Source organism: Bacillus rossius, chromosome 2, assembly GCF_032445375.1.
Source record: "Bacillus rossius redtenbacheri isolate Brsri chromosome 2, Brsri_v3, whole genome shotgun sequence".
NCBI lineage: Eukaryota > Metazoa > Arthropoda > Insecta > Phasmatodea > Bacillidae > Bacillus > Bacillus rossius.
This window is the reverse complement of record NC_086331.1, coordinates 131,239,224-131,383,402: the sequence shown is the minus strand read 5'-3', so window position 1 is coordinate 131,383,402 and position 144,179 is coordinate 131,239,224. Positions and strand designations below refer to the sequence as shown.

General features: G+C 39.9%; 1 protein-coding gene across 2 annotated transcripts in view; it reads left to right on the top strand.

Annotated features, from left to right (window-relative positions):
* LOC134529839 (lysophospholipid acyltransferase 5) overlaps window positions 1–2,094 on the top strand; it is a 51,228-nt gene extending 49,134 nt beyond the window's left edge. For both annotated transcript variants that reach the window (XM_063364334.1, XM_063364335.1), the window contains one exon: window positions 1–2,094. This exon is cut by the window's left edge and continues 4,903 nt beyond it. The gene's annotated coding sequence lies outside the window, so the exon portion shown is untranslated.
* The last annotated feature ends 142,085 nt before the right edge of the window (window positions 2,095–144,179 follow it).

The following is a 144,179-nucleotide window of genomic DNA, read 5'->3' as shown; positions in this document are numbered from 1 at the left end:
ATGACCAATATCAATGCTACCTTAAAAAGCTTAATAAATAAAATAAATCAATAAACAGCTTAAGAAACACATGCAACAAATTCTCATGTTTCAAATGAAATTTTTATTCAATATCAATATCACTGAAAAAAAAATATTTTTTTTTTTTTTTAGTCACGTTTACGACTTTCCGCGACAACGTACTTTCTTCCCATAGCACAATTTCCAGTTTCCGTATCATTAAAATTTTTTTTCCAGCAACCTTAGATGATTACAATTGCAAACTTTTCGTAATTTTATTTATTTACATACATATTGTCAGATGCACATCAACACTCCATATGGAGATTGCAAGGAATCATTGCAACATCTTTCTCACAAAAACACTCACTTTCAAACTACGTGCAATATGTCGATCGTTCATTCAGCAACAGCAGGTTAACCAACCTTGGAGCTTGACGGAACTTGTGCTGTGCAGCATTGCATGTTGCCAAGTTTTGAATAAGCAGTGCCATGCTTTTTCAACTCACACATTTTATGATAAATTGTGTGCTGATAATTCGGGAAAATACTGTATGTGATAAGTGAACAAGGAATAAAATACTTATTTAATTTTTTGGAACTAACTGAAATGAAAATCATTTTTGGAACCAGTTGTAGATACTGTTGTTTTTGGAAAACAATGGCAGCTTATTTATTAAGATCTGGCTCTTAAAAATTTATAAACATTAAATAAAAATGCTGTCCTTGCATAGATATGTTGATAACTCATCAGACGTATATAATTCGTCACAGCACAAAATATGTGGTCGTTGGGTACTAAGCAATTATTGAAAACATCTACATTATAAGATCACTAGAACATTACTTCTTTCCTTCTTCATAAGAGGATGGTTATTTGCTGCTACCCCCTTCATTTCCTAGAAAGTGAGCCATTTCTCTCTGAAACTAGTGGTCTCCAACTTGAAGTTTACTAGGTTTGGAATTTTTTATTTTTTTTTTTTTAACTTGATACCTGCTCAGGAGAGGAGAAATAACCTAGTAAGGGGGCACATAACTGGCATCTGGCAAGACTGGCACTCTTACATCGTTATGTTGGTTTGTTGTTTTTGAGATTAGAAAGATTATTTGCTGGAAGTAAGTTTAATATAGCTATCCTAACCAAATCAACCGTCCACAATGTTTTAAAGTATTTATAATGTAGCTATCCTAACCTTTTACAATGAACAAAAAAAAAACATAAGATGCACAATCTGGCGTTTGGCTCTCTTGTCTGTGAAAAGAAGGCTTCCTGCAAGTATGCTAGCGCTAAATTATGGTATTGCACAAGTATGCAAGTGTGAAAGTACGCAAGTATGATCCATTTATACCTCTCCCCTGCCATTTCCTTTACTGGTTCTACCACCTCTCCCGGTGCCCCACCACGTACCTAACTATTCCCCTCATGTTATCGGAATTTTTGTAAAGAAGTTCCCTTAAAAAAAAAATTATATGTTAAAATGGCATGTAATATTGTTTTCAGATGGAAATTTTAGTTGGCTAACACACTAATATTCTTCCCCTTGGCATTGGCATCAGTGTAAGAGCTGTGCTGGCATTAAATGTACTTATTTAGAGTTGGCCCTTGTATGTGGTTTTAGTTTGATTTCAGAAGAAACAAAATTAGGTTTGAACACCAACCTTAAAAATTTTTCAACCTAATAATGGTCACTTTTGTTTTCTTTCTAGTTTTTTTTTAAATATAATTAATATGTGTTAATTCAGTATGTATATGTATTTATTTTACTAAGGTGCTTTATCAATGCTATATGCCAGAATGTAAATGCTATAAACAAAATTATAAATATTATTTTTCATTATCTCCAAGTATACATTATGTAGACTTAAGTCTAGTTGTCACTAGAAGTACTGCATTTTGTGTGTGTTGTTTCTGCAAGAAATAAACTTGAACAATTTTTACCTTTGTTTTATAAATGCAGTTAACTTATGTCCTAGAAATATTAAAAAAAATAGTAGTTGAAACCATTCTTACAAACTTTATTGTAGAGTTTCTCAAAACTTTAAAAAATTTGAAGTTACATAATAAAGTTTAGTCGGTAAGGCTCAAATCCTTCAGAAAAGATTAAAAGTTTTAATTATTTAATACACAAGATAATAGAAAACGATAAGTCTAACTGTTGTAATGCTTACATTAAGATTTTTGTCGTTAGGACAGGTGTTATTTTTAAAAATAATTTTCATTGAGTTACTTCAAAATAATAAATACAAACAGGTAAGACAACATGGTGTCCATTGTGGCAGCCAGTGTCATTACATTAAATATTGTTTAAAGTGCTGCAAAAATTAAAACATTACCAGAAAAAATTATTCAGTTGCAAGAGTTGTCAGATGTAGCTACAATGGCAGGGCTGTTCCAATTTTATAAACAAAATCCTTGTTGCAGAGATCAAAAAAATATTTTGAAAATGAATTTTAAAAAAATAGTGTAAATTTAGGTAAAAATTTATTACCATCTTACTTAAAATATCAGTGTTAAATTTCTTGTAACATTAGTTACAAACATTGTTCAGTAGTACTCTATGAAAGACTTGCCGATGCATAAAAAAATATCCACTGGACTTCACTGCAAATAGAGAATGGTGCATTTTACATAGATAAACTGATATGATTTGGTTGCAACCAACAAGGTTGATTTTAAAATAATAAATCTGAGTAAATAAGTGGTGCCTGGCATCAAAGTGTATGTTGACGGCCCGTTTTGATCTTCGAGACTGACTCCCGATGCTGTGGGGTAAAGTGATGCAATGGTGAAACATCTGACTCGCATTCTGGAAGACCCATGTTTGAATTACTGCTTGGCCAGCCAGATTTACATTTTGCATGGTTGTCCAAAATCACTTCAGGCTAGTGCGCTAATGATACCAAAGTCAGCGGAAAGTTAAGCTATGGTTTGTTCTGTTTTTTTTTTCCCTTGACCCTTTAGCATTAACTCATAATTGCACATTATTCCCTTTAAGCTGCATTTTCCCCTTCCCGCTATTGCACATCCTTGAGAAAACAGTTCATCAAATATATGGATATATTTTAGGCTGATTTCATTTTTTAAAAAAAGGAGAATTCTGTGTTATTGTTTTTATGTTTTATGAGATCTATTTATTCATAACTATAGAATAATATAATACAAATATGACACTAAAATGATTTTGACTAATAAAACTTGTACAGTATAGTTTTTAATAAGCAGGTTTTAACTATTCAGTATAATAAAAATAAATCTGCAAGTATTTGTGTGTGTGGAAAATATACCAACTCTTGATGTACAATTAGTTACTATTAACACTTGAAAGATAAAAAAAATTAAAGATTTTTCCAACTTTTTTAGTAATATATACATTTTGGTATGATTTCCCTGCTAAATAAATTACATTTATTGGATTTACTGTATTAAAAGATTAGGTTTTTTTTATTTGAATTAATTTTTGTTATAAAAGACAATTTCAAGATTTTAGTTGCATTTTGGTGCTTTATGGTGTATTAACTTGCATTTTGGTGTTATATGGTGTATTTACATGCTTTTTGGTGTTACTTAAGTTTTATCTTAATTCACCATATAAGCTTGTTCCTAACTACAGTGGATCCCCTGAATTACACTTTTCAAGGGGAAAACTGAAAATGGTGTAATTCGGGGAAAAGTGTAATTGAGGGGAAAGTAAAATTTTACTAAAAACTACATGAAGATATAATTATTCAAGTCAGAGCTTGCTGTAATAAAGTTTTACAACAATAACTATATTATTTTTGTTTGCAATTAACTTTAGTAGTTAATGGCAATCTCAAAACTTAAATAAAAATATGTTATAGGCCTAACATTTAACAACTTGATATTTTGAATTTACATTAAGCAGCAGCAATAACACAAACAAATGGGATGAAATTAACAATATCATGCAAAAATTGTAGACAGAATAAACAAACATTTTAAATTTTCAACTTACCCTACTCAGCTGTTAGACGTACGTACCATAGCCATGGCATCATTAATACAAAGGTATAATGTAATCACACCATCTAGTACTGTATACATATATGTAGTAGTACACTAAAAAAACTAAAAAAGAAACATCAATCACTGCCTCCTAAAAAAGTCAGATATTTTACTTTGACATTTTGACTTGATCCTGACACCCTGAAGGTGAGTTTGCACTTTATTCGAGTGATGAAACACCTCATCACTTCCAGAGACACTGGCTAAATAGCTTCTCACAGTGTCCAAAGTTTGTAGTGGCTGCACACTGGTACTGGCTCGTCCTCGTCATCCTCTGCAAATGCTGGTCAATAATGTCGTCCAGTGTTTGCACTTCTGAAGTGACCACAGCAGCATCAACATTGACAAACTCCTCAATAGTGACACCAGCAACAGTTAAAAATCCAGCCTTCTTGAAGCAGTTGATGATAGTGTCAGACTTGACTTCTGACCATGCCCACGCTATATAATGCAGCACAGTTAGAACACTGATATGCATTGTGGCTGGATCTTCTCCTGAATCCAGCATTGTGATGGCCTTCTGCACGAGTCGCTACTTGTACTTCATCTTAAAAGAATGTATTATTCCAAGGTCTAGGGGTTGAAGTTCACTTGTACAGTTAGCAGGGAAGAAAGCTATTTTTACATTACGTAGTGTAATTTCTTTAGGGTGGACTGGGCATTTGTGAGCTAACAAAAGAATTTTGTTGTTTTGCACCCCCATCCTGGCATATAATGCATGGAGCTGGGAACTGAAAAGGGCTTCAGTCATCCATGCCTTTTTATTGGCAAAATATTTTGTTGGGAAAGTTTTGATGCCTTTAAAACACCTAGGTTTTAAATATTTCCCAACAGCTATGGGAGTCAGCTTCTCTGTGGAATCAGAATTCACAAACAACAAAACCGTCAGCCTTAATTTGCTCAATTTCCCCCCCCCCCCCCCCCCCCCAAGACACTTTGAAATTTAAAGTTTTGTTGGGGAGTACATTAAAAACAAAACCCGGTCTCATCGGCATTAAATATTCAACACATCTGGAAAAGTGTTTTTCCAGTGTTCAACTGTTTCCAGATCAACCCTTTTGCTTTCACCACAAACAGTATGGTACACAGAATTGTTATCTCTTTTTGAACCGATCAATTCAACCATTTGAGGGGGTAAACTCAATGCCTAAGCGATCCGCAATCTGCGTTGCTTTCTCGAGAATCAACCTGTCGTCCACTGGAATGTTTGCTGCCTGTGTAGCAGGGAGACCTAAGATGCACATAAAGTTCTGCCATTCCCGATTACACCCGAACAATTCACCTTCGGCCAACTTCGGGATTTGTTTTATTTTTGCGCTGGAAAAATTAATTCAAATATTAAAAGTGGTCGGTTAGGTTAGCTACATTAAAACACTTTAAAACACTATGGACGGTTAGTTAGGTTAGTACATTAAAATAAACAGATAAATATAAATATATATAAATAAACCCGAGGTTGGCCGAAGGCGAATATTCAGGCGTGTTCGGGCAGGGACAGAACTTGATGGACATCTTAGGCTTCCCTGTGTAGCATCAAACAAGTTCTTGGTGTTTGGACACCTTCACATTTTTTTTTTTTTTTTGCCGCTGGTTCACTTTGTTCTGCGGCATTTTCGTTGGACGTTCAATTACGAACAATTGTGTTGAATGTAGACACGGGAATTGTCAATACCTTGGCCAAAGCCACACGTGATCCAACGTGGTTGTCAAACTGCCTCAAAATATTCCATTTCTGTTCAACTGTTACAGCGTTTCTTTCACGACCACTCGCCATTGCACGAATATCGCGAAAATTATAATCACAAACGTGAATAAATTATCTGTAGAACGTGTCGATAAAGCGCGAAAATTTACATCGAGGTAATCACCGGTACCAAACCAACACAGCGGTGCGCAGTACAAATACAAGATATAGCTCAAAATGTGTTTCGTGTTCCTAAAATTTTATTTCATAATTTAATTTGTATGGCAGTGCTGCAACTTCCGTTCCCATTCCCGGATAGGGCCTGCTTCCGTCAGCGGCTTCGTAACAACATTTAATTTTAAAATTTATTGAACACCATCTGACCATTTACCACGGCACTGACTTGCTACAAGGTATGGGGGAAAAAAACGTGTAAGCTAATGACTGATAAATAAGTATATATAAAAAAGCTTAGTATGCATTATATTAGTGAACAGAATTTAAAGTCACTGAAAAAGTTGCTAAACATTTAATAGCAGTAATAAAATATGTACAAATTTGGGAAAACCAACCAATGGCAATAAGTTAAGACAAATTTATATTACAATATTTCTTGCCAATACACCTACTAACATTTAATTTCACGTGCAACACATTAATACATTCTAAAAGTTATTTGTTTATATTTCCACAAACAGGCACACTAAAAAACTTTCTACTTATTATAAATTGCCTCGCATAAAAAGGTACGAAATTATATGACGACTTAAAAGTACCTACGTATACTAAAAAGCTTATTAAAATTATGAAATAAGTATGTGGGTTGAGCGATAAACTTGCAAGCCTTGAATTATTTATTAAAAAAACAAGTCTGTAACTTCTAAGAAGTTTTTAAGCCGGCTTGATCAAAATAGCGCGTCACGACTCATTAAATTTTTACGTGTTCAAGGACGTCCTTAATCTTCATCGAACTCCGATCAGTTAAAAACGTGGCATGCGCGTACATTTCTCGCGGTCTTGGTCGATTTCCAGCGACTTTAGACTCGTCAAACAGTGAGGCCGCAGGGGCGCAACAACTAAATTTCCAAAGGGGGGCAATATACCTTTTTATAAAGAATCATCGATCCCCCCTATTGAAGCGGGGGGTCCGGGGGTCCTCCCCCGGGAAAATTTGTATTTCAAGGTGGAAAATGGTGCTATTTAAGCAGTTTCATTATCTAAAAACTGATTACACAGCACTTTCTTTGCCCCCGTTTGCCCCCACTTCAAGGTTTCAGAGGGGGGGCAAAATACCCTTGCCCCCCCTCCCCCCCTGTTGTTGCGCCCCTGAGTGAGGGGGTTTCCACTTACTTGTAAATTGCTAAGTCCAGTCCGGAACAGCATTTGCGTGAGCAAAACCGCTCACGTCCCAGGTTGCAGTAGACGTAAATGACGCAAAATCGCCTTTGAACACTTGCAGTAGACTTGACTGCGTGCTTGCATGCAGCACCCGAACATGGTGAATCTACGTTTCGGTTGGTGAATGTTCTCGTCACCTTACGATGCGGAATCCTCGCAGCACCGCGATGTCACTGCGGTACACATTTCCACTTTCGAGTCCCGTCACAGGCCTCGCAGCCACGGCCATCTTTATTGAAGTGAAGTTCTCGTCGTCCAGCCGTAGTTCAACTCCGCGTCAACACACACACCGGCCACTTCGCGCCAAAACATCACTCGCACTTCCAACCGTTCATATTCGCGCACGTAAACATATACTACACGAATAAGAATAAACACTAAACATGTCTATGCTTGCTAAATAAATATTATATAAACTTAAAAAGGTAATCATTTAAAAGTTACATTAACATAAATTATAAACTTAAACTAAAATAAAGTGTCTCTTTCTCTGAGCTTCCAGCTCATTCCGGAATCATTTCAAAGTTATTGCCAACTTGATAGAATTATATTAAAAACCAAATTTACCATAAGTAAATAAAATTATTAACAAATTAAGAGAATAAACTAAATTATAAACGTAATTAACTAAAACTAATGTTACTAAAATAATCAGAATAAACTAGGTACAATAATTAAGAAATAAAATACAGTGAAAAGCCCATGCCACAGACTAAAAAAAAAGAACTTATTTTGCTAAGATATTTGCAGTCATGTATATCTGTATATCTTAACATCTTAATATCCTTAAAGGAGTCCTTAGGTTTTTTTAATTTTTTGATTGCAAAAGAGCGTACAAACCATTGTCTACTTTTTTAACGTACGTTGTTTTGAAACTCAATATATTTCGCTGATAACGTCTTATAAATCGATGAACGCCGGCTGCACGCACAAAAAATTGTCACGTTCCGCCTGAGCCGAGCGTGCATGAACCGGCCAACCACCGTGCGAGAAAATCTTCTATAATATCAAACAGGTTAAGGCAGGCTTTTCAACAAATTGTTCGTGATTATATTTAAACAAATTATTTAAATTAAATTTGCAAAAACTGTAAATAATATTTTAAAATTAAAAAGGATGCAAATTTTCATCAATGTTTTCTTATGACGTTATCACGTAAAATTATCGTCCGTAAACCGACTTTACAGACAACCCTCCTTTATTTTTTTTTTAACATTCCAGAGCAAGTAATTAGGAAGGTGTTAGAGCCTCAGCCTTGACCAAACTAGGACAACCCAGCATAGTCACCGCCTCAGACCCCTGCCTCACTCAGCTGACCAGACAGGTGGCCAAAAGGATGCTGATTGATTGGGTTGATAATTATACCACTTTGTAGCCTGGCCCCGCCATCTTGGCCCACTTGCCTTATTCCATAGATACATTCTTGGTGTATGCCCCACACTCGATTATATTTCCAGATAATTTGTGTTGTTGTGTAGAGTGACAAGTCCAGATATTTTAGTCGATTGTATAATTTGTCAGTGAATTTGAAAAAGGGAGATGTTGTACAAGAATTTAGAGTGTGGGGCATACACCGAGAATGTGTCTATGGAATGAAGCAAGTGGGCCAAGATGGCGGGGCCAGGCTACAAAGAGGTTATAATTATCAACCCAATCAATCAGCATCCTTTTAATGTACAACAGTGCCCTTAGACGTTTGTTCTTTGACGGCGACACGGGTCGGGGCACGAACCCGGGTCCCGTGTGAGTGAGAGATGACGCATCAGAGCCACACACACGCGCGCGCAGCAGCCCATTGGAGGAGGCGGTTCACAGTGGGGACTCCCGCGGCAGCGCATCCATCTACACAACTCCGTAATTTGTATTCAAGGAAAGAGGAACGCGACGGATATGGATGATGACGGGAGGGGAAGGTTGGGGGGAGAGAGAGAAAGGAAGCGCTGGCCTGTGCTGCGGGCCAAACATTTTCCGAGTGAGCGGCTCCCCCCTCGGCCCTGAAACGCACACCGCGAGTGTTCAATGGCTCCCCCGACGCAGTGGAAGAACGCCACACGGCTATATAGTAGGGCTCACGCACGAGTGCTCTTGGTCACGTACCAAACATGTCGGTCGACGGTTTACAGCTTCAGGGGCGCTGTAGGAGGCATGGGAGGGGCAGAGACATAATTATGGTCTTCGCACGATTATGGTAATACAAATGGCAGGACTCTAAAGCTTAGATGAGGGTTGGCCGAGGAACTGGGGCTAGTGAAGAAGTCGCTGGGCGTAGTTTGTAGTTTTGCCAGTAATAACTAGAGACAAGATTTTATTGTTTTATTTTCACACACGCATCTGGGAAGCCTTCTTTTCACAGACGAGAGATCCAAAACCCGACGTTCCCCGAAGTTCATGCTTCTTTTTTTCCCCCTTATCTTTAATGTAGCTATCCTAACCAAATAAACCTTCCACAAGGTTTTAAAGTATTTATAATGTAACTAACCTAACCTAATTGACCATTAGTATCCTTTTTTCAACACCACCATATTTATTTACAATGAACCAAAAAAAAAAAAAACCCGAAGATGCACGATCGGGAGTTTGGCTCTCTCGTCTGTGGAAAGAAGGCTTGCCAACGCATCTACACACAACACAAACAAATAGGTCCGTCCGGATGTTTACCCTGCGATTTACGGTAAGCATCTTTATGATGATAAAAATATACCTAATGCAGACATGTTTGTAAAAAAAACATTGTAAAAAGTAAAAAAAAAAAAACGTTATCCCTACACGTTAAGTAATAATTCAGCAGGGTTATTAATTTTTTATTAGGTTTTTGGTAGTCAAACAGCAGTTACCGATTAAAACACAGTTATAAAAAAAAAAGAGAATACAAACGTCTGGGTCTAGTGCGCCGAGTAAAATGTTTTGTTTAAGCCAAAAAAAAGGTTTGTAAATTGTAAATTGTTGAAGAAATATCTATGGCGTGTAAAAACGTTCATTTTTATTAAAGATGGATTTGAATTTGAGGTACAATAAAAATAAAAAAAAAAAAACTGACAAAATGTTAATCTGAGCTAGAAAATTACTTTCGTTAGATAACAGCACACCAAAGTAAAAGTTTGTATCAACCCTCCCCCCTCCCCAATTTAAACACATTTTTTTTTATAAAATACAAAATATTTTTGTTGAGACAACCGAGAGTAGTTCCTAACTATATATGCCAAGCTGATAATTATCATTGGTAGTGAAACTATCATTGAGAGAGATAGGGTCCTCGGAAGCTGTAGTCTCATGTGGAGAGGGTTGTGTGTTCGAATCCAAATCATTTTTTTTTTTAATTTCCCTGATATAACTAAAACTAAGTGTATTTGTTTGGGAGGGGTCCGTGTTAGGGAAAACTCTAAGTGCGTCTAGGGCTGAAGCCTACACGCCTGGTCATGCTGGATTTCAGCCATGCAGAAAGGATAGTATATTGTTTGGGGAATGGCCAGCCATGGCAGCGACTGATGTCATGATCAACTCCCCTATCCTAGATCTAGACTATAACTAGTTAAGTTGGGCCCGGGTAAAACCTGCACAGACACAGGGAAAACACTATGGACTCATTCGTGCGGGGTTAACTTATTGCAAGCATCAGGCAGGCAGGCAGGAAGGAAGGATGGGCCATGATTTTGATGCTATATTGTTCCGGGTGATTGATAAGTTCAGTCATTATTCTATTCTTAATTTCGCGTGCATTCCAGAACACAGGAGTTGAACAGGCCACACCTGCACCCTAGTCCACTGTGGGACACGGCCCGTCCCTTGTTTGTCTGCAACGGATTTCCCTGTCCTATCCGTTGCCGATCTGTTGCCAAAATTCCGCGCATGCACAGAGCTCACTTTTCCCTTGATGTCGTCCAGAAGGCGGACCCGCGTCTGGCGCCATTAACTCGTATATAGTCACTTCCGTGATCATCAGGGGACGTACCAAACGTATTGGTGTGCCAAACGAAAATTTATGGCAGCGAAACTATCCTGGAATGCATTTTGTACACTTTAATGGCCACGACAAAAAATAATCTCAACTTCAAAAGTATTAAAAACAATTGGTATAAAACAATATAATTCGTGCAATGGTGTTGCTATCTTAAGTATTTTTTCGTAATAATTGTATCGATGGTAGCGAAACGTCTGCTAGAATGCGACGAAACCAGTTGCTAGCCTCGCGCGGGGCACCTTTTATAAAAACGGTTGTCCTTCTGTTACCTTACTGGAATACGGCCCGCGAGTTAGGTTACTGCTGTATCACAACAAGGCAGTGCTTATTCGCTACCTCACCCGGACGTATTGGAATACCGCCCTTGGACTTGCCACCCTTGACTGTCGCGTAAATACTGAAGCCTCTGTACACAACCGTGCGATCTTAAACCCTACCGAATATTAAATGAAACAAATATAAGTGTGAAAAAAAAAAATGATGGTCGTCCTTTAAGCATTGTACGTTATGTGTTGGAAATAAGCGCGTTCGTTGCACATGATTATCTTTGAAAGATTTGTGCAATGGGAGTGCATGACTTGATGTAAGCTTTCGGACCTATGCCATTGCTAAGCACATGTATGTCTGTAGAAGAAAACTACAAAAAACACAAATGACAAAAACACAAATTAAGCAAAAAATTGCTGTTGTCAGGATATAAACACCACATAATATTCCATAACAGGAATTTGGTCAACAAACAAATAAAAACAAAGAAAAATTGGACTAACAGAACGAAAAAACCCCCACAAATGATGACAGCACAAAAATATTGAACCTAAAAAAATTCAGCACAACAGTTGAAACGAGACAAAAACACGACAAAACGAAAAGACGAAACAAACACAATAGTTTTCTAAAACAGACATACATGTGCTTAGCAATGGCGTATGTCCAAAAGCTTACATCAAGTTCGTTGCACGCACACATGGCACATACACTGACGCGACCTGCAAATGGCCGACATGGTCGAGCGATGTGAGTTAAGGGAAAGTTGGTTGGGTTAGCTCACTTTTGAGAGACGCGCCATGCACAGAGCCGCAGGCATTGACGGCCGCCATGTTTGGTCTCGCGCGAGAAGGGGAAATAAACTCGCTACCGTGAAGAAACTAACCAACCAAACTGCAGAAATCTTTCTTGTTATGTTCTTAGAGTGCATGGCCTCCTCTGGTTAAGTTTTCAATACTGTAGTCGCTATAATACGTCAGCAAAAAATTATATTGCAAAACATTTTTGAGGTTTGTAATTTTATTTGTTGAACTTTCTTTATCGGAGGATATTAGTCTCCCTAAGTTTTAACACAGGAATATCAGCACTGCTACAAAGAATTCATACATTGTAGGTCATAATTAAAAAAATAATAATTTGTTATGTGGCAGTAAAACTGCCAGTATGAGTATTTGAACTTACAGTATCTCATCGTTGTATCCGCACCTAAACCAGTGAACCAATAGCAGTTTCTTATGATATTTAATTTTGAATACCTTTTCTTTGTTGAACTCTATGTATAAACTTATAATTAGGCACCACGACTCATATAAATGCCCAAAGATGTCATAGTAATATCACGTCTGAAACAACTAAATAATATTTTTCCAGGCAGATGTTCCGGAAGCAGTTTCTTTTGTGTCACGTGTGAGAGGGCGCGCAAACACGAAAACATAAAAAAAAAGAGACAATTATTGCGAGGGAACAGCTGAATATATCAACTTTTAGTATATTTTAGTATATTTTACCCTAACAGCGAATTTCGTGTACTTGCATGACTACATTTAGTAATTGGGAAAACCAATATCTTTCGATAAAGAAAGTTGGACAAATCACATTTCAAACCTCAAAAATGCTTAGCGATGTATTTTTTTTTGCTCGCATATTGTAGCGACTACGGTGTTAAAAACCTAACCGTTGGAGGCTTTTCACCTTAAGGAACAGAACCGCAAAGTTTTTATGCAGTTTGGTTGGCTAGTTTCTTCACAGTGACGAGTTTATTTCACCGCTGCGCTGGCTGGGAGTCGGCGACCCTTCTCGCGCGAGACCAAAGATGGCGGCCGTCAATACCCAGCCGGTAGAGTGCCTGCGCGTTGCACAATAGAACTGACAACGGCAGATATTTAACCCTCGGAATACCTGTTTTCCCTGGGCAGGCGACGCGACGGTGGGTTCCTAGGTTTTTTCACCCCTTTTTCTAATGAATTCTGAGAGGCGTAACGAAAGAGTCTGACAGGCGATGATGGAGTACACGCGGTGGCGTTGCGCGCAGGCGAGTATCGGGCAATGCGCATGCGCGTAATGGAAATCGGCTGCGACCGCTTGACGAGGGGCTGGTAGGTGGGAATAAAACCCATCAGTTGGCAGAACGGGTGATCGATTGAATTTTTTTCTCTCTTTTTTTTAAAGATTAATGATTCATCGTGACTGAATTACCTCGGCGTGTTTACAAAGAAAGCGTCACTGCAACAAAATACTGCAGACCTGGGAATCATTCTCCTCATTCTCGTAATAAATCTAAAATATTTCCGCACCGACGCTTACGAAAACGATTTTCCGGTTTTTCCAGGGGAAATTTTTTTTTCCAAGCGTGACCGTGATTCACCCCAGCCATCAGCTGTCGGAGTGCGCCTTACTCGTGATGCCTACTCTAAGGGCGGTAATCCAAGACATTCGGGTAAGGTAGCCAATAAGCAGTACCTTGTTGGGATACAACCGTAATCTAACACGCAGACCGTGTTCCAGAACGAGTTCAAACTCAGTCCCTGTAAGGTAACGAAAAAGCGACCGTTTTAATAAACTGTTCCCTGCCCGAGGCTAGAAACTGATTTCAATGCATTCTAGCGGACTTTTGGCAACCATCCGGGGGCGGGGGAGGGGAAGGGGAGGGGGTCAGTCCCCGGAAGAATTTGGGTTTCGAAGTTTGCTAGATGTTGCTAATAAAGTACCTAGTTTTAGTATCTGGACATTGAATATATGACTAGTAAGAATATTGATTAATTTTAATAATAAATCATTTCTGTGAAAAAGGAGTGTGTTCTAACCGACAACCCCCTTGCTTGCGCCACTGACTCACATTATTTTGAGAACAGAGGACTCTACCATTATCTATACATTGAGTGTAATATCATCCGGTAAGTGGTTCATAATGTATTCTTACACAAAACATGGAAAACCACTTAAAAATAACAAGGACATAATAAAACTCTTGTAGTAATTACTTAAAAATGTATACATCAGCTTAATTATTCGGTGTTTAGCGGCAAATAAGTCATCACGTTATTTGTTATTTTGAAAAAAAGTAGGCAAGGTCAAAAATAAATCGTCTAATTCATCGATAAGTGCGTTAATGAAAATGCCGAACGAATGGTTTTATTGTTGACGCCAGATCTAGAAGAGCTGTAGGACTGCTACTGAGGTGAGGATTATTTATTAATTTTTTTTGTTCGAATTGGATACCACTAAAGGGACACGAGTTCTCTGTGTCCAATAAAAAAAGCAGTGCCTGAGAATCTAGGCAGAGAAACCTCGTTACGTGCCTTTACCGAACGCGGTATAACCTGCCCAAACGCAGGCAAAGTTCGTACATTAAAATAAAAGTTTACGGGTTTACATAACACCACTGTTCATTTAAAAAAAATTCCATCGTTTAAGAACATTGTAAGACACACAACATTCATTTGTTTTACCTTAAACAATTAATTTGTGAAATGTTGTCCCGCGGTTCTTAACGCCGGTTTTGCACGACTGGCCAACGGCACCGCCAGAGTCTAGTTCGTAGTTCCTTTCCTTCCTGCTAGATGGCGACACCAGTGCAGCAGCAGCTACCAGTGGCGGCGGTGGGAGGCTGGGGCGAACTGCCCAGAGCGCAGCACTTACACTGCCGAAGCCACCTCTGTTGCTGATCAAATTTTATAACCAATAACTTATATAAAAAAAATTGGTTGTCTGTAAAGTCGGTTTACGGACGATAGTTTAACGTGACAACGAATAAAATTGAATCATTTTTATTGAATTATCACTATTTTGTATGGATACAAAGAAGGAGTGAAATGAAATGTACAATTTAATTGATAAATTTACTTTTATTTGCACTCATTAATTCAAATATGTTTATTACTTTAACGAAGAAATTATTTTAACTATAACTTTTATACATGTTTGCTGTTTAACTTCTTCCAATCTGTGTTATTCTGTTAAGGATAGGACGATGATAGGAAAAGTAGGAAACGAATGGGAGTGTTTCAAGTTTAATGTGCCTCGAAAAAGTCAAATCGATGGTTGTTCCAATCGAGTGGAAGAGAGATAGATGCGGCGCAAGCGTACAATGAGCGTAACGGGACACAGCGTAACGGGTCAATGTGCGTAACGGGACACTTTTTCGTGCGTGTAGCCGGCGTTCATCCATTTATTAGACGTTGTCACGTCAAAAATGAAACATTTATATTGTTGTGCAATCTTTAAAAGGAAGAGCCGGCACCACAGCTTACATGGACGCTTCACATCTGGATAAAATCCTGGCTTTGGACCTGATTTTCGACAAGAAATTTTATTAAAATGTAATCCATCTAGTCTAAATTCATTAGGTACTTAAATAGTTAATACTATTAAGTTTCGTCACACGTTAGAAGCTATAAATCTATGTTATTACTAAAATATATCTATTATATATATATATATATATATATATATATATATATATATATATGTGTGTGTGTGTGTATTAACAATAAGTAATTGTTTTGTATATTTGTTTTTGCTCAAATGACTAAGATCAGTCTGTAAATACTTCGTACAATCAAACCTTAGCCTTATTAAGCTGTTACAAAATTATTATCACATATGTTATTAAAAAATAAAAATTCGTAGTGACGACATTCAAACCGCGTCCCTTGAGGTTAACAAGTGCGCGCTCTAATGCTGTGCCATGGAGCCAATTGGAAATTCAGAAAGAGAATAAGTATTAGGGCCTATAATCATTGTAATGCCAATTTTCTTGGCGATTTTAAAACTTCAGATTACTTTTTACCATGACTATTTTAAGTTACCAAATATATTCCAGGGTAGCGTCACTATCATAAAGTTTCATTTGGCACACCAATACGTGTGTAGGTAATGTAGCTACCCTAATGTTTACGAAAGTGAATATATGCGGGTTTAAGGTGCTACCCGTAAGTTCGCCATATTTGTGTCACATTTCCGTTCATCGACTTTCGTTCCAATTTCACGAAATTACGTTTAACAAATGCTGTATACCGAAGTCTAAGATTTTTACACTTAAAAACTCTACTTCATTTAACTTTTTTTTTTTTGTTTTTTGAAAATATATGGGGAAAAAAACCTGTTAATTTTTAAATAGAGAATAGTAGATATAACAATTTACTGTGGTGGGACAGGTAAACAACTAACGCTTTATTTTTTTTGATAGTACTATATTCTCCACGTTCAAGGGCGTCGCCAGCCGATGGCCTAGGAGGGGGGGGGGGGGGGGCAAGTTGTTGGAAAAGTATGTATTTTTTTGCATTTGTTTACATTTTTTTTAATCTCTAGGGCTTTAGGGGGGGCAACTGCCCCCCCTACCACCCCCCCCCCGGCCCCCCGGCCCGGCGACGCCCTTATCCACGTTTATTATAAACATGGAGTTATTACACACCAACACTTTAATTTTAGCAGAAATTTATTCAAATTTATGCAGTGGTTTACTGGTAGTGACACTTAAAATACGGGATATTCGGAAATTTTAGGGCATACATTAAATGGGTGGCAGGGAACGCCAAAAGAAAAATTATTTTAGTTCAGAAACACAGGTCCGTGTACGTTCTGCGGAGCGTTGGAACGTCACGGCGCTGCGATCGCGCGACCCTCTCGGCCAATGGAGTCACACCCTCATGCGCGCCAAATTCAAATTAGCGCGGTATTGTGGGCGCTTGCAACTTTGCAGCTTTACGTTCTACGTTTCCGACACATGTCCTTTGACAACTTTTTTTTTGACGTGATAACGTCTTATAAATCGACGAACGCCGGCTGCACGCACGAAAAATTGTCACGTTCCTCCTGAGCCGAGCGTTCAAGATCCGGCCAATCACCGTGCGAGAAAATTATTATAGAGAGCTGTCAGGCAACTTAAGAATTTTCACGCGCCTACGTGCAGTTCAGTAAAGCTATTGGTGGTTATACAAAAATATACAAAAAGTATGTGTAGTGTGAGGTCAAAATTTACATTTATACTCTAACAAATTTGTCTGCCATGGTCGCACAGAGATCCCGAGCGCAGCTGTACACGGCACAGATTATCACCAGTACCAAATGTTGATGGTGATTTAAAAAAAAAAAAAAGTTTTGTTTAAACAAAATTTTAGCAAAATCTGTCAAATACGTATTCCTTTCCTTCTTTCCTCGTAATGAAATGTGTGACTTCAAAGCGAAGATGTTTACCTTGAAGTAATTATTTTCGCAGTTGGTATTGGGGTTTAAAGGTAGCGCAGGTGCTGCAGTGACCAAGTAAAGGTGATCACTCTTGAAGTAATTATTTTCGCAGTTGGTATTGGGGTTTGAAGGTAGCGCAGGTGCTGCAGTGACCAAGTAAAGGTGATCACTCTTGAAGTAATTATTTTCGCAGTTGGTATTGGGGTTTGAAGGTAGCGCAGGTGCTGCAGTGACCAAGTAAAGGTGATCACTCTTGAAGTAATTATTTTCGCAGTTGGTATTGGGGTTTAAAGGTAGCGCAGGTGCTGCAGTGACCAAGTAAAGGTGATCACTCTTGAAGTAATTATTTTCGCAGTTGGTATTGGGGTTTGAAGGTAGCGCAGGTGCTGCAGTGACCAAGTAAAGGTGATCACTCTTGAAGTAATTATTTTCGCAGTTGGTATTGGGGTTTGAAGGTAGCGCAGGTGCTGCAGTTACCAAGTAAAGGTGATCACTCTTGAAGTAATTATTTTCGCAGTTGGTATTGGGGTTTAAAGGTAGCGCAGGTGCTGCAGTGACCAAGTAAAGGTGATCACTCTTGAAGTAATTATTTTCGCAGTTGGTATTGGGGTTTGAAGGTAGCGCAGGTGCTGCAGTGACCAAGTAAAGGTGATCACTCTTGAAGTAATTATTTTCGCAGTTGGTATTGGGGTTTGAAGGTAGCGCAGGTGCTGCAGTGACCAAGTAAAGGTGATCACTCTTGAAGTAATTATTTTCGCAGTTGGTATTGGGGTTTGAAGGTAGCGCAGGTGCTGCAGTTACCAAGTAAAGGTGATCACTCTTGAAGTAATTATTTTCGCAGTTGGTATTGGGGTTTGAAGGTAGCGCAGGTGCTGCAGTTACCAAGTAAAGGTGATCACTCTTGAAGTAATTATTTTCGCAGTTGGTATTGGGGTTTGAAGGTAGCGCAGGTGCTGCAGTGACCAAGTAAAGGTGATCACTCTTGAAGTAATTATTTTCGCAGTTGGTATTGGGGTTTGAAGGTAGCGCAGGTGCTGCAGTGACCAAGTAAAGGTGATCACTCTTGAAGTAATTATTTTCGCAGTTGGTATTGGGGTTTGAAGGTAGCGCAGGTGCTGCAGTGACCAAGTAAAGGTGATCACTCTTGAAGTAATTATTTTCGCAGTTGGTATTGGGGTTTGAAGGTAGCGCAGGTGCTGCAGTGACCAAGTAAAGGTGATCACTCTTGAAGTAATTATTTTCGCAGTTGGTATTGGGGTTTGAAGGTAGCGCAGGTGCTGCAGTGACCAAGTAAAGGTGATCACTCTTGAAGTAATTATTTTCGCAGTTGGTATTGGGGTTTAAAGGTAGCGCAGGTGCTGCAGTGACCAAGTAAAGGTGATCACTCTTGAAGTAATTATTTTCGCAGTTGGTATTGGGGTTTGAAGGTAGCGCAGGTGCTGCAGTGACCAAGTAAAGGTGATCACTCTTGAATTAATTATTTTCGCAGTTGGTATTGGGGTTTGAAGGTAGCGCAGGTGCTGCAGTGACCAAGTAAAGGTGATCACTCTTGAAGTAATTATTTTCGCAGTTGGTATTGGGGTTTGAAGGTAGCGCAGGTGCTGCAGTGACCAAGTAAAGGTGATCACTCTTGAAGTAATTATTTTCGCAGTTGGTATTGGGGTTTGAAGGTAGCGCAGGTGCTGCAGTGACCAAGTAAAGGTGATCACTCTTGAAGTAATTATTTTCGCAGTTGGTATTGGGGTTTGAAGGTAGCGCAGGTGCTGCAGTGACCAAGTAAAGGTGATCACTCTTGAAGTAATTATTTTCGCAGTTGGTATTGGGGTTTGAAGGTAGCGCAGGTGCTGCAGTGACCAAGTAAAGGTGATCACTCTTGAAGTAATTATTTTCGCAGTTGGTATTGGGGTTTGAAGGTAGCGCAGGTGCTGCAGTGACCAAGTAAAGGTGATCACTCTTGAAGTAATTATTTTCGCAGTTGGTATTGGGGTTTGAAGGTAGCGCAGGTGCTGCAGTGACCAAGTAAAGGTGATCACTCTTGAAGTAATTATTTTCGCAGTTGGTATTGGGGTTTGAAGGTAGCGCAGGTGCTGCAGTGACCAAGTAAAGGTGATCACTCTTGAAGTAATTATTTTCGCAGTTGGTATTGGGGTTTGAAGGTAGCGCAGGTGCTGCAGTGACCAAGTAAAGGTGATCACTCTTGAAGTAATTATTTTCGCAGTTGGTATTGGGGTTTGAAGGTAGCGCAGGTGCTGCAGTGACCAAGTAAAGGTGATCACTCTTGAAGTAATTATTTTCGCAGTTGGTATTGGGGTTTGAAGGTAGCGCAGGTGCTGCAGTGACCAAGTAAAGGTGATCAGCTGTCACTCGGAGAAGGCGTGTTACGTCGCGGTCCGAGTCTGTGGCGAAGGCGAAGGCAGTTCCCTCGGGGGTTTCCCACGTGGGGCGCGCGGCTGGGGCGCAGACCCCTCGAGTTGTCGAGGCGACCGAGCCCCGGGGTGCGATTTTGATGGATTGGTTCAACAAGAGCAGCGCAGGATCAAATTTTAGCGGCTTCAACAGGTTTGTAGGAAAGGGGGGGCGGCCGGGGAACATAATAGACAAATCTGAAGGGTAGAAAATGGGAGTTCTCTCCAAAGAGACGCAAGGCTTGAATAAAAATAGAAAGGGGGAAAAAAGTTGAGCCGGGGTGGAGGAGGGGGGAAAGATTCCGTCTCTCTTTTTCACTCCTTTTCTCGAACAAAGAGATAAAAATAAAAGTTGGGAAAGGGTTGTAAAACTCCAGGAAAACCAAGAGGGTAAGTAGGATATATAGGCCATTATAATAAAGGGGATGTGTGGAATGCCTGAGACGTAAAGTGGTGTATGTATCACACAAATATTAATTACTAAATGGAATTCAGACTTGTAACGCTTTTATTGAACATCCTGAAAATATTTTCTAACCTATGTGATGAATATCTGAAGCGGTTTTCAGTCTATCCATTAAACAAAATTTAAATTGTGTTACTTCCAGAGATAAAACGAAATATGGAGAGTATTATTCAATTAAAAACATCAAAAATTGTGTGTGATAAGGGCAGGAGTAATCTAAACTTATTTATTGTACGTTAATAACTAATTTATCCTTCGTAATATTTTTTTTCCGATTATTTGCCACAACTAGTTGAAGTCATCTCGAAATTTCCGAGACAAAAATTATGTTCGGTTGGAAAAGCAATTCCTTTAAAGCTTGTAAATGTACGTATGACTAAAAATGTTACAATATTAAATTTTTTAAAATAAATGGAACAATAATTCTAAAAATATGCAAATATTCATGAAAATTTCTACAACAATTTAAGTTCCTATAAAGAGTCGCTTAGCACAAAAAGGATACCCACATTAAAAAATCTAATAATTGGATTACAAACGTAATTGAATTATTATTTTTAATTTTTCAACATCTTCAGTTTGTTTATTTTATAAACATGGAAAATATTTCGTAGTGGTACCCTTCAGAAAAATATATGTTTTATATATGTAGGATTTTATAAGTCCTTATATTTAGTTCCTAGCGGGAATTAGCACGATACGCCTGTCTTATTCTGCGTGAGCCATGTTAGTCTGCTGCCACAGATATAGTGAATTTACTAAAAATAAAACTAAATGACATACTTTATGTCCTAAGAATGAATATATAACTCAAATCACAACAACATTTTGCAGCAAATTTTAACTAGCATAAACCACCATCATTTAAAAAAAATTCAAAATACTAATGCAAGTTTATGTATCCAAGTAAAGTGTGTATATTTAAAATAAAATTTGCGACACAAAAGGAAGAGATGGATCACGCCCCAAGGTAGCCAAAACTTCTGGAAATTACTACGCAGTGTTTTAAAATCATAATAAATTACCTCGCTGATGTTTGTAGTTTTTGCACAGCTTGTGGCGAACGGAAGTTTGCAAAAAGCTTAGATGATTTTGTGATATTAGAATATATAAATTTTTTTAACTCACAGGTGTATTTAAAAAGGACCATGTCTCGGCTATCCTTTAATCATATTTTACAACTAAATTAGTTACTGAGCATTTCCGAGTCTACAAGTTCAAACATTTTACATTTCTAGTTAGTTTTTTTTTTAAATTCACTCTAAAGGGGATAGTCTGTTTAGATAAAACCTATTTGGCGAATTATTTCGCTGAATAGAGGTTACGAAAATTGTCCAACTTTATTCCAGAAGATCGATTGATTTTTTTTTTCGGAAGTAAAGGGAAAGTTATTAAATAATTGTAGTTTTTTTTAAAATCTTGTCACCAGCGCAGTCGTCTGAGAGGAGCACATACAACTAAACATGCCAGGGTTGAGGGATGCTGTGTCAGATGGCAAAGGAATATCCGCGTGCCGAGTGTGGGGCAACTCTCATTACCACTGCGTCACTTGTCAGGAAGACAAGAAGGACGACGAGTGGGCTAGAGACGATAATGCGGCACACACAATGAACATGTTCGGGATGAAATCAGCCACGGGGTGCGGGAAAGAAACATCCCAGAATGTGGCTGGAGCTGAAACCGAAGTCAAGGCGCTAGATTGTCTCTCTTCCTTGTGCCCCTCGCGACATGAAGCTGCTCACAAATGTTGCACTTGCCTTGTGGACCACGAATCAGCAGTAGAGCCACGGAAATTTCGCGCATTCATTTAGTCGCAAGCTAGAATGCAAACCTCCACACTTGTCGCACTGTGTTCATGATTGGACCGCAGTTATCTGGACACGCCCCTCTACGACCGTGAGCCAACGATGTCCAGCTAGGAGAGAAGTAAGCGAATCAGGTAGTGCCAAATAACAAGGATAAAAATGTTCTCGCTAAGAAATCAACCAATGGGAAAGTAAACATGGGTCGAGCACACCTATAACTTTGAATAATATCCTGAAGCCAGAGGAATCCGCGAAATTTCCGGGACTCTAATCATCAGTTTTCTTTTACATGCCAGAGGGATCTGGTGGAACCTTTCTAAAAAAAACTAATTACCGCTAAAAACATTTGCACCGATTGAACTAACAATAAAAATGGAAAGGGGGAAACAAAATATTACACATAACAAATGTGTATTTAGAAGTCAAAATCACGTCGATTTTACTAAAAAAAAAAAAAAAAGAGTAAACGAAGATCAGCTTGTTAATCACATTTCATTATTTTTTGTGGTGGCATTTTTTCTCTCAAAGATTCTAAAAAATTCTGAAAAATTAAAATAAAAAAAATTGATGTCACGTTTGCTAGTATAGTCTTGTCGCTCTTGCAAATGCGTGGAATAAGTAAATGGATGAATGGTTGGTATTCGTGCTGTCTAGCTTAGCTAGGGTGAAGGGCTTAATTACTACTGAAAAATTTACCAAGACCGCTGTGGCTTGGAGAACCGTTTCTGAACTCGAAAATGTGATTACGTGCCTTCCCCGGCATGAAGACGAAATATCACAATTTTAAAGCTAAAGATTTATTTTGGAGTTGCAATTACTAATAAAACTCGTGGTCATAGAACAGGAAAAATATGAATCTGGCCAAAAAGATAAAATAATGTTCAAATCAGTGACATTTCGGAATAAAAAAAAATTAAATCATCTTTAAACAATTGAAGAGATATTTGCAAAAACAACTGAAAATTGTCAGGAGAATCAAAAATCGTTCCTCCTTTGCACTTTGGTATTAAAATGATTTGTAATTTATACTCTAACACGAATAGCACTTCCCTACTCCCCTTTGACGTTTTAATCAACCATAATATGCGAATATAGTTAAATAATAAGGCTTGAAAGATGTATTGGTTCTGGAATAAGGTTGTTTTGGCCAAAACAAATTTTCAGTGTGAATATTGATACAAGGGGAGCAGTTAAAAACCACCAAGAAACTACATAAATGTAAAAAAAAATGGTAGGGAAAATTTATAGGATAGCTATATATGTATATATAAATAATAATATATTTTCTTCAAATACTGTGAACAAAAGATATTGTTTCTTAAACTACTTTAACAATGGTTATTTCTGCTTAAAATACTGCTAACAATGGTTATCTTTACTGAAAATACGTGGAAAATTGTTGTTTTATATTGAAAATATGTGGGCAATGGTTGTTTTCGCTGAAAGCACCATATTTCAAAGCTTCGTGTCGTTTTAGCTTCAACAGCTGGTTCTTTGCATACCCACAAGGGATCTCCACAAGATGGACCAGAAAACGTAATTTTTTTTTTTTTTTTTGCTACGGCTGATTTTGCCAAAAGCTCTTCAGTTCAATGGTCTGCTCATCTTATAGCCTACTTTGAAACATATCCAAGGAATTTTATGCAAATTAATTAGTTTCAGAAATTGAATTTTTTGGCTTGTTGAAAACATTTGTGTAACGGGCAAAGTTATTGTGTACAGTCATTGAAGTATTCACATACTACTTGTTCGTGCCATTAAAAAAAATTTGGGTATTGCAATGTAATTGTTTGTTAAAATTAAAAAAAAATTGAAGGTTTTTGAAAATCACTTAGTTACTTTTTGAAACTTGTAGTAATCTCGTTTTGTAATAGATAAGAGTAAACAACAGATACAAAATTCACACAGTAAGCTCGCTTTTAACACACTATGACCTATGACACGTAGTCAAAGACATCGGGAAGCAATGGGTAGTCAAATAAGTCAGGCAACTAAATTTCGTCATAAGTTACAGAGTTCGTGTGTAGAACGGACACTCTTAAGTTCTGAAGAAGACTCACAGCAGACGTGTTGCTGACTGGCGCTATGTGAGAGTTACAGGAGCAGAGCGAGCTTCTGTGAAACAACTGGTGGTAAACACGTGAACAAATCACGTTCAGCCCAATTAGAGCACATGCAGTACTGAACTCTATAACTGTCACAGCAGTCGATAAACATGTGACAGCTGTTAGTGTTTGTACAGAAATGTGTAAGTATTTAAATTTCCACAGTTTCCTATTTTCATTATGATTCACCACTGCTGCTTCCCACTTAACAGCAAAATATTAAAACTTTTTTCATTCCTGACAGTAGCTGGACCTATCTCACGCCAAAAGTTAACCCTCTTCTTTGGAAATCCTCAGTCACCGCACACCTACGCATTCTGAATTCCCGCGGCAAGTAAGTAGTTCTATTAGTTATTTCTAGAGACCTGCAAAATTCGCGGATTTATTCGGTGATAGGCTAGAATTCAAACGCATTTACCTCTTATATAATTTTGCTATTGGTTTACTGTTCATCTGGACGAATCTCAACCAGTTATAAACCCTCACTCAACCAAAGAAGGATCGAATCACAGACAAACTAGCTGAGACGACTTACAAGTCGGCAGCCAATGAACTTGCGTTATTTGCCCGAGTGTACAGGGGTATGTGCAGTCTATCCTGAAGGCCATCGAAACCGTGAATTTTGCAGGTCTCTAGTTATTTCAGTAAGCTGCTAAATCATAATTACCTAAATGACCTGGTGTCAATGTTCTTAGGTTCTTATCACTGGTAAGATAAAGTTTACTATTATTACTATACTATTATTACGCACGATAAAGTATACTATTATTATTTTTTTTGTCAAGTTCTCTACTTCAGACGCACATTACTTCACAAAAAAAAAGTTCCAGTTTTGTCTGAGCAGTTAAAAAATGTAACACTAATTGGACGTGTCCTTTCTGTTACTGGCCCATATTATTCAGAGAGCAAATTTTCGAGGTTGATAAATGGTTTTATTAGTTACTTCAGTAAGCGGCTTAATCAAAAATATCTAAATGAGCTGGTATGAATGTTTTTTTTAGGTTTTTACCATTGGTTATCAGGCTTTGCAAGAGATGGTTCTGCTATTTCAGCTCGTGATGAATCTGAAATGATCAAAGCTCCCTAAATGAATACCCTAATAAAATAGAAACTTAATTATTGTTTTTTGTAACGTTTTTAATATTTTATATTACTAATGCTCCAGTATTATTATTACCCACCATAGCTGTTTGCTTGTACTGCTGTTACGTGGTGATTTCTGAACACGTTCATTAGTGCTCCTTCAAATCAATAACATTCACTCCCAAGACCTACATTTTTTTTTACGAGACACTCGAAACGATAGCTATGTGCCGTTATTGCACGACTCGTTCCAACCCTTCGGTTACTCCCGAAAAGCGAGTCTCATACACTCACTCCTCTGTCGCTTCCATATGGGCGCGCCACCCTCTTTTTTTGCACTATTATTATTATTCGTGTTTCGTAAAAAAAGGTTTTAAAAAAAAGTTCTATTCCATGATACACCTGGACCGTTGTCGGGAACACCACTTCCCTTGAAATTTCAGTGAAATGCAAAGACGTGCCAACAAAGGCGCGGGCAATCCCGGAGCTTACCCCTTTCATGGCGCACAGCGCTTGTTTGCTCGCAGCGAGGGTGACTCAGGCGGAGGGATTACAGGCCGCGCTTCTTCTTACAAAGATCACCCCGCTATTTTCTTTCCCGGCCAAGTTTTGTGTTTCACGTCCAGATATCCGCGGATAAAACGGTTCCCAAGGGAACACCCTTCGCTCCAGCGCTTCTGTCGCAACTCCGCACGCGGCTGAAGTTACACGCGGAACGATCGTAACCGTAACCCTCCTTTCTGGTTGTTTCTTCAAATCTCACTCCAGGTTATCATGTCATATTTAAAACAAACTGTCTGACTTACATGACTATCAGATCAGTGTGTACTTTATTTATGGTGAAGTTATTTTTAGTTAAAACTCTTAAGATAAATATAAGATTTATAATAAGCAAAAATAAAAGGTTCACAATTGGCTTAATGGAAACTACCGACGCTTTTAATCTATAACTATAAAATATCACAAGGTTCATACGTGCCACAGATTTTAAAGAGCTGCTATGGAGGTAAAAAGTATTATAACTTAGATACTATATTAGCTCAAGACTTATAGGTAGAGACAGGAAAAATTCGCAGGTTCAATGACCTTCAGAATAGACTCCAATATCCTCTACACACTCGGGCAAATGCCAACTGTTCATTGGCTGCTGACTTGTGAGACGTCTCGTCTGGGTGGTCTATGATTCGACACTTCTGTGAGTGAGGATCTCTAATTGGCCCTCAGTCCTCCAGATTAACAGTAAACCAATTGCAGAAGCAGCACTAAAGTATAATTATTTGAATTTTAGCAAAACACGAAATGAACCCGCGAATTTTTCAGGTCTCTACTTATAGGATAAAAATCATAAATCCTAGATCACATAATGTTTTGGATATGATTAACTTCTTTATAACTGTATTTTGAAACAATCCAAAAAGTCATATGATTTTCATCTTCAACCTTAAAATGTTGCATTTGAGCAGCGCCAAATAATTCGTATCCAGACTGTTTTTTTTTCATTATGAAGGAAGGTATAAAGTCGAACATTTCCTTAAAATTATTTTTTAAAACCATGCAGAGTGAAGAATGTGTAAAAATAAATAACTTTTTTGATTTGTTGTTTTCTGGTTATGAAATGTTATTCCGTATTACAATAAAATATTCTCGTATACCCAGGCAAACAAAGAAAATCTTCAACCACTGACAAACAGCTGACAATGGATAATTTTTTTAAAATTTATGTTGGCTACACACTTAATTTACTCATTATCAAAACTCACTTTAATTAATGTAATATTTACTGTAACAACCAATGGCTAGTTATAAGCACTAAACTGACCACTATTCGGTGAAATTTGTGTTATTTGAAGGCTATGAGGCAACTGCTAATAAGTACTATTTCATGTCTTTACTCATCAGTGTTTGGTGTAGTGCCTACAACCAGTTGGCTCTATGTTCAACTCATAATTATCTAATATGCTAGAAGGTTAGTAAAACAATTGTACATAATGTAAATCACACTCCGAGTATTTTATATTCTTAATTTCACCCAAACACAGGTTAGGGGGAAAAAGTTTTGTTTTGATGAAATGACAAAACTTAAACATAGACTATACTTAGTTAGTTAAACAATGCTGAAATAAAGATATCCTTTTTTTTTCTACTCACGCGAAACTTAATGATCACTGTACGAGATTTAAATAAACTACCAACAATCTCTTGAAATAGTCATTTTGTATGATTGGAAAATTTACATTATAAAACCATTCACGTTTGTTTACATACAAGAGCATCAGCGAGTTTGCTAGAGAAAAAGTTTCTTGGTTACTAAATGTCAGTTACTGTAGAAATTTCTGCACTAAATATTAATTTAAATCTTTTTCTCACAAAGAATAGGATAGTTTTTATGGTCATAAATCTAAATAACTGTGAAAGCGGTTTTTTTTGAGAATACAATTACAATTTTTCTGTACTGTGAAATTAACCCCATACACTTTTTTTTGATCACTCGTTTCTTTTGTTTGTTTATTGAATCAGAATCATGACGGCTAACGTTCATGGAAATGAAGCAAACAAGCTGTGAAAGAAAACTCAGATAGTTTTTTTTTAAATGACACTTCTTCGAAGTAAATTTGCATAGGATTATTAACGGGTAAAATTTTTCCACATTAATTATAGTCCTTTACGAAATTGAAAATATGTTCACTATTGCACAGCTACCAACACGCATAAATAGAAAACGCGTATCTGTTTTTGGTGTTTCATTGGTATTCCTCTTCTCGGGGAATGTGACGTCATGAGGCCAGAGTCACACTGTGCGTTTATGCCTTTGCGACTAAGACTTATGCAGCGTTTTATGGATGAATGTTCTGTCGACCACTTTTCATAGAGTGTACAATGCAGGTCTCTCAAGAATGCACTCAGGAAATTTATCAAAATCGATCTTCATTAATTCTTCTCGAGCAGCCACGAGTTCATTACAAGCATATCTTCCTGACCCCTCTTCATCTTCAATTGGTTCTTCGTCATGTCTTCGATCTCGGTCTTCATGGCATACTTCATCTCTTCATGGCATTCTTCATCTTCCGGACATTTCTTCATTTCACTATTCATTTCACTCTTCATCTGGATGCGTACTCCACGTTCAGCCACTTCTTCGCTCGCAGCACATGTCGTCTGCCGTGGAGATGAACTGTAGACGTAAGTTGCAAAACACAGCAGTGGAATCATTCAACTGAAATTGACGTCAAATCGGCAAAGCAATGCTTGTGTTCACACCGGCATGAGAACAGAGTGACCGAGTGCCAGAGTTGTTGGCATGAATTATTCAAATCGCACGCGAATAGTTTTATTCAGCCAACCACCACACGTGTGAAACGGTGGGATGAATTGCAGCCGTTAGGTTTGCTTCTTGTAATGAGTAAATTAATATTCTTAATCAAGCCCTTTGAAATTATTAGTAATAAGTAGAGACCGGAATAATTCGTGAATTCATTTCACGATAGGCTAAAATACTAATAGTTATACCTCAGCGCTGCCTCTGCTATTGGCTCACAACTCACCTGGATGACTCTGGGCCAATGAGAAACACCCGACCAAAGCTTAATCAAATCACAGGCTGCTACGTTGGGATGTCTCACAAGACAGCAACCAATGAGTGGGTGGCATTTGACCGAGTGTACGTAGAACTATGGAGTTCATCCTGTAGGTCATTGAACCCGCAAATTTTTCCGGTCCCTAGCAATAAGCGGTGTACGTGAGTGTAAGACCTAGCTTCAGCAGGGTCGAGTACAGCTACTTGGATGCCGGGTATCTACGTACACATAAGGAAACCTGTGATGGAGGCGCTCAGCTCTGGCGGTTTGCACACTTTCCTGTGTCCTACGAACCGACTCAGCAGCTGCTGGATTGCTGCGAACCTGGAAACTGTGCCGTCTGTCACATGAGATCGCACACAATCCTTCCTGCCAGCATCTAGGAAGTAGTCGCTTCGTCTGCACGTGCGTCTACACAGACGTCCAAACGACGTGCGTCTCGTCGTAGTTCAGTCACTTTTTTAAATGTTATTTTTGTTTAATGATATAATTTTTTATTAATTTCAAAATATTTCCTGTTCAAATCTGATAAATATTACGAATTTTTAAGATGGCAAATATTTTCAAAATGACGGAGGTTCTTTATTTGAAAATTTTACTAATTAAATTTGTTATAAACTTTACAAACATTTACATGAAAATCGAATAAAATTTATAGATTTTCATAATGGCGGCCATAGCGAAAATTGCAACACTAGGGAGTGGATTGTTTGATGACAAAAAGTTATAGAATTAAAAATGGCGGTAAAACAAAATGGCGGAAAAAACCAAATGTCGGATACAATCTGGCCGCCGTTGTCAAGGTCATCCAATATAGCAACCGTGACGTCAGAATCCAATATGGCGGACACCGACACCTCGCGAGAATCTCTGCGCTCGGAGGAACTAGTCGGCCCAGGCACCACGCCCTGGACCCTGCTGCAGGAACCCCCAATGTATACTACTCACATGTCAAGTAGTAATTCAGTCAACAATTGAAAAGAAATGACGCTCGAGTTGTTTGAACTGTACCTACTTATACCGGAAAATCAATGTTCTTACACATTGGTGCATTAATAAGTACCAAATCACACGATTACGAAATCATGCGATCATGAAATCGCCACAACTTAAATAATTCTGACGGTTAAGAATTTCAAAAATAACACAAGGTGCGAACAACTACGCGCATCTGTATTTCGGGACAGGCTATATATATACGGTACGGAGCGAGAGACTTGAAAACACAGTAAAAAAGGAATAACAAAACAAAGAAAAGACGCTTTATAAAAGTAAAAAATGAGGAGCAGGGTTTCAACGGTGAACCCCTTTCCTGCCATATTTCCGGCACTTTAAAAGCAGACACTCACTTCCGGCTTCTAATAAAGCACGCCGGGCCGACCCTCGTGTGCAGTGACCTCCAATCCCTTCCTTCCGCGCGTCCTCCAGCTACGTTTTTATTTTTTGCTGCCACCTACATAAAAACATTTCCCCTCGCATTGCAACACAGTAGTATATACTAGTTCCTCCCCGGAATTGTCCCTGGTTGAGGTGCCAAGGTGCCGTCCGCCATTTTGGATTATGATGTCACGGTGCCGTCCGCCATATTGGATTATGATGTCACGGGGTCGCTACCACAACGCCGAATACCATAACGCCGAATGCCAAATTGACCGCAACGCCGACAGCTAGAAAACTGCTGTGTACCACAACGCCGAAATACAGTAACGCCGAAAAATGTTGCTGCGGGGAAGGGGGAGGGGGGCACAGGAGCAAAATGAAAAACAACTGAATGAATTTGTGTGTATTTCTTAAATGTATCTTAACGCCGAAATACCACAACCTAACCTAACCTAGGCTAGGCCAGCCTAACCTAGCCTAACCTAACCTTTGTGGCAGTCCTGCAATGACTTTTTTCGGCTTTAATGTATTTTTGCGTTGTGGTACACAGCAGATTTCTAGCTGTCGGCTTTGTAGTCAATTTGGCATTCGGCGTTATGGTTTTCGGCGTTTTTGTACGTTCGGCGTTGTGGTATTTCGGCGTTGTGGTGCGTCCCCATGTCACGGTGCCGTCTTTAATTATAACATCACTGCTGCAATCTGTGTTGTTATCTTTTTCATGACAAAATTCCTTCCGCTGAATTCTTGTGCTGCTTGATATTCAAATTTGAATGTGTTCGCATGTGCTGTCGCCGTTGTGTTGTCCATCGTTGGGTTCATCTGTTTGACACAGCTGATTTAGGTTTGTTCTCTGTCGGTTTATGTTTCAATTTTTAATTCTTAAATTGAGTTCTTGAATTTTTTTCCCCATGACAAACAGTGCAAAGCTGCAATGGTGAATGTCAGTGAAATTTTATATTTCATATTCTGTGTGCAATACTGTTTTTTTTTTTTTTTTTTTTTTTTTTTTAACAAGGGGGGTGTCGGAATATTTCCGCTAGAGGAATGACTGAAATATGATAGAGACTTGCTAAACCCTTTTTCTTGAACACACCCACCGGCGGAATTAAGTATCGGAATTACGTCACAAACTGTCAATTATCCCGTCAGCTCCTTTGATGGCGTAATCGCAATCCCGCTGGAGATTTGAGGGTTTGTTTGTTGTTGTTCTGTAGCGGGATTGAACTATCAGTATGCGCATGCGCGGGACATCCACGCTCTGACGTTGGACAGGAGATAGCCGGCAGTTACCTACTCCTGATGATGGCGACTGCTATGTCGACCGAAACGTCAGGTGAATTATTCGCCAAGGACACCGCTACAACCCAGAAGCCAAGCTACTTCAGACAAACATCGTCTTCTGCCCCATATTTTATTCTTCTATGGCGTCACGGCTACAAGAATTTCAATCGGAGCAGTTTTTTATAGGTCTTGATTGCTTCCCTTCTACTCTTGCCCACTGCTGTACCCCGGCAGGCGATAGACTTGAATAACGAGCGAGTTAAGTGCTAATAGTAAACACTGTTTTATTTTCAACATTCCTTTGGCAATCACAAGCACTGTATATGTTATATGGTTCCAGCAACTTGGTATTGGAGTACAGCCGTACTCATAAACGACTGACGCTCTGTAAACATGAAACAATACAAAATTACACACCTGGGATACCAAGATTCTACAATACTCTCTTAAAAAGGCCTTTACTTAAAATATTACAAACAATATTCCCAAAACAGAATCAAGGCCGAACAATAATCATACTTCAGTTTAGCTAAACTTTAGACAAAATTTATCTTTCTTAAATACTACGGCCGCCATTACCTAATTCATAAACAGCTAAACATATTATTTGACAGCCCGAGAAACGTTATTATTTTCTTAGAAATGTAATCTCTTCTAAACAATATTACAAAATTAGACTCTCAAATATATTTCTTACAATCTGCAAAAATTATTATTACAAGATTCTAATCTCAAAATTATTTCTTCAGACATGATGAAATGAACAATAGTTAGGGACAGGAAAAATTCGCGGGTTCAATGACCTGCAGGATGAACTCCATAGTTCTACGTACACTCGGTCAAATGCCACCCACTCATTGGCTGCTGTCTTGTGAGACGTCTCAACGTAGCAGCCTGTGATTCGATAAAGCTTTGGTTGGATGTTTCTCATTGGCCCAGCGTCATCCAGGTGAGTTGTGAGCCAATAGCAGAGGCCGCACCGAGATATAACTATTTGTATTTTAGCCTATCGCGAAATGAATTCGCGAATTTTTCCGGTCTCTACCAATAGTTACTTACGAAACTCCGGCTCTGTTCCCTCGGCCTGTTTGTTTCCAAGTTTCCAACATTCAGCCGAAAAGCACAAGTTCCTTGTAGACGTAGCTAATGCGACTCCACACTGGCGTAACTCGTCACCTCCTCGATATGGACTTGCTCGCTCCAGGTTCTACACTCGTCCCAGGCGAAGATGGGCCAATTCCGTGTTGTACCAGATGCAAAAAAAGTGAAGTCCAGCGAAATTCTCGACGCCCCTCATTCGGGTAGCATACCTTTCCGCGGCAGTCGGTGCGCTGTGAAGGCAGCTTCTTCATGACGTTGTCGCTGCAGTAGCTGGGGCTCGGGGTACTCATGTAGTACTACAGTGGCTGGCATAAGAGGTGTGGAAGTGGTGTACCCAACAGGAGTGGCAGAGGAGTACACACCAGGAGCAGTAGTGTACCGAAGAGGTAAAGCACGAAAAAGAGCAGGGGTGAACCAATGTAGTACTACAGTGGCTGGAATAAGAGGTGTGGAAGTGGTGTGCCCGGGAGTAAGAACAGAGGAGTACACAGCAGGAGAAGAAGTGGACCGAAGAGGTAAAGCACGAAAAAGAGTAGGGGTGAACCAATGTAGTACTACAGTGGCTGGAATAAGAGGTGTGGAAGTGGTGTACCCGGGAGTAAGAACAGAGGAGTACACACCAGGAGCAGTAGTGTACCGAAGAGGTAAAGCACGAAAAAGAGTAGGGGTGAACCAATGTAGTACTACAGTGGCTGGAATAAGAGGTGTGGAAGTGGTGTACCCGGGAGTAAGAACAGAGGAGTACACACCAGGAGAAGAAGTGGACCGAAGAGGTAAAGCACGAAAAAGAGCAGGGGTGAACCAATGTAGTACTACAGTGGCTGGAATAAGAGGTGTGGAAGTGGTGTACCCGGGAGTAAGAACAGAGGAGTACACACCAGGAGAAGAAGTGGACCGAAGAGGTAAAGCACGAAAAAGAGTAGGGGTAAACCAATGTAGTACTACAGTGGCTGGAATAAGAGGTGTGGAAGTGGTGTACCCGGGAGTAAGAACAGAGGAGTACACACCAGGAGAAGAAGTGGACCGAAGAGGTAAAGCACGAAAAAGAGTAGGGGTGAACCAATGTAGTACTACAGTGGCTGGAATAAGAGGTGTGGAAGTGGTGTACCCGGGAGTAAGAACAGAGGAGTACACACCAGGAGAAGAAGTGGACCGAAGAGGTAAAGCACGAAAAAGAGTAGGGGTGAACCAATGTAGTACTACAGTGGCTGGAATAAGAGGTGTGGAAGTGGTGTACCCAACATGAGTGGCAGAGGAGTACACACCAGGAGCAGTAGTGTACCGAATAGGTAAAGCACGAAAAAGAGCAGGGGTGAACCAATGTAGTACTACAGTAGCTGACAGAAGAGGGGTGGAAGTGGTGTACCCACGAGGAAGAACAGTGGTGTAAACACCAGGAGCAGGAGTGAACCGAAGAGGTAAAGCACGAAAAACATCAGGGGTGAACTGATGTAGTACTACAGTAGCTGACAGAAGAGGTGTGAAAGTGGTGTACCCACAAGGAAGAACAGTGGAGTACACACCAGGAGAAACTGAGGTGGATTTTAATATCGTGACAGTCACTCAATTATTGATAACAGAACCTAATTCTAATTAAAAAAAGTTTTTTAATTAGCGTTAAAAGTTCATAGAGAGATCGTGAAAGCACTATGGATATTTCGGCACATTCGTGCATAATGAGCAGTGCGGGTGTGTTCTACTTGTAGCCTGCCGTAGCGAAGCACGGGAACATCAGCGTGTTAACACTTAAGACCACAGATATAAATGTATTTAATTGAATTGATACAACAGTAACCAACCGGGCGTTTTTTTATCATACCTAACCATAAGCGAGTGTCGTAAGAGGGAAACTGGTTTCAGTTCTGACTGCATGCACTGTGGGTTGCTTTAAATTGTTCGTTGTTTTCAGCAGTGTTCAGAATAAATACTGGAAAAAATTGTAACATTTCTAATTACCTCCTTTCTAAACTTATTATTTTCTAATTTTGCTCTTAAATCATAAAATTAATATATATTTTTATTAAAACTGTCACAAAACGAGATATACCGTAACTCCAAAATATACTAAAAATGATTTTCAATACCATAATGTTGAAATTAAAAAAAATCTATATGTTTTGAAATTTGACAAGCTAAACTATAAAAACTAAAAAAAAAATCTGGGACGTTATTTGCACATTTTGGTATTTTATGTGACTTGCAATAATTTTTTGCACTAAAACGAAAACTTTTGTTTTAAATCTGAAACAACTGAACCTATGATTGATGTGTCATATGAGTAATGGAACAACATGGCTCCAGATTAAAACTTGCATGACCGGCTGGCATTCGTGATTTTCGAGAAGATATTTCGCGGGGACTCCTTTCTTCCACCGTAAAAAGTGGCATGGTCTGTAAAAGAAAGCAAAATAAAAAAAGGAAGGAACCCTTCGCCTTGGCTCTGCGGCTGACAGCCATATATTAAGCAACCCCTTTATGCTTTTTCATTTGACGTGGTTTATGAAAAACAGTCGCGTCTCACAGAGTGATATAGCTTCGGGGCGTTCCATTTTTACTTCCCCCCCCCCCCCCCCCCAAGAAAACTTAAACCCTTTCCGAGTGGAAAATGCCACCGGGAGGGGCGTGTTAGCATTGCCGAGCGCCCACGGCGGGTCTTAATGCACTTCCGGCGCAGGGGATTGTGGGAATGTCTGGATAACCGCGCGGTCGCTGCGCGGACGGCTCTCGGACTCACGCATGATGCGGCTTTGGACTCACGTATGATGCAGCTCTGGACTCACGTATGATGCGGCTCTGGATTCACGTATGATGCGGCTCTGGACTCACGCATGATGCAGCTCTGGACTCACGTATGATGCGGCTCTGGACTCACGTATGATGCGGCTCTGGACTCACGTATGATGCGGCTCTGGACTCACGTATGATGCGGCTCTGGACTCACGCATGATGCGGCTCTGGACTCACGCATGATGCGGCTCTGGACTCACGTATGATGCGGCTCTGGACTCACGTATGATGCGGCTCTGGACTCACGCATGATGCGGCTCTGGATTCACGTATGATGCGGCTCTGGACTCACGTATGATGCGGCTCTGGACTCACGTATGATGCGGCTCTGGATTCACGTATGATGCGGCTCTGGACTCACGCATGATGCAGCTCTGGACTCACGTATGATGCGGCTCTGGACTCACGTATGATGCGGCTCTGGACTCACGTATGATGCGGCTCTGGACTCACGCATGATGCGGCTCTGGACTCACGCATGATGCGGCTCTGGACTCACGTATGATGCGGCTCTGGACTCACGTATGATGCGGCTCTGGACTCACGCATGATGCAGCTCTGGACTCACGTATGATGCGGCTCTGGACTCACGTATGATGCGGCTCTGGATTCACGTATGATGCGGCTCTGGACTCACGCATGATGCAGCTCTGGACTCACGTATGATGCGGCTCTGGACTCACGTATGATGCGGCTCTGGACTCACGTATGATGCGGCTCTGGACTCACGCATGATGCGGCTCTGGACTCACGCATGATGCGGCTCTGGACTCACGTATGATGCGGCTCTGGACTCACGTATGATGCGGCTCTGGACTCACGCATGATGCGGCTCTGGACTCACGTATGATGCGGCTCTGGACTCACGTATGATGCAGCTCTCGACTCACGTATGATGCGGCTCTGGACTCACGTATGATGCGGCTCTGGACTCACGCATGATGCGGCTCTGGACTCACGCATGATGCGGCTCTGGACTCACGTATGATGCGGCTCTGGACTCACGTATGATGCGGCTCTGGACTCACGCATGATGCGGCTCTGGACTCACGTATGATGCGGCTCTGGACTCACGTATGATGCAGCTCTCGACTCACGTATGATGCGGCTCTGGACTCACGCATGATGCGGCTTTGGACTCACGTATGATGCAGCTCTGGACTCACGTATGATGCGGCTCTGGATTCACGTATGATGCGGCTCTGGACTCACGCATGATGCGGCTCTGGACTCACGCATGATGCGGCTCTGGACTCACGCATGATGCGGCTCTGGACTCACGCATGATGCGGCTTTGGACTCACGTATGATGCAGCTCTGGACTCACGCATGATGCGGCTCTGGACTCACGCATGATGCGGCTTTGGACTCACGTATGATGCAGCTCTGGACTCACGTATGATGCGGCTCTGGATTCACGTATGATGCGGCTCTGGACTCACGCATGATGCAGCTCTGGACTCACGTATGATGCGGCTCTGGATTCACGTATGATGCGGCTCTGGACTCACGCATGATGCGGCTCTGGACTCACGCATGATGCGGCTCTGGACTCACGCATGATGCGGCATTGGACTCACGCATGATGCGGCTTTGGACTCACGTATGATGCGGCTCTGGACTCACGCATGATGCGGCTCTGGACTCACGTATGATGCAGCTCTGGACTCACGTATGATACGGCTCTGGACTCACGTATGATGCGGCTCTCGGACTCACGTATGATGCATCTCTCAGAAGGAAGAGGCCATTTTAACGAGCCCATGCACCGCCAACCTATTTGTGGAATCTCACACAAAATATTTCTACTTTTTAAATTTCGTATATGTAACTACTAAAAAAAACTAATATTTGTGTAATTTTACACTAATGGTTCTGAAAAATTCCATGTTTTTTAACAAAAGATGGGAATGAACGTATTGTATTACAGTAACAATATGTTTAACTACATATTATGTACAATCAGTACTCCAATTTTTTAAAAAAATATCAATATAATTTCGTTTCTTTGACAGAGTTAAATAATTGCAAAAGTAAACATTTTCCATCTTAAATTTACTACGACCCTTATCCTTCAAATATCCTTTATGTAGATGCATACACAAAATTTACACATGTTTATGTGGCAATGCTTGTGCACGTTGCTATGAGAATGGTTAGGGCTATGTATTGTTTTCGCGAAAATATTTCGAGACTAGCTGAGATAAAAACACCGTAGAATCGTCTGTGTTTCGTGATTGGTCGAGTTTCTTTCAGGTACAGTTTTACTGTTGGTTCACGAATCACAGTCACTCAGTGTGAAAACAGACATGTCCTGAATGGCTTGGTCAAATAAGGCAATCGATTCTCCAGCAGTTGGTCACCAGATACAAGAAAGAAACCGTTGTCGCGAACATACCTTATTGGTAGAGACCGGATAAATTCGCAAATCATTTCGCGATAGGCTAAAATACAAATAGTCATACCTCAGTGCTACCTCTGCTATTGGCTCACAACTCACCTGGATGACTCTGGGCCAATTAGAAACACCCGGCCAAAGCTGTATCAAATCACAGGATGCTACGTTGGGACGTCTCAAAACACAGCAGCCAATGAGTGGGTGACATTTGACCGAGTGTACGTAGAACTATGGAGTTCATCCTGCAGGCCATTGAACCCGCGAATTTTTCCGGTCCCTACTTATTGGAGTCTACCGAGAGTTCTGATTTTAAAAAAAAAAATACACGGTCCTACTAATGATACATATTTCCTTTTAGACTTGTTTCATTAATTGCAAATATCTACGATGAACGAGTGGTCACAACGTTGGACAGTGTCCGAGAACGAAGAGTTACTAATTTAAATCTAACCATTGCCAAAGAGATAATTAAAGTGTGGATAAACTTATTAAATAAGGTATAAGTTCTCAAAAATGAGTAACAGATTTACGCCGAGGTCGCCGTCACACAGTGTGTTTCTTCCGCTGCGGCTATAACGAATGCGGCTTTCTGGGATGAGACGTATGAGTATCACTGATCACGTCAAATGGGACAAACACTTCACAATTAATACAATTTCTTGGGCATACGCCGTTGCAGTTTTGTACTTTTTGTCATGGAAAAAATTTCAGTTCGCATACTAATAAATAAAAATGAAAACATAAACCCACAGAAAACAAGCCTAAATCATCAACGTCTGATAAACCCAACGATGTACTTAAACAGGCACATATTATGGAAAACACACCGACGACAACACAGAAGAACACATTCAAACTTAAACATCAGAAGCACAAGCATTCCGTAGACGGAATTTTGTCATGAAAAATATAATAACAGCACATACTAACACAGTGGGCTAACAATGAGGCAGTTTTAACAATAACAGTGAAAGCAGGCAGACAAAACCTGGACAACGCAGAAAATATACGAACACAACCGATATTATGGCCAATGCAACGACGAGAATACCGACGAACAGCTTCAATCTTAAAACTTTATAGATCCAGGTAATAAATGTATAAAACATATTAAAAAATATATAAATTATTTATTCAATATATATGACTTAAACCGCTGATAGTATATATTGGATCCTCTGCAGCAGGGTCCAATATTGTCCGGATTGTTGATTGTCGGCAGCCATCTTGGAATGTGACACCATGGCGGACAGCTTGAATGACATTGACCTTTGACCTTGACATATGATATTACTATTGAACCTTTGACTTTGACATATGACATTACAATAGAACCTTTAACCTTGAACTTTAGCATTGACCTTGGGCTTTGACCTTGACATTTTAAACTTGACATTTACCCTTACCTTTACCTTTAGCATTGGCATTTCACCTAGCCCGCTATCTTGAATTCCACCATCTTGAAATAGAGTGCCCTACTCACGATAGTTGCACTTTTCGTTATGGTAGACCTTCATCAATACTAAATTTTGAAATTACGTCTGCCATCTTGGATGGCATCACGTCCGCCATATAGTTTTCGTCTGTTGCAAGCCACCATCTTGGATGACGTCCCAGACGCCATATTATTTTCGCCTGCTGTATACCGATATCTATAGACAGGAAAACTTCACGGGTTCATTTCGCGATAGGCTATAATCCAAGTGTGTGTAACTTATTGCCGCTTCAGTGATTGGAACACAGTTTGCCTGAAGGACTGTGAGCCAATGAATGACCCTCAACGTAAGAAGTATCGAATCATAAGCATCCCAGTTAGCAGGTGCCACGAGTCAGTAGCCAATGAGCTGGTATAATATTCCCGCGTACATAGAGGATCGTGGAGTCCATCCTAGAGGTCATTCAAACCGCGAATTTTTCCGGTCTCTACCGATATCTTATTTTTTTTTGCTGTTGGCGGCCATCTTTAATACCAACATAGTTGTTTCTGCTGTTTGTTCCTAGATAGCTCCAGCATCGCTCTGTTGCATGCATGTAAGGTCGATGTTACATTCCCTTCCAGTGTTGTTATGAATAGGGACCGGAAAAATTCGCGGGTTCAATGACCTGCAGGATGAACTCCATAGTTCTACGTACACTCGGTCAAATGTCACTCACTCATTGGCTGCTGTCTTGTGAGACGTCCCAACGTAGCAGCCTGTGATTCGATAAAGCTTTGGTCGGGTGTTTCTCATTGGCCCAGAGTCATCCTGGTGAGTTGTGAGCCAATAGCAGAGGCAGCACTGAGGTATAACTATTTGTATTTTAGCCTACCGCGAAATGAATTCGCGAATTTTCCCGGTCTCTAGTTATGACCCATGTCGACATATTAAATTTGATTTTTCATAAAAAATATATTAGAAGCGAGGTGATATGAACCATAACAGCTCGGACTTCTAGATTGGAAAACATACGCCATTGACCACTCGGCCATCGAGACATTTACCAGACTTAGAATTAAAATATTTAGCCACTTTGGGGACATTCCAAGGATTCAAATATTTTTGGGGGATGATTTTAGTTTGGAAAATATTTCAAAGATACCACCTCGTTCGTAATGCTTGAGAGAACCAACAAAATATAAAATATCTTTGATGCGATGTTCCTGCCAACACCATTTTATTGGCTAATAAATTAATAGGTATTTTTAAAGTTGATATTACATTTTGTTATCACTACTCAAGTTTACAAAATGTATTCCAGGAGAGTTTCACTACCATAAAGTTTACTTTGGCACACCAGTACACTTAGTACACCCCAATGGGTCCGCTATCTTGATCTCTTCGGCTCGTGGCAATATCAGTTTCTGCACGCATGCGCATTAGAATTTCAACTTGTCAGATTTCCATTGTGTAATGCGCGCTTATTTCATTGCATTTCTGGTGCATACTTTTTCACATGTGTGCAATATGTTTCTTTGGGGAGTTACAACCGATGATATAAACCTTACTGAATCAAGTAAAACTGTTTTGACGAAATATTTTTTATAAAATATTAAATTTTTTGATACTTAAGAAACATTTCTTTTATAGATGGGAAAATTTTAAAACATTCAATTTAGGCAAATAAATAAATTCCTGTTTCTGATTACATTAAACACTTTCTTTTAATAATTTTCTCCCCTTAGTATTTGGCTAACTTTGCACTATTAAATTTGATTTAAATTATTAATCTTAAAATAAATGTTTTTCTTTTTAAACTATTTTCTACGTTCTAATTGGAATTATTGGCTTCTGGGGATCGTTTTATGGAATTCTGGATTGGATTTTGCGCTATTGTTTTACCTCTGTATTGGTAAAAAAATTTGCACTCTGCAACGAAATTTTAGATGCGTTGATGCTCGCGCCATGCTAGTAAGTAGTATGACTACTTCCTAGACTGGCCATAGTTTTACAGAAACTTTCGTGAAAGATACATTTGGAGAGAACGTTAAGGCTAAGCGGTTTGTGACGCTCTGAACTATTTTTTTTGGCAGGAATAATAATTTTCCTTTATTCAAAGGTATTTCAACAAAACTGTTACGAAATAATCTATGAATTAACATCTTATATAATTTTTTCCCTCTATAACATCTCCCTTCAAATCCTCAACTACCCAAATTTTTTATGTATATAGTTGCTTTCAGTTGTGCGCCATCCACGAATAATTAACACGGGCCGCTTTGTTGAAAGAGTTGAAAGACCGCAACCAAATCTGGTCATTACACTTTACCCAGTTTATTGTGCAGCATATGAGTATACAAAATTTTCTATCTAGCTGCGAAGATTTCATCATTTCTCGTGTAATATAGCTGAGTCACTAATGGATTGATAATTACCTCGAACTGATTACCATAACAATTTTTGTGGCTCCAAAAAGTAAAACCTAGATATGAAAGGGAGATACCGGCACATTTAAAATCCAGCGCCTTGACGTGAAGGTAGCGCCTTTTATTATTTTTAAAAAAGTTCCTTGGTTCGAGATTTTCCGTTCCATAAATTATACAAGTTCGTACGAACGTAAGATAAATAAAGGATTTAGAAGTTGTAAACTGGTAAACACAGTTTAACAAAATAGTGATATTTAGTGAAAATAAAATCTTTTAATTATTTTACTTTGATTTTTTTTTCACTGTGTAAAGCACTTCATTGCATCAAAAAAAGTAACAAGCATTTCTCTTAAAAAAAAAAAAACAACGCAAGGGAAAATGCGAATTTTTTTTTCCGGTGCAATATTTTATTTAAAGGGGCAAGCAGTTTGAATAATAGATACAACTTTAAGTTATTGATGTCAAAGGTGAATAATAAAAAATTTATGACAATTTTATCTCATACGTTGCGTATTATATATTCTATATCTGTAAACTTCAACGTGTATATGTAAGTTCCAGCATCAAATAAAAATAACGGATTTATGGGATTTTATCTAATTTTAATGTAATTGATCTTTAAATAGTATGCATATGTACTAATGCTCAACACGATAGGCCAGCTTTTGAATTAAAGTAAAGAAAAAAAAACCGTTGAAAGTTAAACGAAGCTTGAATTTTTTTTTCGATTTATAAATGCTTATATTATTTATGAATTTATTTGTTTAAGTATTCTTAAATATGTTTTATAGCTTGAAAAATAAAATTAGTAGTTTAATCCATTTAAATGTGAAAAAAATTACTTTTGTATGCATAGTGAGTTATATGGAGGAAAACGTATTAAAAATAAATTCCCATTGAAATAAGAGGAAGATGTCAAAGAAAAACCAAAAGAACGATTCCAACCGAAAGACAGAAAGCAAACCAATCGCCTGGCTGTCGTTTCCCCAATTACACCACGACTCGGCAATTTTGCCATACCTGGTAATTTTCTTGGCCTTCCATCTGACGCTCACATTTCTACTGTTTTTTTTCCCTATAATACTGGACCCTGAATCGAACAACCGCCAATCTCCACAAACAGAGCTTATCGAATGTAATGCCACGTACCTATAGCTACATGATATTTAACAGGGGAAACCTAAAATAAAAATAAAAATACAAACAACCCGTCGTAAACACGTTGTACGAGCAAAGCTTACGGCAGACCAGATAAAATTTTAGAAATTTTTAGGATGAAGTTTATTTGATTTTAGATTTTGTATGACTTGATTTCAACTACTGTTTTAAAATTACTAAGGGCTTCGTTTGTGGAGCTTTATCATACCTGTTTACAGAAAAGTTTTTCATGGATGAGAGGCACTCTAAGAAATAGAAAATACTTTGAAAGCGACGAAATGTTTCCGCATAAGTTAGAAATAGGTACGTTATATGTGTATCCTGGTTGGCAAAAATTACAATAATAAAATAAATTAAAATGTTTAATTTTGATTTGTTAGCAAGATAACGTTCAGATATTTAATTAATTGTTGAGCTTGAATTTTAATACTTGAAAAATCTAGGCTACGTAATGTACTAGGAAGGAGTTCATTTTTTAATATAACAATCATCGTTAGCTTATAAAATATTATAAAATAATTTATGTATGTATCTTAAACCAATGTATAGAGTATTATCATTGATAGCTTGTAAATAAAATGTATTCCGATTTAAGTTAATCAGTTTAGTGAACGAACTGAATAACTATTATTTTTATTCTATATAATATGTTAATTTATACAAAATCGTTCTACATTTTGATAATAAAATGGATAAATGTCAAAAGGTAGAATTGGAAAATTTTAATAAACTTATAAAGACACTAAATGTAAAACACTTCTCTACCTTCCAGTAAAGATTACTATGAACGTACTTGCAAACAAATTCTAACAAATAAAAGTGTTGGTTCTTCATGTTAACGAGTGTTCAACATGACTGTAATAAAATGTTTCTCACAAGTATCTACATTAGTTTGAATCTCTTTTCATTGATTAACACCATGCACTACAATAACAGCATTGTTATAGTTTTATCTTTGACATTTACTTATGTGTCTCATCTTAACACATTCAAACTACATTTAATAAGTCCTGATCGCATACAAGTAATCATTTATGGGGACTTCTTAATATACTAATCAAATAATTTCTGGAACATATTAGAAATCTTCAAATGCATAAATTATTTTTATCTGCCTCTACCTGGTTCAACTAAACTTATTTCAATTATTGATAATAGTTAACTGTACCGTAGATCTTAAGTTTATATAAAAATTGCTAGTTCAGCAAACCACGTAAAAAGCAATTCAACAGCAGAAATGTTTCTTTTAGTCCAAGAATTAGTTTTTATATATTATCTTATATCTGGCATTAGGAGGTTTTGTGTTAGAATTACAGGATGCATGCTAAAGGCTAGGTAGGTTTAAATGTTATCATTTTGACGAATATTTCATTTTAGTGTTAAGCTGCGTTAAAAAGTAAAAACAAAATATGCGGCGTACCCGAACAAAATTAGCAAATAAAATAAAAGGATAGTTCTGTTGTTGGGCTTATCCAATCGGAACCAAAGTTTGTTCCAAATGCTCTGTATGTTACTGAGTGGAAAACAAGCCGTGGATAGGAGCGATTCTCTGCGCCTAGGCACAAGAAATGTGACGTAGACACCTTTTACACGGAGCGTATTTCGTACAATGTACGTTATTCTCCTTAATATGTCTTCTTTTTGCCTTCAGTCTTGTAAAAATTGAAAACCAGAAATGAAAGGTATATGTCTGGAAAAACATAAGAGAAAAAGAGAATAGAAAAAGAAGAGAACACAAAACTAAAAACTGAAACATATGTTTATGTGAGGACGTGATACCATTTCAAGTTTAGTTACATCAACGTTTTTCTTTTTTGCCTTCACTTTTTATGGACAATAATGATAGAAGAAGTGGGAATAAACCATGTATATGCAAGGATGTAGTTTTATTGTTTTGTTGTCAATCGATGTTGGATTTTTGGACACTCGGCGTACCTTAAAAATGCACCTTATTGTTTCAATGTAATATTCAGAAACACGACACGTTATATGGACTTTTCTCAGAGAAACATTTCTTTTTACATTCAAATAAAACTATTCTCTGTTGTATAAAGGTATATTATAAACTAAATCCATTAACAGTAACTTAACATTTTTATGTTTATTTGCGTTAATATATCAAAAATACTTAAACACACGCATTAAAAATTTTTTAACTAATAATTATATGTATTATACATATTTACAAGTGTTTTCTGAAATATTCTACAACCTAGGCAGTAAACATAAAAATTTGTGTCCCCGAATAAAAAAATAATTATTATTTCTCTTAAAATTTCGGCTTCTCACATACTGATTGGGCAAGCAAGTTGAGGAAAATCCTGTAACATTTATATAATATTTTATGGCTTTGCTTATTATAGTTAGTTGTGTTATTTACCTCTGTACTTAAAGATTTTTTTTTTGAATCAGTGATGACATAACTTAAGATTTTTGTGTTTTGTGCTAAGACAAGCGAAGCTAAAAACATAGTTAATCATGGGCATCCGAAAACTGGCTTCAGGCTTGTGTGTTCTTTGTTGTCGCTCCTGGTTCAATGACCGCAGTTTGCGGCAACCATATACCGTTATGGGTGAAATTTTTGTATATAACGTTAAATATTAATAAAAATTTTGACGTGACAACGTCTAATAAATCGATGAACGCCGGCTGCACGCACGAAAAAGTGTCCCGTTACGCATATTGTTCCGTTACGCTGTGTCCCGTTACGTTCATTGTTCCATTACGCTGTGTCTTGTTACGCTCATTGTTCCGTTACTCTGTCGGCGAGTGCAGTAATAATAGGTTATGTTACAATTGACTAAAAAAATATGGTGATTCATATAATTGATGATAGATATTTGATTACAGTTTATTTATATGAAAACTTGTTCATAATTATATTTAAACTTTATAGCTAAGCGCCATTTTTTAAAATTAATTACAAGTCATCTACGCGTGAACTGTTTCGTCGACTGTTTATAAAGTGAAGTGAAAAGTTAATGTGGTTTTCATTGCTTATTATCTACTACAACAATTTCGGCAATAAAGGTAAATTATTCTTGCATTTTAAAAATCTGATTACTAGTATAATTTCAAGTATTTATTCTTTTATTATTAAAATAAAAATGATTAAATTTTATTCATAAAACTATGCAATCATTTCATCAACGTTTTGTTATGACGTCACGTTAAACCATCGTCCGTAAACCGACTTTACAGACAACCAATTTTTTTAAAGCTAATATACTTTTTAGAGAAAATATGTATTGTAGAGAACTCTTATTAACAAGCAATCAAATAAATAATTATTCTCCGACTGTACTCTCCGACATTGAACGGTAAAGACATACATGTGACGAGACACCCACTTATGTGTCATAGCGAGGAAGCGCCGTGGGGCGCAAAGAACTCTGATTCTGTAGAGCCACGTTTTGAATCCCGATCCAATCATTTGGATTTTATTTTTCAACGGTTCCCCGAAAAATCACTCCAGGAAAACGCGACATAGTTCTCTAATATATGCCATACCCGATTTCTTTATTAGAAAAACCTTATTTTTGTGTTTACTATAAGTCCGTTTACAAGAAGCCGTTCTCAACATCGATGAGACGTTATGATAAATTAATATAAAATAAAAATACATAAAATATAACGAAACACACATTCTCGCCGAGAAATTCAAAATAACGTACGCAAAGTCTAAAGAAATAAAAATGTAATAATAGCGGCATCTAATTTAACACATTTAACTATCCGATACCTTCCAGTTTTTTTTAAATGATGTATAACTTTAAAAATCTTAGGAATAGATGTTATTAGATCAATAAAAATCATCGCTTTTTTGTTAACATAAAATCGTTTTTCCTACTAGCCACAATTCTGACCTAAAAATAATTATCATCAGCAATTAAAATGTGGCCACATTCTTAGAACTAAGTAGTAAATCATAACCTTTATAATATACCACGACTTTTAATGAACCTTGAATTTAAACATTTGCATCGAGCTCAATTATTATTTTTAAATGCGAGTAATATATAAGAGTTTCTCCGGTGGTAGGTAGGGTTGCAAGCGAGGTGGGATATGTTGGTATCCACCATATTGGATTGTAACGTGATGGCAGCCATCTTTACACAGCTGTGCAAAAAATAAGAGACAGAAAAAAATTTAACTCCATATGTGCTGCGGGAGTGTGTAATTAAAGTCAGTGAAGATATTAAGGAAGTAATGGAGACGACATGCTTTTACGCCGAAATTAATAAAATATCGCAGAATTGCCAACAAAAAGGTCGTCTGGCATTGATGGTATACCTGACGAATTATTGAAGGTCCTCTGGGAGATTACTGGTCCCGGTTTTGTGAGGTTGTCCGCGACATTCTTGCCCGAGTCCCATAAAGCAGGCCTCATTGTTAGAGGCCGGAAAAATTCGCGAATTCATTTCGCGATAGGCTAAAATACAAATAGTTATACCTCAGTGCTGCCTCTGCTATTGGCTCACAACTCACCTGGATGACTCTGGGCCAATGAGAAACACCCAACCAAAGTTTTGTCGAATCACAGGCTGCTACGTTGGGACGTCTCACAAGACAGCAGCCAATGAGTGGGTGACATTTGACCGAGTGTACGTAGAACTATGGAGTTCATCCTGCAGGTCATTGAACCCGCGAATTTTTCCGGTCCCAACTCATTGTTCTGATTCCCAAAAAGCAACTAGCGGTGAAGCCAAATAGACTATCGACCAATATCGCTTCTTTTCACGGATTATACAATAATTGCCAGGATATGCGAAAAACACTTAAACTTGGGACTGAGTGATGTTATTGGTCCTTGGCAGACACATGCGTTTCCAGGAATATCCATTGTACATACAAGGAGTACTCGCTTTGCGTGATGTGTAATTACATTCTTCTTTACAACAAAATAAAACTGTCTTGTTAAGCATCGACATGGGAAAAGCCTTCGACCAAGTTGACCACAATTTTTGACGTGATCACGTCTTATAAATCGATGAACGCCGGCTGCACGCACAAAAAATTGTCACGTTCCGCCTAAGCTGAGCGTGCAAGAACCGGCCAACCACCGTGCGAGAAAATTTTCTATAATACCAAACAGGTTAAGGCGGGCTTATTAACTAATTGTTCGTAATTATATTTAAACAAATTATTTAAATTAAATTTGCAAAAACTGTAAATAATATTTGAAAATTAAAAAGTATGCAATTTTTCATCAATGTTTTCTTATGACGTTATCACGTAAAATTATCGTCCGTAAACCGACTTTACAGACAAGCCCCTTCTTATTCCAAATAATGACCCACTTTGGATTCCCAGAAACTACAATTACTTGGGTAAAAATGTTGTGCCCAGGAATATCCTCTCGGCTGATTGTACATGAATTTCTTACGCACCCTATACGGATTGTGACGTATGCACACCAGATTGTGGTTGATATAGAGCTTGTCGGTGGTTGGAGGCACTGGGCGGGTATAAACCTGGATTGGACTTTGATAATTCATAAGAGAGACTATAGAGTTACGTAAAGATACGTACGCTACGAAATTGGAGTAACGTTTACGTATCATGAAAGTAACTATGCTGGAATCGACTCAGCAAATAAAAGGGCACTAATGGAAATAAGGTCCTGTACGTGAATTTCGAAGTTGCACCTACTGTGTTTACGATTGGTTACGGGGTTAAGTGAGACTCGTGCAGAAAAAGAACACGAGTGGACGCATGTTACACTCTATGGGATTTTCGTACGGTTTGCAAATACGTGAACATGGGTGTGTGTCATAAAGGTGTTACGGAGGTAACTGGTGTGTGAAAGGCAAGTGCTTACGTTTAGGTCTGCGTAGAAGCTCGTGCTTACGCAACGGTATCACCGGAAAAGCTGGGACACCTCAACCACGGGAGAAGACTGGCCCGGCGGTTCACAGACTTGGGATCAACTCGCCGGCTAGTAGCTCAGGCGTCGCGCGAGTAGCTGGCAACTACTCCAACGAGTCCTAGCGAAGTGAGGACTCGCTGCCTGAGGAACTGCATAGCAGGCAAGTGGTGGCGTGTTTTATATGCCACATTAATTCCCGTGGTGGCTACGTCCAGACTCTCAGATACATAATAATAATAATAATAATATAATAATAATTTATTTCCCATTTTTGTACACCTTGTTAACAATATTCACTTAATTAACCAGGAAATTTACCACTCACGAAAGCAAGCTTGTATGTCAGTGCATCTAGTCACTTCAAATTACATGCGGTATTTTGACGATTGTAAACATTTGTAAATGTATAGTAACTGAGAAATAAATATATAAATATAACCTAAGAAACTTTAAATTAGTTATATAAAGATGAAAGTTAAAAAGAGCAATTTATTAAAATTCAATATTATGTATAAACAAAAAGCGTAGTATAAATTATAACATTGTTACATAAACATAACATTGTTTTAGTAAGATATTTTACTAGTAACACGTTTTGATGATTAACTTAAGTAATTTTGCATTTTTGGTAAATTAACCTATGCATGGTTCTGAGTGTATACTCGTTTATTTCACGGCAAATACAGCAATATACTTCAAGAGCCAATTAAAAGAATATTCACCGAGCAAATAAATTTGGGCTTAGGGCCATTACAACAGCCTGTCGGAGAGCTAGTTAAAAGTATACCAACCAAAAGATACTAAAAAATCTTTGGAATGAATCTTTGGAATATATATATATATATATATATATATATATATATAACGGCAACATTCGTCACATTTTCAATTGGCATGAAATCCGAGTGTGACCCCAGCGGGTAGCGAACCCGGAACTCCTTGCTGGGATGCGAGTGAAATGACTACTTGGCCACGTTGGTAGGCCATTTAGAATGAAGTGTTTATATACGAAAAGAGCATGCACAAAAAATCTCATACGACTGACAATAAGCCTTAATCGATGAACACCGGCTGCACGCACGAAAAAGTGTCCCGTTACGCATATTATCCCGTTACGCTGTGTCCCGTTACGCTCATTGTACGCTTGCGCCGCATCTATCTCTCTTCCACTCGATTGGAACAATCATCGATTTGACTTTTTCGAGGCACATTAAACTTGAAACACTCCCATTTTTCCTACTTTTCCTATCCTTAACAGAATAACACAGATTGGAAGAAGTTAAATAGCAAACATGTATAAAAGTTATAGTTAAAAAAATCTGTTCGTTAAAGTAATAAACATATTTGAATTAATGAGTGCAAATAAAAGTAAATGAATCAATAAAATTGTAGATTTCATTTCACTCCTTCTTTGTATCCATATAAAATAGTGATAATTCAATAAAAATGATTCAATTTTATTCATAAAAGTATGTTTTGTTATGACGTTGTCACGTTAAACTATCGTCCGTAAACCGACTTTACAGACAACCAATTTTTTTTATAATAACCTTAATTGTATGTCTTGTAACTACTTTAATGATGCTAATAGCGATAAATAAAAAATAATTGCTTACAAACTAGTTACTCATTAAGTATAAATTTAAAACAAAATAATTTTAAACACTTAAAATACTAAGCAGAGTCTCCTATTATTAAAGACAACATTCTTTACTAATTAACACGTAAAATATTTTCTCAGCACAATTTTTTTAATTTATTAATTTAGCTTTTGTTTATGGGTGGTTATATTACTTATGTTACATATCCCAGTTAATTTTTTTCAAACTAAAAAAAAAATGAAATATATTGAAATATTTATAAGAAATATATTTTAATATATTTAAAAGTAGTAATTTTAAGTAAATGAACTCTTTTATTATTAATTACACATAGCTTGCTTTAATTTGTATGTTTCTACACTTAGAAAATAATTAATGTGACAAAACAGTAAACGTTTTCGTAACAAAGAAAGCTAGCTATGGCCTTAGATAAAAGAATATAAGCTTATTTAAAATCAACTAAAGAATAAGTTACAATGGTTATTAATTCATTTTTTTAAATAAGTAATATTTTTATTTACTGCATTTGAATTTTATTAAAATAAATAGTATTAATATAATTCAACAATATTATCGTTGCCAATAAATGTTATTGTTCGGGCTAGCCGTAAATACAGAACCTTAAATCTATTTGTACCTATAATCTAACGCTTGTGAGAGAAAATTGAATAAGACTTAGGTAAGTTGTATGAGATTCTCTTATAAAACCTCTGACTTTCTTAAAATGATTAACAAGCAACACTTTCATATGTAAATTCATTTATGTATCATTATTAATGAACATCATTAACAGTTTGAATTAGTATGACAAATTTATCTTTCCAGTGCATTTTTCTCTTATTTATGCGTTGTGATTTTGTTTGATAAAACTAGCATACGGGTGGTGTCATTAGCATGGCCAATTTTAAAGCAAGAGTTTTTATTTGACAGAAATGCACAGGCCTGCAGCGATAAAGTCCACGTACAAATCGGAACTCCCCGTCTGAAGTAAGTGGCAGAGTAAAAATGTAAAAAAGAGGAAAGTGCACGGATTCGAGCTGGATTGGAAGGAACCACAACGACTTGATTCTTCCCTTGATGGAGGGAAGAAGATTTACGGGACTACGACTGCAGCCTGAAGGCCGTTGGCGTTAGCGGTCTATAAAATACAACGAATTGGACCTAAAAAGCCATGAACGTTCATTTTTAGGGGAATGGTGGAAGACGACTGTCCAATAAAACCCAGCGTAGAACTGAAAAGAGAGAAAAAAGGCGATTGCCGAGCTTGGCATCAAGTTATCAGCGCAGGGAAATCAGAACAACTTCACTCTCTGAAACGTAAAGCAACGCCCTGGACTGGATGAGGATGCTCCGTTGCCGAAAAAAATGGACGTCGAACTTCACGCTGCGAGCAGCACTGTGGCTTTTGGTTGGTTGAAAACTGATTCCAAGGTTTATTTTACTGCAGTGATACGAATAGGACACAAATAAAAAAAAACACAAGTTGACCAGGTAATCATAACCAGAACGAAACTCAATCACATCTTTGTTACGGAACAGATTATTCGTAATTGTGATAAAATTACAATAACTACTGATTAATAGCTGTACGTAATTTTACGCGCGTTAACACAAGAGTTTAATTTATGAAGACGTCCATGAAAACCTCCAATGATTTAGGCAAAAAATTATGTTCATGGATGAAATTCGCTTGAGTTAGTTTAGGATCACAATGTTAAGAGTGTCCAAAAATCAAAGTTAAAGATGAACTTGGTGCGAAAATCTTTAGAAAGGTTCGAGGAAATGGAAGCTCCAAGACTGTAGTAAGATTAGGCCTATAACCATTTGCTTCCCAGTTCTGTGCCAGTATATTGTGATTCATGATAGAGGGTGGGAGCTAACTTTACCGTCTCAGAGTCTGCGCGCCCTCCTTAAGAACTTGACTAATCGGCGAGAAGCACACAGAGTGTCCTGGAACGTTAACCATCCTTTGCAATGATACGGAAGAAATAAGAAATGTTTAAAACTGGTGATGTATGTACTCAGTAGCCCTTACATTTTTTTTAGATGAGACCACTGTAATTGTTTTATCCAGTTATATACCTCGCATGTCTACTCCATGTTTAAGAATTTGATTTATACTACTAACGTAAGAATTTATGTGGTAACAATTACTCTAAAACGAACGTAATAAGACGTGTTTCTCAGCACATAAAAACAAATGTTTATTCATTAGTAGTGAAAAAACGTATTCTGAATATAAAGGAACAAAAACTGTATGATATTTTTTACTTGAGTACAAAATATTTAAAAAAAGCTTCAAAGGGTGATACATGTGTAAAAAAAAAATCTTTTGCATTGTTAAAGAATAAAAAATAGAATTTTAATATATCATTGGAATTACAGTATGCGTTCTTTTTTACAGTGTAAATTTATTTAAATTTCTGCTAAAGAGAGGTTCCTTACTGTTAAATAGATGGACTTCACTATTAATCTGAGATTAAACAGTTTAAGTGATTGTAAAATGAATTAAATTTACTGATAAAACTGAGACATTCTGTTACAGAAAAAAACTGGACTCCACTTATTCAAACGGAGTAGTTTCAAAAAAGTTCTTAGTAGAATTTTTTCTCATTTAAAACATTTTTAGCTAACTTATTTGACTTTAGATTGAACATGCAATATTCATGTTCGATGCAGATTTTAAATAAGCAAGAACTACATACAAAGTTTGAATGTGTATGATCTAGTTGTCAGTATAAAATTGCAATAAAATTAAAGAAAAAAAATAATATTTCATAAAAGAAATTAGTTTGCAGATACATTCTTTTACATAGATGTTCTACTTTTACCTTAGAATTTTTACTTTGCAATGGCGTTGCCTGATGCGATACAGGTAAGCCTTCCTAACTCTGAACGTGAATTTGGAATGGAAATTGAATGCGTATTACTGTCCACATGTCATCGCCTTTTGCGGCAGTTTCCAACCAACTGGAGCGTGTTGAAAAAAAAAATGATTTACAAAATGTGACTATTAAAAAAACGTAAATCTGGGAAACCACACTTCACTCGCGTTATTTCCTTCAAATAATTTCTGACCATATGGTCTTATAAGGTAGTACATTTGCATGCAATTACCGATACAAAACTAAATAATAAATCGCGCAATTAAAGAAATAACCAAATAGATTTATTTTTGCAGTTAAAAAAAAAAAAGTATCTAATCGCCGGTACTGCATTTCATTTTCGACCGATCTTAAACTCACCATCGCATCGTCTTGAGGTCTTTCTCATCTGTGCTGACGGTACATCAGTCCTGCCTTCTAAAGACGCGTACCTATAAAACAATATAACACCATCCCAGGCCAATCGGCCCCACTTTCACAGCATCACGTAACTTCTAACACAATTTTAAAACTTTGCCATCAACATCTTCTTTTTACTTCGTTTGACCTGCATGCGAGATCTCACAGAGACTGGATAACAAACCAAGTGATAAAATTCCAGTAATTGACTCGACATTTAAAACTACTTAAAACTACAAAAAATCTAACTAACAAGTTTAACAGTTTTCATCCATCAACCCAAATCCAACCATGTCTTATTATGTACTCCACATATTGGACTAACGTTGCATATAGAAGAAGTATTTCACATATCGGACTAACGTTACATGTATAAGTATTTGACATAGCTGTGCACGGCTCCTGCACAAAAATGGTATATTTATTACAGTTACATTATTTACGGTGTGAATACTTATAACTTGAGAACACCTTCACTTCTACCAATAAACTCACATACTTTGTTTATAAATCCCTTCAAGATTTTGGAAATCTTCAGCTCAAGTGTCTTAATCTCACGCAGAAAATAGCTTCAAGTCAGTAAACAAATCTGAACGTTAGTCGTAGCCTTTCTTACAAATGTTTATGATATCACCTTTTGGAGACTTGACAGAATTCCATTCTGTGAAATGGCACTTTCCATAAACATCCCTACACAGTTAAACGTTGTTTAAAGAACTGCGCCTGCACTTTTGGCACTGGCTCCAGAAAATCTCTCGGTAAAGCAGGCAGGTAAACACGATATTCATATCTTCGACTCACATGCCATTATTTTACTTACTGCTCAGATTTTTATGTAAATTATTATTTCTATGCTGTTCGGTACAAGGTCGTTGCAGCTATAAACCATCAAGCTGTGAACATGTTAGGAATAGTCAACTTTTATTTTGACCATAACTTGATCAGTAGATCTATAACATTATGTTAAGTTAGTAATACAATAACAATGTTTTACAAATAGAACTTGGATATCCGTTAAAAAAGCCTAACCTTAACTTCACAGAAAATATGTACATTGAGTAAGATAGGCTAAATATGTTTTTAGAGTCCTCACACCACTATCGCTCCCTATTAGAAAAAATAAAATACATCACAAGACAAACTAACATTTACTTCCATTGTAAGTATTTTTATAAGATGTTGTATACATTTTAAAGTAAATAGTAATAATTTACTGGGTTAATTTATTGAAAAAATAATAGACTAACTGCAAGTACCTAACTATAAGATAATATGAATGTTGGCTAACAATAAATTATTCGTGATAAAAAAAATGGGCGCAAATTCTTATGTACGCGTGAGAAATTATATTTACTTGGCGTAATAAAATACTTACTTTAATTTTTAATGCAAATTATTAATATAAATCAAATAATAAAATGAATGAAGTGAAATTATAAATGCGGTTGGTAAAGTATAAATTCAAACAAATAAAATATTTTAAATAAATACTCAGATTTCTATATTAATATGAACACTAGGATAAAAAATTTTAAATTCATAAAATGGTATAGATTAATTTTAATTAACAACGAAAATTAATACACATGTTGAATGTTTATTATAATTTATTAATTTTAATTTTTTATTAAATAATAATGTAGTAATTTATAATGCAAATAAATTATACAAACGGGAACATAACCTCACAAACACTCCCATGAAAACTGCCAGGAGACTATTAAACCCTCCACAGACACTCCCTGCCAGCGACAATGGAAGCTTGCAAGCAACCTGATGTAGTTGTACATACGGGAACATAACCTCATTTACATATATAAACACACTTTTAAAAGTTTATAAACACAATTTCTATATCTAATATGCACAATAAATTTTTTTAACGATATGGGCCAGTATTCAATATCAATCACTGAAGTATCAGCTTTAAAAGCACATATATATTATATTTATTTGTATGCAGCCTTTCTTCATCCTGTGAAATCTCTTTGCATGGTGCGCGCGCATCGTTAAATTTCACTCTAATCATTTTTTTTTTCACAATGCGCCTAAAAAGTATAACTTCAATTTTTTTTTTACAAAAACATGTAAGTATTGTTAGCATGAAGGACATTAGTTAACATCCGTAAAATATAGCATATGACTGGGAATTGTTTTTTTTTGTAATTTTTTACCAGATAAATGAATGTAGGGGAGAGTTGGGTAAAACAGGGTAGTTGGGTAGAACGGGGTACCACTGTTATTTTCCGTACACGTGCTGATATCTGTGTGTACGTTTGGTAAGTTACTCCTCTACACGTCGTCACTAGAGTGAGGTAGTATGAAGTGTCGCACAGTATTATTTCGTGCGTAATAATGGAAATTACAAATTTATGATGTTTCACTAAAATGTTTAGCGTGTATTGGCTATACAATATTTAATCAGTGGTTGCAGATATATTTTATGGTAAGATTTATTCAAGTAAAGTATTATATTTGCTATGTTGTGCCATAGTAACCGATGTAATTGACGGGTGTTAAGATTTTCTGTTGTCGTTTTTGCTTGAGAACCTGCATGTAGGATAAAACAGGGTACACAGGTAATGGGTAAAACGGGGTAGTACCCCGTTCTGCCCAACCAGTTTCCTGTTTTAACCATCTTTTCGATCAATTGTGCAAATGACTTTTAAAATTAAAAACAGTTTTTTTTATGAATACTAAATGTTATACAGAGTTACCTACAGTACATTTATACAGTCACCCAAAAGACAACAACTGACCGAGCTAACCCCAGACCTTCAGAACCGAGTGGAAATGACACTGTCGGTGATATTCCACTAACTGCTGCAACAACTGACCGAGCTAACTCCAGGCCTTCAGAACCGAGTGGAAATGACACTGTCAGTGATATTCCACTGACTGCTGCAACAACTGACCGAGCTAACTCCAGGCCTTCAGAATCGAGTGGAAATGACAGTGCAGGTGATATTCCAGTGACTGCTGCAACAACTGACCGAGCTTACACAAGGCCTTCAGAGTCCCATGGAAATGTCAGTGTTGGTAATATTCCTGGTACATCTTGTTTGGTATCTTCACCAACTGAATCTCGTTTAGGCCTATCTGATAAAAACAATCGAAATGCTTCATCAAACAGTAGCTTCACAATTCCACCGACTACAGTGATGCCGATTCCCCATGCCAAAAGAAACCTGCATAAGGAAGAGGACGACGACGTGGCAAGGCAGCTGTGCTGACCGACTCGCCATATAAGAACGAACTAATTATTATTCAGTCAGCTTCACCAAAATCTTTAAAAAGGAAAAAAATGATGGTGTGTCTAAATCTCAAAACAGTTCTAAAAAACATAAGAATAAATAAGACAGCAACAAATCCATACCAACAGTAACTTTGCGTGTGTCTGATGATGATGACGTTCCTTGCATGTATTGCGCTGAACAGTTCTCCACTTCAAAATCAGCCGAAAGTTGGGTGCAATGCTTAAAGTGTCATTCTTGGAGCCATGAAGGATGTGCTGGTGTAGACACAGATGACTGTAGGCCATTTGAATGTGATTTCTGCCAGTTTTGAATATAGACTCTGACCTTATTTTGTGTTCTGACGGGCCTACTAAGACATATTAGGCTAATTAAACAATCATATGTTTTGTCAGATATTTGGGTTAACCGCATATGCAAGGTTGTGTTATACATAATTAGATTATGCTATTAGACTAACCACTTCCTCAAAATTAACAGTGTTATGTTATTGTTGTTCAAACAATGTTTGTGATTTTCCGCAAACCAATGTTTTTGTGAAGTTTTACTGCAAATACAGAGGAACATGTAAGGTGAAGGCTTATAATTGAATTTTTTTTAATTCTCATATTTTTACTGACAATTTCATTTATTTGTCATATTACATGATGTTCAGAATTTTTTATAATGCACATATTTAATCATTTAAAAATCTGCTTTCTGTACCCCGTTTTAACCAACCAGTTGGGTAAAACAGGGTAGTGTGCATACATTCAAATAATGAAAAATCTCTGCAATAATAATATTTCAGAAGACACAGTACTAGTTGCAGAATTAAACTCACATTCTAATCTACGCATGCTGATGGTTTCAGACAGATACCGCAATATTAAAACAATAAATTAAAGCGATTTATACTAAGTACCCCGTTATACCCTACTCTCCCCTACATTTCAAATACTACCACGATTTCCAGGCCATTCATAACACTCGGAATGTTATCTCCCAATAATATGCCAACCGATTTGTAGACAAATCTGCATTCCAGCAACAAATGTCTTTTTTTGGGCTTCCCTTCTTTTACAGGATGATAGTAAATAATTGGAACTGTGGAGTGCGGACGGATGGAGCAGATAACTAGCTCCGAGAGCAGAGGAATCTCACAAAAAGGTACAAGGTTTCACGCTCGACAAAAAGGTACAAAGTTTCACGCTCGATCATCTGGATGTGGGAAGCGTATCACAACGCAGAAGGCAACAAAACAAAACTCGTTTCTGGAAAGAAAGTTATCGTAAGAAACAGATGGGCACAGGTAAAAATTAAGGATGCCGGGGTTTCCCAAAAAACGGCCCATAAGCTGTAATTATCACCAGAATAGTTAATTAGTGGTTGGATATTCGGCTGGCAGATGGTAATAAATTTTCCATCAAAATGCTTTTTCTCAGCCGTTTCAGACCAATCCTTTTTCTTGTATCCGGCAGAAATTACCAAATCACGTTGCAGTAAAAAAAAAAAACAACTGAAAATTCCATAATTAACATTGCACGCGTGTTAGATTATACTGCTTTAAGTAACAAAAGTAACAATAAGTTTAGAAAATCCTCAAAAAATTGAACACTATGTTTGACTATTGTTAAGAACGAAAATCTAAACAAAGCATAATGATTTGAGTGAAGCTTTAAATCATTTAAATACATTCAGTGTTACGTACGGAGTGAAACAACGAAACACTTTAAGCATACATTGCTTGTTTGGAAAAAGATTATCTTAATTTGTATTTCATATAGATGTGGTAGAAAATCTTTCATCGTACTCACGTTTATGTTTTTAACTGATTAACGAGAACTAACGTAAGAGAGCAAGTTTTTTTAATGGTAGCAGGGCAACGTCGGTGAGACTCATGCACGTTAGTTGTATCATTTGCTTTTGTAAGTGTCATCCATCTTTGATTAAGGAAACTATAAGTAATGTAGAAGGCGTGGTTCGCTTCAGAACACTGGCTAGGTAAGATAAGTAATGAAACTTCAGTGTCAAGCCATTTTATGAATATGCCAGGAAATATTTGTAAAAATGTCTAAAATATTGAAAAATTCTACAGTAAAAACTTATAAAAGCATGCTGTAAAATACTTGAAAAGAATATTTTTATTTGACTCCCAAAAAAGATAGAAATATTCAGACTATAAAAAAATCTTCTCTGGATTTTTAATTAGTCATGTCTGCAAAAATTTAGCTATAAATACATACATAGACAAAATTTCTGCTTGATGTATACAAAGTATTATTTCTCTCTACTAAATACTAATTTGTTAACTTTACTTCCGGAAAGTTACAGGCTTAAAATAATGCTGTACTTCATTGTAGCCATAAGATGGATTTTTAACCACTAAAAAATATTAGCTTTGAAAATTAATTTTTAAACCAGTTTTAGATGTTTAAACCATGTAAAAAAATAATTAAAAAGCAATGTCGTTTGTTTGGATTATGTAAAAAATAATTTTATTTCGTAACGTGTTAAACAGATAGCAATAATTTTTAGCATTATAAAAATATCCAGTTAAGTTTTTGCAAATATTTTGGTGATATAAAACCTCAAGGATATATGGCTGTTTAACGACATTAATTAATAAAATAAGAGATAAAAAGCTTTACTGTAAAAATTGATAGCTCAAGCACAGAAGACGTATGTTAAAGAGCTGAAGAATTTTTCAAAGCAAAATACGCTTCTTCCTCTCTTAAATGAGCGTTTAGCGTATGAAGGAGTCGAAAATGGCAGAAGGACGGTAATAATTCACCTGATTTTGTTTCGTATGTTTGTGCTTGTAAAATAGTAGAATTCACTTAAAAAAAATGGTATAATATATTTTTTTAATTTATTGCTTCTGATAATTGTAGGCAATGTAGCTCGATAACTCTTTATAAAATAAATTCAATATTTTTTGAGCAGGCTGACATAACTCAGAACGAATTTAGTAACCGGAGGCTTGTTAGTTCGAAGTCTATTGGCCTATATTTTTGTAAACATTGTTTCAATAGAAGGCGTATGTGTATGTTCCTGTGCTATGGCTCAAACAACCTTAATTGCCCCTATCGTAAGGCTAGTTTCTTGTATAAAGCATACCGAGTATGGGCACTGAAGACACCATTCTTTTTTGGATATCCTCGGCCAATTTATGTGTGATAAATCCTTATAGTAAAAATGAAGTGAGTGATGTATTTCTGAACAGCAGAGGTCACTGTTAAAAACATTAATTCTATGAAAGATATAAAACGCAACATGTATCTATAGCTGGCAGAGTATTCTTCTTGTTTCGGAGTTGTTAGTTGGCAACAAAATATAGACAGGAATAATCAGGAGCAGACGGAGAAAAATAACGCACGTTTTCCTAAATCATGATAAGTGAATCACAAAAAAAAGAAAAAAAAAACACAAAAAATTAAAAAAAATCACAAAATAAATAAACAACACCAACAATTCTGACTTATGCTAGGACTCTAACCTTGCCGAACGAAGAAGAAGTTCACAAGATGGCAGAAACTGTTTTCGTAATTTTTTTTTGTGATTCTCTGATCTTGATTTAGGAAAACGTGCATTATTATTCTCCGTCTGCTCATGATTATTCCTGCCAATATTTTGTTGGTTTCTCTAAGTTCTTCTGGCCATTCATGGCGACGCTTCTATTGGTTTGTAACGTGTGCTCCTGGTTATTCCTGGCGAGGCTTATGCTGATGTTCTCTGAGTGATTCTGGTTATTCCTGAGATATAAATCTCAGCATGAACATTTTTAAAATTAATAAGACAACAATTTTATTCAGAGTTACATTTAATTAGAGAATTTCTCAGATTTTCTCAGATGAAATTCAAACAAAAAAAATCATTACTTAGTCAAATAATATTATGTTTTAGAAATTTTTTCGGAATTTTTCGGTCGAAAATTAAAGATTTCAAGTTTATGGTCAAGGTCAAGGTCATGACCTCTGAAGGGGCTTCCGAGGAATATTGCTCTCTACGAGGAATTGTGGCTTCTCAAGATTTTTTTTTGGGAAATAAAACGGGAAATTTTCTCTAAAAATGAGAATTTTCCCCTCAACATAGGGAAATTTTTAGGAATTGTGAGTCATTTTTGAGGAAGTTTGAGATATTTTGAGTCCAAAATGGCCGCCGTGACGTCAAAGGTTGGTCGGTCATTGACCCGCTCCACGCTCCATGCGCCAACTCCTGTCCCAGAAAATACATTCATATGCTACTACTTTGCTTTAGGGTTGCGACCACAAATGTCACCCGCATTGAATTTATAGCGTTCTGGTTACGTAAATTTGTAGCACAAAAAAAGCATACGAACCTGTACTTTGTTTATAATCATACTACGTGATTATGAATGAGTCCAATGCCGGAGTACCTAACGGCAACAGCTCGCAAACTATCTTACTGAGTTAATTTAAACAAACCAGTCCGAAAGGAGAGAGCTAATTTTTTTTTTTGCTGCCTTCGGGAATCGAACGCACGCCCTTTCGACAGCGCAGAGCGAGCTATCGTGCCTTGCGCTACCCTTAAACTCACTCAGCTACTAATTTACCGACAAACGAGAATTCCCACACACAAATTCGCCCGTGTCGAGCACTGGAGTGTTTGTTGGAAACAAAGAAGTTCAGGTTAAATGCATTTTGAAGAGTCCGAGAGAAGTGTGTTTTTTAAAGAGTCCGTGGTGAACGCAATGAACAACACAGTAAGCTACTCACGGGGTTTTTTCCCGTGTTATACAAGCCGCTAGAGCGACACAACTGCTGGCGCAAGAGGTTCACAAGCTGGTTTAAAAATAGGCACGAAAAACGCGTTGCACGTATAATGCACGGTGTTGTACGAAGCCACCTGAGCGTGTGCATGCACGATCGTGTTTCAAGACCTACTTCTCGGAATCTCCGCTTCTATTTTCGTTTCAGGAATGAAGCAGCAGTTATGTTATGGCGATGCTCTATGTTTTATTTGAAGTGGTGGCTGCCTCGGCCTTATGGATAATTACCCACGTTAGCTTCTGTGCTGGCAAAGCAATCTAGATAGCCTATCGTGTTAAATTATATGAACGACGTTTTTCATCCTCTGAAGGCTTGTAAAGTAATCCATTTATACGTTATATATTTCCCTTTACGCATGGCTCTTTTTTTTTTAATGCTGGATTCCTTGCGCCCATCTATAGTAAATAATCGTTGCCTATTCCGAGCTCAGAGTAATTTGAATTCAAACAGAAGGAATCTTTCATTTAAAAAGACCTCAAGGCACTAATGATGCAAGGAATTCAACAAAAAGCAAAAGAATGACAGACCAATCTAGTAACTGCTTTAATATTCAAATGCTCACACTGTAAAAAAAATATACCTATATATAATTATTGTGGTTTTACGATTTTGCCTTTAAAAAAAACAACAACCGTATGTGCGTTTTACATAAAATTTTTTAGGAAATCAAAACCAGCTATAATCCTTGGTTTAAATATTATATCTTTAATTAAAAGTAAACTGCTGTATTACAGATTTTACAGCGAAAATACGCAAACACCATTACTTTTTTAATTAATATTGTACTTTATTATAACACTTCACTGTTATTGTATAGACACATTTGTGTAGTTAAAAAAAAAAAAAAACATTACACAGATAAATTTTACTACGACCGAATACTTGCATATATGTACCCTTTACGTCTTATGTACCGACAGTAAATATATATTTTTAAATACTTATTTTAATATGAAAGGACCTTCTAGTTGAACGCAAATTTGTGCATTTGGAATTAATGTTCACACTTAACGCTTCTCAATTTGCATGGCCAAAGCAGTAGCAAGAGTGTTTAACCAAAGGGTCGTTGATTAAATCGCCATAGAGTATAAACAGTTACTGAGTCCTCAACTATGTTTAGTGAATTAATTATTATTCATATTTCTCAAAAATAATCATACAGTTGATTTACAGAAGAAGAAAACGTATTATAAAATCTTATTGAAAGGTAAAATATTTTTAATACACAGTGAGTGTACAACTCCTAAATATAGAAGTACGGAAATTTTACATGAAATGCACACATAAATTTATAATCCACAGGCTATCATATATCAGCTATAGTTAAACGACCCATTCGTAGGAATTATTTTATTCGTAGAGTTAAATAAATGTTTAATTCATTACATAATTAAAAGTACCCAAACATGCGTAGGGGTAAAAATACGTAAGCAATAGTTGAGACTCTTTCTACAAATACATGCATTAAATAAATATTTTATTTTTCGGTGTAAGCAGTGTAAGTATGTTATCACGAGTTACTTTATCGAATGCTGAAATGTTACAATTGGTGGTAAGATACGGTAATAGAGGTTACAGAAATTAAAAAAAAAAATTAATCTAGAAAATTTTCGATAAATAATAATATAATAATTCGGTATTTCATAATAAATGCAAGAACGTTATATTTATATTACAGAAATAGCATTGGTTTTATAGTAGTGCGTTAAACAATGGTAAAAATTTGGAGTTATTCATTTGCTTGTATATTACAAAATAAAATAAATAAACATTGCATTGTTTATACGTATTCGAATGCCATATTTGTTTAATTAAAGTTTTTTTGCAGTACAAAAGAAGGCAATTAAATTTATTGTTGAACTAAAACTCTAAAATTTCTTGAGCAGGTTTAATGGTGACTTCATAATATTATTCAGATTTATTTCAGAAAAAAATTATTTCATTTAACAAAGCTTTTCACAATTGTAAAAAAAATTGATTAGAAAGGAGTGATATAACGAGGTTTATGGGCTTGTAAACTAAGTTGAAATTCTTCCACTGAAAAAGATACAAGTCCTGAACAAATGACAGTATTGCACGCCTTGAACAGTAGGCGTATTCTCGTCTCCAGCCGCACTGAAATAAGGCGTAAGGCAGAATAATGACTTGGAATGATTGATACTATCCGGCAGTCGGCGACCCGTTTCGAATGGATGACAAGCATTCTTTTGTTCTGTGGTCGATTCAAGTCGAGGGAAGGGAAATTTCCGGTTCCGGTGGGTAGCAAAGATTCCGGCGACTTCCTTCCCTCCCAGCCAGAGCATGTCGCGACACAGCGCCGTTACACGCGTCTTCAGGCCGTCGCGACACAGCGCCGTTACACGCGTCTTCAGGCCGTCGCGACACAGCGCCGTTACACGCGTCTTCAGAGTGTCGCGACACAGCGCCCTTACACGCGTCTTCAGAGTGTCGCGACACAGCGCCCTTACACGCGTCTTCAGAGTGTCGCGACACAGCGCCCTTACACGCGTCTTCAGAGCGTCGCGACACAGCGCCCTTACACGCGTCTTCAGAGCGTCGCGACACAGCGCCCTTACACGCGTCTTCAGAGCGTCGCGACACAGCGCCCTTACACGCGTCTTCAGGGCGTCGCGACACAGCGCCCTTACACGCGTCTTCAGGGCGTCGCGACACAGCGCCCTTACACGCGTCTTCAGGGCGTCGCGACACAGCGCCCTTACACGCGTCTTCAGAGTGTCGCGACACTGCGCCCTTACACGCGTCTTCAGAGTGTCGCGACGCAGCGCCCTTACACGCGTCTTCAGGGAGTCGCGACGCAGCGCCCTTACACGCGTCTTCAGAGCGTCGCGACGCAGCGCCCTTACACGCGTCATCAGAGTGTCGCGACACAGCGCCCTTACACGCGTCTTCAGGGCGTCGCGACACAGCGCCCTTACACGCGTCTTCAGGGCGTCGCGACACAGCGCCCTTACACGCGTCTTCAGAGTGTCGCGACACAGCGCCCTTACACGCGTCTTCAGAGTGTCGCGACACAGCGCCCTTACACGCGTCTTCAGAGCGTCGCGACACAGCGCCCTTACACGCGTCTTCAGGGCGTCGCGACACAGCGCCCTTACACGCGTCTTCAGAGTGTCGCGACACAGCGCCCTTACACGCGTCTTCAGGGCGTCGCGACACAGCGCCCTTACACGCGTCTTCAGGGTGTCGCGACACAGCGCCCTTACTCGCGTCTTCAGAGCGTCGCGACACAGCGCCCTTACACGCGTCTTCAGGGCGTCGCGACACCGCGCCCGTACACGCGTCTTCAGGGCGTCGCGACACAGCGCCCTTACACGCGTCTTCAGGGCGTCGCGACACAGCGCCCTTACACGCGTCTTCAGAATGTCGCGACACAGCGCCCTTACACGCGTCTTCAGAGTGTAGCAACACAGCACCCGTTACACGCGTCTTCAGGGCGTCGCGACACAGCACCCGTTACACGCGTCTTCAGGGCGTCGCGACACAGCGCCCTTACACGCGTCTTCAGGGCGTCGCGACACAGCGCCCTTACACGCGTCTTCAGGGCGTCGCGACACAGCGCCCTTACACGCGTCTTCAGAGTGAAGCGACACAGCGCCCTTACACGCGTCTTCAGAGTGTAGCAACACAGCACCCGTTACACGCGTCTTCAGGGCGTCGCGACACAGCACCCTTACTCGCGTCTTCAGAGCGTCGCGACACAGCGCCCTTACACGCGTCTTCAGGGCGACGCGACACAGCGCCCTTACACGCGTCTTCAGAGTGTCGCGACACAGCGCCCTTACACGCGTCTTCAGGGCGTCGCGACACAGCGCCCTTACACGCGTCTTCAGGGCGTCGCGACACAGCGCCCTTACACGCGTCTTCAGAGTGTCGCGACACAGCGCCCTTACACGCGTCTTCAGAGCGTCGCGACACAGCGCCCTTACACGCGTCTTCAGGGCGTCGCGACACAGCGCCCTTACACGCGTCTTCAGGGTGTCGCGACACAGCGCCCTTACTCGCGTCTTCAGGGTGTCGCGACACAGCACCCTTACTCGCGTCTTCAGAGTGTCGCGACACAGCGCCCTTACACGCGTCTTCAGGGCGTCGCGACACAGCGCCCTTACACGCGTCTTCAGAGTGTCGCGACACAGCGCCCTTACACGCATCTTCAGAGTGTCGCGACACAGCACCCGTTACACGCGTCTTCAGGGCGTCGCGACACAGCGCCCTTACACGCGTCTTCAGAGCGTCGCGACACAGCGCCCTTACACGCGTCTTCAGGGCGACGCGACACAGCGCCCTTACACGCGTCTTCAGAGTGTCGCGACACAGCGCCCTTACACGCGTCTTCAGGGCGTCGCGACACAGCGCCCTTACACGCGTCTTCAGAGCGTCGCGACACAGCGCCCTTACACGCGTCTTCAGAGTGTCGCGACACAGCACCCTTACACGCGTCTTCAGGGCGTCGCGACACAGCGCCCTTACTCGCGTCTTCGGAGCGTCGCGACACAGCGCCCTTACACGCGTCTTCAGGGCGACGCGACACAGCGCCCTTACACGCGTCTTCAGAGTGTCGCGACACAGCGCCCTTACACGCGTCTTCAGGGCGTCGCGACACAGCGCCCTTACACGCGTCTTCAGGGCGTCGCGACACAGCGCCCTTACACGCGTCTTCAGAGTGAAGCGACACAGCGCCCTTACACGCGTCTTCAGAGTGTAGCAACACAGCACCCGTTACACGCGTCTTCAGGGCGTCGCGACACAGCACCCTTACTCGCGTCTTCAGAGCGTCGCGACACAGCGCCCTTACACGCGTCTTCAGGGCGACGCGACACAGCGCCCTTACACGCGTCTTCAGAGTGTCGCGACACAGCGCCCTTACACGCGTCTTCAGGGCGTCGCGACACAGCGCCCTTACACGCGTCTTCAGGGCGTCGCGACACAGCGCCCTTACACGCGTCTTCAGAGTGTCGCGACACAGCGCCCTTACACGCGTCTTCAGAGCGTCGCGACACAGCGCCCTTACACGCGTCTTCAGGGCGTCGCGACACAGCGCCCTTACACGCGTCTTCAGGGTGTCGCGACACAGCGCCCTTACTCGCGTCTTCAGGGTGTCGCGACACAGCGCCCTTACTCGCGTCTTCAGAGTGTCGCGACACAGCGCCCTTACACGCGTCTTCAGGGCGTCGCGACACAGCGCCCTTACACGCGTCTTCAGAGTGTCGCGACACAGCGCCCTTACACGCATCTTCAGAGTGTCGCGACACAGCACCCGTTACACGCGTCTTCAGGGCGTCGCGACACAGCGCCCTTACACGCGTCTTCAGAGCGTCGCGACACAGCGCCCTTACACGCGTCTTCAGGGCGACGCGACACAGCGCCCTTACACGCGTCTTCAGAGTGTCGCGACACAGCGCCCTTACACGCGTCTTCAGGGCGTCGCGACACAGCGCCCTTACACGCGTCTTCAGAGCGTCGCGACACAGCGCCCTTACTCGCGTCTTCAGAGTGTCGCGACACTGCACCCTTACACGCGTCTTCAGGGCGTCGCGACACAGCGCCCTTACACGCGTCTTCAGAGTGTCGCGACACAGCACCCTTACACGCGTCTTCAGAGTGTCGCGACACAGCGCCCTTACACGCGTCTTCAGAGTGTAGCAACACAGCACCCGTTACACGCGTCTTCAGGGCGTCGCGACACAGCGCCCTTACTCGCGTCTTCGGAGCGTCGCGACACAGCGCCCTTACACGCGTCTTCAGGGCGACGCGACACAGCGCCCTTACACGCGTCTTCAGAGTGTCGCGACACAGCGCCCTTACACGCGTCTTCAGGGCGTCGCGACACAGCGCCCTTACACGCGTCTTCAGGGCGACGCGACACAACGCCCTTACACGCGTCTTCAGAGTGTCGCGACACAGCGCCCTTACACGCGTCTTCAGGGCGTCGCGACACAGCGCCCTTACACGCGTCTTCAGGGCGACGCGACACAGCGCCCTTACACGCGTCTTCAGAGTGTCGCGACACAGCGCCCTTACACGCGTCTTCAGGGCTATCGACACAGCGCCCTTACACGCGTCTTCAGGGCGTCGCGACACAGCGCCCTTACACGCGTCTTCAGAGTGTCGCGACACAGCGCCCTTACACGCGTCTTCAGAGTGTCGCGACACAGCACCCGTTACACGCGTCTTCAGGGCGTCGCGACACAGCGCCCTTACACGCGTCTTCAGAGCGTCGCGACACAGCGCCCTTACACGCGTCTTAGGGGCGACGCGACACAGCGCCCTTACACGCGTCTTCAGAGTGTCGCGACACAGCGCCCTTACACGCGTCTTCAGGGCGTCGCGACACAGCGCCCTTACACGCGTCTTCAGAGCGTCGCGACACAGCGCCCTTACACGCGTCTTCAGAGCGTCGCGACACAGCACCCTTACACGCGTCTTCAGGGCGTCGCGACACAGCGCCCTTACACGCGTCTTCAGAGTGTCGCGACACAGCACCCTTACACGCGTCTTCAGGGCGTCGCGACACAGCGCCCTTACACGCGTCTTCAGAGCGTCGCGACACAGCGCCCTTACACGCGTCTTCAGAGTGTCGCGACACAGCACCCTTACACGCGTCTTCAGGGCGTCGCGACACAGCGCCCTTACACGCGTCTTCAGAGTGTCGCGACACAGCGCCGTTACACGCGTCTTCAGAGTGTAGCGACACAGCGCCCTTACACGCGTCTTCAGAGTGTAGCGACACAGCGCCCTTACACGCGTCTTCAGAGCGTCGCGACACAGCGCACTTACACGTGTCTTCAGAGCGTCGCGACACAGCGCCGTTACACGCGTCTTCAGAGTGTAGCGACACAGCGCCCTTACACGCGTCTTCAGAGTGTAGCGACACAGCGCCCTTACACGCGTCTTCAGAGCGTCGCGACACAGCGCCCGTTACACACGTCTTCAGAGCGTCGCGACACAGCGCCCTTACACGCGTCTTCCCGCGTCGCGACACAGCGCCCTTACACGCGTCTTCAGAGTGTCGCGACACAGCGCCCTTACACGCGTCTTCAGGGCGTCGCGACACAGCGCCCTTACACGCGTCTACAGAGTGTCGCGACACAGCGCCGTTACACGCGTCTTCAGAGTGTAGCGACACAGCGCCCTTACACGCGTCTTCAGAGTGTAGCGACACAGCGCCCTTACACGCGTCTTCAGAGCGTCGCGACACAGCGCCCGTTACATGCGTCTTCAGAGCGTCGCGACACAGCGCCCTTACACGCGTACTCAGAGCGTCGCGACACAGCGCCCGTTACACGCGTCTTCAGAGCGTCGCTACACAGCGCCCGTTACACGCGTCTTCAGAGCGTCGCGACACAGCGCCCTTACACGCGTACTCAGAGCGTCGCGACACAGCGCCCGTTACACGCGTCTTCAGAGCGTCGCGACACAGCGCCCGTTACACGCGTCTTCAGAGCGTCGCGACACAGCGCCCTTACACGCGTACTCAGAGCGTCGCGACACAGCGCCCGTTACACGCGTCTTCAGAGCGTCGCGACACAGCGCCCGTTACACGCGTCTTCAGGGCGTCGCGACACAGCGCCCGTTACACGCGTCTTCAGGGCGTCGCGACACAGCGCCCGTTACACGCGTCTTCAGGGCGTCGCGACACAGCGTCTGCCTAAAAGCGTCTTCAGATTATCACGACATAGCAGACCGACCTCAAATAATCATTATACGATAAAATTTATGAAATTGTTCAATTGATATTAATAAAAATAAATTTATAAATTATCTTGTTCTATTTTCTTCAACATTTTAACAACCATTTATACTTTTTTGACGTGACAACATCTAATAAATCGATGAACGCCTGCTGCACGCACGTAAATGTGTCCCGTTACGCACATTGTCCCGTTACGCTGTCGGCGAGTGCAGTAATAATAGTTTATGTTACAATTGACTAAAAAATTATGGTAATTCATATAATTGATGATAGATATTTTATTACAGTTTATTTATATGAAAACTTGTTCATAATTATATTTAAACTTTATAGCTACACGCCAGTTTTTAAAATTAATTACAAGTCATCTGCATGTGAACTGTTTCGTCGACTGTTTATAAAGTGAAGAGAAAAGTTAATGTGGTTTTCATTGCTTATTACAACAACAATTTCAGCACTAAAGGTTAATTATGCTTGCATTTTAAAAATCTGATTACTAGTATAATTTCAAGTATTTATTCTTTTATTATTAAAATAAAAATGATTCAATTTTATTCATAAAAGTATGCAATCATTTTATCAATGTTTTGTTATGACGTTGTCACGTTAAACTATCGTCCGTTAACCGACTTTACAGACAACCAATTTTTTAAAATAATATTTTTAAAAATTTAATGTTATCCAAAGAATTAGTTTTAAGAAGTAAAATCATGGGGCTTCTGGAAGAACGGCTTTCTTATGAAAATGAGTGTTGAGCATTGAGTCGTTAGGACTTAGGCCCCTACCTACACAGCTGTGCGCAGAGCTTCAGGGAAAATAACGCGATTTCAAAACTACTCAAGATATCCGTGTCGGGTTTGTTTTTGGAAAATCATTTAAGAATTCGCCGATAGTCGTTAAGAAGTTTGGTTTACGTATTAAGTTTTTAAACTGATTTTTTTTGAAGAGTTAAAATGGCTAAAATGCATGTAATTTTTAGGTTTAAAACACCGTTACAGATTCTTGAGAGCACTTAAGGGACTTGCTTTACACCTTGATCTTATTTTCTGGGCCATATAATGTTACTGTCACCGCTCATATGCACTGGGAGAAGACTGCGCGCCAGTCCAGAGGAGACACCGCGCTAGAAGCACCAGCGAGCGTCGCGCTTATCATCCCGCCTCACTAACACAGACACACCCCTGACGAGGCGAATGGGCACTGAGGTTCGATCTGAGCCGAGGCGGGGGATCTTGGGTATGTGAGGCGGGAAGATGGCGTGGACCTCGTCTGTTCTATTGGCGACGCCCATATTGGTTCCTGAATTTGCACTGGCAGTCATAGTTCCCAGCTGTGTGGCTAAGAGGGCTGATACGACTCATCACTCCACAACGGTGGGGCTGGGTTTACCCTTGGGTCCAGCACCGTTTATTTTTAAATGTTTAACTATTATAATATATTTACAAACTAAACAAAAATATTTTTTTATCCAATTAAATTTTAGAAGATTTTGCACACCTACAGCTAGAGACAGGAAAAATTCATTTCGCGATAGGCTAGAATCCAAGTGCGTGTAACTTATCGCCGCTTCAGTGATTGGAACACAGTTTGCCTGAAGGACTGTGAGCCAATGAATGGCTCTCAACGTAAGAAGTATCGAATCATAAGCATCCCAGTTAGCAGGTGTCACGAGTCAGTAGCCAATGAGCTGGTGTAATATTCCCGCGTACATAGAGGATCGTGGAGTCCATCCTAGAGGTCATTCAAACCGCGAATTTTTCCAGTCCCTACCTACAGCTAATTGTTATTTTTCTGTAACTATTTTAATTTTTGTCTTAGCGTGTGAAATAAATATAAATATTGGCTGTGGTTATTTTAAAGTATAATAATTTTATAAACAAAGCTTAGCTTGGACTTATAAAATAGTAACCATAATTATACCCTGTATTTTCAGGTTAAATAACATACGAAAAAGAGTGTAGGTAAGAAATAACCATGCAGTTATAATGTAGCACGTGACTGTGAAATTTTGAGTTGGGGGGGGGGGGGGGGGTGTCTCCAATCCTGGGTTCAGGGCCCCTCATCGAATGTGGAAGCCATGCTGATAGGTGAAAAGATGATGTTCATGGAGACGACTAGAATACTCCCGATGCTTGAAAATTGGTTCACAGAAAGTCCATCTCTGAGATCAATGGTAGAATATATTCATTTTATAGCTTTTATATAAAATTTCATGTTTTTTTTCCCATACAATCAAGTATGAGCATGTACTGGAACATGGTAAATAATCTGTTGGTATCGACACAGACGTCATTCAATTTTAGATCAAAGAAGACGAGAGTTTATTTTTAATTGCATAAAGTTCACCGGAGGTAGTTTCAGTTCTTGCCAACAAATTCTGCAGGAAGTCACCGAGCTTTTAATGAGATCACATGTTTATGTCACAACATGTTTTTATTTCGGGACAATTTCTGGTATTCGTAAGTAAACGCATTTTTTAAGGTTCGGTGTTTTGGAGCCTATTCATTCCTTGAATGCTTTGGAACATAAGATTTTTGAATTTATAATTCTTTATGGGCTTTAAGGGTGAAATTTTAACAGGCAACGGTAATGCAATGATGTGCGCGCACACTATGGACGGAAGATTAACATAATGAAGTGTAACACGCGTACCTGCTATACCCACGTGCCGATTTATCCAGATAGCAGACCAAGTGTGGCGGCATTTACCCGTATATGTTCGCTTACGTGAACATCGGGGGACGTATTAAGCGTATTATTGAGTCAAATAATTTCTTGTGGTAGCAAAACTATTATGGAATACATCCGAAAAAATAAAGTCACAAAAAGAAACCACCGCAATTTTTAAAATACGTGTTAATCCTGAGATTGAAACATTTGTGAATAATATTTTCTCCAAACCAAAAAAAAAGCGTCTATTCAGCTCAGTGGTTAAGTGCATTGTTTAGGACTCTTGAATTTCTTAGTTAAAATCCCGTCATTGGAAAATAATGATTTTATAATATATGACCTATAATTCCACTTTAACACAATAGTTTAAGAAAATTATATTATTTTTGGGTATTTGAATAGATAATTTTTATAACAACGTGTACTACATAGCTCAGTCCGTTGGTTTGGTTATTTTACACTAGGTAGGCATACAACATTTATATTTCCTTATAATAAAAATAAATCGTATAAACACATTTGAAATGATTGATGTATAGGTATATTTATAAAAATAATGGCGAGTTAATGTTTTTTTTATTATAGAAATCTACTGGTTTATTCCTATATTGCTGAAATTTCACATACTAACTCTTCAAAACAATAAGAATTTAATTGTCTACATAAGAATTCCCACTCCTTAAAGCGGAATTTTGGTACTTCTTGGTAAAAAGTTGCACAGCTCACGTTCAAAACAACAGGGAATATCACTGTCAACAAAAAATTTCGCAAACAAATAAATCCAACTTTCCCACCCCATATAACCGAATTTTGTTTTTTCTGGATGCAATTTTTCTCAACTGACGAATTAAATAAATTGAAAATTAGAATACAGATTATTTCAATTATTTAAATAATTAATTTTATACACATGTTTATGTTAATATTGAAAACAGAGTATTTATTCAATTAGTTTATGCTAAAATATATTTTAAAATAGTTAAATGTCTTAATTAATAAAATAAATAAATAGTATATTAACCCTTTCTTTAAAGCACATTCGTTTGTTAAAGGTAGAGACCTGAAAAATTCGCGGGTTCATTTCGTGTTATGCTGAAATTCAAATAATTATACCTTAGTGCTGCTTCTGCCATTGGTCCACTATTATTCTGGAGGACTGAGAGCCAATTAGAGACCTTCACTCATTGAAGTGTCGAATCACAGGCCACCCGGTCGAGACGACTCACAAGTCAACAGCCAATGAGCAGTTGGCATTTGCCCGAGTGTGTAGAGGATATTGGAGTCTATCCTGGAGGTCATTGAACCCGCAATTTTTTCCGGGTCTCTAGTTAAAGTTATTTGAATGACAGTTTTAAACACCCTCGCCGAGTTTATGTGGCGCAGTGCGACGATTGAAAGCAGCCCCAGTTGTCCGTCGAATGGGGCAAGTTTTCTGGTCGATGTAAACAGTCCGGATCGGGGACTGCTATCGGCGATCAACTGACACGGGTGACACCCTGCCGCGACTGTTTACTCGTCGGGTGAAATACGGCCGGGGCGAGCACTCCTCTCAATTAACCGGCGGGCGACGACAGGCACGACGCAGAGCGCTCACAAACATTGTTGCACTTAGTTGCGCCGGCACTGCGCAATGTCACCCAGCAACAGGACTGCTTATACTTGAGGAGCGTTCCGAACATTTTATTTATTCAAACCGAAAAAAAAAATTGACCTACACTAATAAGTTTACCATTCCTCAAGTGTTTACTCAACGTGGCCATAAAAAAAAAAAACACGCACCCAATAGGAATCACAAGAGAGTAGATTCAATCACTGCATGCTCATCGAAATGTTCGTCATACATAGGGACCGGAAAAATTCGCGAATTCATTTCGCGACCGGCTAAAATACAAATAGTTATACCTCAGTGCTGCCTCTGCTATTGGCTCACAACTCACCTGGATGACTCTGGGCCAATGAGAAACGCCCCACCAAAGCTTTATCGAATCACAGGCTGCTACGTTGGGTCGTCTCACAAGACAGCAGCCAATGAGTGGGTGACATTTGACCGAGTGTATGTAGAACTGTGGAGTTAATCCTACAGGTCATTGAACCCGCGAATTTTTCTGGTCCCTAGTCATACACCAGGGGCTTCTTTGACACCATCATTAGATTATTTCTGTCATTTAATAAAAAATTTATCTTTACAATGTGATAACTATACCAAGAATAATGCCACTGTATATAACGCATATAACTGAAAAAACAATTGTATGATTGAATGTGTGTGTATTTTGTGCGTGTCCTACAAAAGACCAAAAGCATTCTGAGTATAGCTCTACACTTACCTGGGTGAGTGTTCCAAGGTTCTGGGACTGGCCATAAAGGCGCAAATCACACTGAGTACTGCTCTATGGCATGCGTAAATAAAACCGAGTATAGCCGTAGAGTAGACCCGTGATTCGGAGACTTTATTTGCATTCTTCTATCGTGACTTGAAGCACGCAGTGAAAATAATTCTCTAGAAAAATCGAGGTTCGGTGACTTTTGGTCTTTAAGCATACATTTGTCGTAGTGAGTATTGCTCTGTAGTAGGTCTCATGGTCCATACGATTGCAACCTCGCAGTTGTCCGGATATTACGCGTAATACATAAATATTGTTGCATTGTAGTTTGTGCAGAATACACCAAGTATTGTATCAGAAGGTTCTTGGGCTTCGAATAACTCGTCTCACATATTTTTGACCCTTTTGACCAGAATGGATACTAAAGTTTCCAAATTTGGAAGGTTTTCGGCCTACGTGTGTTGTGGTAGACAAAATGTGAAACTATAATGGTTATTTTGGGTCTCGTGGTTTCGATACTCTAGGTCTATAATGCTGGCCATTTGTCCTGACTTGTGCGTAAGGTATAACAAGTCATCGCATTTTGGAAAATCAGTCATGGTTCATATTTATTTAGTGTATCATGTTTTGGTCGTATGGCACACAGTGTTTTGGCCTACAGTATGATTGATGTTGGTATTAATATTTGGAGAGTTGCTTTGTTGAGAGCCTTTGTTCGTATTGAATATGGTTAATAAGTTAGTTGAAAATAAAATTGAAGTACATTTTATAGTTTTTGAAGCCTCATTTACTTTCTTGCACTGGTGAGAAATCGAACCACGGACCATTATCAATCTCATAGTCACATAATGAAATTAAATATTAATATTTAAATGCTTAAAATTTTTTAAAATATTTTTTTTTGGTTTATTTTTACGGATTTTAAATATGGCTTTAGCTCATAATGAACCAAGGAACACAATAAGAAACCAAGAAAATTAATTTTCCTATTGTCTGAATTTTGAAATGTTTTAAAAATATTTCCGGATTTTTAGTTTACTTCAAAAGTTTTTTAAGGTGGCGGCTAATATAGCCGACACGATGGTGGACGGTAAATTCTAACGATCTGGTGATTGATCCTCGGGTGTTCTGGCAGATTAAATGTGAAGCAAAATGACGACACCAGCATACACTAGCAGACGAGCAGATAATCCAATATGGCTAAATCTTATATGGCCTCCTGAATCAAGGTCAAAGTCATCCAATATGGTAGTCATGATGTTGAAGTGGCTGTGAAGAAATCTAATATGGTGCCGGTGACATCGGTGTAACCGTGACGTCATTCAAGGTCACGGACCCCGACAATCTTCAGTTCACGCCCGTATACCTGGACGTCGGAGTCCATTTGTACGCACACTAATTTCCTTATTAATAAAGCCTCGACTCATAAGTATATCGTAAGGGGTAAAACGGCAGAGAGAGAGAGAGATAGATAGATAGATAGAGAGAGAGAAATAAGACAATTTTCTAAAAAAAACAACATGAATTAACAAAATTATTACTCACCTCAAAGTAAGTGCTCAGTATATCAATAATTATTGATCAAAAATTAATGATTAGTTAACAATAAATATCACTCACTGTTAAAATACTCACACCATAAAGAAGAACTGTGCGTGTTACTGTTTCTTCAAACAATTCTGCCATTTGGAACACGCCTAATCCCTGAACGAAATACGAAATTCATACCATGTAGCGCTATCTAAGCTGGAAATGCAGGGACTTTCTCAACAGCGCTCTCTACGCTGCTGGTTGAAAAGGGAACAAGCGCATCCGCACACACACTGTCTTATTCTTTCGTTCATCTATCTCTCTCTTTTTTTTTGAGGGCGGGGGACGAATTATCGCACAAAGAGGAAAACGAAAACGAGCCCAGCAACGTATATAGCATAGTGCTCTCTTTATAGCTCTTTTTAGACAAGTACCCATTTTCCGTCCTTTTTTCGCGTCAGAAACGTTTCACAACAATGTTTCACGGAACAGTTACATTAAAATTCCGGTCTGGAAATTTTACTCAAACAAGTTTCACTTCAGAAACTGTCAAAGCGACAGCAATAGAGTCCCCACAGACACGGAGGAAAAAGAAAAATAGTTGAGAAACGGGAGTGAAGGGGCGATGGAAGCCACGCGGGCCACAGCTGAAGGCGGATTATGGCGGCGAGCTGTAATGACGCGGGACATTCCGTCCTTGGAGCTGCGAGGTTGCTCGCGTAGCCGCCAGGGGCGCGGGAGGTATTCTGGGAAGACGCCTACACTGGTACAGGAGGGGGGGGGGAGGAGAATATAAAGAGATAAATGCAACTGATACAGGAATGACCTGAAGTTGCGCGGAGGAGTAGAAAAACCCAGCCATGTCAAACACGCGCACTCAACACACACGGGCGCACACACAATCCTACTCTTTCTCTCTCCCTCTCTCCCCCCCCCCTCTCTCTCTCTTCTAAATACCTCTCCTTTTCCAACGTACAATCCACTCACACACGCGGGGGCCTCTCAAAAGTGCTTTTACGTAACACTCCCACTAAAGTTCGTCTTAAAAAAAATCCGTAAGGTTTTCAGATGTCGAAATGTGACAACGAACCAGATAAGAGTAAAAAAATAACTTCAAAAAAATTTATTAATATTATTTTTTTTCATCGGCAGCATTAAATTTGAGCCATACGTTAACGATAACAAAAGAAGATTAACTTGAAACGCATGCATATAACTTACCTCGTGGTCAAGTTGTAGTCTTTAAATATGCAGGAATTCACGGCCTTAAGGGGAGCGAAAGGTTTAGATGACGTTGCAGTAATTGAGCAAATGTAGGTAAGCAGTCATGTTGCAAATAGATTTGTGAAGTCGTCTGCTGTTGTGTGCTTCACGCAGGTAAGGCTGTATGAATGTGCTGAACCTTCCAGAACCTCAGAGAGTCCTTTGGTCACATTGGGAAAGCCTTTAGGCAGGGGTTGTGAGGCGCCACTGATAATCGGATTATGCTTGTAGACATATTGGACCATGGCCCACCCGCAGGTAATGGGCTAGCTGGCTGGCTCTCTTGCAGGGCTGCTGGTCTGTCTCGAGGCAGTCTCTAATATATATGTATATATATGAATGTATATATATGTATATATATATATATATATGAATGTATATATATGTATGTATATATATGAGTTTGTGTGTATGTGTGTTTCAGACAGATAAGATATTTACAAAACTGCTAAAGAATTTAAAAATTATTGAAGATGATTGAAAAGAATTTCAAATTAAGAAATTATAATTGATTAAAAATACTATATTTGAAGAATTTGTAATATTTAGTTTTTTTAATTAAGAAAAGATGGTTACACTATATATATGTAGTATATAAAAATATATATATATTATTCAGAAAAGCTACTAAAAGAAATAAGATGAAATCTTAAAGCGATGGGAATCGCAAATTAATAATGAATGAATTAAGTTTTGTTTTAAATTATTATGGAATTGACGATTTTTGTGACTTGAAACATTCACCGATAGCATTAAGAGTAATGATGTCTATAGATTAACCAATTTTTTTTAGTATGTTTTACATTAAATTTTCAAGGCTTGCTTAGTTTCTCACAGAAGTATGTACTACCGTCCAAATATGGGAATTGTCTGGAACTCTTAAATTAATTATATGGAACTCTTTCTTTACTTTACTGCCCACTAGCTACAGTACCTACTGTTTCTGCCAAGTTTTCTGTTCAACATTATATCTCAGTTAGGTCTTGCAGACGTACAAATGCTTCCAGTATGTATTTTATGTGTTTTTCTAGCTTACAGACAAAATATTTTTGTGACTTTAAATTTTAGCTTTTTCTTTTTAATATATGTGTTAATGTTTAATATTCTGAATTTAAAATTTAAAAATTTTAGAACTAGATTTTTTAGTAAATGAAGATATAAACAAATAAGTAGATTAGGACCTATTTTAAACGCAAATTGTTCAAAATTTCATCAAGAAGTACCAACGTTTTGATTTGAGGGGTGGGAAGGTTTTATTAAGGTTGTTTGTCAAAATATCTTGTAGACAGAGACTTTTCTCATGTTTTGAAGTTCAAGTTTGCACAATTTTACCAAGCTTGGAGGAAAACTCTAGATTTGTATGAAAAAAAACCCACGGACAATCTTTATAGATTATCTAGAAATTTAGTGCTCATTAAAAAGTGTGTTTATTTTTTAAAGTATAGTTATTATTTTATATATTGATACTTACATTAAAACAATATCACAATTACATTTTCAACTTGATTTATCTTGAGATATCATTTAAACCTGAGTCATGAACAGGGAATAACGTAGAGACCTGTAAAATTCGCGGATTCATTTCGCGATAGGATCGAGTCCAAATACTTTTGACATTATTTTGCTCCAGTGATTGGATCACAGTTTATCTAAAGGACTCTGGGCCAATGAAAAATCTTTAACAGAAGAATTAGCGAATCACGATCATTCCATTCAACAGGTGTTACGAGTCGGTAACCAATCAGCAGATGTAATATGCACGAGTGCGTAGAGGATCATAGAGTCTATCCTTTAGGGATTTGAAATCGCGAATTTTACAGGTCTCTAGGAATAAGTAATAATTTGTAATTTTTAAAGTGGAAATTGTTTAATAATAGGGTAGCATATTACATATGTGACAGAGCCAGGGGTTTGATTAAGTCCCTGGTATGACTAAAGTGATAAGCAACGTGTCAATAACTGAGTAGACAGCATGTGCAAATAAATGTTGAAAACATGGATTGAGCAAACTAAGCCAGGGATTAAAGACTGCCAACACTTTAATATTGGAATCATACAGTGATATAGTGATCCTCAAGAACATAATCAATTCTTCAAATAAATATATATTTTTAAATAAAATATCATTTTACGATATGTCCAGAAAAACATTTACTTTACCATCTTAAAAACGAAATATTTAGAAAAAGATACGTAATACTAAAATGGGGCTCGAATTTTAACATAAGGTGTAACTGTAAAATATCTAAAAAAAATTTACTAAATAATAATGAAATTAAATGTTTATATTTCTTTCATTATACCTATACCTATGAGATTTCGAAAAAAAAAATTGTTCACTTTTTTTAGATCGATGTAAAAGAAAAACTACATTATTTTCCACTTTGTGTTCAAAACATTTCTCCGACAAATTTTTTTTGTTAGGAAAAATTTAATATTTGATTTTAAAACGCTGTGTCTATATTTATTTCATTACTACATAGCAACATAAAAATGTAAACGTGCAAAGTTCTTTACCAGATTTAAGTACGACCTGTTACGTTTAGTTGTGTATTTAAAAATAAGTTAATTAACTCAGTAGTTTTGCTAATGCACTTTTAAAATTGAGATCATAGGCTGTTTATTTTCGTATGGTAGGTGAAAAATTCCTCAGAAAACTGTGCCGTCAGACCATAATGACTACGATTAGGATGTGCATTTTTGATCCTTCATTGTAGATGAAAATTTAATATATAATATTTTCAATATTTATCAACTTATTAATAGAGACCCGTAAAATTCGCGATTTCAAATCCCTAAAGGATAGACTCCATGATCCTCTATGCACTCGTGCAAATTACATCTGCTGATTGGTTACCGACTCGTAACACATGTTGACTGGAATTATCGTGATTCGCTAATTATTCTGTTAAAAAATTTTCATTGGCCCAGAGTCCTTCAGATAAACTGTGGCCCAATCACTGAAGCAAAATAATGTCAAAAGTATTTGGACCCTATCCTATCGCGAATTGAATCCGCGAATTTTACATGTCACTACCGTTATTAACAACTGTAGTGCAGTGAATTTTCTCACGGCAATTGTCTTATACAAACATAAAATATTGTTTGATTCTAAAGCATTTATTCCAATAGTTTGTTTTAAATAGTAATTCGTTGCATTCTCCGAGCCTCTAGAAACTCCATTATGAATTCCCGCTCCGTCATCGCCGCAAGAATGGTGGACGAAGGGAGGTGAAGCGAGACCAAGAAACAGAATGGCGTAGCATTTTCAGTTCTCGGCGGTAAATTTTTGATTAACTGTCCGTTGTGTGTCAATTTGTCGGCTTCATTTACGAAGCAGTTCCCGCCAAGTGACCTGTAAACAGCTTTCGCTATGGCTTTTCCGAACTGGATTAGGCCTGTGATGTTATCAAAACAGATGGCCGTAGAGACCTGCAAAAATTCGCGGATTCATTTCGCGATAGGCTAGAATCCAAGTGCGTGTAACTTATTGCCGCTTCAGTGATTGGAACACAGTTTGCCTGAAGGACTGTGAGCCAATGAATGACCCTCTACGTAAGAAGTATCGAATCATAAGCATCCCAGTTAGCAGGTGTCACGAGTCAGTAGCCAATGAGCTGGTGTAATATTCCAGCGTACATAGAGGATCGTGGAGTCAATCCTAGAGGTCATTCAAACCGCGAATTTTTCCAGTCCCTAATAATATTTAATAAACGTGGTAATTATTCAAAGGACTTATATGTACCCGGAGAAGTCAAAATGAATACCGTGACTAGTCAGCTGCTAGAAAAAAAATAATATACTAGTACTCACTCATATGTTTTGAAAAAATATTTTTTTATTATAATACTCACGCATTTAAAATATATTTATGCTGGAAATTTTCTGAAAAGTCTATAAACTTCTGGAACATTTTTTGACAGTGTATATGCCATTCTAAATGTTCTCCAATATTACAAAATGATCAATAAAATATTTTCTCATATTCCATGCAGCGAAAATATTTCTAATGTTTACAACCCCCCCCCCCCCCCGGCCCCCCGCCCCTTCCCGTGGTTTTGGAATTTATTTGAGAATACCGATACTGGCGGAAGACGGATTGTCGTGAGTGGAGTCACGACAAGACGAGAATAATGCATTTCAGAATCGAGCCCCAGGTTGCATCACTGTACTGCCAACTTTTTTTTAGTTAGCTCAGAGCTTAACTTAAGTGTCGGTTTCCATTTCAGTCCTGTGTTTTCCGGATTATGAGTTACATCTCAAATTTTTAGATGTAATATCCCGATGAAAAATTATTGACCTTCCATAATACGGCAAGATCTCCAATCCGGCATGGCCATGGTCTTACGTGCCAGATCATTATCATTACCGTACATTCCAATCATTAAGCGGTTACCTCTTCTAACTACGCAGGATAATACATTCCAAACATTAAGCAGTTACCTCTTATAACTACGCAGGATAATACATTCCAATAATTAATCAGTTACCTCTTCTTACTACGCAGGATAATACATTCAAATCATTAAGCAGTTACTTCTTATAACTACGAAAGATAATACATTCCAAGCATTAAGCAGTTACCACTTCTAACTACGCAGCATAATAAATTCCAAGCATTAAGCTGTTACCACTTCTAAATACGCAGAATAATACATTCCAAGCATTAAGCAGTTACCTATTCTTACTACGCAGCATAATAAATTCCAAGCATTAAGCGGTTACCACTTCTAAATGCGCAGAATAATACATTCCGAGCATTAAGCAGTTACCTCTTCTTACTACGCAGGACAATACATTCAAATCATTAAGCAGTTACCTCTTATAACTACGAAAGATAATACATTCCAAGCATTAAGCAGTTACCACTTCTTACTACGCAGCATAATAAATTCCAAGCATTAAGCGGTTACCACTTCTAAATGCGCAGAATAATACATTCCGAGCATTAAGCAGTTACCTCTTCTTACTACGCCAGATAATACGTCTTGAGAGTGAAGCATGTCGTCGCTTGAGATCACTGGTCCACGCTCAGTGCTTGCCCGCAAGCATGTCCCTAAGAAAATGTTATCGCCGGACGCGGCTCGGACAGGTGCTTTGACACCCCTTATTTCGGACGTCATCTAACTGGCGTACAAGCCGTTCTTGATACAAGTCGGGTGCATGCCTGACAGGTGGCGCTATCGTGGCCGAGTCGATCCCATTGTTGGGCCGGAGTAACAAATGACAGTCGTCACAGCAGCGACCAGGGCGTACAGACGCCATAGCGGCCGATACTTCATGTCCAGCTGCGAGGGACCACTTTCAGGAACGTAATGTCTGCTTTGTGTGCATAGACAGTGACCTGCAAGCTTTGGTGGGAGAAACGAAACTTTTCCTTGTTACTTAGCAGCAAAGAAACCCGCCAAAATATATCCTTCTCGTAACGCGCTGGCTTTATATCCAAAATTATTTTTATATTCTTAGGCGTACACCTAGGTAGTACAAAATAAGCTTGTCCTAAAATATTTAAATAAAAAAATTTCGAATAAACGACTTTAGGGCAAACACAGTTAAGATAACAACAATTTTATCTAAATAATTGAAGGCCAAAAATATTTAGGACAAATAATCATAGGAAAAAAAATCTTAGGTTAGTGACAAAAAATTTTGGCAAGCTAAGTCCACACTTACTGTGTGATATGTAATTGGTCTCAAATTTTCCAGTTTTTCAAAATATTGCTATCACTTTCAAGATATTTAAGAACGCTGCCAAACATTTGAAATTGTTTACAAGCACAGTTTACAGGAAAACTGCGATAGAATGACGCGTGGTTTTGAGAACTGTCAAATTTAAGTCAAGTAACATAACACGGACTCTACTGAATCCAAGGCTGTGTCCGAATAAAAGTGAGCACTTTTGACCTTGCGTACTACACTTGCCTTTTTGTCTTTCTTAATGAATTAGGATGGTTTCAATGTTTGGCCTCTTCAAAAGGTATCAGCATGCCGAATCGGCTGTTGCATAATTTTTTAACAAATAATTTTTATTGGAAAAAATGTTTAGCTGAATTTAGTTATCTTTTCTTCTTTAGTGTCACACGAATTTACAGCCATATATTTTATAATTATATATTTGTGTAGTAGGTATAAGCGTTATGTATGTGTAGGATGTATTTGTTGAAACTTCCTTATAAACATGTATAAAAATTTATTTGTTTATTTTGATTATTACCTATTACCTACTATTCATACAAAAAAGTTTAAAATTTTTTTCAAGTATTTAATTTACTTAAATGTGGTATAAAATATAATATTTTATCTGTTTTTTTTTCTTTTAAATGTCCACGCTTCTTTAACTCGAAGTACTCAAGAAGTACGCAGATTATTTTTCTTGCATAACAAGTTTTTTTACAGAAAATTCTGTCAATCTTGCCCACTTGAAAGAAAATGTCTAGTGGCTAAGCTTTCAAATAACCTACGTGGTGTCAAAATGATATTATTTAAACACTTTAATTATTTAACATCGTATTTTCATATGATTATATTATTTTAACTCAAAGTGGCAACAAAACTTTTATTGTTTTGAATTATGATAGAAAATTGTATGAGCGCTCAGTTTATTAAGTTTCTATGTTTGAAGCATTCATGAATCTAAATAGCAAAAGTTACTGGAATGTTAGCAGCTTCCTGAGCATTGTCACAGATTTGTAAATAATTCCTTTTTTCAAATAGGAATACAGAGCAGCCCCTAATTAACTTTTTTAATTTATGACCTGTAAGTGCCATACATCTACGTAGCTCCACTGGCTTTGTTTTTCTGTTTGTGTGAAATAATTTTTGACGTGATAACGTCTTATAAATCGATGAAAGCAAGCTGCACGCACGAAAAAAATGTCACGTTCCGCCTGAGCCGAGCGTGCAAGAACCGGCCAACCACCGTGTGAGAAAATCTTTTATAATATCAAAACAGGTTAAGGCGGTCTTTTTAACTAATTGTTCGTGATTATATTTAAATAAATTATTTAAATTAAATTGGCAAAATTGTAAAAACATTTTTGAAAATTAAAAAGTATGCAATTTTTCATCAATGTTTTCTTATGACGTTATCACGTAAAATTATCGTCCATAAACCGACTTTACAGACAATCCCCCCCCCCCCCCTCCTTTTTAAATTGCTGCTCTTCCGTATGTGGTTTATCTCCGTCTGCATCTTCGAGACAAAAGAACCATACACGAAGGAACCGCGAGGCAATGAAGAATAATACTACAAAAGCTCTTATAACATATTATTATGCTTTTACATGACAAATTTGTCACAGAAGTTCATGCAGAAATAAAATTTGTTGTCAAAAGACGAATCAAAACCAAATATAAGAGTTTGAAAAAAGTAGTTCTTTGTTTAAGAATTATTTTTAGTTGTGCAAAATCAATAATGTGATTTTTTTTGTGATGTGGTGTTGCATTTTAAAAAAAATACATTTTTCCAACCCTATTCATTAATAGAAAAAAATAATGCTGTCAGTGGCGCAGTTTTTTTATTGTAATAATGAACAGAGCTTTCCAACTGAAAAGTACGCGCACTACGTTTTCAAAATGGCGTGACAAATGTTCAAGGTCAGGTCCAGTGATGTAGCCCGGATTGCAGTTAAGCCACAATGCATGTGCACCTTGTTTATGCATGCTCGTGTATATCCCACAAACATACATAACTTTAAATGCCACGCAAGATCTTCCCCTGCCTTATATGTTTCAGTATCCAGCATTACTACAGAAGAAAGCTTCGTAGCAACCTTTCTAAAAGAAAATATAATTGGTATCAGGTACGCTGGAACCAACGTAACTAGAGGAAAAAGCAATTGAAATAATTTGCTACCTAAAAACTTTGTAACACATACTTAGCATGATCATTTCACTACTTACTTACTGCATGAATCTGTGGGTAATAATGGTATTAGTGTTTTGCCATTTCCTTTTTTTTCCCCCTTTTAAATCGGCAACATCTAATTTTTTACCCTTACGTTAATTGCATCATATTAACGACCAAACATAATTCATGAATAAATGGATTTGTTTGGAATTCGGTATGCATTTTTTATGTGGGAACTTTAAATAATTATTTTAAATTTTAATTTAGATCGAATTCTTCAAAAGGACAAAGTTAACGTGAAAAGTGGATGTTTTATAATTATGCGACTGATACCTCAGTAAAGAGAAACCATTTAAGTTGTTTTAGCGATTGAATAGCGATTGAAAACCACGAATCAGTTACAAGTTTTTGATAAACTTACATGACGTGGATGTTGTGGAGTTGTTTGTCCTCTCCACGTTCAACCGCGCTAGTTGAGAACGCTGACTGTGCGAAAAGGCTCCCCATTTCCCACGTGACGCGGGTACTCGTTGATGGCTGACAGCCGGCACGAACCACACGAGCCGCACGAGCCACACGAGCCACTCGAGCCACACGAGCCACTCGAGCCACATGAGCCACATGAGCCACACAAGCCACGCGAAACACGCCAGCCACACGAGCCACTCGAGCCACACGAGCCACTCGAGCCACACGAGCCACTCGAGCCACATGAGCCACATGAGCCACACAAGCCACGCGAAACACGCCAGCCACACGAGCCACTCGAGCCACACGAGCCACACGAGCCACTCGAGCCACACGAGCCACTCGAGCCACATGAGCCGCACGAGCCACACGAGCCACACGAGCCACTCGAGCCACTCGAGCCACACGAGCCACTCGAGCCACATGAGCCGCACGAGCCACACAAGCCACGCGAAACACGCCAGCCACACGAGCCACTCGAGCCACACGATCCGCACGAGCCCGTCGAGCCACTCGAGCCGCACTAGCCACACGAGCCACTCGAGCCACACGAGCCACACGAGCCGCACGAGCCACACGAGCCACTCGAGCCGCACGAGCCACACGAGCCATGCGAGCCGAGGCTCGCGCTGCTCGTCCCGCTCGTCTCCTGACTTTTCTTACCGTTCACATTACTTGCGAGCATAGCGAACCCGACTACACACTAAGCTTGCAGCTTGCCTGCCCGTACAAGCCTGCAAGATTGAATAAAGCTCGTATTAAGCCCACAATCCTCCGCGCATCCAGCTTGCAACTGCAAGCTTAAAATCAAGCTGGCGCGAGGTTGATTTAAGCTAACATTAATATTAAATCGTCGCCTTCTTCACCAATGCTCTCCGGCGACCGGATGGCAGGTGATGCGGGAAACTTTACACATTTGACTTTACGGTGGTGGCCACCAAGTTATTTCTTATGAATAGCTAGGGACCTGAAAAATTCGCGGGTTCAATGACCTGCAGGATGAACTCCATAGTTCTACGTACACTCGGTCAAATGTCACCCACTCATTAGCTGCTGTCTTATCAGGCGTCCCAGCGTAGCAGCCTGTGATTCGATAAAGCTTTGGTTGGGTGTTTCTCATTGGCCCAGCGTCATCCAGGTGAGTTGTGAGCCAATAGCAGAGGCAGCACTGAGGTATAACTATTTGTATTTTAGCCTATCGCGAAATGAATTAGCGAATTTTTCCGGTCTCTATTAATAGGGGCAGGTATTTTTCGCCAAAAAATCTGCACGCTTATTAGACTACAATAAGATATACCCGCACCAGCGGTTTCTTCCTTGTGATCGGCGGCCGTCTGCGAGAGAAGTCGTTGCTGTGTTTGACTGAGCCAATCAGGACGAGTATGCTTCCGCACTGGATTACTGTGATTGGTGTTGTCACGAAGGAAATGTACCTGAAAGAAATTCACCCAATCACGAAACACCGACGATGGTACATTTTTTAACTTTTAGTAGGTCTCGGAATCCTTTCGCGAAATATGCATGCCCCTAATTAAGTAGCGTTACACAATCAACCCCGTAAAATTAACTCTTCACTTATCAATTTCGAAAAGTTCAAGCGTAAAGTTTAAATCAAGAAGTCAGATAACCAAGAACCAATAAGAGCCTGGCATGCAGATTTGATTGTGAGGCATCGGCTAGGAGAACATTTTGTGATTTAATATTGATGGTGATAGTTTATTTTTACATCAGGAATATGTTCGGCTGAAAATTGACCATTACTAGAGACCCGTGAATTTCGCGGATTCATTTCGTGTTATGCTAAAATTCAAATAATTATACCTTAGTGCTGCTTCTGTCATTGGTTCACTGTTAATCTGGATGACTGAGGGCCAATTAGAGACCCTCACTCATAAAAGTGTCGAATCACAGGCCACCCAGTCGAGACGACTCACAAGTCAGCAGCCAATGAACAGTTGGCATTTTCCCGAGTGTGTAGAGGATATTGGAGTCTATCCTGGAGGTCATTGAACCCGCGAATTTTTCCAGTCTATACCTTTAACCAGCACCCTGCAATCTTATAGTTGATACTATTATAATTTATAATTTGGACTTTCTTTTATGGACACACTGTAGTAAGGACTGAGCCAAATGTCTCGCCGACACGGAGGTCATTAGATACGACGACGGGGTATGAGATGAGAATGAAGCATTGGCGGAATTAGGGGGCAGCACACCGAGAACCACCCCCCCCTCCCTTTTCCCAAGTCCACCCCCATTTCAGCCATGTTTCCCCCTTGAGAAATAATCCTTGTCCGACCCCGCTAGTAATCGAACCCGGATCGCCTTTGGCGGGAGTTGAATGACATGGACCCCAATTAGCAGTCATGCCCATGTAAGTCCAGCCGCAGAAGACAATGTTACCGAATTTAAAGCCTGCAATAAGTAATTTCTAACGTTCAGTCTGGCCCAAGTGGTGGCTTCCTAAAAAAAAAAAAAAAACTATTTTAGTTCATTTTTCAGAACACTTTAATCGTGCTTGAAAGATCTTTTTTTCTTAAAACTTTTAATCTGGTCAAATATCATTAAATCAAAAAAAAAATAAAAAAAAATTCGGCCAATATTTTCAAGAAATCTAAAATAAATTTATTTTTAGCTCATAAATATCGATTAAAAATAGCTGCTCGTTCTTATATTTCTCGAAAATTTTCGATAGTTTTAATAGGGCAGAACCTTTTACTTAAACACCAATAATTTTATAACCTTTTCAATATTTAATACCTATATAAAACAAATGCCAAAGAAACTAATATTCAATACATTTCGACCAATAGAGAATAGTTTGCTTATATTTTTTAATTCCATAAAACATAGTAATAATGATGATTTTTAATGTCATAGAGTAACCAGTCTCATTAAAATAATTTTTATTTCAAATAATAATGAATAAATGTTAAATATAAAATACAGACAGTGAAAACCCGTTACGTCAAAGAGATCTCTTCAGACGAAAATAATTATTTCAATAAAATTCTTAAAAATTTGGTAGAAATATTAACATGGGAAACAAATAAAAAACCCATAAAAATTTTAAAAGCTCGAGAATTTTCATTTATTTTTTATTTTGATGTTTTACATGGTGTTAGTTTATACTTTTATTTCGGGAGAGTAATATCTGACAACAATGACTTGCTAGGCATAGCAACCAGTTCCAACTAAATGGTTTATGCAAATTGAGCATGGCCTTAAAGTTATAACAAAAAACGAAAGGCGTGTCTCTTTATTCTGTATGAATTCTATCGCCCGTCTCATACGCTGCGGACAAGGTAACTGCTTTCGAGTGCTGCTGCTCGTCAAAAGAGAAAATATGTTTGCGTTCAGCTGCCAGTTGATTGATGGAGCTTGTCTCGCGGAACATTTTTCACTGTTCTTCTGCTGGTTGATATGCGTGCGTTTCTTTGCGTACAGGCACTCGCCGAGAATTCTGGGCGAAGGGAAGGGGAATCCTCAATTACCGTGGAAAGGATTTCATGAAGAGAAGCAAATAAATTTGAAATGACCATCTTTAAATAAATAATTTATTAAAAAAATGCAGTGTTAATTATCCAACTAAAATAAACTTGAATATGTTGCAGGTGGTTGTAAAGCAAGATACATGTCTGTCCTTTACACATTGAAGTGGGGCCGGCAGCCATGATGACACCGTTGGACTTCAGTTTTATCGGGAAATAAGGACCTGCTATTGGACGGTAGCAGACCATTTATTAAAAAATGTAGTGTTAATTATTCAACTAAAATAAACTTGAATATGTTGCAGGTGGTTGCAAAGCAAGGTACATGTCTGTCCTTTACACACTGAAGCGGGGCCGGCAGCCAGGATGACACCTTTGGACTTCAGTTTTCTCGGGAAATAAGGACCTGCTATTGGACGGTTGCAGACCATTTATTATAAAACGTAGTGTTAATTATTCAACTAAAATAAACTTGAATATGTTGCAGGTGGTTGCAAAGCAAGGTACATGTCTGTCCTTTACACACTGAAGCGGGGCCGGCAGCCAGGATGACACCTTTGGACTTCAGTTTTCTCGGGAAATAAGGACCTGCTATTGGACGGTTGCAGACCATTTATTATAAAACGTAGTGTTAATTATTCAACTAAAATAAACTTGAATATGTTGCAGGTGGTTGCAAAGCAAGGTACATGTCTGTCCTTTACACATTGAAGCGGGGCCGGCAGCCAGGATGACACCTTTGGTCTTTGGACTTCAGTTTTCTCGGGAAATAAGGACCTGCTATTGGACAGTTGCAGACCATTTATTATAAAATGTAGTGTTAATTATTCAACTAAAATAAACTTGAATATGTTGCAGGTGGTTGCAAAGCAAGGTACATGTCTGTCCTTTACACATTGAAGTGGGGCCGGCAGCCAGGATGACACCTTTGGACTTCAGTTTTCTCGGGAAATAAGGACCTGCTATTGGTCGGTTGCAGCCCACGAATCTACATCTGCAAGCTCATTGGAGTTTCACAAACAAACTCATGCTATCGACTCCTTACTGTCTTCTGGCTTGAAACCCAGCCCAGACGCCAGCAAGTTGTTAGCGACTCTGGTAAGGAAAGACTGCGATCCCAAGTTAATTGAGATATGGTGCAAACAAAACTCGACGATCGTAACTCAAAATCCAATGCTTTTTCAACAAACATATTTAAGTTTTTAACTTTTACCAGTAAATCATTGTGATCACAGGATAAATTTGTGTATGGCAGTTTTGTTTAAGAAAAAAATTTAGTCGTCTTATAAATCATTAAAATCCATGTTATTTTTATGTATATGAAAATATTTCCAATAAATAATCTTGTCTTGCTGGTAGAATTTTTTGTTGCCGCTTCCTCAAGAAGAGATGAAAATTATTTCACTAGATTTGCGTGAACTTATTTTATAGACTAGTTTTATAACTATTTTACTGTTAAGAATAGATTTTAAAAAGTTTTAAAACATGCACTGAGAAAAAAAAATGTTTTTGGCTTTAACAGTAATATTTTCTTGTAGATGGGAAAAAATCAATTCAAACAGTTAATCGAAAACAAATTTTGGCTGACGCAAGTGCTCACGCAATAACTACAGTGTAAACAATTTCGTAAAATTACATCAACAATGTTTTAGTAAGTTTACATTTTTGTAGCATTATTTTGAAGAAAAAAAGACATGTGCAGCAGTACATTTGGTTTAATTTTTCACAGTCTTTGGTGAAAAGACACGAACGTATACCTGTTATTTCAATAAATTATGTGTTAAATTAGACATTTGAATGGTAATATGAAATTAAGTTTACGAGTGTTAAAATTGCCCTGGGGCATTATCCCAGTAACGCCCCTTTACGCCTGTGCAACCGCTGGCTGATCCCAGGTCAATGATAGTTAGCACCTCGTGAACTGATAGGGCCGGTGATGGCGCGAAGAAGGGGGGAAACAGACCCTGGGGCTATGACTTTGGTGGAAACCAAGAATGTCAGAGAACAGAGGAACACCTTCCAGAAGAATCTGACCCCATCTGGCGGGAAAGCATATACAAGGGGGCACAGTCTTACACATTCGTCTACAATGACAGTCTCCTAGAGTGGCAGTCGTATACAGTCGGGCGTCGGAATATCCACGGGAGAGAACAACGAGACACGTAGCGAGTCGCGTGGAAGCTACCTGTGATTGAAGCAGAAGCCAATCTGGGGACGAAATGGAGGCGACGTGTAAGACACTCGCCGGGTGAGTCGTGCGGCTGCCGAGTACAGAACTCGCCAAGCGAGAAGCTGGGGCCCAACTCGCTGCGGTCGGCTAAGCTCAGCGGCTCGTCGAGCGAGTGCGGAGAGGATTCGTCTAGCTGCAACCATCAGTCGGTGGTGCGGATACCGAATCGATGAGGTTCCCCGCGGTCAATCACCACACAAGCTCGTTGGGTGAGTTGCAAGGCTGGACTCAACTGCATCTCTATGCTTATCATCAACTAGCAGAATCTCATCAAACCACTCAGTGCAAATAACCAAACCTAAATCAACTTATCATAACTAGAAACCGGAAATATTCGCGATTTCAAATCCCTAAAGGATAGACTCCATGATCCTCTATGCACTCGTGCAAATTACATCTGCTGATTGGTTACCGACTCGTAACACCTGTTGACTGGAATGATCGTGATTCGCTAATTCTTCTGTTAAAGATTTTTCATTGGCCCAGAGTCCTTCAGATAAACTGTGGCCCAATCACTGAAGCAAAATAATGACGAAAGTATTTGGACTCTATCCTATCGCGAAATGAATTCGCGAATTTTATAGGTCTCTAATCATAACGTAGTTTACTTACAACACTCTTACACATAAAAGGATTTAAGAGAACAGCGCTGACTCAATCCATAAAACTGTATATACTCAAATTTACAAAAACCTTATGTTTTACTTCCAAAATTCCATCCTTTATTACTAGAGGCCTGCAAAATTCGCGGTTTCGATGGCCTTCAGGATAGACTGCACATACCCCTGTACACTCGGGCAAATAACGCAAGTTCATTGGCTGCCAACTTGTAAGTCGTCTCAGCTGGTTTGTCTGTGATTCGATCCTTCTTTGGTTGAGGATTTATAACTGGTTGAGATTCGTCCAGATGAACAGTAAGCCAATAGCAAAATTATCTAAGAGGTATATGTGTTTGAATCCTAGCCTATCACCGAATGAATCCGCTAATTTTGCAGGTCTCTATTTATTACAGGTAAAACAGCAAATCAATCGAGCAAAAAAAACTATGAACACTCTTATATATACACAAAGTTTATAAAATAGAAACGATCCAGCTCAACTGCTCAAAATAGTATAAGTTATATCTTATATGTAAGTTACCTAAACAAAATGGATGAAAAGATATTTACTTTAATGTTCTCAATTAACTACAAATTTTCAAATTAAATCAGGCAACAAAAAATGTTTTGCTTAAAATTTATTTATCAGGTACATTGTGCAAAGCTAAAAATTATTAATACACTACCAACTTGCCCTTCATAACACCATTAGATGAACCACTTTAATATTGCAACTCTAATAATATGTTCAGTTCATTGTAATTTAAAAAAAAAAGTTTACTCTCGTTCATCCTTATACTTTGTGAACTAAACAGTAATCATTTCTTATCTTCTATATACAATATCAGAAACATGATATGTAATAGAAAACTTTGTTATATCAAAATTAATGGTTTTTACTGTCAGCTCAAAAATTACAATTGTCTATTTGCGATGTCGGTATATGTCATCATCATCACAATTTTCGCGTATTGAAGAACTTAACGAATTACGAATTATTAAATTGACAGATCCAGTTTTCATGACGTCTAGCATGTTGTGTTAGCACACTTCATTAAATTTTACTGTCAGCTTAAAAATACTGACAGTGTTCCAACACAGAATACTTAGCTATGCAATTATTCCTGTCAGATATACATGTAATAACTCAAACACCATCATCGCATGTACAACTTTATTTCTCTTTTTTACACTCGCTGTATTCTATTTCCATTGCACACCAATATGGAGTAAATGCCCAGCTCACAGGGCTGCAGAAACTCGGGAACAATTTAACCACAAGTAGATAAATGTTTAAAGTTCCCCAGATTAAAGCATAGCCTTTCCAACGGATAATTACTCCTCAAATAAGACTAAATTTGCTCCATTACTTCAATGTACCAACGGCCACATAAAAAAAATTAATTGAAATGCTAATTTGAAACAACTTGAAGAGCACTTAAACTTACAACTGTATTTATTCTGGGACGAATGGCATCAGTCTACAACGATGTTTAAGCGTGGCACTTCTACAAACTCGTATACGAGGCACAACTTTGACACACCGGCAGAAAACCAACACTTCAGTTAACATGTAGAATACCTACATCACTCGTAGCAATGAAAATACTGCACGAAGTTAAGATTGCAAGATCAAATTTTAGTCTCTCACACATGAACGGCCTTTTCCCAGGTCTCAGCTGCTTGTCTCTCCTGACCTAGATCCGCATGTAACTTCCGCTCGCCTTCGCCACCTCGGGCATTGTAGTGGTGCCAACCGCCACAACCCACACTCCCGCGCCAACACAAGCAACTGGCGCGCCTGGCGGCCGCCAACATAACCTCACTACCAGTACACCGAGGCGCCACCAGAATGCGCACTCGAGCAGACCTCGTACCACAGCGAACACAACCAAACTCAAATGTGACGACCTCAGACTCGTCACGATTAATAGTCATAAAAATAAGTAATGAGTAGGGACCGGAAAAATTCGCGGGTTCAATGACCTGCAGGATGAACTCCATAGTTCTACGTACACTCGGTCAAATGTCACCCACTCATTGGCTGCTGTCTTGTGAGATGTCCCAACGTAGCAGCCTGTGATTCGATAAAGCTTTGGTGGGGGGTTTTTCATTGGCCCAGAGTCATCCAGGTGAGTTGTGAGCCAATAGCAGAGGCAGCACTGAGGTATAACTATTTGTATTTTAGCCTATCGCGAAATGAATTCGCGAATTTTTCCGGTCTCTAGTAATGAGTAGGAGTATGCATATTTCGCGAAAAGATTCCGAGGCTAGCCGAGAGTTAAAACACTATAGCATCGTCTGTGCTCTGTGATTGGGTGAGTTTCCATCGGGCACATGTCGACTGTCACAACACCAATCACAGTAACTCGGCGCGGAAGCAAACTCGTCCTGAGTGGCTGGGTCAAATAGGGCAACGACTTCTCCCGCGGACGACCGCCAATCAAAAGGAAAAAACTGTTGGTGCGGTTATACCTTGTTGCAGTCTAACAAGCCATCAGATTTTTTTTTTCGCGAAAAATGTCTCACCCTAGTAATGACTAGAGACCGGAAAAATTAGCGATATCAAATCCCTAAAGGATAGACTCCATGATCCTCTATGCACTCGTGCAAATTACATCTGCTGATTGGTTACCGACTCGTAACACCTGTTGACTGGAATTATCGTGATTCGCTAATTCTTCTGTTAAAGATTTTTCATTGGCCCAGAGTCCTTCAGATAAACTGTGGCCCAATCACTGAAGTAAAATAATGACGAAAGTATTTGGACTCTATCCTATCGCGAAATGAATTCGCGAATTTTACAGGTCTCTAGTAATGAATCACTACTAGAGACCTGCAAAATTTGCGGATTCATTCGGTGATAGGCTAGAATTCAAACACATATACCTCTTAGATAATTTTGCTATTGGCTTACTGTTCATCTGGACGAATCTCAACCAGTTATTAACCCTCAACCAAAGAAGTATCGAATCACAGACAAACCAGCTGAGACGACTTAAAAGTCGACTGCCAATGAACTTGCGTTATTTGCCCGAGTGTACAGGGGTATGTGCAGTCTATCCTGAAGGCCATCGAAACCACGAATTTTGCAGGTCTCTAATAATAGGGTTATAATATGTGTTTTAATATGTTTCAGGTTAATATATTTAGTGGACTGCAATTTTTAGTTTGAAAAATACTTAAAATATGGAGCCACGTTTGTAATGCTTTAGAGAACAACAAAAAAAATGTTAAATATCTTTGACGCCTTGTTTGTTTCAACACAGTTTTATAGGTATTTCAATTTGCAATAATATCATGTAATGAATTTTCCAATTTACATAATCTATTCCAGGATAGTTTCACTACCTTAAAGCTTACTTTGGCACCTCAATACACTTAGTACACCCCCGCTGTTCGCGAAGGTTAATGTATACGGGTGCATGTTGGCACAAGTGGGTCCGCCATCTTGACTTCGGCTCGTGGCAATAGCAGTTTCTGCTCGCATGCGATTGGACTTTCAATCTGTTAAAGTATCGTTGTGTAATGCGCGCTTATTTCATTGCATTTCTAGTGCATAATAAAATTTCACCCTCAACGGGCTTAAATAATTATAACCTCAAAAACGCAGACGATGGTGATTCCAGACTAGGGCGAAATATCACATGTTCAGTGGTGATGCGTAGGGGCAAGTATGTTGCGCGAAAAAATCTGAATGCCCGTTAGACTCCAACAAGGTACACCAACACCAGTGGTTTCTTCTTGTGATTGGCGGTCGTCTGCTTGAGAAGCCATTGCCTAATTCGACAGAGCCATTCAGGACATGTTTGCTTCTGCGCTGAATTGCTGTGATTGGTGTGCTGACAGCAGACGTGAACCTGAATGAAACTCGACCAATCACGAAACACAGACGATGCTAAAGTGTTTTAACTCCCAGCTAGTCTCGAAATCTTTTCGCGAAAAATACATGGCCCTAGTGATTCATTTACATGCGACGTGTTCGGTACTCCTGTTGTTCGACTAATCCTGAGAAATCAGTAGTACCATCTTATTAAACACAATTATAGTTAGGTATTAAAAACGAAACATTTTTTTACTGTTTTTCCATAAATTGAATACTTTTTGTACATTTATCACGCTCGGCATTGTTTTAAAAATTCTAAGTTAACTTTCGTGTCGGAGTTTATTTACAACATTTTAAAACATGAATTAGCTCGTTACTTAAGTATACGTAGATGTTAACACATCAGTGGGAAGTACTGAAAGACTCACTCAAATTTGTTTTTGTTTTTGTTAAACGTTATAGTAAAACAATATTTTGGCATAATTTTTGTTACTGCTAGGTGATAAAAATCTAACGCGGAAAATGGGTGTCACCATTCACTTTAACAAATAAATGGAGTGTTTTTACATCTCCGTTGTATAAACCACCTATTTATTTAAAAAAAATGAATTTGAATTTTTTATATATAAAAATAGATTTTTAATTGATTATAAAGTTTTAATTACTACCTTAGATATTATATTTTAAATATGTGTTGCACATTTTCATTGTTTCATGTCTTCTTAAAGTTAATTCCTGCCAGATAAGATGAAGGTTTTTCATAAAAATTATAATTGTGCGCATTCACAACCTGAAACATTAAAAATCATTTTGCTTGATTGAAAACTTCACATTTTATTGAAACGAAACAAAAAAATTGTTTCATCTTTTAATTGCGGCCAGATTTATGGCGCCGTCCGTGACAATGTATGGTTGTATTAAATTTTTTAAGATAAAACTAGAGGTGAATTGAAAATAAAAACGAGTTGAATGCTAAAAGTATCTATGGCAGTTATGCCTGCAGCGTTGGCAAGATGTGCCTGTGGTTGCGCGATCAGCGAACGTAAGCGATGGGTAGAGACCCGGAAAATTCGCGGGTTCAATGACCTCCAGGATGGACTTCAATATCCTCTACACACTCGGGCAAATGCCAACTGTTCATTGGCTGCTGACTTGCGAGTCGTCTCGACTGGGTGGCCTGTGATTCGACACTTCTATGAGTGAGGGTCTCTAATTGGCCCTCAGTCCTCCAGATCAACAGTGAACCAATGGCAGAAGCAGCACTAAGGTATAATTATTTGAATCTTAGCATAACACGAAATGAACCAGCGAATTTTCCGGGTCTCTAGCGATGGGTAGAGACCGGAAAAATTCGCGAATTCATTTCGCGATAGGCTAAAATACAAATAGTTATACCTCAGTGCTGCCTCTGCTATTGGCTCACAACTCAACCTGGATGACGCTGGGCCAATGAGAAACATCCAACGTAAGGCTTTATCGAATCACAGGCTGCTACGTTGGGACGTCTCACAAGACAGCAGCCGATGAGTGGGTGACATTTGACCGAGTGTACGCAGAACTATGGAGTTCATCCTGCAGGTCATTGAACACGCGAATTTTTCCGGTCCCTAGCGATGGGCGATGGCGTTACAAACACCGTTGCCAAACTTTGCACAGCAGTTCACGCGCGAAGCTCAAGTCTCAACACGGCCCCGATTCGCCGTTGTTTCCTGCGTCATTTGACTTCCTGGTGTGTTCCTCGTCTGGTCGGTAAGTGCTAATGCCCCGTGTATAGTGCTAAATGTCCGCCTCCCGTTTCTGCCGCAGGCGCCTAAATCCAATTATACGTTTTATTTTACCTATTTATTATCCTCCGTGGCGCTTGGCGCTTTTTAGAACGGAACTTAAGTTCGCGAATGTTCAAAAGAACTTCGCCTTTTGATTTTTTCGTGGGGGAACTAGGAAATTCAACAGATGCTTGTTTATTGATTGCCAGAGATATGTGCTATTAAAACAAACCTCCATAAATTTTGCAACTAAGTTCGAACATATGGTTTGCTACACAATTCCATACAAAACATTTATTTGCAGGAAAGTTATGTGTGCGCGCGCGCTCGTGTTTGAGTGAAAAACGTGTATGCATTTAAAAAAAAAACCGAGTATCACATTTTCGTACGAACATCAGCGAAAAATACAATAATTTAATTATTATTATAGAAACTGCAACTCATCACAGAAACGATGCTCAGTTACAAGTTATTAAACTTGGGTTCCTGCTTTTTCCTTGATACATTCGTTTTTCAGACAAGCGAATGTTGCACGCTGCTAAAGAAAACATAGAGTTAGGAATTGTCAGGATACGACATTCTGTGACGTAGTTCAAGGAACATTTTAACCTCACCATCACTGCATTGTTTCGCCCAAAACATTGCCTGATAACGTCAGACGATGGTTATTAAACATGAATTAGAATCTCTGTTGTTAAAAACAGTCACTTTCATAATACAAAAAGAAGTGATTTAAAACTGTCGAGCGGCCTACCTAACATTTTCAAAATTGAAAATTGGAAATAAGACTTTTTATAAAAATATACAATTCATATTAAACGTTAAGGTTTTTTTTTATGAAAAGGGCAGTTGGCAATGAACTGAAATTATACATTCGCCTGCAGATTTGTAATATTTTACATTAACGTACGAGTTGTGTCGTAATATTCAAGTTAATCCTAACGATTAATTTTGTGACCTTTATAGGTATTAAAGTGTATTTTGTTGACATAAAATTATTATTTTATAATAATTATTATGATTAATATATTATAAATATTGAATTTCAGAGAGAAATAAATTACCCTCAGAAAGCCACAAAACTTATCATTTTGCATTAGAATTTTAAAATATTGCCCGGACGCTCTTATGACGTGGCCAGACCCCTGGTAGAGCCCGCACTCCCAACACTGTGCGTACACCCTGCGGTACAGTCCGGGCCTGCCAAAAATTAATCCTAGAGCCGCTCCTGGACAGCAGGGCGGACAACCTGGTCGGATATCCTGGTCGGACAACGTGGTTGGACAACAGGGTCGGACAAAATGGTCGGACAACGTGGTTGGACAACATGGTCGGACAAAATGGTCGGACAACGTGGTTGGACAACAGGGTCGGACAAAATAGTCGGACAACGTGGTTGGACAACATGGTCGGACAAAATGGTCGGACAACATGGTCGGACAAAATGGTCGGACAACGTGGTTGGACAACCTGGTCGGACAAAATGGTCGGACAACGTGGTTGGACAACATGGTCGGACAAAATGGTCGGACAACGTGGTTGGACAACCTGGTCGGACAAAATGGTCGGACAACGTGGTTGGACAACATGGTCGGACAAAATGGTCGGACAACGTGGTTGGACAACAGGGTCGGACAAAATGGTTGGACAACGTGGTTGGACAACAGGGCGGACAACCTGGTCGTACAACCTGGTCGGACAAAATGGTCGGACAACGTGGTCGGACAACATGGTCGAACAAAATGGTCGGACAACGTGGTTGGACAACAGGGTCGGACAAAATGGTCGGACAACGTGGTCGGACAACATGGTCGAACAAAATGGTCGGACAACGTGGTTGGACAACAGGGTCGGACAAAATGGTTGGACAACGTGGTTGGACAACAGGGCGGACAACCTGGTCGTACAACCTGGTCGAACAAAATGGTCGGACAACGTGGTCGGACAACATGGTTGAACAAAATGGTCGGACAACGTGGTTGGACAACAGGGTCGGACAAAATGGTCGGACAACGTGGTTGGACAACATGGTCGAACAACATGGTTGGACAACCTGGTCGGACAACGTGGTCGGACAACATGGACGCGGAGCATTACCTCATAGCGTCTCGCAGCGCTGCTTCAGCACGAAGGAGAAACTGTAACTGCCGAGACTGAGACCTCGTTTTTTGAAGCAGTTCTGGGCCCGTCTGCTAGATGGTAGCTTTCACAATATATTACTAACACAGCTATCTTGATTGTGAGAAGTAATGCATGAGCTATTATCAGGCAAACAAACCAGTCAAATATTATTCACTTTATTTTGGCAGCCACACATTTTGTGTCGTGGCATACCGGAAATGTTTGCATCTCCTGCTTATTTATATAGAACAATTTTTTTTTATCACAAACAGCAATAAGTGTTTCTCGCACAGTTTAAGGGCGCCGCCTACCCGGGCACACACACGGTGCGCTGAGCTTCAGGAAAAACAACGCGATTTCAAAAGAGTGGGGTCTGTTTACGGAAAGCATTTAAGAATTCGCTGAGGGCCGAAAAATACGTTTGATTTCGGATTAAATTATTAATCTGTAATTTTAGAAGAGTAAAAATGGCTAAAAGGCGTGTTTTCAGAGTAATTTTCAGGAGTAAAACAACCGGAACAGATTCTTGAAAGCACTTAAGTGACTTGGATTACACCTTTATCTTCAATTTTATGCCATGTTACGGTCACCACCATACGCACTGGGAGAAGACTGCGCGCCAGTCCAGAGGAGACACCGCGCTAGAAGCACCAGCGAACGTCGCGCTTATCATCCCGCCTCACTGACTCACACTCACCCAGACCAGACGAGCCCTCTAAGTCTTTGTTACTAAGCGATTAGTCGTCCAGTAGTTAAATGAACGTTGTAAACTTACCACTGTGTATTTGAGCCTCCGTCCGAGTAATGTTTGTTGGCGGTAATGCGCCCAGCCGACAGATAGCGTCTCGCGTCGCGCTGAGCACGGTGCCAGTTGCCGCTGTGGGAGTTGCTCTCCTTGTTCTGGTCGCCAGACGGACCGCAAGTCGCGGAGCGCTGAAGAGTTTCTGAACCCAGTCGGCGAGTGTCGGGTCTGGCCTGTCACCGGGCGACCCCGGGGCAGACGGCGGTCAAGATGGTGGTCGAGATGGTGGTCATGGCGGTCGAGATGGTGGTCGAGATGGTGGTCGAGATGGCGGTCGATAGCGGTCGAAATGGTGGTCGAGATGGCGGTCGAGATGGTGGTCGAGATGGCGGTCGAGATGGCGGTCGAGTTAGTGGTCAGGATGGTGGTCGAGATGGTGGTCGAGATGGTGGTCGAGATGGCGGTCGATAGCGGTCGAAATGGTGGTCGAGATGGCGGTCGAGATGGTGGTCGAGATGGCGGTCGAGATGGTGGTCGAGATGGTGGTCGATGGCGGTCGAGATGGCGGTCGAGATGGCGGTCGAGTTAGTGGTCAGGATGGTGGTCGAGATGGTGGTCGAGATGGTGATCGAGATGGTGGTCGGCGGCGGTCGAGATGGCGGTCGAGATGGCGGTCGAGATGGTGGTCGATTGCGGTCGAGATGGCGGTCAAGATGGTGGTCGAGGTGGCGGTTGAGATAGTGATCGAGATAGCGGTCGAGATGGCGGTCGAGATGGTGGTCGATATCGGTCGAGATGGCGGTCGAGTTAGTGGTCGAGATGGTGGTCGAGATGGTGGTCGAGATGGTGATCGAGATGGTGGTCGGTGGCGGTCGAGATGGTGGTCTAGATGGCGGTCGAGATGGCGGTCGAGATGGCAGTCGAGATGGTGGTCGAGATGGTGGTCGAGATGGTGGTCGATTGCGGTCGAGATGGCGGTCTAGATGGTGGTCGATTGCGGTCGAGATGGCGGTCTAGATGGTGGTCGATTACGGTCGAGATGGCGGTCTAGATGGCGGTCGAGTTAGTGGTCGAGATGGTGGTCGAGATGGTGGTCGAGATAGTGATCGAGATGGTGGTCGAGATGGTAATTGAGATGGCAATCGAGATGATGGTCGAGATGGTGGTCGATTGCGGTCGAGATGGCGGTCTAGATGGTGGTCTAGATGGTGGTCGAGATGGTGATCGCAATGGTGGTCATGGCGGTCGAGATGGTGGTCGAGATGGCGGTCGAAATAGCGGTCGAGATGGCGGTCGAAATGGTGGTCGAGATGGTGGTCGATGGCGGTCGATATAGTGGTGCAGATGGTGGTCGACATAGTGGAGGAGATGGTGGTCGAGATGGCGGTCTAGATGGTGGTCGATATGGTGATCGAGATGGTGGTCATGGCGGTCGAGATGGTGGTCGAGATGGCGGTCGAAATGGCGGTCGAGATGGCGATCGAAATGGTGGTCGAGATGGTGGTCGATGGCGGTCGATATAGTGGTGGAGATGGTGGTCGAGATAGTGGTGGAGATGGTGGTCGAGATGGCGGTCTAGATGGTGGTCTAGATGGTGGTCGATATGGTGATCGAGATGGTGGTCATGGCGGTCGAGATGGTGGTCGAGATGGCGGTCGAAATGGCGGTCGAGATGGCGGTCGAAATGGCGGTCGAGATGGTGGTCGAGTTGGCGGTCGAGTTAGTGGTCGAGATGGTGGTCGAGATGGTGATAGAGATGGTGGTCGATGGTTGAGGTGGTGGTCGAGATGGCGGTCGAGATGGTGGTCGAGATAGTGGTCGATTGCGTTCGAGATTGTGGTCTAGATGGTGGTCGATTGCGGTCGAGATGGCGGTCTAGATGGTGGTCGAGTTAGTGGTCGAGATGGAGGTCGAGATGGTGGTCGAGATGGTGATCGAGATGGTGGTCGATGGCGGTCGAGATGGTAGTCGAGATGGCGGTCGAGATGGTGGTCCAGATGGTGGTCGATTGCGGTCGAGATGGCGGTCTAGATGGTGGTCGAGATGGTGGTCGAGATGGTGATCGAGATGGTGGTCATGGCGGTCGAGATGGTGGTCGAGATGGCTGTCGATATGGCGGTCGAGATGGCAGTCGAGATGGTGGTCGAGATGGTGGTCGATGGCGGTCGAGATAGTGGTCCAGATGGCGGTCGAGATAGTGGTCGAGATGGTGGTCGAGATGGCGGTTTAGATGGCGATCGAGTTAGTGGTCGAGATGGTGGTCGAGATGGTGGTCGAGATGGTGATCGAATTGGTGGTCGATGGCGGTCGAGATGGTGGTCGAGATGGCGGTCGAGATGGTGGTCGAGATGGTGGTCGATTGCGGTCGAGATGGCGGTCTAGATGGTGGTCGAGATGGTGGTCGAGATGGTGGTCGAGATGGTAATCGAGATGGTGGTCATGGCGATCGAGATGGTGGTCGAGATGGCGGTCGAGATGGCGGTCGAGATGGCAGTCGAGATGGTGGTCGAGATGGTGGTCGATGGCGGTCGAGATAGTGGTCGAGATGGCGGTCGAGATGGTGGTCGAGATAGTGGTCGAGATGGTGGTCGAGATGGCGGTTTAGATGGTGGTCGAGATGGTGGTCGAGATGGTGGTCGAGATGGTGGTTGATGGCGGTCGATAGCGGTGGAGAAGGCGGTCGAGATGGTGGTCGAGATGGTGGTCGAGATGGCGGTCGATGGCGGTCGATTGCGGTCGAGATGGCCGTCGAGATGGTGGTCGATGGTGGTCGATAGTGGTCGAGATGGTGGTCGATGGCGGTCGATGGCGGTCGATAGCGGTCGAGATGGTGGTCTAGATAGCGGTCGAGATGGCAGTCGAGATGGTGGTCGAGATGGCGGTCGAGATGAAGGTCGAGATGAAGGTCGAGATGGTGGTCGATAGCGGTGGATGGCTGTCGATGGCGGTGTCGACGGCAGTCCCGTCACGTCTCGCGAGACAGTACGGGCCAGCGGGCCGCAGCTGCGGGCGGCGAGACACCTGTCCGAGCCGCGCCTCGAGACTGTGCCGTCATCAGCCCGAGGTCCACTTCCTTTAGTTTCCGTCTGTTATTCTTTTGACGTGATAACGTCTTATAAATCGATGATCGCCGGCTGCACGCACGAAAAATTGTCACGTTCCGCTTGAGCCGAGCGTGCAAGAACCTGTCAATCACCGTGCGAGAAAAACTTCTATAATATCAAACAGGTTAGGGCGGGCTTTTAAACTAATTGTTCGTGATTATATTTAAACTAATTATTTAAATTAAATTTGCAAAAACTATAAATACTATTTGAAAATTAAAAAGTATGCAATTTTTCATCAATGTTTTCTCATGACGTTATCACGTAAAATTATCGTCCGTGAACCGACAGACAAACCTCTTTTTAACGTGTTCCCAAGAATACATGTTAAAAGCGGAAAACGTGAAACGAGACCGCACTGTTAAAAGTATTTACCGTGAAGTTACGGGAAGTACCGGTGAAGTGTTATCCAGGGACCTCCACGTGATAGTAAGGGACTCGGGGCAAAGCGTGGCCGTGCCGGGTTCGAACCGGCGACTCCTGCTGCGAGAGCGGACACTCTGCCCCGCGCCGGCGTGACGTCACTCGCGACACTTGGGCGGTTCTTGCACGCGTGTCGCGCGCGCCCTGGCCGCGTGATTCAGTGCAGTCAATTTTGGTTTCCCGACTGTACAACATGTTATTTAAAAAATACGGACCGATGTATCTTGTTGGTTTGCTGGGACACGAGTGAGAAAGAGAGAGCGGGCTGGCCGGACCTTTGGAAGAAGGCCGCTATCGGGTTCTGGCCGTGGAGAGGGGGGGAAAGGGTTAGGAAACACGCAGCTCCAACAAGTAATTATGCTCGGGGCCCCCAAAGCAGCCAATTCTTCACTTTAAGAAATTAAAATTACCATTCCACTATGGGGTAGGTAGAGGGAAATAAAATATCCTCAACTGTGTTAAGGATGTGTTACTGTGTCCTGGCCCGCTGAGCTATGGCCACAGCAGCTCGGATGCTCGCGTCTCGTACTGCAGTATTCCCGTCAGCTTTTGGAATACTGTCCACCCACTGGTGGCATAGTCCCCGTTGGGACGACAAACAACTGTTCCAAACACATTTTATTCACCATTAGTTTTAAAATGCTATCCTGCAGCTAAAAAAATAATTTATATCAGCATTTGTTTTCAATAAATTATTTTAAACTTATTAGTATATAAAAGTGCAAAATTAGCCCTTGTGGGTATCTTATTTTCAAAAAGTTTAATTGATAAAAACGATAATTTTTCATTGGAACTTGCACTTTTAATTACCTATTCTAGCGAAATTTACATATTCAACCTATTATCATGCACAAACGTCATTTCTCAGGAATGTGGCTACATGAGAGATAAATATATAAACTCACGGAGAACAAAAGAATATTATCTGATTCCAAGTTTTAAATGCTTGAATAACACAGAAAATTCAGTGGTAGGAATTTAGTCAGAAAAAAAGACAGGTCAGACGAACTATTAAATATATATATTTTTAATTTTGCACCTGCATTTTCCAATAACCCAAATTAAATTTTTACTAGACAAATCACAGAAAGTTGGACAGTAAATGCAGGAAAACAACAACTATGGACCACACGGCAAAGCACAGGCGAACACAGATATGAAACTAAACAGATAACTTGGACAATACGACGACTGCACACTGTTAGAAATGACATCATTGAAGAATCAAGCTATAATAAACGAAGAGAGCTTCGTTTTTTTTCTTCAAATAACTGAATATTCATAGAAACTAAGCCGTTTTTTCATTTCCGAGTCGTGTGTTTCGTTCTAAGCAAAGTTAAACACACAAATGGACAAAAGACGATTGTTCTTGACAAGTTTTTGAAAGGTGTGTTAATACACCATAGGATATTCTTTTGGATTAATATTCAAAGGAAGTGAACTGTGTCTAGAAATTTGAGACTGTGTCCGTAAATTAACGAAGATCCGTGGAAAATTTGTAACCAGTGCTCGTCGTGAATAGAAGATGAGAATTTTTAACACTGTAGGCACTAACTAACAATGGCGTGTGTCCAATAACAATAAGTTATAATAAATACATCTTCCCCATTGCGAGAATCATTCAAAGAGTATTTATTATATTCTTAAAACTAAGTTTATGGGGTGAAACGGGCAAATATTAAAGATTAAAAAAAACAAAAAAAACAAAGGGGGTGAATAAATTGGAAAGAAATACTAAAATTGCTATATATATTCAAAGCTACTACTGAAACCCATGTTGAATTTATAGCTCTAGTTATCAAAGATAATGCATCATAATATGGCTATATATTTAGACGTGACAACGTCTAATAAATCGATGAACGCCGGCTGCACGCACGAAAAAGAGTCCCATTACGCACATTGTTCCGTTACGATGTGTCCCGTTATGCTCATTGTTCTGTTACGCTGTGTCCCGTTACGCTCATTGTTCCGTTACGCTGTGTTCCGTTACGCTGTCGACGAGTGCAATAATAATTGGTTATGTTACAATTGACTAAAAAATTATGGTGATTCATATAATTGATGAAAGATATTTAATTACAGTTTATTTATATGAAAACTTGTTCATAATTATATTTAAACTTTATAGCTAAACGCCAGTTTTTAAAATTAATTACAAGTCATCTACACGTGAACTGTTTCGTCGACTGTTTATAAAGTGAAGTGAAAAGTTAATGTGTTTTTCATTGCTTATTACAATAACAATTTCGGCAATAAAGGTTAATTATTCTTGCATTTTAAAAATCTGATTACTAGTTTAATTTCAAGTATTTATTGTTTTATTATTAAAATAAAAATGATGAAATTTTGTTCATAAAATTATGCAATCATTTCATCAATGTTTTGTTATGACGTTGTCACGTTAAACTATCGTCCGTAAACCGACTTTACAAACAACCATTTTTTTTATTTAAATTATGAATACCATTCTTACGTGCCTGCCTTATGCCAGGAGGTTGAGTTTAAAGTATTAAACTTATATCCAAGCAACTTCCAAACACGACGCCAGACCTAAATTTCCAATACGCACTCTAGTCCCTGAATGACCGGACCCAGCATCACTTATAGTAAAAGAAAGGTAAAGCTTAAAATAAACTTCTAACTCATTCAGTAAAAGGGTATGCACCCGAAGAATGCATAATAACACAATGTACCTACTCCCTAAACTGTTTCGTCTATTTAATTGTATCTAATTTTTACTAATGTTAGCGAGCAGTTAGTTACATTTAAGGTTTCAAATCATTGATTGCTCGTGCTTTGCCCTGAGAATACAATCGCACGATCAGGTTTCAAAAGAAACTGCTATAACAAGGACCATATATATATATATATATATATATATATATATATATATATATATATATATATATATATATATATATATATTAAATCAACGAACACAGATACGACCGTTAGAAACTTTTATACATGTAAGAAACAATTCTCATATGTGACTGTCGAAAGTACTTCAGAGGGTCCCAAAAAATTACAAAAATATTCCTGCAAATGGATCGAATTTTCTGTGATTTGTCTAGTAAAAATTTAATTTGGCTTCTTAGAAAATGCAGGTGCAAAAATAAAAACATATGTTTTATTTTAGGGGTGAGGCTATTGTACTGTATCAGCCAATTAATTCGACGAAAAAACTTAAGTAAATTTAATTTAATCTAGAAATAAATAACAAACCTTTTATATAATGTACACTGAATTTTTAAAAAACACTTCGAGTAGCGTCGGTAATGTTTTACTTTCCCAAAGTTAGAAGTACACGAATAAAGTCCCGTATTTTGAGAAATAAGGAAGTCACGCCAGTTTTTCAAAGAAGCGGTCCAGTTTTCCTTTAACTTTTCTGTAAATGTACGGACATTTTTAAAATAGTTGTTTTATCTACGGCTGTTGCTTTTTTTTTGTTTAGAACTGAATAATTTATCTTTGTTCACGCATATGTGAAGGTACATTACTTGAACAGATACCTAAGAACTATGTTCACCATTATGTTATTTCCCTTTAAAATCTCGATAATTCTGCTTAAAGAAAGGTCGGTTTATAAATCAAGAACACAGTGTTCGCTTTTCTGTGAGGTCGTTCATATCTTCTTTTGGAAAGGCAGCAGCGATATATGTAACTTGTTGTGACTATTAGACGTGTATCTAAGGAGTGGTTTTCTAAATGGCTGCATGGCGACGTTGACCGGTTCTAAATGATTTAGTGCTCGTGCAGTTGGATGTTCGAGGCGCCTCCCGTTGCAGGTCCAGAACTTGTTCGTCGCAACCTCCGACCACTTCATTCAGCGCACGTATTTCGGCTGACAGGCTGCATCCCGGCTTTCCAACATTTTCACACGTGTATCCAGAGCTGAATTCCGGACTCAAGAGTTCGAAATCCGGCCCCATCAAGATATCAACAATATTGTGAGTGTTCTACTAAACATGATAATCTTCAGCTGCAGCTGGTTTTTGTCTTATCTGTATCCATACAAGAACAAATTATCTAAAGTAGCTTGGCTTCTGGGTTGTAACTTGATGTAAGCTTTTGGATATACGCCATTGCTAAAGCACATGTATTTCTGTAGAAGAAAACTACAAAAAACACAAAAGACAAAAACACAAATTAAGCAAAAAATTGCTGTTGTCAACAGGATATAAACACCTTATACCTTTATATCCTGTTGACAACAGCAATTTTTTGCTTAATTTGTGTTTTTGTCTTTTGTGTTTTTTGTAGTTTTCTTCTACAGACATACATGTGCTTTAGCAATGGCGTATGTCCAAAAGCTTACATCAAGTCATGCACTTTATACCTTTATACTTTATACCAAGTCATACACCTTATACCTTTATATCCTGTTGACAACAGCAATTTTTTGCTTAATTTGTGTTTTTGTCTTTTGTGTTTTTTGTAGTTTTCTTCTACAGACATACATGTGCTTTAGCAATGGCGTATGTCCAAAAGCTTACATCAAGTCATGCACTCCCATTGCACAAATCTTTCAAAGATAATATTTCTGGGTTGTAGCCGTGTCCTTTCCAAGGACACGGCTACAACCCAGAAGCCAAGCTACTTTAGACAATGGCCGTGAAAGCCTGCGAACATTATTAACAAATTATCTAGTTTCAAGCTTTGTTTTAAAGCAGAAATAGCACCGTGGCATCGTCTGTGTTTCGTGATCGGCCGAGTTTCTTCCTGGTACATGTCCGGTCAGCACACCGATCACAATGATTCAGCGCGGAAGCAAACGCTAATTCTGGGATCAATATCACGTGACGGCGACGCGACAGCAAAATATCAAGTGATCGAGAGCTTCAGGATTTCATCCACGTGACCACCAAAAACAAACGACTTTATATAAAATGTTTCTTGCTGTTGCATACGCACCAAACTACGACAGCCATCAATGATTGCAGGTTTTTGACGTGACAACGTCTAATAAATCGATGAACGCCGGCTGCAAGCACGAAAAAGTGTCCCGTTATGCGCATTGTTACGTTACGCTTTCTCCCGTTGCGCACATTGTCCCGTTACGCTGTGTCACGTTACTCTCATTGTACGCTTGCGCCGCATCTATCTCTCTTCCACTCGACTGTTTATAAAGTGAAGTGAAAAGTTAATGTGGTTTTCATTGCTCATTACAACAACAATTTCGGCAATAAAGGTTAATTATTCTTGAATTTTAAAAATCTGATTACTAGTATAATTTCAAGTATTTATTATTTTATTATTAAAATAAAAAGGATTCAATTTTATTCATAAAGTATGCAATCATTTCATGAATGTTTTGTTATGACGTTGTCACGTTAAACTATCGTCCGTAAACCGACTTTACAGACAACCCAATTTTTATGGATATTTTTGAGAGAGTAACTAATTTAATTCAAATTTAACTATAATTATAAAAAAATCACTGTATGCAAACACATTTAAGATATTTCAAAGATAAGTTTAGTGTAAAATAAACAATAATAACATGGGAATACTGAAATAACTACCAATGCGCCAGTTTAACCATCTTTCAAAAACAAAATTCTGACACGCACCTCAGTAACGGCCCGCCCGCGACGTGATGGAAATAGAAAATATTTCCTATTGGATTCTGTTGCGTCCGCCATTTTGCAATTTTGTTCACGCTGACCACATGGATGTGAGGAACGTGATCGGTAGGGACCTGAAAAATTCGCGGTTTCGATGACCTCCAGTATAGTCTACACAGTCCTCTGTACACTCGGGAAAATAACGCCAGTTCGTTGGCTGCTGACTTGCGAGACGACTCAACTGGTTTGTCCGTCATTCGATACTTCTTTGGTGGAGGGTTTCTCATTGGCCCAGAGTCACCCAGACGAACAGTGAGCCAATAGCAAAAGCAGCTGAAAGGTATATGCATAGGGGCAGGAAATTTTCGCGAAAAAATCTGAACGCCTACTAGACTGCAACAAGGTATACCCACACCAGCGGTTTCTTCGTTGTGATTGGCGGCCGTCTGCGAGAGAAGTCGTCGCCCTGTTTGCACGAGCCACTAAGGACGAGTCTGCTTCCACACTGAATTAGTGTGATTGGTGGTTGTAACAATCGACAAGCACCTCAAAGTAACTCACCCAATCACGAAACACAGACGATGCTACAGTGTTTTAACTTCCAGCTCCTCTCGGGATCTTTTCGCTAAATTTTCATGGCCCTATGTATGCATATGAAATTTCAGACTATCGCGAAATGAATCTGGGAATTTTTCCGGTCTATAGTGATTGGTTGGAGATCTCGGCGCCATTGTGGTTCCGGCGTAGCGGTAACTGCTTCAGCGACGATACACATGTCAGTGGCGAGGCTGCCTCGCTCGGCGGTGTTGCCAAGCACCCAGGGGCGTAGCCAGGGGGGGGGGGGTTAGGGGTTCAACCCCCCCCCCCCTTAGCACCAAATCTTTAATTAATTTCTTATTCATCACTCAAACAAATTTCATATTAAAATTAATAAAGTTTTTACCATTACAATATTTAAATTTAAGTACCGAAAACTGCTAAAATAGCACTATCTTACACCTTAAAATCCAAATTTTCCCGGGGGAAGTCCCCTGGACCCACCGGCTTAATACGGGGGGGGGGGGGGGGGGCATGCTTCATAACACCCCCCATACACAAATCCTGGCTACGCCACTGCAAGCACCCGACTGAAAAAAAAAAAACAGCTTAATACTGTTGCCAGAGTCTGGTAAAACTTGCGATGACGGAAATTTCCTTTCATACCAGTAAATAATCAACGTCCGAGTTGATAAACATTTCTTATATATAATATCAAGAATGTTTTTTTCCGATTAATTACCACACAAAAAGCGATGACTAGAGACCTGTAAAATTCGCGGATTCATTTCGCGATAGGATAGAGTCCAAATACTTTTGACATTATTTTGCTTCAGTGATTGGGCCACAGTTTATCTGAAGGACTCTGGGCCAATGAAAAATCTTTAACAGAATAATTAGCGAATCACGATCGTTCCAGTCAACGGGTGTTACGAGTCGGTAACCAATCAGCAGATGTAATTTGCACGAGTGCATAGTGCATAGAGGATCATGGAGTCTATCCTTCAGGGATTTGAAATCGCAAATTTTACAGGTCTCTAGTGATGACTCATTATTCTTCGTTTGAAAACAGCAGGTACCGATGTAATTTCCTTGAAAAAAAAAAAATTATCCGCCAAACATTCAGCCGCCGCCAATAGAAAAATGTCACCACAAAGATAGTGTTTAGATGGGAAAAAAAAATCTTTGAAAACGCTTCAAGTTGGCAACACTGAGCGCCGGGCACTGATTGTGAAGTCCGCGCTTAGAACACAAGCGATTTCTCCGACCGCCTCCTACCCAACTTTCCGTCTCCAGCTCTTTTTCTCTTTTACGACCCCGTTTTATTTTACCACACCATATGACCGGGAACCTGAATTTCTCTTCGACTGTAAGAAGGAAAAAAAAATTACTCACCTTCAACTCACGTTTTCTTTAGACTTCTCCAAGTCGCGTGTATTTTACTAAGTGCAGATACCGGTAAAGATAAACGGTAGTTCAGCATTTAAAACTAAAATGCTATTATTCCACGTTTGGCAAGCAAATTCATTGGCAAATCACTTGGATAGTTGCGTTAGAATTCTATCCTGCAGACTGTCGAAGTGAATGAGACTCATTTAGACTTAATACTACTAAGAAAATATTTAGTGCATCGAAACATTTCCATATCTAGGAATAACAGGTTTTAATTTGGCTTTAATTTTAAGCATACGTCTTTATGCTGGATTTTGTAAATAATAATAATTTTTTTATAAAAATCCAAATCCTTGAATAGAACCAACTTTAAATATAAATTTGTGCTAAAGCTAAACCAAAATTTCAATTCTCAACAAGTGAGAAAAAAGTTATTACTAAATATCGGATTTAAATATAGTGATAATGAAGCTACTTGTTTCATTCAATAAACTAACCAAAGTAAACTTTATGGTTTTGACGTGACAACGTCTAATAAATCGATGAACGCCGGTTGCAAGCACGAAAAAGTGTCCCGTAACGCACATTGTCCCGTTTCGCGGTGTCCCGTTACGCTCATTGTACGCTTGCGCCGCATCTATCTCTCTTCCACTCGATTGGAACAACCATCGATTTGACTTTTTCGAGGCACATTAAACTTGAAACACTCCCATTCGTTTCCTACTTTTCCTATCATCGTCCTATCCTTAACAGAATAACACAGATTGGATGAAGTTAAATAGGAAACATGTATAAAAGTTATAGTTAAAATAATCTCTTCGTTAAAGTAATAAACATATTTGAATTAATGAATGCAAATAAAAGTAAATTTATCAATTAAATTGTAGATTTAATTTCACTCCTTCTTTGTATTCATACAAAATATTGATAATTCAATAAAAATTATTAATTTTTATTCATGAATTATGCAATCATTTCATCAATGTTTTGCTATGACTTTGTCACGTTAAACTATCGTCCGTAAACTGACTTTACAGACAATCAATTTTTTTTATTTTCTTGTCGATAGCTGAATTTCAAAGATAATCTATTTTATGAAATCTGAATTTTATATTTAATTTACATCCAATTATATGAAAGAATTAACAAAAATGTTAATAACGCCTCAGATTTATTTTCTTGTTTGGATATGTACTATTTCATATATCAGTTTAGAAACAAAACTTTCACTGTGCATTGTACTCATTCTTTAGAAATGTAAGTTTGCCTGAAATTAAAGGTCCAAAGGAGAAGGGTCAACACTATAAACAGCTATTTTTTATTTTTACTGTTGATGCAACTTTCCCACGGTATGTGAGGCCAAACACAAGGTGTGTTTATAATTGAAATTTTAAGCTTCGAGTATGTGACAGGAACTGTGGTGATGTGGCATTTGCTTGAAATGTAAGGTTCATGACGACAAAAGAAGTTCGTCTGAAGACACGTGTCACGATAAATATGTTCGTCAGAAAGCAAACAAGCGCTCTGTTTCCTGGAGTTGTCGCCCGAGGAGAGACGCGCAGTAGGGACTTCGTCCTGACAAACAGGCTCTGTCTGGAAGAGCGACACTTCTAAAATAAAACCAACCAACGAAAGAAAAAAAAAATTAAATAAGAACAAAAATGCGATAGAAAGAACAAGTGAAAAGAAATAAAAGTATTTCTGAAATTTCTGAGATAGCAGAGGCCAAAAATCAACATGGCCAACGGATTAATCACATCCCCTCTTTGTTGTAAAAGAAGGAAGTTGGTGCCTTCATAATCCGGACCATTTCATTTCACAGTATGTGTGATGTGTTTGACTTGGCTGCGTTATAATGTCCCTAGGCGAGAGCAACAGCGACGTAACTGCCAAAACTAAAATTAAGCTAACGATTTTTATACTCGCAGCAGTAAATCCGGACGCTAAATATATCACAAGCTAAACATAGGATTCTTCTATGTTCTATACGAACAAACGTTCATTTCAAACTTAACAGTATTCTCGTGGTCATATCTCTCGTCTCCATGTTAACTGTAACCTTTTGGGTTTGAAAACAGGTAGAGAAAAAGTGACGTATCACTCGTTTATGCACAGAGACTTGTGGTTACGAGTCGTTGACAATTATCGAACACACCAAGTCACTCAATTCGCCGACTTTGAGTGATGCTGGGAAATTCAGGGTGTCCATGAAAGAAATTCTTAATTTCAGTGGTATAATGTAACAGTTTAATTTAGACTATTTACAACAAAGTACATAAAATTGAAGGTAAACTAACTTAGTTTTTATTACAAATGTTCTATATGTGCGCCTTTGGTTATACGGCACGCATCCAACATAAGTCCAATTCTTCCCGCGCTTTGGTTAACTCGCCCGGATTAATTAACAAATTCTGTGTTTCTGTGTATCAACTCTGGCAAATCATTAGGTAGCGGCGGAACGTAGACACGATCTTTTATAAAACCGCAAACGAAAAAAAAATTGGTTGTCTGTAAAGTGGGTTTACGGACGATAGTTTAACGTGACAACATCATAACAAAACATTGATGAAATGATTGCATACTTTTATGAATAAAATTGAATCATTTTTATTGAATTATCACTATTTTGTATGGATACAAAGAAGTTTAATTAAAGTTTAAATAGTTTAGTTTAGTTAAAGTACTAAATTTAAAAGCCACTTTTGAAAAGCCCACCTTAACCTATTTAATATAATAGTAGATTCATATCATAGGCCAATCGAGTGGAAGATAGATGCGGCGCAAGCGTACAATGGGCGTAACGGGACACAGCGTAACGGGACACTTTTTCGTGCCTGCAGCGGCCTTCATCGATTTATTAGACGTCACGTCAAAAATTCGCAAGTCGTTATATCAGGTGAACATCGAGGCCTGCAAAAGATAACTCTGTCGTCTCGACCATTACAACCAGTACAACGGTCAGGGACTTCGACGTTCAACCGCTCTCGTGCAAAGAGATTCCAATGGGGAGGGGTTCCATCCTGTTGCACATATAAAGTTTACAGGTTCACCCTCTGCTAATAGAATAAAAAGGGGTGTTGTCTGTAAAGTCGATTTACGGACGATAATTTTACGTGATAACGTCATAAGAAAAAAAAATTGATGAAAAAATTGCATACTTTTTAATTTTCAAATATTATTTACAGTTTTTGCAAATTTAATTATAAATAATTCGTTTAAATATAATCACGAACAATTAGTTCAAAAAAAAGCCCGCCTTAACCTGTTTGATATTATAGAAGATTTTATTCTCGCACGGTGGTTGGCCGGTTCTCGCACGCTCGGCTCAGGCGGAACGTGACGATTCTTCCGTGCGTGCAGCCGGTAGTTCATCGATTTATAAGACGTTATCACGTCAATAAATAATAATAATAATAATAACAGCAAAGACGAACACAGTGTGCTAACAACGACTGAGACAGTTTCAGCAGTAACAGACAACAAAACCTGGAACACGCGGCAAATGCACGATGAACCGACGAAACTGGCATGTGTGTAGACGTCTCCGCTCGGGGGTCTAGTGTTGTCGTGCGGCGACTGTACAGGCGAAGGGGTGGGGTCGCTTGTGGGTGGAGGAGGGGGGGGGGTGGGGTGGGGACGCTACCGCGATGTGTTCGCGTGCCGTTGTTTTGTTGCCCCGGTTCAATCAGCGGATAGAGCTGTCACTCAGCCAGCTGTCCGGCGCAAGCGAGCCTTGTGTAACCGCTGCGTGCGTGGACGGTGCAGAAGGAACTGTCTCTGACGAAGCGAGCGACCTTTATGTTTATGGAAGCCAACAAGCATGAGGGGAGGGAGGGAGGCACTCTATCTCTCTCCACGGCAATGCGTCACGCCGACCTCAGAGTCTATCGAGACAGAAACAAGAAAATAAAATAAAGGTTGCCCACCTAGGCGATACGAATGGATACGGGCTTTTAAACCGGCGGAGTACAAGGGGGGAAGAAACGATTCCAGTAGCGCGTAATACGTGTACCTGACTGTCGCTAGGGTGGTAGGTACCTCACCTCGCGATGTGTTTGACTAACGTCCCCCAGGTTACATTCCCGGCCGGTTCGGGGATTTTCAACTAGCGGGATAAAATTCCCCTTCCGGACTGGGTTCTGTGTTGTGCCTTTACCTAAACACTGCGGAAGGCAATGCGAACCCCCCGCAGAATCATCTCAATGGCGATAGTGTAACCGCTCGTGCCTAACGCGAGAGGCACAAGGGATGGAATGGAAAACAGAGGTGTGCAGTGTGTTAGACATTTATTCATCCGGAAACACATACCCTTAACGACATCAGATTAAATACGGAATATTATAACGCAGTACATTTGATTTCAGAGCCTTGGCTCCTAACAGAATTCGAAAGTAACTGCTAACAAACAAACAAAACAAATGATCAGCAGAGGGATTCTTAACCAGACTTTGGACTGATCCACCAACCATATCACTTTATTTAATTTCATTCTTTTTATATTAGTTGTTAGTGTGTATTTATGCAAATAGCACAACAGATTGACTACCAAATCAGAGTCAACTAGGGCATAAGGAAGCATGGACCAGCAAAGCCAACGAGACGGAGTGTTTTATTTTTTGGAGGGTGGGGTGTATTTAACAGACCGGGCATTGAAATAGTTTTGTGTAACGTAAACTATCAACTATTGAAAGCCACATAAATTAGCAATTGTACCTTTTTGAAATCAGCTACGATTTTTTTTTAACAACGCTAAATATTTTGTTAATCGCACAGCACACCTTGATACCCGAGATTGTTGTCGTCAAGTCAACGATGACTCTACGTCTGTACGGCGCTAAAGCTAACAGTATTGGATCGCAGCACTTGGTATTGATATTTTTTCCACGGGGTCAGAAGTGCATCGGCCATCTCGCTTCGAGGAAGTCAGAAACTGAACTGCGATCAGTATTTGTGTGGTTATTTGGTGGGAAAACCGTCTCGAAGTAGATTGCGATCCCGCGATAGAGCTGACCACTATTCAACAGACCGTTGAGCGGGAGGGATATCGGATGGGGGCGGACGATAACCAGGCCGTCTGGATCGACGCCATCAGAGGTTTGTCCTGAACTTCCTGGCTCGCGGCTGCACTTCGTCGCCACGTGCTCCCCGTGGGAGCGCGTCGAACGCTCTTGCCCCGGCCTGCTCCGAGCCGGGAGGCGAAGCGAACGCCCCGGTGCAGCAGGAACAGAGCTCGCTCGCACCAGATGTCCGAAGGCGGGCGAAGCGAACAGCCACCATTATCGCCGATACCATCTGCACCGCGCTCAAGGTCAGGCGGGTGAGCGCCAGCCGCGTCACGACGGTCGGAACGAGCCATCTTCGGTCCGAGCTGCGATTACCGGCTCAGCGGTGTTCTTCCTTGGTGCTTAACGGGGAAGGGCGAGAATATGGGGCTATAGCGGGAGTTACATAGTCCGACACGTCACCTGGCTGAGGCCTGCTAGCACAGAGAAGTGAGATATACATAGGGTAGAGACCCGGAAAATTCGCGGGTTCATTTCGTGTTATGCTAAAATTCAAATACTTATATCTTAGTGCTGCGTCTGCCATTGGTTCACTGTTGATCTGGAGGACTGAGAGCCAATTAGAGACCCTCACTCATAGAAGTGTCGAATCACAGGCCACCCAGTCGAGACGACTCACAAGTCAACAGCCAGTGAACAGTTGGCATTTGCCCGAGTGTGTAGAGGATATTGGAGTCTATCCTGGAGGTCATTGAACCCGCGAATTTTCCGGGTCTCTAACATAGGGGCATGTATTTTTTGCGAAAAGATTTCAAGACTAGTTGGAAGTTCAAAACACTGCAGTATTGTCTGTGTTTCGTGATTGGGTGTTTTTCTTTCAGGTAAGTATCTACTGTCAGTACACCAATCACAGTAGTTCAGTGCTAAAGCAGACGCGTCCTGAGTGGCTCGGTGAAATAAGTCAACGGCTTGTCTCTCAGACGGCCGCCAATTGCAAGGAAGACACCGCTGGTGCGCGTATACCATGTTGCAGTCTAATGGGCGTTCCAATTTTTTTTCTCGCGAAAAGTGCCTGCCCCTTGATATACATAATGTCCCAGCTTAATTTTGACTATTCACAATAAATCATACATCAAATTCAAGGTCAACTAACCTAGTTTTACTTACAAATGTTTAATATGTTAGACGGCACACATCCAACCTTAAGTCCAATTCTTCCCACACTTTGGTTAATACGTCCGGAGTAATGGAAGCAGTAGCCTCTTCAATTCTGTGTCTCCAACTCTGGCAATTCATTAGGTAGTGACGGAACGTAGACAAGATCTTTTGTAAATCCCCAAAGTTAAAAAAAAAAAATCGCGAGGCGTTATGTCAGATGAACGTGGAGTCCAGTGTGGTCTCGACCATTACGACCAATCCAACGGTCAGGGACTTCGACGGTCAACCACTCTCGTGCAAAGAGATTCCATCCTGTTGCCAAATAAAGTTTACAGGTTCACTCTCGACTTATTACGATCAGGAGTCGCCATTTTACATAGGTGGCGCTGCAAGCTAGAAAACAACCAAGCAGCATTCGCACATGCGCTTATCTAAAACTCTTTGAGTTACTCTTTAATTGCGACCTTGAACCAACACGCCACAACGTTTACAGTTGAAACTGTAACAATTTACAATTGGGTGAATTTTTATGAACATACAGTATTTGCTTTGTCTTCGTTTTCATATAGAACACTTGTAAAAAAATTGTAGCAGAGATCGGTTTCGAGTGATTCTGAACATCACGGAAAACCTTAAATCTGTAGTGAGGAGCCGGGATTCGAACTCGCGATTCCTATTGGTCGCCGCAGTGTCAAACCGCTCGTCCGGCGAGGTGGTCCGAATTCAAGCGAAACTGTTGCAGTTTCATCAAATGGAACATGCCTCCAGTCACGACAATGAAAGCGTCTCTTAAGACGTAATAAAAAAAACTAACTTTTATATTGTGTGCAAACTAAAATTAGAAATAAAATAATAAAAGGACGGTTAGTACACTGTAAATTCAATTAACAAAACTTTAAATAAATACTCAATATTTAATGTTAACATAAAATTGTATAAATTACCATTAATATTGAAAATAAAAAAAAGCGGAATGTTTATCCTAATTCGTTAATTTTAATCAAATATAAAATAATGATTTCTAATTCAAATAAATTATACAAACGGGAACATAACCTCACTAACACTCCCATGAAAACGGCCAGGAGACTACTAAACCCTCCACAGACACTCCCTGCCAGCGACAATGGAAGCTTACAAGCAACCTGACGCAGTTGTACATACGGGAACATAACCTCATTTACATATATAAACACACTTTTAAAAGTTTATAAGCACAATTTATATTATTACAATTTTATAATGTATTTAATTATATGGACCAGTATTAAATATTAACCACTAAAGTCTAATATTTAAAAACACGTATATAATGATTATTTTTAAGTAGTCTTATTTCATGCTGTCAATTTTTGATGTGTAACATCTTATCTCTAGGTATACGGCATTTGATAGGTGTAATTACGTGAAATTAACGGAAATGTGACATTTGTGGCGGATAGCAAGGGAATATTTATTGAGTTAACTGTTTAATTTTAAAAAAAACTCAGTGTCGAAAATTAGGTTCCATAGCCGGGGTTTAGTATTTTTTTCATGTCTTCATCGCTTTTATCGGAGACATTTCATTATAGGTATAGTTTAAAATTAATCTCTGCAAATGGAATAATCCGGTAACGAATTCTAGCGGCGGGTGCGGAAACTACATATGATTCCCGTCCAGAAATGTAGTTGCAGACACAATTTTCGTAAATATTTTAAAGAATTTGTGGTTTCTATAGATGAGAACACATGAAATTGCTCGTTCCCGAAGTTAGATGTTACATATCTCTGGCGAGTACTGAAATACCCTCTCACATGTTTTTTTAATACCTTTCATAGGTGCATGATTACTTCCCAAATCAACTGCCAGAAATAAACACGTGTGAATAACATCAAGTCAGTGTTAAGAAGACTGCAAGTATCCGCTCTACCACTCTGGCTCTGGGGTAGAGCGCCTGCCTTGTGACTTGTAGGACCCGGGTTCGCGCCCCGGCTCCTCCAAGGCGGATTGTCTCAGGCAGATGGCGGCATTTGTCTGACAGGAACACAATCCCTTGCAACAAGTCAGGCTGCCAAAGAGACGGTGGGTGGCTTCCAAATGGGGAGCCCGTTTCTTCTCTAGGCTCCCCATGCGGAGGCCATCCGGGGGTTTCTCCGGGGTCGCCGAGTTTTGCAATAATATTAATTTTTGTACAACTAAAAGTTATACTTATCTAAGACACTGAATTGAAATTAATCAAATATTTTAAGTAAATATATGTTTTTAATTAAGTGGACCAATTAAATTCTAACGTTTCCGATAATAACCTGGTATTTTACAAGGATTTTTAATAAAATACTCAACTGGATAACATTATTTAAAAATTAATACTTACAAGCATCCGCACACATTACAAGTAATTAATATACCGAGCTTCCTCCCCAATTAGTGGAGGGAAGTATTCAAACCTTAATGAAGTAGCCACCATAGTACGTGGGAACTAAGAAATGCATGATACAAACAATAATGACTTGTTTTAACCGCATATGTATGGTCTCTGTCTTCAGCAAACCGATTGGATTGGAGCAGAGAATTAGTAAAGCCAATGCAGAGTTAAATGTTTTTTGGATTGCTAACTTTAGTTTTTGTGCTTGTAATAGAGTAGAAATTATGTAATAAATTTTTATTTGTAATTTTTTGGTAATTTTAGTTAAATGTTTTTGCATCATTCAAGGATTGAGAAGAGGACATGAATCGATCGAATCAATCATTCATTTAACAGGTGTGTTTTAAATCTTTTTATAAATCTGGGTCAAGCCAAGTAACATTTATTATTATTATTATTATTATTATTATTATTATTATTATGAAACAAACAAGAGTATTAACATTGAACGAATATTTTATGTTGCTACAAAAGTTAATCTCGGCACACTTTCATAATTTATGGGGCCCCAGTAAAAAAAAAAGAAAAATATATTAAACTAGCGAACCCAACAGACGGTTTTGTTCAAACGTTTTAAATTTGAAAATTTACAGGAAATTTCCCTGAATATAATCGCAGCACCATCTGCCGGTTCGGACTGAAATAAAAATAAAATATTTTTGAATATTCGATAACGCGACCACAGCGCTTCCGACCGGATCCTATGTAAAACATCGAACGTTCAACAACAACATTAATTTAATTAATTAATTAATTACAAATATTATTTATCGGCTTGAATTGTGAATCTAAACAATTTTTAAATCCACCTGAACACACACTTTAAAGTGGACCCGACAGACGGTGTCCTGTTCAAACGTTGTAAATCCAAAAATCACAATTAAAAAAAAAAACTATAAATTAAAAAATACAAAACTTCAATTTTAAATATACTTTAAACTATAATTACTATAAGTAATTTAAATTATATAAATGTTATATTTTTATTTTCAAAGAGACATCAATACGTCATAACTTGCATAGAATAAAATGAGAAATTTAAAATTGTAGGTTAAGTTGATTGTTATTGAATGCACGTCTATACATAATTAAAAGTAATGAAAAATCGTGTTAAATACTCACTTTGATACTGCACCTTACATATTTTGCACAATGTATATTTTTTATTACATTTTAATATGTAGAATAAAATGAGAACTGACAATTTAAATTTGGAGGTTAAGTTGGTTGGTATTGAATTCACGTGTATACATAATTAAAATCACGAAAAATCATGTAAAATACTCACTTCAATACTGCACCTCACAAATTTGCACCTATATTTTTAATTACACTTTCAAATGCTATTTCAATAAATAATAATATAATAATCTCAATAACCAATTCTATTTTAATTTTAATGTAATAACAACAATTCATAAAATCCATCCAAAGATTAACAACAACACATAAATAACTACACAACACACACATATATATACTGTAAACCTAAACCATTCAAAGATCAACAACAATTTATAAATAAAAAAATAATTAAATAAACATTTTCCAGCGGACCAAATTGTGAATCTAAACCATCCTCGAATCCCCGTGAACTCACACATAAAATTTCATCAAAATCGGTCCAGCCGTCTAGGAGGAGTTCAGTGACATACACACGCACACAAGAAATATATATATAAAGATATATATATATATATAAAGATATAAATTACATTTAAATGTATTTACAAATACATAAGGTTACAAATTATTTAAATCAACTTTGGAATTTCGATGTGTTGGCCGAGTCTTTTTCAAGAGATGCTCAACATGAGGGATCATGCTTAACGCGAAAAAAAAAAAAAAAAAAAAAGTGTCTTTCCTGAACATTGATTTCAAGAAGTGTTGATTGTTTTCTTTTGAAACTTACAGACAGTGTGCCGTCATGAAAACCTATTCGTATTTTATTAATTAAAATACTCGTGTATCCTAAACATAACTTATTGTATATAGTTTAACTTCCTTTTGTTTATTGGCGATTTGGTGGTACAGTCGGCGCCATTTTTCTCTTAATTTTGTTTTTCCAACCGGCACTGAAATATGAGTTAACATTGAGCCTCTCTTCCACGGGCTTCGCTGACACATTTCTTTGTGAAGATATCTGAACCTACCCAAGGGATGTGTCTGAAAGTACATGGCAGCATTATACTTGGTGTGATGCTTGTTAGGGGTAGTCCCTAGTAACTGTAACCTATAGTTTAGCAACGACTTATTTTCTGAGAAATTTTCACGTAGGAATGAGTACTGTTTCACCTTTAAGTCTTAGTTTTACACCTATGATTATATGGCGTGGTGTAGATTCATCGAAAGGAAATCTGTTTGATGTTCTTTTTCACGAATATTATGTTTATTTGCTAGGAGACAAGAATAACACCAACTCTCCTATGTATATAGCTTTAAAGAGCAAAACTCAGCATATTATTAAATGTCTTCCGTAAACAAACTTCGCTCTTGTTTTAAAATTACGTGATGTGATTTCTGAAGATCTGCCCACGAAATGTATATTTTCACAACAGACGGTACTGAATATGGAAGACTTTCGTGTAGTTTGACCAGTGACTGTGTGAAACTGGTGAGTTTCATAGCTTGAAGGCTCGACGCAGGTGTGGGTGTAAATGGTTTAATGTGTAAAATAATGTTCCGTTTTTGTGATGTAACATATATATATATATATTATATACATAAAATATTAATTTTATGAAGTTTGGTTATTTATTGTCAAAAAGTGATATCACACTGAGAGAAAGATTTCGTTGGTGCAAACAAAATTTTGTTTGAAACAACCAAATCATTTGTTTATATATGAGCAATTAAATAATTAGTTGTTCTAACCAAATTATTTTGTTGAGCGAATTTGGCTGCGCCAAACAACTAACATTTGGTTGCTCCAAACCATTAACATTTGGTATAACATTTGTTATAAGCACTGCTTCATCTAATCATGTTGGTGATAAGAATGATTTATATATATATATATATATATATATATATAGCTTAATACGTAATTTTGGAAGACGAAACTATTTTATGTATATTTATATATAATTTTATTTTTGATGTTGAATGATTTTAATTTATGATGCTGCGATTACTAGGGGTCCAAAAAAATTTCATTCTCACGTTGACTGATACTGAGCAACGTACACCATTACTGTCACGTTGCGGCAGAGTTGTTTCTCTTCACTCTCTGACTCAACCACGCAAAAGCCGGCGTGGGGGTTCGAAGCCGGGCATTCAGTCAGCGAGGTGCGACTCGTTCACGTGACGTGGTTATCGGCTTGGACAGGCTGCGAAGGTGTGGTCACCGCTGAACCGAGAGGAATTTATGGCTGCCTTTCGGGACATGACATGCTGGGGGGAATCATGGAACATCCAGGAGAGAGAGTGTGTGAGAGAGAGAGAGTGAGAGAGCAGAAGTGAGAGTGATGTACTGGGATGCTGGGTCGTCTAGCCGACCAGGAAGATTTTTACTCTTCTGCCCCAGCAGGGGAGTTTAGTTCTTTTTTTGTCTTTTTTTCGGAAAGGGGAAAGAGGGACTCCTGTGTGCGCGGTAGGCTGTAGATTATTGAGTTATTGTGCACGCGCTCGAACTATGTGACAGCGTGTCAAAATTCTCGTACGCAGTTCTCGTGCGCCACGTCGCAGCTCTCAGAGTCGCACCCGGGTTATAGGCGCATAAGGGCTGGGTTACGGCCGGTTTGCGCCTCGATTTGATCACGTGTTGGGGTCTGAGTCCCGTCTCAGCTACATGTTCGTGTACTACGGTAGTAATAGTACAGTTTACCGTGTTATCGTGTCTCGACTGAGTGATGTACACTCATAGCATGTGTTCATGTCCAATCATTCTCTTGCTGTCACACCTTAGTCAGTGGCAGTCTCTCTCTATCTCTCTCTCTCACACATATGGACATGTTTCAGCGTGGCTTGGGGTGGTGTTTCGCGTATGCCAAAATACATGTTTCCAAATAGCCTAATACAGATAGCGCACTATAAATCACATTTAATTTATTTTAGGAAAGTAAAATAAACATATTCTCTATTTTGATGCATCCAACTCTATTAAGTCAACTGTATTTTTCTTTTAAATTAATACATCTCGTAAAGTTCTTGTTTCCCAAGATGGTAAAGACATTTAAAAGTTTTCAAGCAGTATTTGTGACTTTTTTTTACATATAAATTATTCTTTACTTGTTGCTATTTTCTGTATTCGTTCTTATTCTTCACTTCTAGGGGAATGGGGTTACGTCTCGCTGAGAATATTAGCTGCTTGTTTGTATCAACCTCTGGACGTGTGGTCTGGTGGAAATGGTTGTTTGCGACAACCGTCGTGCTTGTTCGGGATGCGTTCCTGGGATGTTATTTCCGTTGCAGGCCCGCGTTCACTGCCCAGGCGCACGCGAGACCGTCCCAGTCACCACGGCGGCTCACCAAGCTGGGAACCTTGTGACGTGGTGATGGTGCTCTCTTCCAACGGCTTCCTCGTCGGGGTCGGACCTGTAACCCTTCCGCGACCCACTAGTGGGTCGCGACCCACCGGTTGGGAACCGCTGCTCCAGACAATGAAGTGCGTGAAGAGCGTCTTCGGAAATGAAAATCTGCTGGTTGGCTTCCTCCAATACAGCTGTAAGTATAACCAGAACCTTGTTAACAGTCATTTAACTCCTAGTCAGCAGTAGGAAGAAATGGATCAATTTAGGCCTAAGTGTTCCGACTTAAGACCCAAAAAACTCTGTTCGGCATTCCATGGTCTGAACTGTAAATGGTGACTTAAGCGTGTGTAAGAAAACTATGCCTATATGTAAATTTCAAGCCAACTTGCATAACTGACAGAACAATATTCCATATGAAATATTTATTCCGCTAGTTATCTTTGAAAGATTTGTGCAATGGGAGTGCATGACTTGATGTAAGCTTTTGGACATACGCATTAGCAATGGCGTATGTCCAAAAGCTTACATCAAGTTATTCCGCTAGGTTATGTGTAAAAGAATGTATAATTAACCCCTGGAAACTCTAAGATTTTACACTTGTAAAGTTATTTTTTCCACTGCAAAGTTTTACGAGGAGATAAAAATTGTACCGGCTTTCGCGCAACAATTCGTGATTCAGAACTTGATATCTCTCCCGGGCATCTTCGTTAGGCTGCACATCCATTCTCCGACCAATAAAAGAAGGGTAAATATTGGTTTTTCAACTCCAAAACATGGAGAATCCACACATCATCTTGCCAATGAACACGCTTCTAAATTATAGGCGTACTGCATTAACTCCTGATCGCCGGATATAACTATCCCTAATGGGATAAAGTTGGGAAAGAGTCTCACGACTTGGGCGAAACTCGAGATTACATCGAAGAAACTACATTACATTTTTCACGCGCCACTGAAAGAAAAGGAAAACCTGGCGATGAAGTTAACTGCGATAGCAATAAAGAACACACAGCAAAGAAAATAATGAGAAAACCGTGTAAAACTTAAATTCTTCGAAGGGAAGTCTATGTATCTAGAACTACACTGCAATTTCAAAATAAAAAAAAGATATTATAGAGGTATTGTTACCCTGGACTGTACTTTTAAGAGACATAAAACAAAATGTGTTTATACAAAACTAAGGTTGTAAATACTAGACATAACACTCAAATCGACACCTAATAAAACAAATTATTTAAAAAAAAGCGTCAACTGTAATTTATAAGCTTCCATTAAATATTTCATGCGAGTACTGTATACTATTGTAAATAAAATGTACTTATTTTTTTAACGTCATATTTATAAAACTAAATTTCACTTTGTTTTTTCCACTTGAATTTGGTGAACATATCATTTCCCCCTAGATATTTTAACTTGCATATCACATGTGTTTGGTAATGTGTAACTTGAGTCAAAATGCTGCTCTGGGAATCTCAGTAATCAGTAGAGACACGGAAATTTCGCGCATTCATTTAGTCGCAAGCTAGAATGCAAACCTCCACACTGTCGCACTGTGTTCATGATTGGCCCGCAGTTACTTGGACACGCCCCTCCGAGACCGTGAGCCAACGACGCCCAGCTAGGAGGGAAGTAAGCGAATCGGGTAGTGCCAATTAACGAGGATAAACATGCTCTCGCTAAGAAATCAACCAATGGGAAAGCAAACATGGGTCGAGCACACCTATAACTTTGAATTCTATCCTGAGGCCAGAAGAATCCGCGAGATTTCCGGGTCTCTAGTGATCAGGTTCATAATTCCCGCCAACCAGCCACGTCACCTCCTGGAAGGGAGCAGAGTGTTGCACACAAGTGTAGTTGCACCCGCCGACTGGTGGGACGATTTGGCAGTTACTTGAGTAGGACCTACTTCTTCCTGGCACTGTTTGGCGGCAGTTTGTTTGCAGAAGTTGCAAAACGTACAGCCCACGTGACCAAAGTCATAGCTGCGAAAAATGATTCCTGCTATTCACCATCAAGGAACATTTACAATTATTAGACGATTTTCAATCTGAAGTTCGACTGATATATAGATTACACCCCGCCTTGTTGTAGAATAAACAGTATCATGGGTAATTAATCTATTTGATCGTACAACTGTTCGAGGTAAAAAGTTTGCATAGTGGATACAATTATAAAAAAAATATATTGTAAAAGAGAAATAACATTATTTAGAACGCAAAAATTTCTCGTATTTAAAATATTTTTTTTGTATATTCGTCTGCTTGTTTGTATGTTCCGGCATCAGTCGAAAACAACTTGACGCATTTTGATTAAACTTTTTTTAATAGCAAGGTCTTTCCCACTTTTAAATATTTTACGGAATTTCACCCCTAAAGATTGTAAAAGTGGCGAGTTTAATTTTAAGAAGAAAAGTGGGCATATCCGAATATACTAGATCCAGATGGTAAAAAAGTAAGAATTAACAATAAACATAAAGAGATAGGTATAATTTTTTATTCCATTTTGAAAATTGTCCGTTAAAAGGGTGACAAATGTTTTATACTTCCCCATTTTATGAAACTGACTTAACATCTTAAATTATGTGAATTTCCTTTTTCTGACTCAATTTTCCTTTATACTGTATAAAGACAGATATTATCTCTAATAAATTGGTTCTTTATAAAGTAAAATGCGTTATAAATTTACTATATTTACAATTTTTAAATTTTCCATACAGTTGTATGGGTTAATAGCTTCCATTAAATGTTCAGAATTGTTACCGACAATTTATTTCAGTGTAGAGTTTTTTTCTTCACAATTAATGGATGTAAGCATTCATTAATTTCTTTCTTGGGCTAAAAAGTAGACGAACAACAAGTTAAAAATGAAGAAGTCTCAGTAGAACGAAATGTTTTATCTTTTCTTACTGATTTTTATGACTTTTTTTTTACACGCAGCAGAGCAGAGCAGCCCAGAGGCGAGAGGAAGGAAAGAAAACCAACAGAAAAAGAGATGTGGAGGTACGGAAAGATGTTGAAAATGGGATTTCCCCGTAATGGATATTCACAGTAGGTGTTTTTTTACATCTCGACGTCAGCAACAAAAGTCAATTAGACGAGACATGTTATTTCCGGTGGCGCACTTTTTCGTCCGCATCCACGTTTCTCAGAGTTCGTCCTGGGACTTTCTTTTTACTCAGGAAATATTCCCAAATCAAAACAATTGAGAAGAAGCAGAAGGGAACAGTGTAGCGTGGAATGTAATCTTCCCTATAGTGCAGCTTCTCTTCTGCAAAAATTTAGATGCCTGCACAATTTCATGCAATGGTTCATGAGCACTGGAGAAATGTGTTGAAAAATGTTACAGTACTGTAAACATACGATTTGAAGTGCTGTTAAAAATTTTACTCTATAATATATATAAATATATAAAGTTTTGTAATGATAGTCCTTGAAAACTCAGCCACCAACAATATTACTTGTAAATTTTGCAAGGAAGAGCACGCACAATTGATAGTTTTACAATTCTCTGCCTTGCAGTTTTACAATTAATACCGTTGACAACTGGATTTCCAAGGATTTTCATTGCAAAAAGTACAATTTTTCTTTACGGTGATACTGCAGTATGCAAACACACTTGTTCTGAGCCGCGTAAATAAATAATTTAAAATGACAAAGAAGGTGCAGTGTAAAAAAAATTTTTCAGTAACGTTCTAAAAAATAATAATTGTAATTGATGGACTTATAAAGTTATATGGGAAATTCGCCGTGAATCCATGGTAAAAAAACCATAGTAGTGAGGTGGATTTCCCATACACATCAATGGGTTTATAACATCCACTATGTGGTGGGGAACGTTCCCGAAATATTTTAGCATTGTAAGGCCAGCTTGATACTAGAGACCTGCAGAATTCGCGGATTCATTCGGTGATAAGCTAGAATTCAAACATATATACCTCTTAGATAATTTTGTTATTGGCTTACTGTTCATCTGGACGAATCTCAACCAGTTATAAACCCTCAACCAAAGAAGGATCGAATCACAGACAAACCAGCTGAGACGACTTACCAGTCGGCAGCCAATGAACTTGCGTCATTTGCCCGAGTGTACAGGGGTATGTTCAGTCTATCCTGAAGGCCATCGAAACCGCGAATTTTGCAGGTCTCTAAATGATACCTAACTAATTAACGACCACGTGTTTCTTTGCAGAAGGGGGTTCACGGTGGCTGTGTTTACTAAGGCGTTACACTTGCGTGGCCAGTGTTGCAGGCTCAATCCCAACACCCCAGCATGTGTTATATTTATGAGATATTATTCGTTTTCCCAGTGGTTTGGAGCCACTGTGATCCTTGAGGTGCCGTCGTTTATAAATATTTGGAACCGCGTTAGGTAAAACCGTAGCAGACAAGTACATATTATTCAGTGACAAGGATGCAAGTTTACCCGAAGTTTCCATGCGCTATCGAAGTGTCCCTTTCATTGTTATCATTCACTCATTCACTTAAACGATATGTTAAATCCAGTGTCTGAAAGAATGAGTGCAATAAATAATTTGAATAAACAAGCTTAAAGTAAAAAAAAAGGTTGGTACCGTGCTGAAGGATGCAAACAAACACGGCAAGCCTTTTTTCACAGACGAGAGAGCCACTCCCGAAGTTCATGCTCGCTTTTGATTTTCCGTTCTATCTCATTGTATAAACCGGTGTGGCATTAAATTTTGCGGTTGATTAGGATAGGTTAGCTACATTATAAATACTTTAAAACATTGTGGATGGTTGGTTATATTAGGTAAGTATAGCTACATTAAAAGTACTGTAAAATCATTTTATGGTTGCTTAGCAAATAACTTTTTAATATGTAGCTATCCAGGGCTAGGAAACCGTTTACATGATTTCACAGTATCTTTAATGTAGCTATCCTAACCAAATCAACCGTCCACAATGTTTTAAAGTATTTATAATGTAGCTAACCTAACCTAATTGACCATTAGTTATCATGAGTTACAATGAACAAAAAAAAAACCGAAGATGCACGATCGGGCGTTTGGCTCTCTCGTCTGTGAAAAACAGGGAAACCAGGGAAGAATTCGGCCATGGACTGCGGTGTTGTGATTCAGGGAAACCACAACAAACCAGAAGCCGGACCAGGGTTCGAACCCTGAACCTGAGCCCAGTTGATTACAACTTCGCCATCTCACCACATTGCGAAACGTTGGTCTAGAATTTTATGAACATTGGTCAACGTCTGTGAAAGGTGATATCGCAGACAGCATCACACTGCTGTTAAGACTGAAATAAATTTTTCGGATATTTACAAGGTATGGATATACTTAGAAACAACGCATGGTAAATACAGGGTTGTGTCAGAATACCACCAAACAACTTTGGCTACAGTTTCATAAAATGAAAAGTGGTATCGCCTATGCCTTCGAGACTTGTTTTATTGAAAATAATAGAGAAATTATTTAAGTTCGAACACTAAGTGCCTGAATAAATTTAAATCAAAAAATTTCTAGAATCCATACAAAAAATTGTCGCTGTAGTAATACTATTTCATTGAAATATTTGGAAGTTACAAGACGTCAGATGAAAAGCATGGAAAATAAAGGTGATACCCCCATTGACACCTACATTTGTTTAGGTAACACTAATTAATCAATAAATCCATCATGCATGTGAAGGCACGATAATGGTCATATAGACAGGTCTGGCAACTTACCTTCTTCATTCTCCGTCGGCTTAGTGAAGCTTGCTGCGGCCTGCGAACTAACGGCGCTAGTAGCAGTGGAACCTAACATTAACATTGCGTTAAATGGGAATTCCTTATAAATTATGATATTATTTTTTCATTCGTTCGGTTGCCTGGTAAATGCGTCATCTGTACCAATGCCTTATTTTTTTCCCTCGAATTTGTTAGTTAAGTTGAAGGGATGTTTCGGGAAAATGTCAGGGGCGTGGTGCAGTGGTCAAGCATGGCTGACAATCTGCCGGCTCGGGTTCGATACCTACGGGTAGTGTTTTTTTAACATTTTCATATGTTTTAATTTCTCACAATACTAAACCATTAATAAACATTTTTAATATGACTAAACAGGTAATTCACATAATTTTGTGAGGTTTTGAATAAATTCGCAAACCACATACAATTCAAAACTGTATCATTTAAAACAATACCTGTTTATGTATATATTAATTAACTAATTTACTGTAAACTTTACTGTATTGAATATATTAATTTTTAAATACATAATTTTAACTGTTTAATATATATATATTCAATTTTTTAATTAATGGTTTAATATTGTGAGAAATAAAAAATTCAAAAAATGGAAAAAAAGTACCAGTGGGTCTCGAACCCTGGCTGACAGATTTACAGGCCATGCAATTGACCACTGCACTACGCCCCTGACTTTCTTATTTTTAATTTTTTTTTTAAATTTTTAAAAATATGTTTGGCAGGGTGGTGATATTCATTACCAACCAGCCACCCATTCACCCCTTTATTTAATTATGATTTCTTATAGTTCGACAGTTTAGCGAGACGGTTTTATTGACGTTGACTAACCGATGACAAATTTAAAAGTTTACAAATTTACACCCGTGCCATACCAGGGAATCGAACCCACAACCCCTCGCACCGTAAGTCAGTGTGCATCCGACTACGCTACGGAGGTCGGCTGCCTTGATAACATTTAAAAATATTTTCACGAAACATTCATTCAACTTAACTAACAAATTCAAGGAAAAAAAATTAAGGCATTGTTTACAGATTACGTATTTACCAGGAACCCAAACGAATTAAAAAATAATTGGTTGTCTGTAAATTCGGTTTACGGACGATAGTTTAACGTGACAACGTCATAACAAAACAATGATGAAATGATTGCATACTTTTATGAATAAAATTGAATAATTTTTATTTTAATAATAAAACAATAAATACTTGAAATTATACTAGTAATCAGATTTTTAAAATGCAAGAATAATTAACCTTTATTGCCGAAATTGTTGTTGTAATAAGCAATAAAAACCACATTAACTTTTCACTTCACTTCATAAACAGTCGACGAAACAGTTCACGTGGAGATGACTTGTAATTAATTTTAAAAACTGGCGTTTAGCTATAAAGTTTAAATATAATTATGAACAACTTTTCATATAAATAAACTGTAATCAAATATCTATCATCAATTATATGAATCACCATAATTTTTAGTCAATTGTAACATAACCTATTATTACTGCACTCGCCGACAGCGTAACGGAACAATGAGCGTAACGGGACACAGCGTAACGGAACAATGTGCGTAACGTGACACAGCGTAACGGAATAATGTGCGTAACGGGACACTTTTTCGTGCGTGCAGCCGGCGTTCATCGATTTATTTGACGTTGTCACGTCAAGAAATAATATCATATTTTATAAGGAATTATTATTTAACACAGTGTTAATGATGGGTTCCACTACTACTAGCGCCGTCAGTTCGCAGGCCGCCGCGAGCTTCACCAAGACGACCTGTCTGTATGACCGTGTGCGCGCTGGCGATGTCCCACCAGACACGTGGCGGACACGTGTCCGGGGCTGGGACTCCTAGTGGCGGAGTCGCACGTCACGTCACGCCCACCAGCCAATGAGAGACAAGGTCGCCGTGACGTCATCCCGACGGCCCGCCAGGAGTAGATTCTATTTATAATTTTGTCGTGTCGTGCTGCCCGGAGGAAAGCAAAAACGGAGAACTAAACTTCAAAAAAATATTTACCTACTAATGGAAAGCTTTAAGCTGAAAAATGCAATTTCGTTTTAAGTGTGGGTATACTTTAATGTTTGTTTATATAAAAGGACATCATCGTGATTATGGTCAGTGTCGTTACTGTAAATCGGTGAAGATTTAATTTAAGAATGGACGAGTCCAGCGAAGAACCTTTGAGTATTCTGTATGACATTGGGTTGAAGGACAACAGAAATCAGCCAAAAAATACAAAAAAAAAAAAAAGCATGGTCTGAGATAGCATGTTCTTTTCATCTTCTACATTGTTTTTTTTTTTTTTTTTTTTTTTTTTTTTTTAGCGCATTCTGTACTGCATTTGATGTGATTATTTGCCGACAGCCCAATCAGAAATGGTCGGGTTAGTGTCGTCGCGGTGTTGTGAGCCTGCGCTATTGAGCCTGTCGCGCTGGAGCTGTGTGGTGGCTTGTCGTGTCTGTCGTGTCGTGTCTGTCGTGTCGTGTCGTGTTCGTCGCGGCACAGCACAGGCGGGTCTCTGCGCCTGTTCGCTCGCTCGCTGGCGCGCGACAAACTCAGCTTTTACTCTTAGAAATTCCAATTCAAGGTCATGGACATGGATGCCATTCACTACGTATATGTTTGGTTTCCAAGAGTGCGCTATTTCAGTCTAAAATACGCAGAGATAAACATAGGGGAAATGGTGTAGGCTACTCTCACCAACTGGAGACAACTCGTCTGACACATTAAAATTAAATAATATAAATATAAATAAAATTCAAACATTGCCATTATGATGAATACAGCTTATGTGAATATTTTTAAAAACCTTTTCAAGTATGCCTTAACTATCATCAATAAAACGAATACACTCTATGTATATTACTTCCTAACCCCGGATTCCATCTCTCCATAACTACCAGAAATATTGGAAACTATTATGACAATATCATTAAAGAAATGTGGAAAATTCTATAAAAATGATGCAACATTATCAATAAAATATTTTTTTCCTACTGTCTAACTTAAAAGCCATATTGGTTTGACTCCACTTAATTTTTTGGTGAGGACATTAAAGAACAGAGATATGTTTTTTTTTTTACTCACTATCGGTATTCATTGCTGTACTGAAGCCAGCCCCACACTACACTCATTTCCTTAGAGGTTTTCATACCTGTTTTCTGTTAGCACGCCTGCTCTCATGGATGTGACATTCCAGGCTGGCTCTGGGTATAAAATATTTCATACCCGAAGTCTTAACCAAAACCGTTCTGTTTCTCTGCTGTGGCCGCGATGCGAAGTCCTTTAGACTGTGTAACCACGTTTAGCAACATAAACCCGTGTATGGTCACTTCCGTAAACATCACAGGGCATAACTAACGTATTGATGTGCCAAATGAAACTTTATGACAGTGAAAATACCCTGGAATATATGGTGAACTAAAATACACATAGAAAGAAGTAACCACTACGTTTAAAATACGTAATAAAACAGGCATTACAGAGATAATAGTACACAATCTCCTTTCACGGTAACGATGATCTCGGTAGCACACAAACATAGCCCGCGATTGTGAAGCTCATGGCGTATTTTTAGACATGTTTCAAAACTCGTCACTGGAAAACTTTTGACTTTATCTAATAACAGATTACTGTATTATAAAACTTGTGCTTAAAGCAAACATGTATTAATACATTGTATTTGTTTATCTAATTGCTATGATATTATTTCATACATAGATCAGTCCATTGGTTTGATTATTTCGTACTAGTTAAGCCTATATCCTTTGTTGTAATTTAAATAAAATAAACTTGTATGTTTATAATTAATTTAAACGAAATAAATTCTCTAAATAAAACACCTATGATTATTAAGAAATTAACGTGAATAAGTTATTAATGAGTAAACTAACACTTCACAGAAGTTAGCCAGAATGAAAATGCGAGATGGATTCCCATAAATTTTGATTTACGTTTACTAAAGGAAGTACTACTGTCTTAAACTATGCATGTTTTTTTGTCACACTTGGGAAAACTAACTTTGTGGTACTTTTTTGCAAATGAAGTATAGAAGATAAAATATCAAAAAATCATTCACCCCATTATATAAATGTAAAAATAAACAGCTGCAGTTTTCATACATTTTCAGTATTTGGTTAATTGAACAGTGGCTTGTTTATCCTACCCCTATATGCGTTGGCTGGTTTTCTGTTAGCATTCGATGTATCGTGTGTATGGAAGAACGAAGTCTTCTTTCTCTCCCGTTAAACAAACTATTACGCCCATTTTTATACCCGTGGGTATAACAGAATGTACAGCGGCATCGGGCATCGTGTGGGGAGGGCTTTATCTCTGCTCACAGATTTGCGATGACCTTCCTGTTGGCGTAGGCTGGATTTCTTTTGTCTTTGTAGACCTCCGGAATGAGAACCTCGCTGTTCACTTCACTTTCCACACTCGACACCAGATTGAAAAGATAAATAATAATAATAATTTTATTTCCCATTTTGTTACACTTTGTTAACAATATTCACTTAACTAACCAGGAAATTTAGCACTCACGAAATCAAGCTTGGATGTGAGTACATCTAGTCACTTCAAATTACATGCGGTATTTTGACGATTGTAAACATTTGTAAATGTATAATAACTAAAAAAATAAATGTATAAAATATAACCTAAGAAACTTTACATTAGTTATATAAAGATGAAAGTTAAAAAGAGCAATTTATTAAAATTCTATATTATGTATAAACAAAAAACGCATAAATTGTTATAAATTATAACATTGTTACAAGAATAAATGAAAATATAATTAAATAAAAATTAGTATTTAAGTAAAGTACAGATACAAAGTTATAACAATATATAAAACTTACTTAAATACTAAAGCCATCTCTTCATCAGTTAAATTATGTAGCATATTTTACAAGGAATGAGTGTGTTTCCAGTTTGCGAGCGCCCAAACGCGGAACTATTTTTTTTTTTTCTGTGGGGCGCATTTTTTTAGTAGAAACCAGTTCAGTACATTTTGCATTTCAACAGCTTGCATAAACTTTCATTGTAATTTGGAACTCACGTTTTTGTTTTTGTATATTACCTCCGTGACACAGGTCGTGAATGGCAGCACGACGCATTGCGCGCTCAGTGAAACTGAGCCTCGCGCGTGCAGTGTAATCGCTCCCGTGCACGTCTATTCTGCAACACGTGAGTCCGCCATCTTGACGACTTCGGTTCGGCGGTAGCGATGACGGGTTCTCCCGCCTGTAAGCCTCGTTGTGGTGTTCTCAGACACTAACAAGCCACAGGCGGGAGTTCCTCTACAGTTCTTCATTTTCCAGGCTCCTGTGCACGAGGCTACAGCCACTGGCCACGCGAGGGGACTACTCGGGCCGCAGGCACTGTCAGCAATGGGCATAGCCTCGCAACCAGGGAGCTTGTAGACACGGCCCACAGGCGGGAGTTCCTCGTCAGTTTCCAGGCTCCTGTGCACGAGGCTACAGCCACTGGCCACGCGAGTGGACTACTCGGGCCGCAGGCACTGTCAGCAATGGGCATAGCCTCGCAACCAGGGAGCTTGTAGACACGGCCCACAGGCGGGAGTTCCTCGTCAGTTTCCAGGCTCCTGTGCACGAGGCTACAGCCACTGGCCACGCGAGGGGACTACTCGGGCCGCAGGCACTGTCAGCAATGGGCATAGCCTCGCAACCAGGGAGCTTGTAGACACGGCCCACAGGCGGGAGTTCCTCGTCAGTTTCCAGGCTCCTGTGCACGAGGCTACAGCCACTGGCCACGCGAGGGGACTACTCGGGCCGCAGGCACTGTCAGCAATGGGCATAGCCTCGCAACCAGGGAGCTTGTAGACACGGCCCACAGGCGGGAGTTCCTCGTCAGTTTCCAGGCTCCTGTGCACGAGGCTACAGCCACTGGCCACGCGAGTGGACTACTCGGGCCGCAGGCACTGTCAGCAATGGGCATAGCCTCGCAACCAGGGAGCTTGTAGACACGGCCCACAGGCGGGAGTTCCTCGTCAGTTTCCAGGCTCCTGTGCACGAGGCTACAGCCACTGGCCACGCGAGGGGACTACTCGGGCCACAGGCACTGTCAGCAATGGGCATAGCCTCGCAACCAGGGAGCTTGTAGACACGGCCCACAGGCGGGAGTTCCTCGTCAGTTTCCAGGCTCCTGTGCACGAGGCTACAGCCACTGGCCACGCGAGGGGACTACTCGGGCCGCAGGCACTGTCAGCAATGGGCATAGCCTCGCAACCAGGGAGCTTGTAGACACGGCCCACAGGCGGGAGTTCCTCGTCAGTTTCCAGGCTCCTGTGCACGAGGCTACAGCCACTGGCCACGCGAGTGGACTACTCGGGCCGCAGGCACTGTCAGCAATGGGCATAGCCTCGCGACCAGGGAGCTGGTAGAGAGCGCACTACACACTTGCGCCTAGCGCCTGGGACACGTGGGCACTTGGGGTGTTCTGCCGCCGAGGCCCGCCTCTAGAGAGAATGTGAACCGCGGGAGGGGAGGAAGCATGAGGACGGGCGGGAGGGGAACTTCTTATTGTGCTTCAAGTTCTTCACTTGGATAAATAAATATCTGTCAGTTCCGAGATTTGAAGGACGAGCAAACTCAACAGGGCGGCAGGGGGAGGCAGAGAGTGGGAGAGAGAGAGAGAGAGAGAGGGAGAGAGAAAGAAATAAAAGACTGAGCGGAGAAATAAATAAGGAAAAAGAGAGGAAACTTGGCGCAACCCAGAACCACAAATGAATCTCTGGACAGAACGGCCACAAATTTTAATTCGCGGGGCCAACAGACGGGAACTCATCTGGACCACTGGTGTGGTTGATTGTTTACGTACCACTTGGAAAAGCACCTTAAGTGTCAAGGCGAGATTTTGAAGAGTTTCCACAGCTTTCCTGATTGTCGACACAGCTGTTTAGATTCTGCCTCAGAAAATAAAATTTCAGGTTATTCGTGACTTTCCGGTTTTTATTATTCAGTCATGATTCATGTAATGAGCTTACGTCTAATGAAATAATTAACGTGTGTGCAATGATACCAAACTAAATAAAAAACAATCACAATGTGTTTTTTATATGTATTTATACCCGATCAAAAATCAGCACTGGCCTGGTTTGCAATTTTCTCGTGTTATTTACACAGTACAAAAATTAAAATAGAATTTTAACAATAAACATTTAAAGATAATGAAAAACACGCAACCCATTCAATAAATAATATAAATAAAATCAAATACTTCAAAAAACTACTTAAAGACTACATATCTAATTAATACCGCAGCTGATGCATTATGTTTGGTAATATTAACTGGGTAGGATCACACTGCCAGGTACCAACTAACGGTTTCTTGTGAAGCAGGACATGATATGTGTTTTTAAACAGCGTTAGACGTGCTCTGACGGACTGTCTGGTATGTCATTCCAGAGAGGACTTGCAGTTAAATGAATGAATGGTGTATCTGAATATGTTTCTAATGTCCTTTATGTTGTGATTTAAGGAATAATGTGATTATTAGGTCATAAATAAAACTTTAATGAATAGAGGTATCGTTTCGGGCCTGTAGTTGCGCACTCGAAACAATAGGTAAACGTAATTTAGTCATTCCGTCACTTAATGTGGCGACTGGGTCAAGGTCATCTAAAATGGTAGAATCCAAGATGGTTGACCCGACAATCCTCAGTCCACCTTCTGACTCCTGTGCCAGTTCCGGAAACCATGTACTATTTCTACAAAAGTATTTAATAAAACACTCCGTGTAACTGTCAGAGTTGCTACTTTGCATGCGACGTTTGTGATTTTTGTGACGCTGGTACTGCTTCAAGTTGTGTTCAGTTCTGGATAAGTTGCACGAGACGGACTTGAAGCTTGCAGGCTTGCAAGGGCAGGACTTGAAGCTTGTAGGCTTGCAAGGGCAGGACTTGACACTTGCAGGCTTGCGAGAGCAGGACTTGAAGCTTGCAGGCTTGCAAGGACAGGACTTGAAGCTTGCAGGCTTGCAAGGGCAGGACTTAAAGCTTGCAGGCTTGCAGAGGCAGGACTTGACACTTGCAGGCTTGCGAGAGCAGGACTTGAAGCTTGCAGGCTTGCAAGGTCAGGACTTGAAGCTTGCAGGCTTGCAAGGGCAGGACTTGAAGCTTGCAGGCTTGCAAGGGCAGGACTTGAAGCTTGCAGGCTTGCAAGGGCAGGACTTGAAGCTTACAGGCTTGCAGAGGCAGGACTTGAAGCTTGCAGGCTTGCAAGGGCAGGACTTGAAGCTTGCAGGCTTGCAAGGGCAGGACTTGAAGCTTGCAGGCTTGCAGAGGCAGGACTTGACACTTGCAGGCTTGCGAGAACAGGACTTGAAGCTTGCAGGCTTGCAAGGACAGGACTTGAAGCTTGCAGGCTTGCAAGGGCAGGACTTGAAGCTTGCAGGCTTGCAGAGGCAGGACTTGAAGCTTGCAGGCTTGCAAGGGCAGGACTTGAAGCTTGCAGGCTTGCAGAGGCAGGACTTGAAGCTTGCAGGCTTGCAAGGGCAGGACTTGAAGCTTGCAGGCTTGCAAGGGCAGGACTTGAAGCTTGCAGGCTTGCAAGGGCAGGACTTGAAGCTTGCAGGCTTGCAGAGGCAGGACTTGAAGCTTGCAGGCTTGCAAGGGCAGGACTTGAAGCTTGCAGGCTTGCAAGGGCAGGACTTGAAGCTTGAAGGCTTGCAAGGGCAGGACTTGAAGCTTGCAGGCTTGCAGAGGCAGGACTTGAAGCTTGCAGGCTTGCAAGGGCAGGACTTGAAGCTAGCAGGCTTGCAGAGGCAGGACTTGAAGCTTGCAGGCTTGCAAGGGCAGGACTTGAAGCTTGCAAGCTTGCAAGGGCAGGACTTCATCTTGTAGGCTGGCAAGGGCAGGACTTGAAGCTTGCAGGCTTGCAAGGACAGGACTTGAAGCTTGCAGGCTTGCAAGGGCAGGACTTGAAGCTTGCAGGCTTGCAAGGGCAGGACTTGAAGCTTGCAGGCTTGCAAGGACAGGACTTGAAGCTTGCAGGCTTGCAAGGGCAGGACTTGAAGCTTGCAGGCTCGCAAGGGCAGGACTTGAAGCTTGCAGGCTTGCAAGGGCAGGACTTGAAGCTTGCAGGCTTGCAAGGGCAGGACTTGAAGCTTGCAGGCTTGCAGAGGCAGGACTTGAAGCTTGCAGGCTTGCAAGGGCAGGACTTGAAGCTAGCAGGCTTGCAGAGGCAGGACTTGAAGCTTGCAGGCTTGCAAGGGAAGGACTTGAAGCTTGCAAGCTTGCAAGGGCAGGACTTCATCTTGTAGGCTGGCAAGGGCAGGACTTGAAGCTTGCAGGCTTGCAAGGACAGGACTTGAAGCTTGCGGGCTTGCAAGGGCAGGACTTGAAGCTTGCAGGCTTGCAAGGGCAGGACTTGAAGCTTGCAGGCTTGCAAGGACAGGACTTGAAGCTTGCAGGCTTGCAAGGGCAGGACTTGAAGCTTGCAGGCTTGCAAGGGCAGGACTTGAAGCTTGCAGGCTTGCAAGGGCAGGACTTGAAGCTTGCAGGCTGGCAAGGGCAGGACTTGAAGCTTGCAGGCTTGCAAGGACAGGACTTGAAGCTTGCAGGCTTGCAAGGGCAGGACTTGAAGCTTGCAGGCTTGCAAGGGCAGGACTTGAAGCTTGCAGGCTTGCAAGGGCAGGACTTGAAGCTTGCAGGCTTGCAAGGACAGGACTTGAAGCTTGCAGGCTTGCAAGGGCAGGACTTGAAGCTTGCAGGCTTGCAAGGACAGGACTTGAAGCTTGCAGGCTTGCAAGGGCAGGACTGAAGCTTGCAGGCTTGCAAGGGCAGGACTTGAAGCTTGCAGGCTCGCAAGGGCAGGACTTGAAGCTTGCAGGCTTGCAAGGGCAGGACTTGAAGCTTGCAGGCTTGCAAGGGCAGGACTTGAAGCTTGCAGGCTTGCAAGGGCAGGACTTGAAGCTTTCAGGCTTGCAAGGACAGGACTTGAAGCTTGCAGGCTTGCAAGGGCAGGACTGAAGCTTGCAGGTTTGCAAGGGCAGGACTTGAAGCTTGCAGGCTCGCAAGGGCAGGACTTGAAGCTTGCAGGCTTGCAAGGGCAGGACTTGAAGCTTGCAGGCTTGCAGGCTTGCAAGGGCAGGACTTGAAGCTTGCAGGATTGCAAGGACAGGACTTGAAGCTTGCAGGCTCGCAAGGGCAGGACTTGAAGCTTGCAGGCTTGCAAGGGCAGGACTTGAAGCTGGCAGGCTTGCAAGGGCAGGACTTGAAGCTTGCAGGCTTGCAAGGGCAGGACTGGAAGCTTGCAGGCTTGCAAGGGCAGGACTTGAAGCTTGCAGGCTCGCAAGGGCAGGACTTGAAGCTTGCAGGCTTGCAAGGGCAGGACTTGAAGCTTGCAGGCTTGCAAGGGCAGGACTTGAAGCTTGCAGGCTTGCAAGGACAGGACTTGAAGCTTGCAGGCTTGCAAGGGCAGGACTTGAAGCTTGCAGGCTCGCAAGGGCAGGACTTGAAGCTTGCAGGCTTGCAAGGGCAGGACTGGAAGCTTGCAGGCTTGCAAGGGCAGGACTTGAAGCTTGCAGGCTCGCAAGGGCAGGACTTGAAGCTTGCAGGCTTGCAAGGGCAGGACTTGAAGCTTGCAGGCTTGCAAGGGCAGGACTGGAAGCTTGCAGGCTTGCAAGGGCAGGACTTGAAGCTTGCAGGCTTGCAAGGGCAGGACTTGAAGCTTGCAGGCTTGCAAGGGCAGGACTGGAAGCTTGCAGGCTTTGCAAGGGCAGGACTTGAAGCTTGCAGGCTTGCAAGGACAGGACTTGAAGCTTGCAGGCTTGCAAGGGCAGGACTGAAGCTTGCAGGCTTGCAAGGGCAGGACTTGAAGCTTGCAGGCTTGCAAGGGCAGGACTGGAAGCTTGCAGGCTTGCAAGGGCAGGACTTGAAGCTTGCAGGCTTGCAAGGGCAGGACTTGAAGCTTGCAGGCTCGCAAGGGCAGGACTTGAAGCTTGCAGGCTTGCAAGGGCAGGACTGGAAGCTTGCAGGCTTGCAAGGGCAGGACTTGAAGCTTGCAGGCTCGCAAGGGCAGGACTTGAAGCTTGCAGGCTCGCAAGGGCAGGACTTGAAGCTTGCAGGCTCGGTATCCCGAGCCCTGCGGTACTCGCCGCAACGCGTCCTGCCCTCCCGAGTCGATAGCGAGCGGCCGGTATCCCCGGAGATGCACCGCGCCGATAGCTCCAATAACTAATCTCCCGAAGGACAGGATTAAATATTCCGGCTCCGCCCACGAGCCCGAGTTCCCCGGCTTAGACCGCAGCTTCACTGGCGCTCCACCGCATCCCCGACCCGTTCACTGACCCGTTCGCGCGGCTCTGTGTGGACTGCACTCCGAAAACATCGAAGCGGGTCATGAAACAGGTTCCTGAAAAAATACCTTACATTTTTTTTCCCTTTCAAAACCTAACAAAATGCTTCGCTTACAAATCATGTTAACTTCAATAAGTTAATTAAAACTTCAGCTAAAACTACGTGTTGTGAAATTCACACTCAGCGTTGTGATTAATACATGGTACGTGTTTTTTTTTGGCCAACTTTCAAAAACCTATTATATCGCCTTCCTGTCGTTGGGTGTTTGCGTTTGTACCCACAACCATCTCATTATATTTTGTAAGCGTTAAAAATTCATATTTAAGGGTTTCCAGTTTCTAGACTTTTAATTTTATGGATTTGGTTGAAATTAATTTCCTTGCAATAACTGATCTGCATCCACAAGCGCTTTAATTAGGTGTCAAAACAGTGTATTAGGCAGTAACTTCAAATACATTCATTTTAACAACATAAGAAAAAAACTGTATATTTATACCATCTATAAAAAAAATTATATAAGTTTAAAAAAGTCCACTTTTAAAGAACAATTTTAATGTTGTCTTCGAGTAGTATGTAAATGACGGAGCTGGCACAGGGTCCAGGGTGTGGTGTCTGTGGTGTTTTCCGCCATATTGGATTGTGACGTCACGGCGGCCATCTTGGATGGTTGTGACCTTGACCTTTGACCTTGACCTTGAATTTGATCCTCAAAATGTGTCAAAATCCGCCAAAATTGGGCAAAATTTGCCCAAAATTCCTCAAAATTTCCATTTCTGTGGAAAAAAATTCCGCCAAAAAATTTCAAAAAATTCCACAATTCAAAAATTCCCGTTTTCGAGAGAAAAATTCCCGTTTCGAGGGAAAATTTCCCGTTTTTAGTCCTTAAAAATCCCAGCGGCTAGAAATGTCCATATGTAGGCTTAAGCATCCATGTCTACAGCCTACGATAAGCCTCTGACGTCATCATGGATTATGACGTCACCGTTGCAATTTCCGTTATGGCCGCCATCTTTAACTTTTTTATTTATTATCCGATTTTAATGAATTTTTTTTTAAAAATTAATAAAAAAATTACTTAATACAATTTTAATAAAATACTTATAAAAAACAAACATTTACGACACGGAGTTCGAAGTCCTCGGTTCGAACCCGACGAGTGCAAAAAAAATTAAAAATGGCGACCGATCCTTCCCCCGTGGTGGGTGCTAGCAGACTGACTCCCACCACTTTTTTTCAAAGCATATATATCGTCACCTAGTATGACGTCATGTCCGCCATCTTGTCTTCGATGCTGGAAGCCATCATCAATGTATCGTCGGCTAGAGTGCGCCGATAACATGTTAGTTTAATTCGTATCCGCTAGAGTGCAGTAATCATTTATTACTGTGACACCCGCCATCTTGTCATTTGGCCGCCATCTTGAAAATCCGTAATTATTTAGCTAGAAATTCGGGAAAAGTTCCAAAATTCATTAAATAAATCACTCATTAATTTACATATTGATTCGATCGATTCCTGTCCTCGGTTCGATACCCGATCGATGCAAATAATCTTAATTTTTATGTAAAAATACCTAAAAAATGACAGGTTCGAAAATAAAAACACTGCAAGTTCTTTTACAAACATAATATTTATTACATAATTTCTATTTTACTACAGGATCACCTGCGAAGGTTAGCAATCTTACAAACATTTAGGTCCGCATAGGCGTGAAATGACTAATTCTTAGCTCCAATCGGTTTATACAAGACAGAGTCCAGCCAGATCCTTTACAGACATAGTCCTCCTCTTCTTGACAGAGTTTCTGGATACCTTGTTTAACAGTTTGCTCGATATCGTTAGAACTGTAAATTACTGCAGCCGATGTCTTGAATGCACACTTCTTCACTTTGTCATCGAACGGATAAGGCTTTCCATATATACAGTCCAACCACAAGTTATATTTCAAAGGTCCGTTTGTTGCTACGTCATCAGTAAGCTGATTGATTATGTCCTGTCTGATATCATCAAGAAAATTACAAATGTCCTTTGACTCACTTAACGTACTTGGATAATAGTAGTCTTTCAATGTTCCACGAAATGCAGACTGCGCCAAGTAGAAGCCATTATCGTTCACTTGTAATGCTCCGATCACAGTCTTATGTTTATTTTCATGTTCAGATGCCACAGCAATCGGTTGCTGCACATCAGTTTTTTTACTTGTACGCTCACGAGTCACCAATCTAAACTCAGGAGTCGTAATTGCTGCAGGTAGTTCAGCAGTAGGCGCACGGACTTCACCTTTACAGTTTATCGAATGTTGGCGCAAATTATCAATTCGAGTAAACCATTTATGACACTCGTCACAGCGAAACTTCATGCGAGAAGGACTCTTCGTACATTTACTCCTCTCATGTCTCCGTACATCATGTGCAAATGCAAACGTCATGTCGCAGTAGCCACAAGGATGCCTAGTTGAAGACAAACCCGAACCAGATGTCGCTGTTACTGCAACTGAATCATTTCCAGGCATACTCTTATGCATATCAATGCATCGTTGTTGTATAGAAACCTTTACTTTCTGCCGCACTGCAGGTCCTTTACATGTCTCCAAGTGATGCTTCAAATTAGCATTTCTTGTAAATTGCTTGCGACACTTAATACAACCAAACATTTTACGATAAGGGTTCTTGGCACATTCTCTCTTCTCGTGACGACGAGCATTGCTGATGTTTGAGAAAATCTTGTCACAGTAACGACATCGATGTTCGTTAGTTGACGATTCGCCATCCATTGAAGTCTCCATCGAGGGCGAAACA